General features: G+C 48.2%; 4 protein-coding genes and 1 long non-coding RNA gene across 15 annotated transcripts; 3 read left to right on the top strand and 2 right to left on the bottom strand.

Annotated features, from left to right (window-relative positions):
• The first annotated feature begins 2,991 nt into the window (after positions 1-2,991).
• Positions 2,992-9,187, top strand: PLA2G3 (phospholipase A2 group III). Its single transcript, XM_049619026.1, has 7 exons — positions 2,992-3,948; positions 4,963-5,095; positions 5,344-5,478; positions 5,742-6,049; positions 6,746-6,875; positions 6,985-7,101; positions 7,751-9,187. The coding sequence occupies exons 1-7, from the start codon at positions 3,408-3,410 to the stop codon at positions 7,953-7,955; spliced, it is 1,569 nt and encodes a 522-aa protein (XP_049474983.1). The 5' UTR covers positions 2,992-3,407; the 3' UTR covers positions 7,956-9,187.
• INPP5J (inositol polyphosphate-5-phosphatase J) lies at positions 9,098-17,952 on the bottom strand. The gene is made up of 13 exons (XM_049619025.1): positions 17,829-17,952; positions 15,037-16,190; positions 14,574-14,690; positions 14,334-14,442; positions 14,008-14,124; positions 13,497-13,672; positions 12,973-13,084; positions 12,723-12,832; positions 12,401-12,584; positions 10,363-10,500; positions 10,123-10,200; positions 9,902-10,006; positions 9,098-9,703 (listed from the first exon to the last, which is right to left on the bottom strand). The coding sequence occupies exons 1-13, from the start codon at positions 17,931-17,933 to the stop codon at positions 9,197-9,199; spliced, it is 3,012 nt and encodes a 1,003-aa protein (XP_049474982.1). The 5' UTR covers positions 17,934-17,952; the 3' UTR covers positions 9,098-9,196.
• A 7,879-nt stretch (positions 17,953-25,831) lies between these two features.
• Positions 25,832-28,352, top strand: SELENOM (selenoprotein M). Its single transcript, XM_049619024.1, has 5 exons — positions 25,832-26,047; positions 27,240-27,275; positions 27,459-27,493; positions 27,847-27,925; positions 28,003-28,352. Exons 1-5 carry the CDS (start codon positions 25,928-25,930, stop codon positions 28,159-28,161), a joined length of 429 nt encoding a protein of 142 aa, XP_049474981.1. The 5' UTR covers positions 25,832-25,927; the 3' UTR covers positions 28,162-28,352.
• A 157-nt stretch (positions 28,353-28,509) lies between these two features.
• SMTN (smoothelin) lies at positions 28,510-54,199 on the bottom strand. Of its 9 annotated transcripts, none has more exons than XM_049619019.1 (22): positions 54,080-54,192; positions 52,526-52,629; positions 49,001-49,130; positions 44,086-44,234; positions 43,603-43,696; positions 43,438-43,516; positions 43,245-43,342; positions 42,020-42,340; positions 41,859-41,931; positions 41,183-41,254; positions 40,982-41,102; positions 40,581-40,900; positions 40,219-40,391; positions 36,935-37,087; positions 36,772-36,847; positions 35,562-35,726; positions 35,402-35,464; positions 35,113-35,179; positions 33,970-34,143; positions 33,674-33,791; positions 32,931-33,082; positions 28,510-28,813 (listed from the first exon to the last, which is right to left on the bottom strand). In XM_049619019.1, the coding sequence occupies exons 3-22, from the start codon at positions 49,049-49,051 to the stop codon at positions 28,663-28,665; spliced, it is 2,670 nt and encodes an 889-aa protein (XP_049474976.1). In that variant the 5' UTR covers positions 49,052-49,130; positions 52,526-52,629; positions 54,080-54,192; the 3' UTR covers positions 28,510-28,662. The 9 variants fall into 9 exon arrangements, with proteins under 9 accessions (XP_049474976.1, XP_049474972.1, XP_049474975.1 ...); XM_049619017.1 differs by adding an exon at positions 31,813-31,978 and having other exon boundaries at positions 28,717-28,813; positions 40,581-41,102; positions 54,080-54,198; XM_049619015.1 differs by having other exon boundaries at positions 40,581-41,102.
• On the top strand, positions 51,100-81,461 carry LOC125913968 (uncharacterized). 3 transcript variants are annotated; one of them, XR_007455167.1, is made up of 5 exons: positions 64,651-64,804; positions 68,042-68,262; positions 68,904-69,043; positions 70,292-70,411; positions 80,946-81,461. It is a non-coding gene; the product is annotated as an uncharacterized LOC125913968 (long non-coding RNA). The 3 variants fall into 3 exon arrangements; XR_007455168.1 differs by lacking the exons at positions 64,651-64,804; positions 68,904-69,043 and adding an exon at positions 51,100-51,234; XR_007455166.1 differs by lacking the exon at positions 68,904-69,043.
• Positions 81,462-121,896: the final 40,435 nt, after the last annotated feature.

Here is a 121,896-nt window from a genome sequence, read left to right as displayed (position 1 = left end):
CTGTTCAGGGCCTCCCCCTGTGCCTGGCAGTAGTGGACACTCAGTAACTATTTGTTTTTGAATGAATGCAGAATGTTCTGGAGCTAGGCACTGCCCACACCATTCTCCTGGCACAGAGAGCTGCAGAGAGCCCTCCTGGTGGGGTAGAGAAGGCAAGCTCCAAGGGCTCCAGGCAGTGGGGAGGAAGTCCCTGAGATGGGGAGGTGGTAGGGGAGCTGAGAGTCTCCCAGGATCATGGGAAATCCTCCCCACAGCCCAAGGAAAGTCTGACCTGGCTTTTCCCAAATCTACTGTGTGACTCCTGGCAAGTTACTTCCCTTTTGGAGACTCTCCATCCATCTCAATAGTGGGATGAGAAGCCCTACCCTGCCTGTTTCCCTAGGGAGGGGCAGGGGTTGTGGGCATCAGATGAGACCATGGCTGGGAAAAGGTTGGGTACCCTGGGTCCTGGGCCTGGGGTGAGGGTGTGGAGGGGGAGAACAAACAGAGAAGGAAGGAAGAGAGAAGAATGAGGGGAGAGAAACAGACACAGACACACAGACACACACATAAGTGAGGAAACCATGAGACATAATGAGGGAATGAGTGAGAAAGAGAACAGGAAGGGAGGAGAAAAACCAGAAGACCCCAAGAAACAAAAAGGAAAATAGAGAGATAAAAATTAAGAGAGAAACAGGAAAAAGAGGGAAAGAGAGCCAGGGGAGAGGACAGGGATCCTCAGAGACACAAGGGCACAAGAAATGAGATAGAGAGAGAGGGAGGGAGAGAAGCAGAGACAATAACACAGGGGGAGGGGCAGTGAAAAGCCACACAGACAGAGGAAAGAAAAAGAAATGGAGGGAGAAAATGAGATGGAGTGTTAGAGTCAGAGAAAGATGGAGAGAGGGAGAGATACAGGAGAGAGAAAGAAATGAGGAGAATCAGGGCCAGAGAGGGAAAGAGACCAAGGGAGAGAAGGATGAGAGAGAAGCCAAAGGTGACAGAGCGATGGGGATCGATGGACAGAAAGAGCGATAAATGATCAGACCCCACAGACCCCTGCCCCTCACTCACTCACTCTGAACCCTGCTGCACTCCAGACAGGTGGGGATCCAGAAGAAAGCCTCAGCTCCCCTTTTGTCTGCAGGGCCTGGCCTATCCTGTCCTGCTGGTTTGGCTACTGCCATCCTCTGTGGTAAGGCTTTTGAGGGGCACCCAATGGGAGGCAGGGCTCCAAAGCTTGTCCTGTAGGTTGACTGACGTGGCCACTGGGTGGAATCTGAAGGGAAAACCCAGTGACACCTTCCCTTGAGGCCTGGGCAGGCCCCAGCCTGCCTTCTTTTGGGGCCCAGACTAAAAAAGACCTCAAAGGTCACCGTCATCATGCTCTTCACTGTACAGAGGAGGAAACTGAGGCCTAGAGAGGGAGAGGGACAAGCCTGAAGTCACAAAACCAGGTCATGGCCTAGTTGGAACTAACTTTGATGGATGCTGAGGCCTGAAAATCTGGAGACTTGCTTTCTCCTGGTCAATTTGCTTCCTGCCCAGGGATGTCCTGAGACTTTAGTGACAGTATCCTGGATGCCAGTCCCGGGGTGGAGAGTTTTACCCAACATCCTGTGAACTGACTACTGTGATAAGACCCATCATACAGATAAGGAGACTGAGGCTCAGAGAAGTTAAGACTTCAAAGCCTGAGGTCACACAGTGTCAATACCCCAGATAGGTCTGTTTGACCTTGAAAGTTGGGTTCCTGCCATGGGACCTCCCAGCCACCGTGGGTAATGAGCTCTGTAATATGGAAAAGGTGGGCAGAGGTGGGTGGCTATTCCTCCAGTTAGGGAAAATTACCAGAACAATGGTTTCAAAACATTAGAATTCTTCCCAGAGGGACCCACCTTTTTTCAGTGGTGTTCCTACCTTTAGGAACCCCAGGTCTCCCTACCCTTCCCACCACCACACTCGATTCCACATCCCTTTTCTCAACCTCTGAAGAGAAGGAGTTTGGCTCTGGGCTACTCCCACCCTCTCTCCCTCTTCATTGTCCCCAGCCATGACCTCCTGAACCACAGGCCCAGGCTGGTTCTGAGTATAGAGGTGGGCCTGCACACCCTAAAGCCCCCCTTCTACCTGCTATGCACAGTGAGCATCTCCCCCAGCTCTGCCCGTGGCTCTGCCTCACTGGGGCTCACCCTCCTGGAAGAGACTTGGATGGAGATTGGGAGGAATGTTGGAGGAGCAGTAGGCTGATGGGAAGAATGACAATCACTGTCCCTACCAGCTCTGATCTCCCAGTAAAGCTTTCCAAGAACTATACTGCCAGCCTCTAACCCCTCCCTAGCTAGATCCTGTCCCCTGAGGTTTTCTCACCCTCAACGACCCTCAGTTTCTTCATCTGCATTATGGGTGTAAGCACCCCAACTTCCCTGGATGATTGGAAGGCGAATGATACGTTAGCTTTGGGACACAGGAACACGTGCTGGCTGTAAACTCTCCCTAGCGGAGAGGCCACTCCTCTTGGGGAGCACATGATGCTACTGTGTCCCACTGGTGGCTACAGTCCAAGGATGGAGATGGTTGCAGACTGAGACCCCTGCCCAGCCCTCTACTCCTCTGGGGGCCGTAGTCCCTTTAAGTCTGGAGCATAGCTCCGCCCCATGTTGCTCTCAAGTTCTGCTCTGGCTATGTTTCCACCATCAGATCAAGAGGGTTGCTGCTTGGCCAGGCCTCTGCCTTTGAGTCCCAGGAAATAGAGAGCCCTGGGGTGCTGTTCCTTGATTATGCCAAGAGGCTTTCTTAGAACCAACACTGGGTGATGGTGGGAGGGCACACTCCAGGTGGCCAGGAGATGGATGCTCCCTTTACCAGAAACCTCAGGAGCTCCCAGGGTGGGGGTGGCTACAGGGCCCAAGCCCTGCCCTCACCTCTTTCACCCAACTCTGGTAGAGGCCATGGCCCTCTGCCAACTTCATGGAGGTGGGTGTGGCAGCCACTACTGGGGTGGCGGTCTAAGGATGAGTTCTGAGAGCTTCCTCTGAGCCCCTGAACCCTCTTCCCTCCCTAGGAATAAAGGGATCCCCTCCTGGCCCCCTGCCCCAGGGCCCAAGGCTTTGGCTCCCACAGTCCCCATCCAGGCGGGGCTGGCAGCAGGTGACTGGATGAGAAAGGCATGGTGAATGGGGGCGTGGGCCTTGGCAAGTACACTCCTTGGCCAATCAGCGGCCTGCCCAGCCGGTGGATTCAGTTACAAGCCAGAGATCACCCCACACTCCAGCCTCCTTCCTACTCCTCCCAAAGCTCCATTCATTGGCCCTGCCGCAGGGTCTGCAGGGCACCGCTTCCGCTCAGCTGCTTAAAGCTGCTGCCTCGTGGGCTGCCAGGGGTAGGTGTTGTGGGGGCTTTGTCTGACTGGGCTGGGCCAGGACAGAATGGGGATTCTGGTAGTGCTGTTAGGGATGCTGAGCTTCCTGGGAGTGGCTGTGGGGAGCTCCTCTGCCCTCCTCTGGGACAGCACCTCCTGCCACTTGGCCAGGCCCATCCCCGGCAGCCCCTTGGGGACCCTGAGCTTTCTGGGCAAGAATGCCCAGGGACTGGCCCTGGTCCACACCCACTGGGATGAGCACGGGAGGCTGCAATCTTGTAGCCAGCAAGACGAGCCAGAGCTCACTGCAGCCTTTAGTGCTCTCTGTGCTGGTGAGATCACCCGGGGCACCTTCATCCACACCCCTGGACCTGAGCTGCAGAGAGCCCTGGCCACACTTCAGAGTCAGTGGGGAGCCTGCCGAGGGACTGAAGAGGGTCCAGCAGGGGCTAGGGAGAAGCGAGCAGCAGGGGTCAGGGAAGAGCTAGCAGAAGGACACAGAGGAGCACCCAGCAGCATAGGACACCAGCGGTTGAAGAGAGGCTGGACTATGCCTGGCACGCTGTGGTGTGGAGTCGGGGATTCTGCCGGAAACTCCACAGAGTTGGGTGAGTGATGGGGATGTGGACCAGGGGGTAGGGGAGGGAAGTGTAGGCTTTTGCCCTGGCCCCCATTCTTCCAGACTGTGTGTCCTTGGGAGAATGACTTAACCACTGTAAACTTCAATGTCCTCATCTGTAAAATGGGGTGACCATAAGTCTCATCATGGGTTGCTTGAATTAGGTCATAGATGGGAAACGTCCTAGTCAAACCTTGGAGTCCTCATTAATCACCATCCCAGGGAGGGGGTGGACTGGGATGGGTCCCAGGTTGGCCAAGCCAAAACACCATCACCTAAGAGGAGGCTTTATGAGGACAAGGTGCCCAGTGGAATGGACACTGAGACCCAAAGGCCTGGGTTAGCAAATTCAAGCTGAACAGGTCACTTCCCCTCTCTGAACCTTGGTTTTCTCACCTGAACCATGAAAGTGACATTTCCCTCACAGGGCTGCTGTGAGCTTGGGTGTGGGAAGTGCCAGGCACTTGGGAAATGCTCAGTAAAAGGCACTATTGCTTTTTACTGACAAACAAACATGGATGACTTTTTTGCACTGTCAGTACAGCTGTCTTTGTGCATGCATGGCAGGCTGGGGGCAGGCTTTGGCACCTGAGTTGGAGCAGACTGGCATCCTGACAATGCTTCATCGTGCCAATGAGAAAGGTTGCACCCTGCCTGTTTGCCATTCCATTCCACACACATTCATAACTTCTGAGTTTTATTTGCGGTGTGAGCTTGGGAGCTCTGGAGGCAGACTTTAGTCCCTGAGTAAGTCCCTTTCCTGGACAAGGGCTCCTGGGTGGGCTGCCCGGCACTTGGAGCTGCCCAGTAGAGGCTGTGCGTGGGTGCTCTCTTCAAGCTTTGAAACTGAGTGTCCCACAGACAGTGGTCTGAGGCCGCCCAGGGCATCTGTGTCAGGGCTGGGGTGAGAATAAGGTCCCTGCTTCTTGCACTGGATGGGCATAGCCAGTGTGTGGTGCCCAGGACCCTGCTGAGCTGGTGCCCCTGCCCCTGCTTCCTGCAGGGATCTTCCAAGGCCCTGATCTCTGCTGCCGGGAACATGACCGATGCCCACAGAACATCTCGCCCTTCCAGTACAGCTATGGTATCAGAAACTACCGATTCCACACCATCTCCCACTGTGACTGTGATGCCAGGTTGGCAGTGGGCAGAGAGGGTTGGGGACTTACGGGTGGAGTAGTTCCTGGGTGCAGAGACTGGGATTCCAAAGAATCCTAAAGAATCAGCTAGTCAGACACCCTACCATGCAGGTGGGAAAGCTGACCCTAGGAGAAGAAGAGACTCTTGGATCCCAAACCACCTGGATGGTAGTGACTGGGTGGGCTGGAGGAGGAGCCAGGTGGCTCTCTGTGGTCCAGGGACCTGAGTACCAGCTCTGGGGCAGGTTCCAGCAATGCCTGAAGAACCAGCAGGACTCCATCTCGGACATCGTGGGTGTGGCCTTCTTCAATGTGCTGGAGGTCCCCTGCTTCGTGCTGGAGGAGCAGGAGGCGTGTGTGGCGTGGTACTGGTGGGGAGGGTATGTAGCTGCCCCCTTCAATCTCCTTCCCAGCCAGAGAGGGAGCCCAGGGAGGGATACCTGCCTGTATGTCTGTCCTCCAAGGAATGATGCCTCATCCTCCCTGTCTTCTCCTCAGGACAGGGCCAGGATGCAGACCTTCCCTGGGTGCCCAATACAACCCAGTGGGACAAGGGATGGGACTGGCAGAAACTTGGTCTCCATGGAGAGGAACCTAGGGCTTCTGGGAGGGGTATTATGAGTTACCAATTGTCACCTTCCAGGTGCAGAAGGTATGGCTCCATACCTCTTGCCCACCTCCAGCCCAGGACCCTCTATAATGCCTCCTGGAGCTCCCCAGCCACCCCCCAGCCTCCCAGCCTTCAGAACCCAGCCCCTAGCAAGCCACAACAGAAGCAGCGTCCTCAGAAGCGACCACCGCAATGGAAAGGGTCTAAGCACCCCAGCAAAACCAACACCACAGCCCTCCGGACCCCTGTGGCCTCCACCCAGCCTGATATGACCCCCACAGCCTGGCTGGAGGTCACCCATCCAGGCCTCCAGGGGCCATGGAGTGGCCTAAAACCTCAGGGTGAGTTCCAAACCTAACTTTGGGGGTTCCTGATGTGGGAAGGTGTCCCTGCCTCTGTACAAGGTCGAGGACCCTGTGTTGTTTCCCTTCCTGTTCCAAACTCCTCCTGGGGGTCTCCCAACCTCTCCCATAAAATCATGCTGCAGCCAGAGGGGTTTTCATAAGCCTTAAACTTGACCATATCACTCCTCACTGAGCCCCCACCTGGCTCCTCTTACTTCAGATGATGATGTTCGAACACCCAGGGGCCTTCAGGTGCTGGTCCTGCAGACTCTACTTCCCAGCTGAAACTCACAAACCTCATTTGGTTGCTCTCTCCCACCTCTGGGCCTTTGCTCATGCTGTTCCTTCTGCCTGGAGCACTCTCCTGAATTTTTCTCCTAGCCTCGGTTTAGCAGTCTCTGCCTCCAAAAAGCCTTTCCTGATCACCCTGGGCTTCCCCTATGGAAGCCCATAGGCTTCTTCTGGGCTTCCCCTATGGTGGCACTGCCATGTGTGTATGTGTGTGTGTGTGTGTGTGTGTGTGTGTGTGATATGTGTGTGTGATGTGTGTGGCACTCTGAGGGCACGAAGGGCATGAGACACGAGGACACTGTGTTTGAGCGCATGTGCCTATGTTCCTCCTAAATGGCAGTGGGCATTGGAGGGCTTTGCTGGGGACTGGGCTACCCTCATCACCATGCTCCCCCAACCCAGATGTCCGCCGAGCCTGCCGCAGCTTCCGCCACTTGGATCAATGTGAGCAGCAGATCGGGCCTCAGGAAACAAAGTTCCAGCTGCTCAATAGTGCTCATGAGCCCCTCTTCCACTGCAACTGCACACGCCGGTGAGGCTTGCTTGGACCCTTCGGGGGTGGGCAACCTGCTTCCAGTCACTAAGAGGGGGCTGCTGGGTGGCCAGGCACTACCCTAGCTTAATCCTGCCTCTGCCCTCAGCCTGGCACGCTTCCTGAGGCTCCACAGCCCACCTGCAGGCACCAGCGTACTTTGGGAGCTGCTAGGCACAACCTGTTTCAAGCTGACCCCTCCACTGGACTGTGCTGAGGGCACAGGGTAAGTCACGGCAAGGCCAGGAGGGAGGGGACATTTTCCCAAGGGGTGGGTTACCTGTGGGGATGGGGATGTGTGCCAGGACTAAGGGGATGGAGAAAGGGGTTAGGGCACCTCTGAGCTCCATTTTCATCATACCCTACTCCCTGGTGCTCCAGGTTCAGCTCTGCAGTTGGTTCATATGGGTTGATGTTGATTCTTTCACTTCCTGTGTGATGTTGCAAGTTGAGTCACCTCTCCTTGTCTCCATTTTCTTATTTGTAAAATGGATGTAGAAGCCAAGGAAATGGCGTGTGTGACACATATAGCCCAAGGCCTGCCTGGCACACAGTAAAAGGCTTACTTGCTTAACTCTTGCTTTTAACCTAAAATCTCATTTCAATTCTGATTCCCAGAGAAAGCTGCTTGTTACCCTTCCCTTTTCACAGGTGAGGAAACCGAGGTCCAGATTGGCCCGGGTTTCTGCAGCCAGCTAGCAGCAGAACTGGGGCCTCTGGGTGCTAGCCCAGGTTTATTCTGCCCCCTTCTAGATGTAACCCACCCTTCCCTGGCGCCAGCCCTGCTCCTCTCTAGGCCTCGGTCCCCCTGTCTGCAGAGCAGGGTGGGATCCTTGGCAGCCATGACCACCTGCCCCACTTTTCTCCGTTCACAGCTGTTTCAGAGACCCTAGGGCCATCAAGGTGTCAGCTCGGCACTTGCAGCGACTTCAGCAGAGGCGACTCCAGCTCTGGGGTGTGAACACAGATGAGGGGCAGGTATGGCCTTCAAATCACCCAAGAGCCCCCATGTCATTCTATGACCGGTGTCTGCAGCTGACCCAGGCAGCCTGGAGACCTGACAGACAGCAGAAATCCTAGAACCACTGACCTCAGTTCCAGCTCTCCTGGGCACCAAACTGGACCTTGCTCCTGGCTCTGCTAGTCCCTGGGGGTCTTGGCCTACTCTCCATGTGTTAGATTGAAGCATAGCACAGGCCCTTGTGGACAGCCAGGAGGCTGGATGGGGGGAAGAGGGAGCAAGGCTGAAATGCTGGACCACGTCTCCTGCTGTGCTGAGCAATCTTGAGCTGGTGATACAACCCCTCTGTGCTTGGATGTGGTGTTCAAGAGGCTCATTCTGGGGAATGGGGAAAGGGTAACCTACTACAGCAGCCTCAGGAGGTACTAGTAAGAGGTACATGTATCTTCAGGTCGCAAAATTAATACGTGTCTCAAGACCCTGCTCAGAGGAACCCCAGCACCTATCTGCTGAGGCCTGAGGCAGTAGGTCAGAGGATGGGATATCACAGAAGTGCCTGTGTCTGAATCCAGGAAAGAGGAGGGTGGCTAGAGAGGGCTTCCTAACTCTTCTCCCTGGGGGATCCCTTCTCTTAACAGCTGCCATGCCCTTCCTGGCCCAGCCCTGGCCCAAATCTCTGTGTCCTTGAGCAAGGGGCCTCCCTGACTCTGAGCCTTAGTTTCCTCCTCTGAAAAAGCAGGGTGTAATCAGGACCTACCTCATAGGATTGTTGAGGATTAAGTAAACCAATACATGGACAGTGCTTAGCACCTTGTAAATGTTCCCTCCCTGTAACATAGAGCCAAACTGTGGTTAGGTGTCTGATTTGGAGAGGTTCACCTCCTGGAGGCCTCAGTTTGCCCATCTGTGAAAGGGGTCTAAGAATTGCACTGAACTCAATACCACAACTCAGGGTTGTGGTGCAGAGTAAAAGAGATGGCATGTGTAATGTATATATACAGCTTGTGCCTGGTAATTGTCAGATCTGTCATCGTCTTCCTCTTTAGTCTGATCCTCTGACTACCCCGACCCCGACTGCTAACAAGTTAGGAAGGAGTCAGGAGTGATGCTGGAGAATTTAATTTCTAATTGATGACCTCCAGGATTGCCCCCCCCCCATCCCAGATGGGGGCCAATAGGGCTTTGCTGATTGTCACAGTTGAGGTGCCGGAACTCAGTTTGGGGGACCCCAGATGGCCACCCCTGGCCAAGACAGTGGCAGGTGCGGATAAAGCTGGAGCAGCAGCAAGAGGGACACAGGTGGGTTTGCAGAAGATTGGGACACAGTGGGGACTGCCTGGGCCCATCTGCCCATCCATCCTCAGGGCCCCAGGCCCCCTTCCTCCAGCCCCTGCCGGCCCTGGGGACTGGGAGACAGGCTATGAGGGGCCGGGGCTTCCCGATTAGGTCCCCAGGAACCACCACCACCAGGGTCAACAGTCTCCAGGCGCAAGGCAGGCAGCAAGCCCAGGCTTCGAGGCACAGGTGGTGGGAAGGCCCAGGGACCAAGCAGCCCAGAGGGCCCCTCCTCACTACTGCCCCGGCTGCTACCATCATTGCCCCTGTCAGGGGCCATCCGAGGCAGGCGGCGGCTCTGGGGTGAGGGGCTGCGGCTGGCACCGCGGCGTTCACGGGATGAAGGCCGCAGGGCAAGGCCGGGGAAGCGGGCCAGGCCCGGGCTGCGGCTACGGTGTCTCTTGGACTTGCCAGGGCTGGGGCTGCGGGACTTGGGTGCAAGCAGCTCCAGGGTACTGTCATCCTCGTCCTCTGAGCTGGCACTTGAGCTATCTGTGCTGCTGCTGGCCAACTCCGAGGTAGGCAGCGAGATCTGGGAGGAAGGTTGGTTACTGGTTTGTCTCACTCCCCAACCAGCCATTCAAGGCGTCTTGGAACCACTCCAACCCTGCCCATTGGCAGACCCAGGAAGGTTAGGCTGCTTGTAGGAGATCATGGAGCAGAATGTGGAGGCTGTGACATTTGAACAGGGGCTTTTAGCACCCCTGATCCTGCAGTCTGACCTACTCACCTGGAAGGGCTCAGTGACACCGATGAGGATGCTGTGGGTGTGGCTATAATAGCCCAGTATGAAATCTCCATGGCCCTTGGGAAGTGACTCCTCACTGAAGGTCACCTGATGGGCCCAGGGCATAGGCCCAGGTTGGGGTCAGCCTCAAAGACTGCCCAAGCCAAGTCCTGAGCCCAAGGGCCACAGGGACTTCCTCCCACTCTTCCCCTCCCCTTAAGTACCTGGTAGATGTTCCCATCCACATCCTCATGTTTGGCCCAGACATAAGCCACGTAGTCCTTACAGTGGCGGAAACCCACCTGGGGCGAGAGGAATCAGGGTTATGACTCCTATCACCTTACTCCAGTGGCCCCCCCAGTGTAGCAACAAACTCTGGAGAAACCAGTAATTCCCCCTGGGTACCCAGCTGCTCTTCCAGGCCCTCCCTTCCCTGAGTCACTGACCATCCCTGCCCTTCTCACCCGGTACAAGCCGATCCAGTCCCAAGAGCTGCGGGCGAACACTGTTTCTATGCGGTACCTCACCACAGCCTGCTCTGGCCGCACCCACTCATCTGCCACCTCCAGCCGCACTAGCGGCACGTCGTCCCTGTAGGCAAACTGCCCAGGGGCAGGGGGAACATCAGGGGAGACCCTCGAGTATCCCATGTACCTAGGGCCCTTGGGCCTGAGTCAGCAAAAATAGGCTGAGATAAAGGGCCTTTGAAACCACCTTACAGACTGGGAAACTGAGGCAAAACAGGTCTAGGATAGGGACGCCTGGGTGGCTCAGTTGGTTAAGCATCTGCCTCTTGATTTCGGCTTAGGTCATGATCTCATGGTTCATGGTTCAAGCCCTGCAGCGGGCTCTGTGCTGACAATGTGGAATCTGTTTGGGATTCTCGGTCTCTTATTCTCTCTCTCTGCCCCTTCTCCCTGCCTCTCAAAATAAATAAACTTAAAAAAAAAAATAGGTCTAGGATAAATGCTGGGCTTTCTACCCTCCAGCCCAGGGCTCTTTATGCCCATAGCCTCGTAAGGGAGTAAGAATACAGCTTTGAAGTGAATAGTGTAGCCCTGTTTCTGTCATTGCTCTTTTTCTGTCCCTCAGGACTCAGATGGTGTGTCAGCCTCCAGCTTTTGTCTGCTCCCCTGTTTATGTGGTTTCAGGTTTCCCTCACTCCTCAGTTTTTGAGCCAGGCTGTTCCAGAAGAAACCAGCACATCTTCTCCCTGTCCCTAGGTTCCTAACAGAAGGTTTGCCTGGGGTGGCCTCTTAGAAACGCTCTCCAGGGCCTTGCAGGTCAAAACTCCCACTAAGCCCCATTCTGATTGTGTTGCTTTGGATGAGAGACTTAAGTTCTCTGAGCCTCATTTTCCTCACCAGTAAAACTAGGAGGAGAATTTAGATATCTCAGGGCCTACTAAGGCATTCAAAGGGATGACAAAGCCACAGGGACCAGCATGTATTAGGTGCTCGACAGGTAACATTCTGCAAGGGTCAGAGTCCTTGATGAGGAGGGGAGGTCAGGGTACCCAAAAGGAGTGGCACTCAAAAGTCACCCAGAAGGAGTGGTTCTGAAGGTGAGGCTCCTGACTGAAGGTTAAACTTGACACCCAAGTCTTTTACCAAAGATTATGGGAGGCCAGATGTGGGCAGATTTGCTTCCCAGCTGAGGATACTGGCCAACGGCCCACTGACTGACCACATGACAAAGTTACCAGGGAAAACATTCTCTGGTCTGCAGGGCTCCCTCTTATCAGATCAAGGGAATCGGAGAGCCCAGAGTTGGGTTTCAGGACTGGACAGGCGGGATCTACCCTCCTCTGCTGCTGAGAGTATGTGCAGCTTGGGGTACATGCCTACCCCACTGGAAGGCCTCAGTTTCCCCCACAGAAAAACAGAGTGTTGGACTACATGGTCTCTCAGGTCCCATTCTGACATTCTAGCATTTCTCCTTTTTACTTTGCAAACCAGAGACCTCAACCCTAAACACAATGTTAAATTATAGCAACTAGAATTTAGCTTTGTATTTTTCATGTCTCTACTCCTCCTCCCCATTACTACCTCACTCCTAGCACCTGGCACATAGTAAAATGATAAACAAATAATGAATAAATATGAATGAAAACTATATGGAGTCTGAATAAACATTTTCATTTTGCTGGTCTTATTATATGAATATATAAAGTGAATTTTAGCATAAATTGCCCTAATCCTTTCTCAGAACAGAGTTAGGGATTAGTGGAAAAGGCATAGACTCTGAAATTAGGCTAGCTTGGGTTCAAATCCTAATTCTTCTGTTTATCAGCTGTGTGACCCTGGTATGATGCTGTGTCTCTGAGCCTCAGTTTCCTCATCTGAAAATGGAGATCATAACCCACTCCCACTCTGCTATGATGAATGGATGCTGCTGAAGGCAGGTGCAAGGGATTACTGGTGGGCCATGGGGATGTCCCCATGAAGGGATGCTGAGCTGGACCTGGGGATGTCATGAGGGGAACATGAAGCCAGGACTCACCTGCAGGATGAACTGAGCAGCCACGGGCTTGTGATCGCTGACTGTGTATTCCATGTGGCTACGGTAGCTGTACTGGGTCACCTTGAGCCGGTGGCTTTCCCGTCCTGAAGGGCTGGGACCCACACTTGGAGCCTTGACCTTCCACAGGATACGGTCTGTCCAGGCTGGCTTCCGCTTCTTGGCACTGCAGTGAGCAGGGGTGACCCAAATTTCAGGGGATAGGGTTTGAGGCACAGCCCCCAGCCTTACTTCTTGCCCCGCTTTCTTCCCTATCCAGACGACTTCAGCCCACGTGTCCACCTCGTCCCAGTGCTGAGCTCACCTGGTATCATATTTGTTAGTACCCACATCAAACTTGAAGGTGGGTGCAAAGTTGAGGGGCCCCTCCTGGAAGCCCTTCAGGATGGGCCAGGTGTTCTTGGCCATGTTGAGCTGTGAAGGTCCAAAAGGGCAGAATTGGACAACAGCTTGGACAGGGCAGGTGAAGGCAAGGGCGAGAGCTGAGGATACAAAAGTGTGTCCAGTCATGCTCTGTGTGCTTGGTGTTTAGGGTGTGGGCTGGGATTCTATACCTGGTCCTTCTCCCAGAGCTGGTGGAGCTGATCACTGTCAATGGCAAACTTGACAAAGTGCAGGTCATAGCTCTCAATGCGGAAGTTGAGGTCCCCAAACCAGAACACGAGGCTGTTCAGGGGTGGGGGTCAGGAGGGTCCATGGGGTGAAAGATCCTTCTCTACCCCCATCCAACGACAGCACTGGATGCCCCTAGTGATGATGCAGTGGGTGGAGTGGGTGGCAGCAGATCTACCCTGCCAAGGAGCAGCAGGGGGATGTGGATCTAGAACAAAGTTAGGTTCTGGGGCCTTCAGCAAGGCCCCACCCCTCAGCAAAGCTCCACCCAGCAGGCTCTGCCCCACCATCAAACTTACCAGCATTCGTGTTCCTAGATGTAGTTTAGGTGGTCACCCACCCCCATAGGCTCTGCCTCTCCCCCACAAGGTCCACCCAGGCTGGCCCTCAGGTTCCTGTGGCCAAGTATTTGTACTCTGTCTTCTGAGACCCACCCTTCCTTCACCAGCCCCGCCAGCGCCCATACTCGTGATCCAGGATGCCATGTGCCCCGGGCCCCTGGAACTGCTGGAGGCTAAGGATGGTTTGGAAGTTGTCCTTGCGCTGCTCTGCCTTGTCCATGTGCGCTGGCAAGTGGCAGTTCAGGAAGCAGAGCATGTGCCCGAAGGCCGCCAGTCGCACGCTCACTCCACCCTTGTTGCCCTTGGGAGACAGGGTGGAGTGAGTCAAGGGCGGGGCCTAGGCAAATAGAAGAGGCACTGAGCTGGGCAAGAGAGGGGCGAGGCCAGCCAGCCCTTAGAAAAGGCTTAGAGAGAGGTGGGTTCTAGGAAAGGATCGGAACACTGGGACGGGTCAGGGACAGAAAGAGGGCTGGGTCTAGAAAATGGTGTGGGGTGTTGGGCGGGGTTGGGGAGAAGTAAACCTCAGGGTAAGAAGAGGACAAAGGAGAGGGGACCTTGCCTATGCTTGGGGGACCAGGGAACTAATCTATAGACCCCTTGGGGCCTTGTCCCCTCCAGGGCTGTTCCCATGCTCACCCAATAGCCTCCCAGGCCAGTGCGTGTGCAATCAGTCTGCACGTCTCTCAGGAAGGGCAAGTGGTAGTACTTGGCGAACAGCAGCAGGATGACGCCCTGCATCCGCACAGTACTCACCTGCAGTGAGAGGCAACGTGGCTGAGGGACCCCACACAACTCTCCCGCCCCACTGTGCCCTTTCCCCAAGTCTTTCAGATCTGCTCCTCCATCCTCCTATTTCACAGACCTGGCAACAGAGGCCCAGCAGGCCCCACGGTGAGTCCAGGCAGAGCTAGGGCCAGAAGTCCAGGGGTCTCCACCCTTCCAGGGGCTGAGGGAAACATTACCAGCACGAAGTTGAAGGGTGCCAGCGCGTCCATGAAGAGCTCACTCCACTGGTCTGTGAAGAGTGCGTCCTTGAGCCGCTTGTTGATCATGGAGTTCACTTCCTGCAACCTGGTGGTGGGGTCAGGGTGGGAGATGAGGTCGCTATGGGTCTGGGAGTGCCCTAGAAGCCCCTCCCATGGGCAAAGCTCTGGGAGGCATAAGGGGTTCAGGAGCGGGGTCCACATGCCCTGCCCCCTCACCCAATGGCAATCATGTCCGACCCTTCACTGTCATCGCCACCGCTGCCCAGGTGGAGGAGGGATGTGACGTCGTCAGGGGGCATGGCGGTGCCCACGTTCCACGTGACCACAGTGATCCTGGGGGTGTAGGAGGGGTTATCACTGGGCACCACTCCCTCATCTTCAACCTCCCTCCCACAGGGCTCTTTCTGGGGAAATAAACGGAGGCAGGTGTCGGTGTAAGCTCTCAGAAGGACTGTGGGCCCAATATCCCTCCTATTAGATTCTCCCGGAGGGAGGCAGGGGTGGGCAAGTCCCTTAGCAGGAGATGCTGTCTTCTAAAGATCCCACAGTAGGCACAGCACCCGCAAGGAGTCTTCCTCAGGGAAATAAACTGGGGCAGTGTAGGGTAAGCCACCCTAGAAGAATGGCTACTTTTGGAGCTCAAGCCCCACCAACCCTCCTCGGGAGAGGGCCCCCTCACCAGAAGCCAGGGTCGCTCTTGCAGGTAGGCTGAGCTGACCAAGAGGATGATGAGGTGGATGTAGAAGGGGAGGTGGTGACCGGAGCTGGAGTTTCTTGGGGCTGAATACTGGGGCTCAGGTGTCCACTAGGTCCTGCTCCCTGCGTGCTAGGCCTGGGGAGGGCCATCTCAGGGGCTGGGGGGACGCAAGGGGAGCGGTTGGGAGAGCGGCTGGGGGAACGACTGGGAGACCTGGGTGGCTTGGGCAGAGGTGGGGGCACAGTCTGTGCCGAGGAGGCCCCTGGCCGGAAGGTGGGGGACAGAAGTCCTGGGGAACGGGTAGTAGGCTCTGGAGGGCTCTGGCTCACATCCAGAGGCAGGGTCTGGGGTGGCCGGGACAGGACAGGATCCTCAGGGCTGCTGCGGGGGGCCTCAGGACGGGCTCTGAATGAGGGGGAGATTCGGGGGTCTGGGGGTGTTTGGATCAAGGATGTGGAGCCCGTAGGACCAGATGTCTGAGCTGAAGGCTGGAGATGCCCTTCGGAAGAGGGGAGAGGTTTAGGGGCTGGGGCATCCCTCTGTTTAGCGGGTGTCCATCCCACAGAGGCTGGGGTTGGTATCACAGATGCTGGAGCCAGGGCCTGTTCCTGAGAAGATGACAAAACTGGGGAAGAGTTGGAGGGGGGCTGTGGTGTCTGCTCCTCAGATGCCAGGACCAGGCTCAGGCCCGAAGCAGCGAGTGCTGGCTTGGGTCCCACGGAGGCAGGTGGCACCTGCTTCTGGTCCCTGGATGTTGGAGCCAGCCTGGGCCCCAGAGTGGCTGTGGGAGGCCTTGGCCCTGCTGAAGCAGACATTACCAGCTGCCCCAGGGATGTTGGAGGCAGGACTGAGCCTGAGGTCACTGGAGGAGGCTTCGGCCCAGCTGGGGCAGACATGACTAACTGGCCCACAGACGTTGGAGCCAGGTTGGAACTGTGGCGGGCAGGAGCTGTTTTCTGCCTGCTAGGGGTAGACAGTTGAGCCAGGATGGGTCGGGGAGACACCAGAGCCAGCCTTGGCCCCTCTGTGGAAGGTGGATTAGCTGCTCGTGGCCCCACAGGTGCTAGAGCCAATCTTGGTTCGGAGGGTACTGGGGCTGCATTCTCCTTCGCTGGGAGCTGAAAACTTGAGTCCACCTTGCAGAAGACAAGTCAAAGACTTAGGGTAGCCCAACCAGGGGCTTGGGCCCCAACTTCCATAGAGACCCCGGTAGACTCCATCTAGCTAAGAAACACACATCTTTGCAAGGAAGTTCTTCCTAATTTCTCACCTCAATCCATTTTGTTGTGAATCACCTTCAGTTTGGGAGGAAACAGGATGCAGAAACTTATCCCCTCCCTCAAGTCTGACACCTCTCCTAGATGGGGAAACTAAGACCCCCAACTCAAAGGAGGCAAGGTATGAGCCTGAACCTAAGGGTTATCTCCTTGCCTTCCTGGCTGACACCAACTCCCTGGTCATGCTGGAGCGTTGGATGGCTGAAGCCATCTTCCCTTGGCAACGCTCCTTGCATTTCCTGCTGCTCCCCTGGCTAAGGGGTACTGACCTGACACCCCAGATCTGTACTCTCTGGACACTTCGGGTCTAGCTTATTAAATACCCCTCCTTCCCTTCACAGCACCCAGGAACCCTCAGGTTCATCGCTGCCAAGCATCCCAAACTCCTCGGTCGTGCTCCTGTTTGTCCTCCTCATCAGTACCCATAGTTCCACGTAGGAGCAAGACCCCAGGACTAAGACTGGCCATGTCGATTCCAAGCCCAGCTCTGTGTGACCTTAGGCAAGCACCTCTCTGCCCAAGACCTCAGTTTTTGTCTGTAAAATGAAGGAATTTGGTGAAGGGTCTCTGGCCACACCTTGTTCCTGAGAAGTCTTGGTCTCATAGTCTCTGCATTTATGACCCCAACATTTGCTAGGATTTCATTTGAGCCCATGGAATCATCCATTCTCATCAAGTGTGATTCTAATATTCAAAGTCCAGGATTCTGTTGATCCTGGCATTGCACTTCTCTGTGCCCAAATTGTACCTTCTCCCCATCTCCCCTACCTTTGAGGACAGGCAAGCATGTACCCTCTTTTTGTCTGGCAGGTGGAGTGGGGGGACATGAGGCCCTGCTGGGACCTTCTCCCCCTTCCCATCTGTCCTCTGTTTCTGATGCCCCTGTCTCCAGAAGACGGAATAAAATGTCCTTTGCCAGGGAGAGCAGAAGGTTTACACTCGCCCTGAGGTGGCCCCATTCCTGCCTCCAGACATGCAGCTTTGTCTGTGTCCAGTGTCCTTCTCGGTTCAGAGAACCTGAAACTCTGCCTCCACCTTCCTCCCCAAACTTAGCTCTTTGAGGCTGCATTTTGGGCATCCTCCTTGGCTCCAAGTGTCCCCCCAACTACCACACCGCCTCCAGCACTAACAACTTAGACATCCCAGATGTCACCGTTTTAGTCTTCAGGGACAAAGACAAACCTCCTCATTTTGCATTGCTTCAGAGAGAACAAGCAACTTGCCCAAGGTCACACAGCAAAGCTGGAGCACAGCTGGATTCCCTGACACCCAGTCTAGGGCTCTCCTGGGGGCTCCTAGCTATGGCTAACTCCATCTCTCTCTGGGTGTCCCATCACTGCCCTCTCAGCCCCCAAAGTGTCCTGTTTGCCTAGCCCCTGCTTGGTGGGCAAAGGAGAGTGCCAGCCCCTCAGCCAGGGGCACCAGGGTGCCTGCGGTGTGTGGGGGTGTGTGGGACCAAGGATCAGGCATGGGAGGGCTAGGTTTTAGGGGTCTTACCTTGGAAGGTGCCTCAGTTTGAGAAACCCCATGGGGCATGGGCAGGGGGCGCAGGCCAGCCCGGGTCCCTGGCCTCTTGCTGCCACTGCTGCTCTGGCCCTCCATGTCTGCAGCCCCTAGCAGCCCGGGCTCCCTCGGGCTCTAGCTCTAGCTCCTCCGCTCCCGGGAACCAGTGATGTCATCAGCCGTTTCAACCTGCTGAGAATTTAAAGACACAGGCACCCACTTCCCAGCCTAGAGGTGGCCTACCTTCTGGGAACCCTTCAGGCTGACTGCTGAGGCTGCAATGGCCATGGGGCAGGGTGGAGAGTGTGCCCATTGGCCTGGCCTGGTTCCCAACTGGCAGCATGGAGGGGGCTGTCTGTCTGCCCCATCCTCCTGCCAGTAGGCCTGGTTGGCCCTTATTCAAGAGTAGGATATTGACACAGCTGAGGATAAGGTAGAGACAGGTAGCTCAGAGCCAGCACCCTTTTCAGGATGGCAGAGGCACCTGAATCCCTGCCATGATCCTGTAACCTTCTTGACTCCCTGCCAGCCCAGGGCTTGCCTTGGCCCCCACCTTTGCCCCATTTTCGGGCCTTGGTGCCCGCCCCAGCCTGGCTTGATCCTTTCCATCCCAGAGCCAGACTCAGGCTCCAGCCACTGGAGTCCCCTCCCATTTCAGCCTCAGCACCACCCCCTGCTATCCTGCAAACACTTTGTCACCAGCCCAGGTTGCCTCCACAGGCCAGCCCCTCTCATCTTTTTTCTTAGGCACTCACTGGGTGTGGTTTGGGTGAGGGACTAGCTCAAGGTCACCTGGTGAGCTGGGGAGGTCTTGGGAGTTTCAGTGAGGAAAGGGAGTTTTCTCTGTGACCCAAGACCTGCAGGAACCAATTGGGGTATCTGGGGGTAGGGAACTAGGGTGGAGAAAGGCCCAGCAGTGGGGGAACAGACTGGCAGGTCAAATATAGGCTTGGGAAACTTAGAAGGCCAAGACCCAGCACGAGGTCTGGGGAAGTGTTTGCTGAATGAGCAGTTGACTCAATCACTGAGTGAGAAGAGTGAATGCATGACAGGGCTCAGAGATGGCCAGGGAGGACGGTGGGCCCTCTGCTTCTCTCTCTTTCCCTCTCTTACTTTTATCTGCTAAGCAGCCCCTGAAATCCTGATTCCTCTGGAATTGCTCGATTGTTCCAAGGGGAGTGATCTCACCCAGTTTAGGGAGAAAAGGTGCAGCGTTTTGTACCCAGAGCTCTCTGTTGGTCAACAGTCACCTCTGTATCCCCATGGGACTACGTGGCCCCTGTGTGAAAGCCATGTGGACAGATGCCTCATCCCCTTCTCCTGGATGGGCTTCCCACCTCTGCTTGACAGTCTCTGGGTCTAGTCTGTGTTTCCAGGCCAGCGTCTCTGTGAGGCTGGGATTTGCAGCAGCAAAGGCCCAGGTCACGTTAGGGCCCTGGAGTAGAAAGGATCTGGGGGTGATGAAGGGTGGTGGAAGTGATGGTTACCGGGGAGGTGACTGTAGTGGTGGAGATAGTGATGTACATAATTATGATGTTGGAAGTGGAGGACTGACACGGATGATGGAGACTGTGGCGTGGTTCATATAAATGGAGGTGGTGGAGGTGATAAGGGTTATAGATGTTGGCAATGGTTGAGGTAGTAGAATGAAGGGAGGGTGGTGATGGTGATGAGGGTGATAGTAATGGGTGAAGGAGAGGTAGGGGCAGGGAGACAGTGGGGGGTGTTATGTTGATGGAGGAGGAGATGGTGGTAGAACTGAAAGTGAAGGTGGAGGGGGTGGTGAAGGAAGAGGTGAGAGTGGACATGGTGGTGGTGCTCAAGCCACTAAAGAGGGAAGGACAATTTGAACTTAACCCTGCCCAGTCCTCTGACTCCTATTGTACAGAAAAGAAAGCTGAGGCCCCCATGAGTACTAGCCTCGGATGTAATCCCGGAAGCGGGGTGGGGGCAGGGACTGGGATCTGTCATAGGGCTCAGCCATCCAGGGGTAGGACAGGGGCATCAATGTCCTTCGGAAGCCAGGCAAATATCATGCAAATGAGCAAGCAGAGCGTTCCTGCACACTGCGGGACAGCCCAGGATTTTCTATCATCTTCTCTCCCTGAAGTCAGATCCCATAGGGGATTTTGTTTCTGGCCCTGCCACTGACTTACCTGGGGAGGTCACTCTGGTTTCTGATTTGTGTAAGGGAGATAAAAATGATAGATACCACCTAAGATTGCTGTGAAGATACAAGATAACACTTATGAAGTGTTTAGCATGGAGCCCGGCACAAGCAAGCTCTCAGTAAGGGCAGGTGCTCTGAAGTTATCATCACCAGTGCTATCATCGTCATCAATATCACCATCATTATCTGCTCCAACCTGCCCATTTGGTTGATCTGAAACTGATCACTGGTGGCCCAGTGTTAGTTACATTCCTGGGGGGAAGGGAAAGGGGCTCTGAGACCCAGATGTGGCTTTGCCAGGGGAAGGAGGTGGGGGGGGGGGGCGGACCCTGGGTGAGAAGGGAGCAGGGTGAGAGCTATATTTGAGCTCCTGGTGTGATGACTCAGGAGGTTGATAACAGGCTCTGGGGCTCGGGGCGGCAGGCTGGGGGCAGCTGCCAGGGAGAACCGCCCCCCTGGAGATGGCTGTCTCCGAAGGCCCCTCCTGGCTCCCTCCTTTCACTCTAGGGAGTCGGGGTGGGGGGTGTACTAAGGCAGAGGGTACATCTTGTCCAACCCCCTCTTGGAAACTCTTAGTGCTACACTTCAGGCTGTTTAGGTCAGGAATAGGAAAGGAGGGAGCTGATGATTGACAAATTATCTCACTTGCTCTCCATAGTAACCCTGTGAGGTTGGTAATAAGATCCCCATTCGACAGAGGAAGAAACTGAGCTCCAGGGATTACACAGCCAGTAGGGGTCAAAGAGTAAGGTTCCTGGGGAGGGAGTGAATAATTCTCCCCCCTAGAAGTGACTGTTGAACTCCTTCATTGAAGGAGAGTCAGTATTGCCAAATTGGAAAAAGGAGAAGTGTTCTGGGAAGCAGAGGGAGGAGCAGGGGCAAAAGAATGAAGTATGGAAGGTCTGGGCTATGAAAGCGTGCAAAATTTGGATATGTGCCCTCATAGTCCTTTGGCTCAGAGTAAATCCACCATAAGCAGGGAAGACAGACTTTCTCTTTCCTATTCCTTTTCCTTGAGCCACCTCTCAAGGGCACCTGAGGATGGTAATGGTACAAAAGGGTGTGCCCTCCTTCCTTTTGCTCCCTGACCACCCTGACTGAGACCCACAGTAAGGGAAGTCACACTGTGGCCACTAGCTGATAAATCTCTGGAGATGTACAGTGTGCCATAGGGTATTATGGGAAGGTGGAAGAGGTAAGCATTAAGAAGGTCTTACTGAGAAGGAAGTATACAGGGCACAGAGGAACATTTCTCCTCCCTTCACTCCAAGGTTCCTTACTGGTACTGAGTGCCACGTGTTATGTCATTGTCTCCTCATCCTCACCCTCTCGAGAGCACAGGTGTCATCCTCACCTCCCATTCTGCCCCACAGGCAATGGGTTCAAGGAGAAGGAGTGACTTTCCCAAGGTCACACAGCTGGAGCTGAGCTCAGGCATCCCTCCTCCCTCTCTTTAGCTCCCCCTCCTCCCAGACAGCCCAGCACCCGCTGTCAGCTGCTCTGAAGTGAGTGGCTATTTTTATTCTGGTGCGAGGGGATCTTGGGCAGCAGAGCCATGTAGGTTAGAAGGCTCTAGGACACCGGCTTCGGCAGGGAAGGGGAGGCTTACTGCAAGAATATAAGCTTGCTTGGGGGCTGTTGTTTCCTGCAGGCTGACCTGCCCCGGGCTCCCATGTATCCAGAAATTGCTTTTCTGGAGTTCAGAACTGTGCATAGAGCCAGACTAAACCCTGGCTCTGATCCCAGATCCAATTTGAACCCTAATTTTGGTGTTAACTGAGCCCTGATCCCATGCCAAGACTAAGCCTATACCTTACCTTGACCAAAGTCTTAGATTGAACCGTGACTCTACACATGTACTTGAACCCAATTGGAGCCCAAGGCTGATCCAACCCCTAAGGCTGATCCCAGTTTGAGACCTTGATTCTAGACCCAGATTAAGCCTTGATCCTCGCTTAAGACTGAGCCATCGTCACAGACTGAATTCTAACCCCAGTCCAGACTAACCCTTGATTTAAGACTGAGCCCCAACTCCAGGTCTAGACTGAGCTCTGAGTCTAGTCATTAACTAACCCCTGAACCTGGTGGCAGATTGAGCTATGGTCTCAGACACAGACTGAGCATGGAGCCAAATCATTGATTGAATCCTGACTTCAAAATGAGCTCTGACCCCAGGTCACACAACTCTGGTGGCACACTAAGCTCTGGATTCAGACTGTGCATGGAATGTGGTCAAAGGCTGAGCCCTGAGTGTAGTCATAGACTGAGCCTTGATCCTGGTCACTGATTGAGGCCCAAGCCCAGTTATTGACTGAGCCCTGCCCTGACTCCAGTCCCAGATTCAGTTCTAAACTTGGCCTTAGGCTAAGGGCTGCCCCAGACCCTGAGTCTGACCCCATCAGAGACAAAACTCCAAACCCAGACCCATCTGAGGAAAGCTGCTAGCCTAGATTACAAAATGCTACTTAAGGGCATGGTTTACAAGCAGAGATCTGTTCTGGGAGATCCTGGGCCTCCCATGGGTACTGATGCCAGAATGTTCCCGGTACTGTTATGGCCAGTGTCTCTACCACTGGTTCTACTGGCTGGCTAGTCAACCCTCAGCAGCCCAGGCTGTGGCCCTTCTAGGCCACAGCATCTAGGCTAATGCAATGAGAGTGGTTTGGTGGCATCTGTCCAGTGAACAACGTGGGCCCATGAGGCACTGAGGTTTGGCTCTGTCAGCAGAAAAGCCACAGGCTCCATGGGACCACTGGCTTCAGCCACTCTGAGGCTCTTGCTGAGGTATGGGGTAAGGTTGAGGGAACCCATGGCATTTGTCCCATTATTTAAAAAAAAAAAAATTTTTTTTTTAACGTTTATTTATTTTTGAGACAGAGAGAGACAAAGCATGAACGGGGGAGGGGCAGAGAGAGAGGGAGACACAGAATCGGAAGCAGGCTCCAGGCTCCGGGCCATCAGCCCAGAGCCCGACGCGGGGCTTGAACTCACGGACCGCGAGATCGTGACCTGAGCCAAAGTCGGATGCTCAACCGACTGAGCCACCCAGGCACCCCTGTCCCATTATTTTTGTAAACAATGTTTACTGTTTATATTTAGCTAATACATATTTATTATGGAAAATATGGGAAAAAGTATAAAGGAGAAAAAATTCACCCTGTAATTTCATCTACCAAGAGATGACCATTTTGACTTCTTGGGGTGTTTCCTTCTAAATTCTGTTATTTGGTCTAGGCATATGTATCTTTATATGTGTATTTTATAAAATTAGTTGGCTACTCTGTTGATGCTACAACATCCATTGGAGCCCATATCCTTGATAGGCTTCTGGAATGGGTCTCAACTGGTTAAGCCAATGAGCAATTTCCATTCCCCTAGCCATATGATTGGATCATGTATGGACTAGTGAGATATAAGGAGACTTTTGCTAAGGGCTATTGGGAAAGAAAGCTTGCTTTCTCTCCTGAGAAGTTTACCAAAAAATATCATCTTCCCTTAATTAGATATGAATAAAGAAGCCTGTGGTGCTGTTGGCAGCCATCTTGACACCATGCAGGTAACTGGCCTAATGACAAGCTGACACTATGGAAAGCAGAATGGAGAGAGATCAGGTCTTGGTGACTTTATCAACAGGATCAAAACTCACCTGAAGCCCTCCCTGCCATTAAATTTTTTTGTTATTTGAGCCAACAGATTTCATTTATTGTTTAAGTCAGTTTAACTTGGGGTTTCGATGACTTGCAGCCCAGAGCATCACAACTCCCAACTGATATTACTGTTTTATAGCTTGATTTTTTTAATACCATAACTATGAACATTCTCCATGTCATTCAACACTATGCTGCATCATTTAAAACAACTGCATGATTTTCTATCCTTTGGAGGTAGCATCACTTATTTAACTCATTCCTTGATGTGACATGCTTAGGTTGTGACTCCAGTTTTTCACTATTATAAACAGTGGTTTTGTGTTTTTTTAAATAATATATATTTTTAATATTTTAATTTTATTTTTAAGTAGGCTCCACAGCCAATGTGGGGCTCGAACTCATGACCCAAAGATCAAGAGTTGCATGTTCTACTGACTAAACCAGCTGGGTTCCCTTGCTTGTTTGTTTGTTTGTTTTTAATACATTAAGAGATTTATTGCAAAAAACTGGCTTATACAACTGTAGAGGTGGGTATGGCACACCTGAAATCTGTAGGACATGCCAGTAGTCTAGAAACTTCTGGGCAGGAGGGGCTGCTGCAGTCCATGGGTGGAATTTTCTCGTCCTCAGGGAAACTCCAGTTTTGCTTTTTGTTCCATAAATCCATGCCTCAAAACGCGAAAGCCAGAAGGTACAGGGAATCCAGTGCCCAGCGACACTCAGCAGCTCCTCCCACAGACACCACTGCCCATGCCTTGGGCACCAGAATTTGAGCCAGAGCATGGACCCTGAAGTCCACAGCTGGGTAAACAATGTTTTGATAACCTAACAATTGGTCCCTTCTCTGATGATTACTTTGGGCCAAATTCTGACAAGTGGAATGACTGGGTAGAAGAAATGCTTTTAGGGTTTTGATTTGTTGAGTCAAATTGCCCCTTGGAAAACTTGGATGAATTCACATTTCCACAGCAGTAAATAGAGTGTTAGACATAGCTTATCATGTCAATAGTCTGGACAAAACTAATTATATTTACAGCCCCTAATGTATTTACAAAGAATGGGTATTAAATAACAACTCTAATCCTATTATTATTATATCTTTACAATCAAGTCAATGAATGTGAAATAGCAGGGTATAAGCAAAGAAACCTGACTTCATCCATTAGGCTCAGTGTCTAGGGCCCATGACACTTTTAGAGGTTCTGAATATGTTTTAATTTTCATTTCTTTTAAAATTAAAAGAAAAAAACATATAATTAATCCAGTCAAGATTGTATTCATTTTTTTAAATCAAAGCAGTTGTAAAATGCAATATTTAATGTATATTTTATTTATTTATTTATTTATTTATTTATCTATCTATTTATTTATTTATTTTAATGGACGAAAAGGCCCAGGAAGGCAGAAATGCCTAAGGGTCTATGAAAGTCATCATGCAGCTTTGGCTTGATGTTGAGAAGGATTCTGATTCCGTCTAGATTTAACAAGAAAGAGCACGGTGATTAATTTGCTGTGTCTGCCTCAGGCTTAAAGAGGGGAGGTGGTGTCCTTATCCAGTCATCTTTGGTTTGATGAGATGAGCACAGGGATGTTTCAGGTTCAAATCCCAGATCCACAACCTCATCGCTCTACTTTTCTAAGCCTGTCTCTCAACTTGCAAAACAGAGTGCACAGGACCTTTATGAGGTAAGAAATGAAATAATGAAAGCTAACAATGTTCCCGGTACTGTTCTAAAGAGCTTTATGTGTATTAACACTTTTATCCTCCCAGCCCCTACAAAGTACGTAACATTGCACAGTTCGCCATCATGTGTACTCCAGGGGCTTGAAACCTAGATCAGAATTTCATCCAAAGCAATAAAAGACACCAACAAGAATTCCTCAAGCCTCAGTTTCCCCCATCTTCGAGTCGAGTGGTTGGCCCAGAAACTCCCTTGTCTGCATCCCTCCCGCGCCCCCTGCCGGCGTAAGGGAGCATTGTCTGGCCTCATCCTGCCGTAGCTTCTACGCTCTCGGCAGGCAGAGGGAGCGTGGACACTCTTGGGGCTGGAAAATTAGAGGCCTGAGGGCCAGAGGAGATTTCGGACCAGAGAAGACCCCGAACCTCGCTGGGAGAGAGCTAGAGGCCCCTGGGGAGGAGACAGACAGCTAGGGGCGTGGTCCCTAGCTGGGTGGGGCCTTTAGTGGGGGCGGGGCCAGCCGGTGGACCCAGACGTGGCGCAGGGGCCCAGCGGTTCGCCTCCTTCTTGCGGATCATCTTCGGCCCGGTTCCGATGCACCTCCCGCTTCCTCCACCACCCCTGCTGCTGCTTCTTGCGGCTCTTGCGGCTGCCGTCACCACCTTCCGGCCCGACTGGAACCGCTTGCACGGCCTGGCCCGAGCCCGGGTAGAGGTAAGTGCGCTGGTCCCTAGCTCAGGGACCACTACCCACAACCCTGTGGCCTTTTAGCCTTGGAATCACCGCTCATTTTGACCCGACGACCCTCCCGACTCCCAAATTCCCCTCAGGGCCAGAACCATCCCTCCCCTCTCCCCAGCCTCAGGACGTCCCAGCACCCACCGTGGCAGCCCCCAGACATGCGATCTTGCGGCCTGGAAATACGAACTCCTCCCCAGTTTCCCATCCGGCCGGACAGCGGGTCCCCAGACACACTGGCCCTGTCCCCTAACTCTACTCCGGGCCTGTGACTCTTCTAAACTTGCCCTCTGGAGCCCAACTTTACATCCTCCCATTATTCCAGTTTTTACTGGAATTCCTCCCCCACCCAGTTCCGGTTGTCTCTCCCTTGCCTGAGGGAAGGAAGACTCTGGGCGCTTGCCCCACCACGCAAAAGCCAACTGCATTACCAACACTTAACTCAGCAGTAGTCCCTCATCCTCCTCTGTGGGGAAATTACCCGCCAGAGCCCCTGTTTTGTGTGTGACTTGAATCATCACAGATCCTCTACGGGCCTTAGTTTACTGTCTGACAAAAGGAGGGGGAGGAGGAGGGAAGACTAGAATGGGTGTTCCTGGGGTCTGGACTCCTGCTGGGAGGTGGCACTCTCCCTCTGGGAGTGCTGGGGGAGAGCACCCACCCTCCCATGTTGGGGAAGCAACCAAATGGAGGGGCAGTTCTTCATGGGGTTAGACAGGGACCAGATGGCAGGTATCTCTAATGGGATCTCCCAGGGCAATTCTGAGCTGTTTACTTCTGGTCTGCCTTCACCCTGAGGCTTTAGGGGCCAAAGACCAGGCCTCGGTCTCTACTGCCTGAAAGAAGTAATCATTTCTTTTGGGCATTGATTGGGAGTGAGTCAACAGTCAGTAAGGTGTGCAGGCAACAGCCCCAAGGCTGGTAAGTGCCCTTTGGGTCTCTGGCCTTGCTCTTCTCTCTCCTAATGTTCAGAAGCCTCAGTTTTCCCATCTTTACAGAGTTCCCCCTTTTGCCCATAAGGAACCTCCATCTCCATACCTTGGGAGCTGCTGTTCCAGGGGTAATCCATAGCCCCACCCAACTCTGGGACGAGGGTAAAATGGTCTGGAGGGTGTGGTTGGGGCAGACATGAAGGACTTCTGACCTATCCCTTTTTGTCTCCCTCCAGACCTGTGGGGGATGACAGCTGAATCGCCTGAAGGAGGTAAGTTTGAAGGAAGGGGTCTCCAGCTCTGTCACCACTGAACTTGAGGGGAGGGTAACATCCCAAAGATTGGGTGGGGGAAGTTCCCTGGGATGGGAGTCAAGGGCGTGTGACCTTAGCAGGCTTCAGTTTTCTGTTGGTGTTTGAAGGTGGTTGGGGTCTGATGCTCTGGTTCTTCCCCAGGTGAAGGCCTTTGTCACCCAGGATATCCCTTTATAGTATCCTTTTTTTCCGTTCTGGGGGAGGGAGAATGGGGAGGTGGATCTGGGAGAATCTCCTTCCACTTAACTTTACAGATAGGGATGACAAATGGTTTTCATCTGACAAGTGGAATTGATTGATAGTGACTGGCCAGAGAATTTCTAGGTGGTAGGCAAGAGAAATTGACTAGTGATGGTTGCCACTGACACAGAAAAAGAGGGCCCTTTGCTTCTTTGAACTCTAATTTCCTCACATGTAAATGTGGATCCCTACCCTACCTGGGCTAAAGAGGCAGCGCTATTCACTTTCTCTTCGTCGGTGGGAGACCCCACCTGCCTCAGGTCACCACAACCCACCTTAACAACTCCAGTCACAACATGGTAATGAAACATCTCCCAGGGGCAGACCCAGAGCTCGTCCTGCTGGGCCACCGCTACGAAGAACTGGAGGTGAGGCCTTGGAAGCCAGACGGGGGGCGGGGCTAAGGGCGGGGCGAGGTGCACTGACCTCCCTCTTCTACTTCAAGCGAATCCCACTCAGCGAAATGACCCGCGAGGAGATTAATGAGCTTGTGCAGGAGCTCGGCTTCTACCGCAAGGCGGCGCCTGACGAACCTGTTCCCCCAGAGTACCTGCGGGCGCCTGCCAGGCCCGACCAAGGCGCTCCGGCCCGCGCTGACCTTTAAGTCCGGGTATGCGGGCCCGCTCCCTCCCTCGCCTGAGCCCTGGGGACAGAATGAAGCGCTCAGTGTCCCGGGAACACCTCCCTCGCTGAGGGCCGACGCCCCGTCCCAGAGCCGGCAGAGATGGAGTTGGGGGTTCTTGCTAACCCCCCTTTCTTCCCTCCCCAGCTCAATTAAATCCTCTTCAGCCTTAACTGAGACTCGACTCCTTTGTTGCGGAAGGGTGGGGAATAGGAGCCCCCCTAAGACTGCCAGCATCCCCAAATACTTGGCTGCTGGAGTGGGGATGTGTGCACACCCTGCCAAGCTACCCTCCATTCAACCCCCAAGACAGGCTGAGAGGAGTCAGGGTCGTTGAAAACCAATAATTTATCAAAACGCAGCGTGTGTATGCAGGGCAAGGTGTCGCGACAGACAGGGCAGCAGTGGGCAGGCGCAGAGGGAGGGGATGGTGCCTGGATGGTGGGGTCATCTTGCCGTAGGCTGGCCGTGCGGGCAGGGAGGCTAGACATTCTTGCCGCGCAGGCGCAGCTCGTGGCGCCTCAGGTGGTTGTAGAGCGACTGCACATAGGTGAAGACGCACTTGGGGTCGGGCTTCTTGCCCATGATCATCATGTCCTCCACCTCCACCAGGGGCACGCAGTCCACCAGCATCCTGCAGGAAGGGGGCACGGGGGTACTTGTCAGCGCTGGCCCCGTTTCCTGTGGCTACCCTCTATCCGGAGGTCTTTTCACTGCTTGCAGCCTGTTGGTCTTCCATAAACTCCAGATTCTTGATTGAGTGCAGGGATAAAAGCTTTCTGGGAAGACAGGAAACCCCAGGGCCCACTGACCCAAGCCTAGAAGCATCACTATGGGGAGCTAGGCCTAGCAGGTGTGGGTGGAGATGGGAGGAGAGCCATGCCCCATCCCACTCCGGGCAGGGTCCAGGTCTCTACCCCTAGCCCTGGAGGTTCCTGACTCCAGACCTCACCCATATTCTCTCTGGAGGGCCACCTCCTGCATATCCTCAATGGCACACTCCAGCTGGCAAAAGCCTCTGGGTTGGGCCATTGAATCCAGAGGGGCCTTACCAATGGCACATCTTTCTCTGCAGCCAGGACCCGCCCCAGTGACCCTCTGGGCATCTCAGATGCCTGGCCTGGTACCTCCTGTAGAGAGGCATGGGAACCCCTGTCCTTGCCCCAGGGGACAATCCTGCTACAGGAGATATAAGACAGTGTGTGTGTGTGTGTGTGTGTGTGTGTAGTTCTTTAACCCTTACCCCCCTCCTTGGGTAGAGCAGGGGAAGCAGATGAGGGTCCCAAGCAATACAGACAGGACACCTACAACATGCTCAAGAGTGGGACCATCCATCTGTCATCCTCCAGAGTTCCAGCCATACTTTACAGAGGGAGACTGAGTCACAGAGCAGAATTCATTTGTTTCAGTTCCCATAGCTTGGTAGGTACAAGGCTGGGCCTCCTGGGACTTAAGTGCCCTAGCCCTGGGTGTTGACACCTGTCTGGAGCCCCTCTTCCCTACTGAAGAGTCATCTCCCCACTCTGGGGTGAATGGACTGCAGCTACTAAGCAACTGACAGCCCCAGAGCTCTAAAGCTAGAGTTTGCTCCCTGGCTCCAATTTCCCCTCCTCTCCCAGAGCAAGTCCTCTTCTGCCTTGCCCCCTCCCATAAGTCCACGTTAACTGAGTTTCCTTTAGCAGGGAAAGCACACAGGGAAGAATGGCTCCTATCGGTAACACACCAATGGGCCCAGGACTACCTTCCATCTTGTGCCTTCAAGGTCAAACCTGGGACCATGGTAGGACTGGAGCCTACTCCTAGCTCACCTGGACTCCTTCATAAAGAAGCTTGGGAGGCAGAAGACCTCTGTTTCAGTCCACACTGTACCCTTGATCACCTGTGTGTGCTAGATAAAGCCCTGCCCTGTTCTGTGACTCAACTTTCCCATCTTTATAGCAACAAGTTCTCTGCCTCATTTGAGACCTTGGGAGCACTTAGATGAGTGAGGGGGTTTCTGACTCTGTTGCCGACGTGCTATGTGCCCTTGGCGTCTCTGCCCCAGACTGGACTTATTTTCCCAGCTATACTATGGTGAAGAAGGCAGCCTCTCTGTGCAGTTTCTTCAAACTGTGGCTATCTCTTCAGGGATCCTGGGCTCCCCAGCGTGGAGCTCCCTCCCGCCTCTGGTGTCTTCCCTGGAGACCTTATAAAGCCATTGTTTACACTGGGGCTCACAGCTCAGGGCTTCAGCTGCCCCAGTGACAGGCCAAACAGAGGGCAATTCGAGCAACAGCACGGCTGAGTCACACTTTCCAACTGGATCAGGGCTGGGCTGGGCCCCTTTCCCTCCAGGCCAGCCTGCTGGGCAGCAGCTTGTAAGTCCATATATGACCTGGAGACAAAACCAAACCCATCCTCCTCTCACCTGCATGGCTTATCTATGGGTGGATGTGTACACATGTGGGCTGCCCCCCACATGGCTCCAGGCCCTGAGGGGCATCTGAGTGCATCCCTAGCTCTGTCCCTGACTCATTTGGGGAATCCCCTCCCTCTGGGCCTTTGACTTTTCTTCTCTCTGCACAATGGGTGGGAAAAGTGATGGGGTAGAGAAAAGAGCCTCTAAGTGGGGAATATGGAGTTCTAGTTTCCAGCTGTCTCTTGACCTAAAACCTCCAAGACTCTGAGCCACCTCTCTCCCTTCTCTGAGCAACTTCTCTGGAATGGACAGTTAGCTCAGGACCTGAATTCCTACTGTAGCCATGAGGTAAGGTAACTAGAGAGAAAATGTCATAGCTGATTTGAAGACCCAGAACCCTAACCAGAAACATCTTCCTGTTATACTGGCCCTGCTCTTGAGCTCTCCAATGAGTGTGGCACCACCAATTCCCCAGTGCCCAAACCTGAGGCCTAGTAGGCTTTCTTGAGCCTCCTTCTCCCCCTACCCCCAATCTGAATCCATCAGTCAGCCTCTCCTACTTCTAAGTTGCTCCAGCTATCTAGCACATTCCTTCACCACCCCCATCCCTCATCCAGATATTGTTCTAGAATGCTAACCAGACCCCTTCTCTGTTTGGAAATCTTTTATGACTCCTGTCTTTAGGAGGAAGTTCAAACACCTGTGGCCCCTTCTCCTCTTCAAGCCCAGACTAAACTTCCTTCCCTTCTGCCCTTCATATGCAGACTAAACTTCCTTCTCTTCTCCCCTTCATACCCAGACTAAACATCCTTCCCTTCCTGAGTATGTATGCTATGCTCTCCATCTCTCTCGCCCCCAGCCCTGTACATAGACTCACCCCGCTGCCTGGGACTCCCTCTCCCTCCTCTAGCCTGAACTTGTTACTCAGATCCTAGCTTGGTTTGCACTTTTTTCAGATAGCTGTCCTGGACCTGTAGGCTGGGTCAGGTACCTCCTCTGGGGTTCCTTCCTGGGCTTCCTCCATCTCAGTCCTGCTCATGTGGGTCATCACTGCCCCATTAAAAGAATGGTCTTGCCTGCTAGGCCCTGAACTACCAGAAGATAGGGCCATGTCTGGCTCCTTCTGGCTCTTCTCGGGGTCCCCTTGCTTCTCCCACCCACCTCCCGGTCTCTCTCTGGGCCCCTCTGAGCAGATTCCAGCATACAGTGCAGGTAGGCGAGGAGGCGTTTCTCACCGTGGGGCCCCTGAGCAGGGGTTAGGACTTTTTGGTTTTTACCAGCCCCTTCTGGACCAGACAGCGGTAGAACTCCTGGATGTACGTGTACACGCACTTCCAGTCAGGCTCTCGAAGCCGCACCATGTCCTCTGTGTCCAGGAGCTGCGGGCAGTCCGCATGGGTCCTGGGGAGGATAGGGGGCCGGGAAGGGGCAGGGAGGCAGGGCCCAGGAGAGAAGAGGGGGAAGAGGCAGAGAAGAGAAAGGGGAGAACACAGAGACACACACATACACATACACACAGAGACAAGAGTTCAGTTACGTTCTCAGTGCTGCAGTCTGCCGGCACCCCCCGCATGCCTCTTTCCCATTGTGGACGTGCCGCTCACTACCCATCACTAATGGTGTGCAATGCAGACAGGGGTGGGGGGCCAGACCAGTCACAGGTGCAGAGAACTCTTGGGGAAAGCGGGAATGGGGTGGGGGGCAATGGCGTTGGCACTGAGGTTGGAGAGGAGGGCTGTGCCCCAGGGAGGGGAGGTGAGGGAGGCGTGAAAGGAGGTGGGGGAGGAGGAAGAGGAAGAAATCTGGGGGAACTGGAAAGAGAAAAGGAGAGAAGGAAAGACAGATGGAGGGTGCTGAGGGTGAGGTGAGCAGACGGGGCAACGATTCCAAAGTGGAGGGCTTGCTAATGTCCTATATAAGCCTCTGGCAACACCTATATAGGCTGGATGGGCACGGTGCCCAGGCCAGGAGCCTCCTTTTGGAATCTCCAGCCGGGATCCCGTGGGAGCAGGAAGCTCTGGTGATAGTGGGAGGAGAGCAGGACAGAGAAAGGGAGAGAGAGAGGGAGTAAGGGGCAGAGGGAGGATGGAGGGGATATGGACAGGGCCACCTGGTGGGCCTTGGCCGGGGCTGGTAGGCGGGCCGGCGGCTCCTTCGTTCCGGCGGGCACCTGGCACACTCAGCAGCAGGTGGGCAGGGTGGAGAGGACAGGGGCTTTCTGGGGAAGGGGTCTCAGCCGCTGTCTGACAGTGCAGCTGGCCAGCTCCAAGGGGCCTTGGGGCAGCTGGGCCTGGCCCAGATGCCCAGTCCCAGATGCCCAGCTGACACCAGCAGGACTGGGGCCCACACTTACTCAGCAGATGAGAAGGCCACCTCAAAGTTCTGACGCCGGTTCTGTGGGCTGAGCTGCCCATAGTCGAATGCCTCAGGGAAGAAGTTGTGCACCAGGGCACAGAAGGCCATCCCGTCACTCCAACTTGAGGAGAAGTTCTGGATGTCCACGTGCTATGTATGGGTGGTGGGAGGACTGGTCAGCTTCCCTATGAGTTCTCTGCCCCCAGCATTTGGCATTCCAGGCATAGGGCAACTGGGGTCAGAGAGGCCCTATAGCTTGCCCAAGGCTGCACAGGGGATGGGCAGTGGGAACACGAGCATCCTTTAATTAAGTTTGTCAACTCCCTTGTCTACTACTTACAGTCACAGAGCAACCAGGAGGCCCAGCACCACCCAGCTAAGACCATGGTTATGTCTCCTTCACTCCTTTCCTTACTTACAGAAATTTACCAAGCCCCCTCACCTCCACCCCTACCCCCAAGAGGAATGAGGGGGGACTCGGAGGGTGAGGTCTGGCTCTGAACTGGGCCCTCATTAGGCCCTCCCACTTAATCACTTATTCTTGGATCTAGGGTATGTTGTGTGTATTCCTTTGAGCCTGTTTCCTCATCCCAAAAGAGGGCTTCCATCGTCCCTGCCAGGTATGGGGACTATGAAAAGCACAGGGGGTGAGGAGTTCTGCCAAGAGGGAGGTGCGGAGCTTCAGGGTGGGGGTTGGGGGTAGGAGAAAGAAGCCGGGCTGCCTGGCCTTGTAGAGCTCACCTCATAACCACGTGTCTTTGCTCGGCACCAGTCCAGCAACATCTGCTTGATGCTGTTGGCATTGGGGACCCCAAAGCTGGTGGAACGCTGCACGGCTGCGCGGGGTCCACCAGGGCTGCTGCAGGGGCACGTCAGGCAGGTTACAAGGCGTGCTGGTGGCCAACCCAGTGGGTTCCAGGCCCCGCCTTCCCTGTCCTTCAGGCCCCTCCCAGCTCTGCTCCCACAGCGCTTTCCCGTTTCTGGCCCCACCCCATGCACTAATTAGGCCCCGCCCAGCCCCGCCCACTGTCGCTCACCCAGAGGCGCCTTCCTTCTCCAGCTTCTCAATCATGGCCTTGCGCGCCTGGGAGGCCGAGGTCTTGGGCAGGCTCTGCGCCTTCATCAGCTCTTTCTTTTTCTCTGCTTGGCGTTTCTCGAGTGCGGCCAGGCTGCCGGGCCGTGGGCTGGCCTCATCCTCGCGGTCGAAGATACTGGGGGGGATAGGGAGGCGACTGTTAGGCCCCTCCTGAGCCTCAACCCCCAATTGCCAAGGGAAGGGACTTGTCGTGCTCCAGACTCTACACTCTGTGGTATATCCACAACCCACAAGCCGGCCTGCAAGGGAGTCGTCCTTATCACGTCTATTTTACAGGGTAGACTGAGGCTCAAAGGTGAAGAAGGTGGGAGCCACTCTTTTCCTTCAACAGACTTGGCCCTGGAGGCAGTTCTCTGAGAAGGCTCACTGCATGATCAAGTTACAGACGAGTTCAGATTCTGGGCACTAGCAACTAATAATACCTACCAGCATAATAATAATAATAATAATAATAATGATAATAATAATAATCATCATCATCATCATCTTATGTCTATTGAGCCTTTCCTATGTGCCATTTTAAATTTCACAAGGAGGGAGGGACCCTTATCATTTCCACTAAAGATGAGGAAACAGGCCCCTGGCCTCAGGTTTCAGAGGGCATGGGGGGCAGTGCACGAACACTGGTCTTTCTGAGTCAGAGTTCTTGGAGGCCTGTGGTTTCCAGTATGAATTCTGCTCCTAACAGCCTTGATACACTCTGTATGATAGAGGTGTACTCCTCCCTCATGGGGCTAAAGTGCAAAGGTGCTCTGTGACATGGGATGTGGTCTGCAGACACTGAGAAGTGGCAGTGCCACCAGGCAGCTCATTGGCAGGCAGGCCTCTCTAAGGGCTCAATGCTATCACTGCCACTGAGAGCTGTGAGACCCTGAGCAAATCTCTGGCCTCCTCAGTGGTGTGGCTGAGGAATAGGTGAGATCATAAGGGGAGCAGGAGTGGTCTGACTCCTACTCTGACTCTCCCTGGCTGTATGCTTATCACCTTAAAGCACCTTGGTCTACCCCTCTGCAGAATGGGTATATAGTGAGGTCCCATGTGGCACTGACTCCTCTGTGGTCTAGGGATGGGTACCTATGCTCACCTGCCCATCTTCTTGGATGATGAAGAGGAGAAAGTCTTGGTTTGCACCATAGTACGGCCACCACCATCTGCAGTAAAGGGGAAGAGGAGCAAGGTGAGGGCTTGGGCCTGGACATCAGGAGATGGGGCAGGGGGCTATTGTGGGGGGGATGGTGGTAGCCTCAGGCAGAGAAGAGAAAGTGACTGCTGGACAGAGAGACACACAGATGAAGGTACGGAGAGAGAGCTTGAGGATGAGTCTGAGGAGGTGGGCAGGCAGTCAGGCACAGGGCGACACCAGGCGGCCTTACTCTCCGAGCGCCTCACAAAACTCGACTCCACCGTGGTGGTGCGGGCCGTCCGTGTGCCATCATCTGGAGGGGCAGGGGATGAGAGGAAGAATATGAGCCATGGGGCCAGTGGGGTGGATATATTCCCACCTGGAGCCCTGAGCCTTGCTTGGCCTCTTACTGGAGTGGACGAGCCGCTCAGTCTTGGTGACAGTGCTGACAGCTGAGCCATCGGCTGCCCGCTGGCTGTGCCTCGTGGTGGTCTCAGTAGCTGTGTTGCCACGGCCCTCCCCTGGCCGGGCCCGTGCCTCTTGTAGCCGCCGTTCCCGTTCCTTGTCCCGCTGGTCTGGGTGGGGGATGCCCCATGCATGCCCAGAAGGGCCACCCATCACCCACAGAGCACATATGTACGGGCACACAAGATGGGGTGGGGGGAGCAACTTGTTAGAAATACTGAAGACACAGGGGACAAGGGCCCTCTCTAGGAGTAGCTGAGGGTAAGGGGATAGCTATAACTTGGCAGGGGGTGGGGGAGAGGTGGTGTGTGGCAATGGACTCAGGCAGAAACAAAGGAATATGGAAGAGCTGAACTCAAAGGGGGAGTATTTGGATCCAAGAAGGGAATTTCTATGGGAATGAGTAGCTTTCAGAGTGAATACGCAGATCCAGCGAGGAAGTAGCGGAATTCAGGGAGGGAGAAGCTGAGTGAGGCTAGTAGCTGAGTGGGTCTTTAAATGAGTCTTAGGTGGGAGAAGAGCAGCTCGAAGAAGAAATATCTAGATCCAAGGAAGGAGTAATTGAGAGAGAAGCTGGCAAAAGGGGTGACTGGGCCTAAAGAAGTAGGTAGGTGGGCATAGGAGCCAGGTGGCCATCAATGGGGCCTGGAGGAAGCAGTTAGATTCAGAGAGTATCTAGAGAAGGAAACAAACCTAGAATCCAAGCAAATGAATAGCTGGGTCCAGGGAGGAAGTAGCTGGGCTCAGAGAAGGGGAAGCTGGGTAGGGGCAGAGCTACAGTGGTCATCAGTGGAACTCAAGGAGAGAAAAGCAGCTGCTGGGAGGAGTATCTGGATTCAGGGAAGGAGTAGTTGGCAGTATGTGGAGAAGCAATGGGATCCAAGAAGGAGTAGCTAGGAGAGGGAGTACCTGGGTCTGGGAAGGAGAAGAGAGGCTGGTTGGGGACAGTATAACTGGGGTGGTCAGGGGGAGAGATGTAGCTAGGGAAGGGAGAAGCTGGATCCAGGGAGAAGGAGGCAAGGGAACATTTGGGTCTCGAGAAGAAGCTGGGTAGGGCAGGTACTGAACTAGCATGTCCATGAATGGACCCCAGAGTAAAAGGAGCAGCTGGGGAATGGAGCAACTGGATCTAGGGTGGGGCAACAGGCTCTCTACCTCTCTTCTTTTGTCGGAGCTCACGTAGCGCAGCCCGGATGAGCTTCCGCTCCTCAAAGTCTGTAGTCTGATCCAGCTGCAGATAGAACCCCTGTCATTACCCACCTGGTGCCTGCTGGTCCCTGCCCCCTGCCAACCCCTAGTCCACCAGATCTGGCCATACCATCTTGTCCAGGATGCTTTCATCCTCGATGGCCATCAGCTCCTCAGTGTTCAGGGGACTCCGCGTCTCTGGTGCTTTGTCTACCCGGGTCTGCTCAGCACCGTTAGCCACTTCCACTTCTGCAGATGGGGGCTCTGCTGGCTCTGGCTCCATCTGCAGGGTGGGGAGTGGGCATGGACTTTAAGGAGGGGTGTGGACAAAACCAACCATGCCCATGCCAATGGTTAGGGGACCAGGCCCTGGGTCTGCTGGCACAGCCTTGGAAATAACTACTAACCAGTCAGACTGCCTGTGCAAAGATGGTCGTCTGGTGTCAGACTCAAGAGAAGAGGCACTGACAGCCTTGTTGTAGGGCTTCCCGTGTACGTGGAATTGCGTTAATATAATTAACAGTGTCAATAACGGTGATTTTCATTTGGTAGTAAGCATTGTATAAACACTAGGGATTTTACTGTCCCTATTTAACACAAGGGAAAACTGAGGCTCAGGGTAGCTGCATGACTTGCCCACAGTCCTAGAAGTGTGATGTAGCCTGGGGTCTGAGCTGAGCTTATCTCCTAAACCTGAGTTCTTTCTGCTGCTTCATTCCCAGCCTCCTCCCAAGCAGGCTGTGCTCTGTCCTGGAAGTTCCCAAGGCCTGAGCCCTCCTGGGCCAGTGCCCAGGCAGCACATGCCACACACACACACACACACACACACACACACACACACACCCCAAAGGGGCTGGACCAGGGCCCTTGGGCTCCTGACCAGGTGTCTGACTGGGACTGCACAGAGCCAAGTCCTCTCCGAAGCTTGCTCCTGCTCCCTGCTCCATACTGGGAACTACCCTCTAAAGGGCCTGTGGTCCCAACCTAGCACCCTACCCCTCCCAGGACATCTTCTAAGCACTTGCAGACAAGCCCCCAGCCCAACTATCACAGCCCCTCTCCTCCTGGCAGGGCCTCTCAGTCTGCTGTAAGGGTAAGGAGAGCTGAGGTGGCAGCTGCTCTAGGGAGACTCAGCCTGACTGGGACATAGTAGGGGTGGGGGTGGGGACTGGGCCCTGGCCAGGGGCTGCTAGGGCAGCCGCCATGCATGCCTCAGGGCCAGGAGCCTGGCACTCTCTTGCCTGAGTGTTAGAGCACTAGCACTCCAGTCCCCTCTGCAGATATGTAAACTGAGGCTCAGAGAAGGTAGTGGTACACCAAAGGTCAGTCAGCAGGGGCAGAACCTGCTCAAAACCACCCGTCCCCCCAGCCCATAGGGACTTACGAGACTGCTGCTGCGGGCAGGGCCAGCAGAGGAGCGGCGGCGGGTGCTGAAGGCAGGCGGGTGGGCCACAGGGGTCCCGGCATCCTCAGCCGCCTGGAAGAGGGCCTCGGGGTCGGCAGCAGCCAGGAGCAGCTCACTGGGCTCCAGCTCAGGCTCAAGGTCAGGCACAAGTGGGACCCCCAGGCGCAGGCTCAGCACCTCCACCTGCCTGCCCAGTGCATCCAGCCGCCGGCTCAGTGCTGCTGTCTCCACCCGCAGCTCTTCAGCTGCCCGGGCCACTGGCTCCATGGCCGAGGCAGCTGCCTCAGCTGCCTGGGTCACTGCTGCCCGCCCTGCCTCAGCCACTGCCCGCAGCTCTTCCAACGCCAAGTGTAATCGTTCCTCAAGGGCTGCAGCCAGCTCAGACCCGGGCCCTGGTACCCCCGGCATGGTGATGGCAGGGGCTCTGTGGTGGGATGACGATGGGGACAGTGGTAGGGACAGTTGCCTCTGGCTGGCAGTGTCAGAGTCTTTGCAGCTGGCCTGAGGGCAAAGGCAAGGGCAGTGGGCCTGCTCCGCCCCTGCTGGCCTCCCAGCCTCCCAGCCTGCCACCCGCCAGCTGGGGCTGTGGCCCAAATAGAAACCTATTCTGGGCTCCTTGTGGAGGGGGTTGTGGGGGAGGGGTGGCCTGTCCAAGCAGGCAGACGGCCAGGCCTGGTGCTGGCTGTGCAGAGATCACAGACTGGCAACACGGCAAAGCTGCACAGGTTCTGAAGAATTACCTAGGCCAGGGCCCCATGCCCCACAGATGGGGAAACTGAGGCAGGAAGCAATAAATGGGCCTGCCTGGGCCACCATTTGCATTAGCTGTGAGGATCCAGTCTGCCAGACTCCAAGAGCCTGCACTCCTTTGCCTTCATGCCATGCTGTTTTAGAAATCCTTGGACAAATGGAGGAAATGGAGGTACAGAGAGGCGGGACTTTGAGCAATCTGCTATAACAAGCATCTCGTCCCTGAGATAAATATCCTCTGGCCTGTCTGTGGTGCTTGAATACAACCACAGACTTTGAGCACATTTTAGGCACTTTTCTGCTTTCCCTTGATTCTAGATGGGGAAATTGAGATGCGTTAGTGGTATCACATGCAGGGCTCACTGTTTCACCTCCCACCCACTCCAAGGGCCTCAGCTACCATCCCCTCACTCTCTTGGCAGAGAGCAGTTAAATCCTGCTCTGTGGGGGTAAGGGTGCTTTCTTCCCCCCACCCTCTCCCTGTTACCCCTGAGAAGGCCCAAAGCTGGCTCTAGCCATCTCACCTCAACCAAAGTCCCATTCATTCCCTGGTGCAGCACAGAGGACATTACCTGGGCAGTCAGGTGGCCCACTGGGGATCCCTTCCCCAGCTGAGCTTCCAGCCAGCTGATCCCAGGCTCAGGAATGAATAATGGAGGGATGCGGCGTATTCAGTTCCCGTGGCACCTGTTAGGCTGCTGCCTCACCTGACTGGCACCCCCTGCCTGTCCCCCCATCAATGTTTCTGTTCAACCCCCCCTCCCCCAGAGATGTTGACGCAGATGGTAATCACTAATCTCCAATCTCCTAACCAGCTAGGCTGATCTTGGATGAGCAGATCAGCAGCTTTGCTTCTTGGGGCTGAGCTCCAGTATGGAGTAGGAGCAGGGGCACTGGGGCCATAGGAAGAGGGGGCAAGTCCTCACCATCCTCTCTGAGCTTGAATTTTCCCATCTGTTCATTAGGAATCAACCAACCCATTTTGGACTAAAGACCAGAGATCAGCATGTGAGAAGCTTGAGGCCAGTACAGAGTAAGCTTCTGACACACCTAGTGGCTTGATACACTAGGGTCTGCCTTTAGCTCTGCCACCAACTGGTTCTGGACTGTAGGTAGCCACCTTCTCTCTCTGGGCCTCAGTTTCCCCATGTGTTCAGTGGGGGAGGAATGGAGCAGAGGAATCCTGCTAGCCCTACATCCTGAAGCAGTTTATATAAGATTGATGGATGGTGACGCTGGTGGGGTAAGAAGGGGCTCACCTTAATGCCACAGCCTCCCCGGCTATCAGGGGAGGCATGGCTGAAGCTCGTGACGTGAGTGACGCTACCCAGGCGCGCCAGGGTCCCAGGGCTGCTGATATGGGTGATGGTGCTCTTGCCCCCACTGCTGGTGCTAAGGAGGGTGGGAGGCGCCCGTAGTCCCAGTGTCAGTTCTGGAGGAGGAGAAGGGCTACTGTTAGATCAGCTGGGGTGAGGGTAATGCCAGCCAAGGTTAATGGTGCCCCTTGCTCACAGCACATCCTTTGGAGACACCCTGAAGCCTGACCACAGCACTCGTTCTATATGCAGAGCTGGCTGCAAATGCTCATCCCCAGCAGTGGGGAGACAGGGGGGAGGCCTACCTGCCCTCTGGTTGCCTGTGGGCAGCAGCACTCGGCCTGTGGATGCCTGGCCACGGCCATCCTTGATCTCGATGGTGAATGTGGTCTTCATACTGGCCCCTGGCTCGGCAGTGCCGACAGGCACAGGAAGCAGGGCACTGGGCTCCTCTGAGCGGGCCACGGGCCCCCCTGCTCCGTTTTCAAGGGGCCTGGCAGCCAAGCCCCGCCTCCCGGGGCCCTCCTCCCGGGGGCAGCTCTGAAGCTGGGCCAGGGGCCTGGCTGCTCCACGTGGCTCCTTGCTGAGTCGGGAGGAGGTGTCGCTGGGGCCCCGTGAGGAGGAGCTGTTGGAAGAGGAGGCAGGAGTAGTGCTGATGTGGGAGGGGCCCAGGAGTCTTGTGGGGGTCGAGGGACCCAGGACCAACCGGGGTGGACCCTCCTGAAGCCCAGCAGCCATAGGAGAATCAGATGTGAACTTGCGCACACGATCCCGCACGGAGCCAGCCCGCTGGAATGAGGAAGGTCCACTGGCAAGAGTGGTGGGCTCTAGAAGGGACAGGAGGGTTATCAGTGACTGGGTGGGACAGGGACTGCCCCAAGTCTGCAATAGTGGGAACAGGTAGTACCTCGGTTCTGGGCTGGCTGGCAGGGACTGAGCATGGACAGGGAGCGTTGGCAGGGACGGGGTCCAGCCAGGTCTGGCAGTTTGGAGAAATGGCCAGGTGGGGAAAGACAGAGGAGAGTGGATATGGAAGTTCCGCCTCTCATAAGTCTCTCCTTCACACCTCCTCAGCTTCCCAACCCCTTCCTGTATTCCAGCCTCCCCGTCCCATGTTGCACCTCCCATAGCTCCTGGCCTCCCCACTCAGCTGTATCTCTCTTATAGGCTCCTCCTTCTCCTCCTGCACTGACCCTAGGATGACTTGGACACTCCTGGGGGCTGGGGCTAGGCTTGGGCTGGAGGAAGGGTGCCCAGATCCTTCCTGCTGATGGGGATACAGGACACCCCCCGCCCCCCCCTCCTGTCCAGCACTGCCCATGGCCTCAGCTGGGAGATGGGCGCACTCCCTTATTGGGGAAAAGAATGTGCCTGAGGCCCGTTGCCTTTCAAGGCTGCAGGGAGGCCTCTGGCCATGGGATGGGGGTTGGGGAGGGCCAGGCTGGGGGTGGGGACACTTCAGGGCAGTGGGAGGAGTGTTAGGGACTGCCTCCTCTTGAGGAAGCTGAAGCTGTCTAGGCATTAGAGCCCATTTTCCAGACAGGGAAGGGGAGGCCTGTAGCTACCCCTATGGGGACCCTCACCTGCTCTCTTTGTGTCGGAGGGACCTTTGGTGGGGCCTTGGACAGCTGGGGGCTCTGTGGGGCCAGGCAGGAGCTGCAGGGGAGACATAGCATGGGCAGGGCCTGACTCCCAAACTGAGGAGCTCACCTGCTTGGCATCCCTGTCCCTCATCCAGACTCACCTTGTTGACCACCTGCCTCTCAGTGCTGGGGGTGGCTGGCAGCTCCTGGGGCTCAGGGCTGGTGGCCCTGGGTGGGCTGGAGGGTGACTCGGGGCTGCCCACAGCCTCAGCAGCAGGACACCGGGCCTCAGAAGGCTCTAGTGGAGGCTCAGGAGAAGCAGTGGTAGGTGAACTGACGGGTGAGGCAGGTAAGCTGGGTGTGCCCCCAGGTGGGGCCTGCACCAGGAGTGTCACTGTGGTCACATCTCGGCTGGTGCCCTGGGGGGTTGGGGTTGGCTCTGGGACCTCTGCCTGCTGCTTCTGTTTCTCTCGCTCCGGCACCTGTGGGAGACCCACAGGATGCAGTCAAGGCTCCCCAGGCTGGCAGGTGCCCAGGGCAGGGCATGCAAAGCAGAGGGGTTAGGCATAGCTTCCTGTGGGCACACCTGCACATGCAGGGGCACTGGCACACCATGGGAGGTCTCTGATACTCACTTCCTAACCTCCTGGCACTGCCTGGTCAAGTGTGGTTCAAAGAGGACTAGATACTATGCCAGGGGTTGGGGATGACAGGAGACCTCCTGGGGACTCCCAACCTTAACAGATCCCTGGAGCAGAGGCCTCTGACCCCTGATCCTGGCCTGGTTAATCAGAGTGTGTGTGGGGGGGCAGCTTGGGGTGGGGTGGCAGGGAGGGGGAGTCCTTCAAGGACTGGGACCAGCGGCCTCTGCTGGCCACTGAAGGAACCTCCATGGCCCGACCTCTCACCCATACTCCCTGGAGAACAGTGCTCCACAGAGTCAGCTGGGGTGTGATATGTAGAGTCAAGCTAAGGATGTGGGCTGTCTGGAGGGAGAAGGACAGCCTCAGGCTAGGTTTAAGCTAGGGAGGTCAGGTTCAGATCTGCATTTCAGGGAGATTGCACTGGCTACTGAGTGGAAGCTGGATGGCCATGGTGGGGTGAAATGCAGTTATGGAAGCAGGCAGGCCAGCAAGTTGGTAAGGGAGACACACTCAGGAGCTGTGCAGACAGTCTGGCTTTGAGGGGAAGATACAAAGTCTGGATTGGGGGACATGTGGCCAGAGGTTATCCAAGAGACTAGGCAGAGGTGTGAGATAGTGTCCCCCAAACACCTCCCCACCCCATGAGGTACCAGTCTAGCAAAGACAAGTAGGTGCTCTGTGCTGCTGGCATCTGTGGGCACAGGACACTGGGCTACCCGCCCACCTTGCTCACATTCCTTACCTCACACCGTTCCAGCCTGTGTGCTGCCCGCCCCTTGCTCTCTTCTCTTGAGCCACTGTTGGGACGCCCGCTGCACAACCTCCCAGCCAACGTGGCAGCTGGAAGGGAAGGAAAACATGTCAGGTGAGTGGCCAGCAGGTGCTGTGGGTGGCATGCAGTAGTACACAGGGCAGGGCCAGGGCAGGGCACATACCCTCAATCTCCTGGGCCCTTATGCGGCGGATGGCAGCTCGGATCAGCTTGCGTTCCTCATACTCACCAGCACCTCGCAGCTATGGGTGAGAAACAGGCCGCAGGTGCTGGACTGTGGAGTCCAGGTCTTCCCCTGCCCTGCCACATCCCCTGCCCTGGGCCTCACCAGTGCAGTCAGCTCTTCCACGTCATTCATGGACTCCAGCTGTCCTGCCAGCCGCGCCAGAGCAGCTTGCTGCTCCGCCTCCTGCTGCTGAGAGCTGCAGGGACATCATGACTATAACTCCTACTGCCATAGCCAAGTCATGGAGGATGTGGGCTGAGGGTAGGGGCAGGACAGGGTACACAGAGGAACAGGTAGCTAAGCACACCCTCTGGCTACATGCTGGCACATGCATGCCCATGTACGTGAGCACTAATACCACAGGCTCAGACGTGTTATCTACGTGGGTGTGTCCAGGACTCCATGACTGGTGAGTGGTCCATGCCCATAAACATCCCTGTATATTCCATATGCCTGCCTATACTGCCATTTGCACACCCACATGGGCAGCGGACACACCTGTGCTCATGCCTGCCTGCACAACACAAGCCGAGCCCTGGCACATACTCCTCCCACCTGCATGACCATCCCTCCCTGGCCACTCACTGCAGCCAGTTCTCCTTGTTGTCCTGCCGCTCAGCACGGAAGCGCTTGGATGCCAGGGCCTCCTCCTCACGCTGCAGCTCCTGCCGCTGCAACTCCCGGATGGCTGAGCGGATGCGCCGCCGCTCTGCCAGATCCGCTGTGACCTCCAACTGTGGGGCAGGTGGGGGTGAGGGGCAAATCATTTTGGCTGCCAGGGGCAGAGGGCGGGCACCAGCTGCCCACAGCTTGGCCTGGGCCACAATGAGTGGTCTGTCTCCACTCTCTCTGCCACATGTCTGTCACGAGCCTGCCCTCCCACCCACGCAGGGTCTCAGGGAGACCTGGCTTATGGAACCAGAGCTCTTGGACAGCCTACTGTGCACTATGGTTCACAGAGTGGGCAGCCAGCAACTGCCCATCTGTGCCAGGTGCCAAGCCAGGCACTCCTTCTTGAGATTCAACTCCTGTCACTCAAAGTCCTTCATCAAATTCCCAAGGGCCAGGGAGTATTGCAGGAAGAAGGAGGCTACCCTACAGGGCCCCAACAGTGTCCCTGGGGAAGGATGGGTGATTAGGGCAGATGGAGTCCACCCTGTGAGCAAGGAAGACTCCCATGTTCTAGTCCCAAAGCACTACAGTCTTGCTGGGGGTGGCAGCCTCATCCACACTGGACTGATGGGAAAACTGAGGCAGGGGCAGGTGCTCAGGAGTCCTAGTTTATTGCTTGGCTGGGGGCTATTTTTTCCTGCCTGTACTGGCCCAGCGCTATCCACCGTCAAAGGGGCCAAGGCCCAGAGTAGGAAGGTCAGTCCCTCAGATAATAGAGCTGCATTAGAGTCTACCCAGGGCCCTAGAGAGGGCATCAATGAGGGACAGGTGCTCCCACCAGCTTCTTAGCCCCTTAATTCCTGAGAAATTGGAGATGGTTGGTTTAACCACTCTCAGGAAAGGGCACCTTTTCTGGGCAGAGTCAGTCAATTCTGTTGCCTCCCCTACACTGCTACCACCCACCTCCCCAGCCCAATCTCAAGAGAGAGAGGACTGGCACAGGGACCCCAGGAAGATAATGGCTGAGATAAATCCCCAGTATGGGCCTGAGCCAAATAGGAGCAAGTATAGGCAAAGTGATTTCCTCTGTCCCCACTCCCCAGATCATTCAGGGGGAGGGTCCAGGAACCCTCTACTTCCTTTCTTTATAGCTCCTCCCCCATCATTCCTTCCTGTTCCCGGGTGGGGGTCCAAGTTACAACAGGGTGCATGGGCTGGCCCAACTCTGCCATCACTTGTCCCAGTCTGAAAAGAGTAGGGAGAGCCCCGGGGGACAGATCCCTCCATGGTTCCTTCAGGCTCCACATTGCTGAAGAGCTATGGGAGGGTCCCTGAGGCTCAGGCCAGAACCCCCAGCTTGCTCCAGCTTCAGTCCAGTCCTGGCTGGGTGGTCAGGAGCATGTCCTTAACCTCTCTGTGTCTTGTTTTTCTCATTTGCCAAATGGAACAATGACTCCCACCTCAGGGCAGTGGATGGGGATGGGGGCAGTGACTTGGGGTCCCCCCTTCATAGCTGTACATGCAGTAAACATCACCCCCTCCTTGGTTCCAGCCACTCAGAAGGAGAGAGAGGCAAGGGCAAAAGAGTACAAGATACGAGATATCAGTAACATTGAGAACCTATCTAACAGGTCCTGCGCTGAGTCCCCAGTTTGTCCTAATCTCACAGAAACCCTAGGTACCTTATTACTCCCATTTGACAGATGAAGAAACTGTGGCTCAGTGGGGAGAAGTCATTTGCTAAAGGCCAAATGACCTGAGCCAGGATTTGAACCCAGGTTTCTCAGACTCCAGAGTCTGCCTTGGGCTGAAGATAGCTCTGTTGCTGGGGTGTGTCTGCCATGGTGGGTACCTCAAGGACCTTGGCATACTATGTTAGGAACCCTCTCGAGTCTAGACTAGAGATAGACCAGAGGGTAGAGACCGAGACAGACAGAGGATAAAGAGGCTAAGAGATAAAATGACTAGCCCTTTGTCTCCTGGGTACCCCTTCCCAATGCCCTGGGTTCCAGAGACTGGGTTCTTATTTCTGAAAACAGCCTGATGTGGAAACTTGGCTAACTCTGTAATCCCTAGGAGCCTCACTATCCCCATCTGGAAAGTAGAAGTCCCTGGTCCCTGTCTGATACTCTCCCCAAGTGAGTGGGATGGGGCTGGGGGAAGGACAACCTCATTCCACTGATCATTCCCCAGCATGACCTTTCCCCTTTGGGCCTGAAAGCAAAGGCCTGCCCACAGTAACCCTGCTGTGCGTCCTATATTCCCTACCCTCTCAGGCCCCACCGTTGTGTGTGGAGGGGGCTGTGGGAGGGAGGGAAGGAAGTACAAAGCGCCATTGTCCACCAGAGGGAAGGGGAAGGGGATAGGGCGGTTTCTGAAACTGCCCAGTGAAATTCTCCCGGGAGGAAAGAGGGCACTTCCTCCTCCTGGGGGGGGGGGGGGGGGGGGCGGGTCTCCGGGCCTTTCTGCCCTCGCAAAGGCCCTCGCCGTTTGGGAGTAGGAGGTGGGGTCTGACCCGCTCTGGCTCTCCCTGGGCCTCAGTCTCCCCATTAGCACAATACAGGAGACTTTCCAGGCATTCGCTCAGTCCCATGGGGGACGGGCCGGCAGTGGAGCGAGGCCTCGCCAGGGGGCGCTGAAGGTCCGAAGGCTCCGGAACCGCCCGCCCTCCCAGGCAGGGCACGGCCCACGCCTCTCCCGGGGAGCCCAGCACTAGGCGCCCAGTCGGGAGCCAGACAGGAAGCCCCCCGCCACCGCCTGCTTTAATGTCTCTCGTTGCGGAGAAGAAATCGAAGTTCACAGAACTTAAGCAGCTTCCCTAGGTCACCCAGCTAGGGAGCGTCGGAGCCTGAACTTGAACCCGGGACTGAGGAGGAGGGCGTCCGGTATGTGGCGGAGGGGCACGCGGCGTGCCTGTCCCCAAGTGCCCCCATCCCGCGCAGGCACCCCCGCCTCGTCCACAGGAATGTGCGGGAGCGTAGGCCGGAAGCGGCTGCCCGGGTCCCCAATCGGCCCGAAGCTGGGGCGCCGGCCAGCTTTCCCTTATAAGGCCCGACCCCGCGGGGAGGGGCCCGGCTTGGGACGCCGCCGTTCTTGCCACGAGGCCGGCGGGAGCCAGGCCGGAGCTCTGGGCGGGACCCTCGGCAATGCCCGGGCGAAGTAATGGCGGGAGCAACCGGTCCGGGGATGCGAAAGACTTTGGGCGGTTTTGCCGCCCCCAGACGAGGGGCAGCGAGTGGTTTAGTCCTTTCCCAGGGAGGGGGCGGGGCTGGGCCGATTACAGCTACCGCTCTGGCTTCTCTGAAAACCCAGCACCCAAACTCTGCATGGGGTTAGGGAGTGGCGACTGGAGAACCCTGAGCCTCAGAGTGGACCCCTAGAGATGGAGATGCGCGGGGACCTGGCTTTCTTTCTGGAACGCTCTGCGTCTACTACCCCCATCTGACTTCCTGACCTGAGGGGGGAGGTCGAGCTGACGTGGTGGGAACCCGATGGCAGACACCCAGAGAGTCTAAGGTGCTGGTCTGACTGCCTTGGGTAGGTTATGGCAGCACTGGACACTGCCGAGTGACCCCTGCGTCTGGAAGAATGGTATGGGGGTGGGTAGGCCACTTGCCTTCTCTTAGGAAAGGTAAATCTTTTTTTGTTTTTAATTTTTTTTTTTTTTAACATTTATTTATTTTTGAGACAGAGAGGGACAGAGCATGAACGGGGGAGGGTCAGAGAGAGAGGGAGACACAGAATCTGAAACAGGCTCCAGGCTCTGAGCAGTCAGCACAGAGCCTGATGCGGGGCTCGAACCCACGGACAGTGAGATCGTGACCTGAGCTGAAGTCGGACGCTTAACCGACTGAGCCACCCAGGCGCCCCAGGAAAGGTAAATCTTTAATCCCACTCCCCCTCCACTGTCCACCCTCACAAGGGTCAAGGGCGGAGCTGGGAGGGTGGGCGCAGAGCTCTGGCCCCTCCAGTGCTGCAGCTTCCTGCCTTTGATAGTGGGTACATGTCTGCCCTCTTTGGTTGCCCTAAAGCCTTTCTGTGCATGGCAATGGGGGAGGGGGGAGGCTATGGTTAGATAGGGCCTCAAGAAAGTGAGGAAAGAGTGGGCCCATCCTTCTTCCACCCTAAGATCTGGGCCCATGCCTCATTCCATCCCCATGCCAACTCTAGGACCTACATATATGTTTGCACACATCTCCAGCTCCCATTTTACAGGTAAAGAAACTGAGGCTCAGAAAAAAATGACAGACTAGAAGTGACAGAGCTTATAAGGGCCCCCAAAGCCTGTCTCTTTTTATGGGCTCTTCTGACCTTGACTTACCTAAGATATGGTCCCCCATGGCCCTCTTTGGGGTTTGTTTGGATCCTGGCACTCTATCTTCCTAGCAGGGTGCCCTAAGGGAGGTTATTTCACCTCTCTGAGCCACAGTGCCCTCTTGGCTTTTGGAGCTGCTGTGAGCATTCTGTGAGATGGTCTAGCACCCAGCCTGACCCCTACTGTGCCCTGGCATTTTTAATCATTGCTGCTACTATTATCATTGGGCCAGCCTCCAGGGGTGGACACTGCCCAGACTGTTGCTTGGGAGAGCAAATCTAGCCTCCCCACACCTGTGGTTACACATGGGCGAGTCCTCAGCAGTTACTGTTTAAACAGGTGGTAGCAGTGGGGGGACTGGGAGGGACCAGGCCTCAGCACCTGGCACAGACAGGCACATGCTACTGGGTCCTCTGCATCAGCCATGCATAACAGGTTTAGCCCTGTTCCCCTGAGCCCTCATCCTACCCCCTCCTCCCTCCCCTCCTCTTGTCAGCTGAGAGGTAGCCTGGACAGGCCCTGCCTCTGACCTGGCTTGCCTGTTATCACAGCAGGGATGATCGGGCCACTTACCAGCTTCCGCAGGGCTCCTTCGTCCAGCCCAGCTAAGGCCTCATCTGCCATCACGATGGCTCCTAGCTCTGTCCGTCCCCTCCTGGTGAGATCCTTGGTGCCTGTGGCACCTGACACCAGCTCAAGGAATCTGCAGGGGACAGACATGAATCAGGCCTGCTGGGACCTCTAGAAACCACAGACACTTGGGCCCTGTGCCTCAGTTTCTCTAACCCATGATAATCTGTTGGTATCCCATTCTTGCTACCTGTGGCTGCTGGCTGGGGGTTGCTCTCTGCCCTAGGGTGGTATGTTGAAAAACTTAAACCAAGTGTGGGAGTCCCTGGTTCCAACACAGCGAACTCAATGCCAGCCTGCTGTGTGGCCTAAACTGGGCCCTCACCCTGTCTTAAGCATCAGAGAGCTTATAGGATTGAGAAGGTCCACCACAGCCATGCTCACCACTAGGGGGTGCCTGCCAGACTCATTTCCTGCCCCACCCACCCATCCCCAGGGCCTGCCCAGCCCCCACTCGGACCAAAAGCTCAGTCTCTGTGGGCTGAGCCCATATCCAAATCCTTGCTGCCACTTGCCCTCCTTACCCCAGGTGATTTAATCCATCGGAGGTAACCTCCTGTCTTCCAATTCTTGAGGGCAGCCCTCTATACACACTCCTCTTTTCTCCTCCCCTTCCTGCCCTCCCCCTGATGCCAGTTGCCCAGACCTCATGAAGCCAGGTGTCCATGCAACCGGCTCCTCCTGCCAATTTACACACTTAGAATCGAATTCCCCAGCTAGAATGGCCTACAGAACCTGACACGTCCAGCCTCTGGATAGGCAAACTGAGGATTGGAGAGGGCGGGGATTTGTCACAAGGGGAAAATAGGATTCCAAAGACCCAAAGAGCAGGAACGGATTTAATCAAAATCTTGGCCACTTCTGGCTTCTGAAGCCCCCTTCCAAAGTGCCCCTAGGGGCTTTTTTTGCTCCATCATTGCATCAAAATGGCCCCCTAAATCCTGGCCCAACCTCCTAGTGCAGCTCCTTCCTTCTTCCTGCAGCCCTCATGTCTATGGAATTTGAGGGCCCACAGCCTGACACACCATAGGTGCTTAGTTAATGTATGGTGACTGAAATGGCCCCAGGATTGCCACCCCCCCTCAATGATTCATCTCTCAGTCATGCCTTCCCCCTCCCCAGAACAGTCACTTGTCGAGTCACCCCATCCGGTAAAGGGGTCTGAGGGGGGCTCCTAATTCATACAGTTGGGGTTCTTCAGACCCTGCCAGTTCAAGTCGCTGCTTGCTTGTCCCATCCCCTTAGGCGTGGGTGGGTGTCAACCACCCATCTTTCATCTGGGGGGGGGGGGTCCTTGCCTCTTATCTACCTACTTTGGGGTAATCCCAAGGGTGTCACTCAGCAATCACCAGATTTAGGTTCCATGGACACTGAATTCCCCCATGTCTACTGAAGGGCAGGGGTCGCTAATGCATAATCTAGGACGCCCAGGAAGTCCTTAGGGACTGCCGCTGCTGCGGGACAGGGCTCCCTGTCATACAAATAGTCTGGGGTCTCCGGGGATTAAGAGAAGCCTCAGAGTAATGTGGGATCTTCCCCAAGGCGTGTGCCCCCATAGTCTAGGGTCCCTGGGGGTTGTGGAGCCTCCTGGAGGTCCGTGATATCCTTTCCCGCAGTCTAGAACCTTATCTCATGGCCTAAAGCCCCCGTGGATGGGTGGGAGCTTCCACGTCTGGGAGTCCCAGAACCCTAGTTCAGATATCCGGGTTCCACCCCCAGGACCCGTCGAGGGTCCTGGTGCCGCCCAGAGGCCTGCACACCCACCTCTCAGTCCGGCCCACCCGTCCGGCGCGGGCTCAGGTTAGGTCACTCGGGATCCGACAGATAGACTAGGAACGGTCAGGCGGAAGGCGCCGCGACCGGGATCCCAGTCCCCCTCAGCAACCGTCCCCGAGATTCTGCAAGCGCCGCCCGTCCAGCCGCGCCAGCGGCCCTGCCAGCCCTGCCCTGAGCCGCCACGGCAGCCAATCCTGGGGAGGGTCCCGCCCATCCTCGTGCCCCATTGGGGAAATTCAATTTGACGACCACGCCCCTGTGGCAGGCCCCGCCCCTCGAGGGCAGGACTGTAGGGGCTTGTAGTCTTGGGGCCACTGCCGCCGGGGCCTTGGCTGGTTGGGCGGTAGTCGGCAGGAGGACGCAGCTTTGCACTAAAGTCGGGGAGGGCGCCGAAAGCCGGGGTAAGTGGCTCGGGATCGTCCGTCTGAAGATTCGCGGAATCTTCAGAACTGCCCCTCTCCGCCATCCTCTTTGTTCGTGAGACCCTGTCTCTTCCCCCGACTCCTCCCCCTTCTCGCGGTAGCATTTGGGCTTGGCTGCCGCCCAGGCTGCTTTTGGGACACCTGGTCCCGGCCACCTCAGAGCAGGGACTGTGACCGGCAGCACCTCGACCCTATGTTGGTGCATCACAAAGAACATCTCAGGTGGAGCAGGATCAATCACAGTAACTTTTCCCCAGTCGATACACCTTTGAACGGACGTTTCATTCATCTGTCATGCTTTTCCCTCCCCAGCCCCCTGAGGGTGCGCTTCTGGTTGCGCTAGTCCTAAATGGGGAATACAGAGTCCATGGTCTCATTCAACAAATGGGGGAAATTGAGGCCCAGACAGAGACAACATGCCCAAGACAACACCTGGAATCAGCCAGAGGACCCAAGAGCTTAGACCCACTGGGGAAAGCCACTTCATGTGTGCTGGAGGCCCAGGACCCTCCCACAGATCCACAGATCCAGGGTCATTGGACCCTGCCTGTTTAAGGAACCCGGGAGGTGGGGTCTGGAGTCCTGTCTGTCAAATAAAAACAATACCAACACATTTATTTTGCACTTGCCATGTACCAGGCATATAATCCCTATAACGACTGTTTTGAGCCCAACTGTTAATGCCCCATTTTACAGTTGAGGACGACAGCTGATAGGTAGTGGAACTGTGTGATTCATACCAACACCTTTTAAGTCCAGCATCTGCTTTTACCCATTGTGAGGTGGGGTTGTGGGGGAGTGGTTTCAGTGTACTGTCCCAGCAGAGCCCCACAGCCCTGCTGTCCAGATCCTCTGGGACCACCCATCCCACCTCACCCCCATCTAGAGAGACTCCCAGACTCTTAAAAAGTGTCAATTTCTTTGATCCCCACATCTTGAGAGGTGGTTCCACTTTCCACATGGGAAGACCAAAACATAGAGAGGGAAGAGACTTGTGAAGGTCACACGGGAGGAGGAGCAAACAGAGCCCAATCAAGGCTAACTTGATTCTACTTCAAACCTGGGGTGCCCCTTGGAACAGCCCGTTGGGGTGGGGCACACCTAGGCTAGCTGGGATTCTCAGGGCCTGCCTGAGAATGTGGCTGTCTGCTCCAATGAATGGCTTGCTTCGAGCTAGTCCCGCCCCTCACCCCTCGCCCCTTCCTGCAGGCTGGGAGGAACCACACAGGTGAGTGTGCTCCCACCTACTTAATCTGTCATGCGTGCTCACCAGGTGTTTGCAGTAAGGAAGAGATGCTTGGGTCCTTCCCTGCCGTCAAGCCCTCAGGGCTGGGGTCCTCTTCCAGACCTACCTGCCTGATTCTTCCTTCCTCCCTGTAAAGGGGGGGGGGGGGATAGTGGTGGTGGTGAAACAAAGATCAAAGGTTAGCCGCATGCAGTGCTGGAGAAGCTTTCAGCCACAGTTTAGGAAGGAGTAAACAACCCATGAGGAGGGCCTGGCATTATCTGAGTACCTGTTGCATGTCAAACACAGGCTTTGCCCTATTGCAAGTTGAGCACTGTGCAAGACAAGTATTACCTGGATTTTACAGAGAAGGAAGCTTAGGGAGGTGAAGGCACCTTGGGCTGGTAATAGCACTCAAATGAGTGGAATTCTGCCTCATGCCTAAGGCCCTTTCCTCCATCTTGCTGCCTCTAGGATGGGGGAAATCCTGGAAGACTTCTTGGAGGAAGTGATGTGCAAACCGATCCTTGAGGAAGGATGCATAGAAATTCATCACCCAGAGAAGAGGGGGAAAGGCATTGTGGTAGGGGAATAGTGTGAGTAAAGGACAGGAGGTTTGTAAGTAGGAAAAGGAGGAGAGATGGGTTGTGGATGGAGCAAGAAATGGAGATAAGGGTCATCCCATCTGTGAAGGGCCCTGAATGCCGGGTGAGCAGAGTGAACATATCTTGTAGGCACTGGGGAAGCCTGGGCCTCATTCTATCCATCTGAAAAAGGATGGGATTGGACTGGCCTGCTTCTGGTCCTCCCGAGCAAGGGGCTATAATAGAAAGTGTCCAGATCCCTCCAGATCTAATCCTGGACTGGCAGAGCAGAGAGTGGCTGGAGCAGCTCAAGGGCCAAGGGTAATATTTTGCTCTAGTGCTTGAGTCTGAGAATAAATATTTTACCAAGCCAGCAGTGCCAGATCCCTGAATTACCCTGGCTTCCTCTCCGCCCCCCCCCCCCCCCCCCCCCCCCCCCCCATCTAGGGTCCTGCAAAAACAGCCAAGGCCTGGGATCAGGAGGCAAGAAAGGTGATGGGTCTTAGCCCTGACTCTGCCCCAGGCAAAGATTTGGTCCTCTCAGAGCCTTGATTTTCTTATCTGCACAATGTAGGAATTATGGCCTGAGCTCCCTAAGTTCTCTCCCCCCAGACTGGACAACATAAAATACCAGGACTTTCAGGGAGACCCCACCTTGGGATACGTTCACAAGTACCTGTGAGGCCAGCCAAGGCCAGAACCTTGGGTCTATGAGGGCATCTGGGAGGCTGCTGGTTACAGGGAAGGATGTAGGGTTAGGCATGGGTCAGGGTTGGGCCTGCTGGTGGGGTCTCACAGCCTAGTCAGAGTGGGGGAGACACAGTATCTGGACCCTAAAAGCTGTACAAAATGAAGCCCTCACTTGCTGTTTGGCATGCTGCGGGGATGGGGAAGGGCAATCTGGTGAAGGGAACAGCATGAACAAAGGAAGGGAGGTAAGACTGAGGATTTTCTTGGGGAAAAGTCAAGCAGGTGAAGCTGGAGCATGAGGTCCTTGAGGACAACTGGTCCTTACTGAGGTTGGCAGGATCCAAGGGCTGTGACCTTCCTCCTCATGGGCAGAACTGGAGGCCCCCATGATCATGGCCAGCAGCCCCAGGAGTAGGACTGGGGACCTGTTTGGCAAACCAGTTTGACAAGGCTGTCTCCTCTATGATGTCATCCAGCTGCTGTGTTCTCTGAGCGACAGTGCCAGATAAACTTCCGGGCTTGGAGTAGAAGGGGGCCTGGCCTTAAGTGCTGAGGGATGGGAAAGGAATGACTCTTCCTTGGAAACTTGGAGGCAAGTGGGCTCTGGGAAGGGGAAGGAGGCCTGAGATGCCCACTGTGCAGTGATGAACCCCAGGAACTCAGCCTCATGGAAAAAGGAGAGGATTCTGGATGGGCTGGCCTGGACCTCTTGTGATTTCTGGGAGTTCCCTGATGCCTGACATCCATCTAGGTTCATGACAGGGGCTCCATGGATTGGAGCATGGCTCTAGATCACCCTTGTAATACATGAGAGGCTATTTTGTTATTGCCAAGACCCTCACAGCTTGAGCCCTGTGAGGTAGGACCATCATTATACAGAAGAGGAGACAGGCTCAGTGAGGCCGAGCCTTGCTAGCACCTCATGCAGGATTTGAACCCAGAATCTTTATTCTTAACCATAGTACCCTGCTTTTTGCCATTTGGGATCTGTACCTGCCCACATGGGCCCTTGTCCTATTTCTTAACTATTCAGCATAGCTGCTGAATCTTGGCATCACAGAATCCTAGATGCCTGCGTTATGATCCAAATAGATAATCTGAGTCCCAGAGAGGACAAGGAACAGGCTTCAGGTCACATAGCAATTTGGATGTGGAGCCACTCTGCACCCCAGATCCCCAGCATCCCAAATCTCTTATTTCCCCCTTGGCCTGGCACGCCCAAGCATGAAATAACAATAGCTGGCACATATTGAGTGCCTATTATGTGCCATTCACTCATTTAATCATCATCACCACCCTGTGCAGTAGGTGCTAAGATTATATCCATTTGATAAAGAAACTGAAGCTCAGAGAGGGAAGGTCACTTGTCCAAGTTGACACAGCATGTTGGTGGCAGGGCTGGGATTTGAACCCAGCTGTGTGTCCCTTTCTCCTTGATGGACCCAATAGATCTCATTGAAAGCATGAAGACCTCTATGCCAGAGCGTAGATGGCCCCTTTGCAGGCTCCAGAGGTGAGCAGTGTCCAGTTCATAGTTTCCACACAGACCTGGTCTCTCTGGAGTGGGTAAAGTGCTGAGGCTGTGGAAATGTTCTGAACCTTCCCAGAGGAGGCGGCCACAGTGGGAGGGAGTGTTTGGTGCAGACCTCAGAGCCAAGTGTAGACGTGGCAGCTGGACCGGCTGCAGGCGAGGGAGGGCAGGCAGGGTGGGGCCCAAACCCAAACCGGCCTCCAAGCAGCTTTCCCAGCCATCCGCCAGCCAGGCCCGGCCCTGCCCACCCTTCTAGCTCCCCATCTGGAAATGAGAGGAGGACTCTGGGCCTAATAATAGCTGAGTGGCAGCAAAGGCAATGCCTGGAGCTGCATGCAGCCAGTGGATTGCTAGGGTCCCCTACTGTCTTGTGCTGGCCTGAAACAGGTTTCAGGACTTTAAAAACAAAAGCGAGTGCTTATGAAGTATATGCATGTGCCAAGCTTTGTGCTAAAGCCTAGCTCACAGTAACTCACTTATTCCTCATGGCCACTCCAATAAGATAAGACTATTATTAACGCTATTTGATGGATAGAGAAACTGAGGCACAGAGACTTAAGCAACTCTCCTCTAATGATTATGGCAGCCTCTAATTGCTGAGCATATACATGTCTGTCCTGGATGCTGCACTAAGCATTTTCTGTGTATTTTTCCCATTTGAGGTATTATGGGAAAAACATTTATTTTTATGAGGAAAAAAGACCCAAAGAGAAAAGGGACTTGCCCAAAGTCATGTGGCTGAAGGGGCAGAGTTGAGACTCAAACCCAGGACTCTCAAACTCTAACCCAGGACTCTCAAACTCTAGGGAAGTTAGGACCTTGGCTTCTGGAATCAGATAAACCTGAGTATGCTGGGACATCACTGCTCCTTAGCTGTGTGGCTTTGGAAAATTGCATCACCTGCCTTAACTTCTGTTTTCTTCTCTGTAAAATGGGGGTTTGGTTGAGATGATACTAATACCACCTGCCAGATAGTAGGCGCCCATCTTGAGGATAGTGGGTTGTTTACATCGTGCATTTACATTATGTATTCACTCATTCAATTCTTTTTTCTTTTTAATTTTATTTTAATGTTTATTCACTTTTTGAGAGACAGAGTGTGAGCAGGGCAGGGGGCAGAGAGAGAGGGAGACACAGAATCAGAAGCAGGTTCCAGGCTCTGAGCTGTCAGCACAGAGCCCAACGCGGGGCTTGAACTCACGAACTGTGAGGTCATGACCTGAGTTAAAGTCGGACACTTAACTGACTGAGCCATCCAGGTGCCCCACACTCATTCAATTCTTACAGCAGCCTCCATGGTAGGGACTCTTCTTATACCTGTTTTATAGAAGAGAGAGAAATGTGAGGCTCAGAGAGGAGAAGGGACTTGCCCAGGACAAACAGCAAGAGTCAGGATTGGAGGCCAGTGCTGTGATTCCAGAGGCTGAACTCTTCTCTCTTTACACTTGCTTCCTGATACTGAGGCACAGAGTGGGGTGTGGGCTATGCCTGGGTCACACAGCAAAGTAGGTCTTTAGGGACATCTGATGTATGAAGGCCAGGAGGGGAAGAATCATCTGCTAGCCCCAGTTTACTGCAGTCACAGACGCTTCAGGCTTGGAGCTCAAGATGTTCTGTAGTCTCAAATTTCTGTAAGGATACCCTGTTCTTCCAAAGGCTAGAGCAAGTTCCAGATTTTGGGACCTCTTCCCCCAGGAGGCTAGGGTGCTAGATTCTAGGTTCAGCTTGCAGAGGTGGAAAGATTCCTTCTGGACGAAGAGGTCCATTTCTCAGAGTCACTAGCGAAACTTGGGGCTTGAAGAGTGCTTCAGGCTTTGCTTAAATCCCAATTCTTCCATTCACTATCTACTTCATCTTCCTGGGCCTCAGTTTCCTTGTCTTTCAAATGGGGGCACTAATACTTCCTGTAGTAGATTGTTTGCAAAAATTACTTCAATGCGGAGTGCCTGGGTGGCTCAGTCCGTTAAGTGTCTGACTTCTGCTCAGGTCATGATCTCATAGTTCTTGAGTTTGAGTCCTGCATTGGGTTCTGTGCTGTCAGTGCAGAGCCTGCTTCAGATCCTCTGTCTCCCTCTCTCTCTGCCCCTCCCCCCTCTCAAAAATAAACATTAAAAAAAAAAATAACTTCAATGCTTTGCCTCCCTGTAAGCAAGCCCATTTGCAATGTGACCTTGAAACCCATCCCATCAGGAGAATCTATTTCCTTACCCCCTGCATCAGGGCTCAGCCATATGACTAATTTTGGCCCATAGAATTCAGGGAAGTTGACACTGCCAGTTCTGAGCCTGGACCTTAAGGGATCCTGTAGCTTCTGCTTGTTCTGTTGGAACCTTCTCAGCTGTCACATGAACAAATCTGGGCTGTGCTGCATGAGGATGAGAGACCACTGGAACAGGAATGAGTTGTCCTAGCTGAGGCTGTGCTAGTCAGTCACCAGCTGATCCAACAGCTGACCACAGATGAATGAGTAAGCCCAGCTGAGACCAGAAGAACCTTTGGCTGAGCCCAGCCCAAATTGTCAATCCATGAAATCATGAGTTAAATAAATGGTTACTGTTTTATTGCACTCAGTTTGGGGTGATTTGTTATGCAGCATTGCTGTGGCAATTAATAACTGGCATACAGTTTTTATTAAGTTTATTTACTTATTTTGAGAGAGAGAGTACAAATGGGGGAGGGGCAGAGAGAGGGAATCCTAAGCAGACTCCACACTGCCAGAGCAGAGCCTGACACAGGGCTTGAACCCATGAACTGTGAGATCATGACCTGAGCTGAAGTTGGATGCTCAACCAACTGAGCCACCCAAGGGCCCCCAGTTTTGTTCTTTTTTTTTTAATGTTTATTTGTCTTTGAGAGGTGGGGGAGGAGTAGAGAGAGAGGAAGACAGAGGATCTGAAGTGGGCTCTGTGCTGAGAGCAGAGCCGGATATAAGGCTCGAACTCACTAACCGTGAGATCATGACCTGAAATGAAGTCAGATGTTCAACTGACTGAGCCACCCAGATGTCCCCCTCCTTTATTTTAGTTTATTTATTTATTTATTTTAAAATTTTTTTTAACGTTTTATTTATTTTTGAGACAGAGAGAGACAGAGCATGAACGGGGGAGGGGCAGAGAGAGAGGGAGACACAGAATTGGAAGCAGGCTCCAGGCTCTGAGCCATCAGCCCAGAGCCCGACGCGGGGCTCAAACTCACAGACCGTGAGATCGTGACCTGAGCTGAAGTCGGACGCTTAACCGACTGAGCCACCCAGGCGCCCCAGTTTATTTATTTATTTAAGTAATGTTTACACCCAACGTGGGGCTTGAACTCATGGCCCTGAGATCAAGAGTCACATGCTCTTCCAACTGAGCCAGCCAGGCCCCCCCTGGTATACAGTTTCATTCAGTGTAATTAATGTAACAAACTGAAAATCTCAGTGGCTTAACCCAAGCAGAGTTTATTTTTTACTCACATAAAGTCTGATAAAGAGCAGCCCTCTCCTAACCCATTTCTCTTGGTAGGCACCTCTCTTCCAAGCAATGACTCCTTCAGGCCCTCCCTGGAATCCATTTTTGAATCTTCTGCATGTGGAAAGGGAGCCTAAAAGTCAAATGAGGCTCACCTACTCTTAATTGCTTTGCCCAGGGGTGACATGTCATTTCATTGGCCAGAATGTAGCCACATGACTCTACTAACTGCAAGGGAAGATGAGGATGCGCCCTTCCTTTGTGCCCAGGAAGAGGGAACATGGTGGAGAACATAAAGCATTGTTTCTGCCACATTCTCTCTCTCACCAGGCTGTCATGAAGGGTCAAGCAGAGACCTAATATCTAAAAAGAATTAATTCCAGGGGTGCCTGGATGGCTCAGTCGGTTGAGTGTCCCACTTCAGCTCAGGTCATGATCTCACAGTTCATGAGTTTGAGCCCTGTGTCAGGCTCTGTGCTGACAGCTCAGAGACTGGAGCCTGCTTCGGATTCTGTGTCTCCCTCTCTCTCTACCCCAACCCACTCACGTTCTGTCTCTGTCTCTCTCAAAAATAAATAAACATCAAAAAAAAAAAAATTAAAAAAAAATTATTACCAGCACTAGCACAGGGTGGTTTAAATAAGGGACAAGTTATAGGTGAAGAATCTGAGGCTCAGAGAGGTTGAGGAATTTGCCTGAAATCATACAGCGAGCCAGTTAGTAGCTATTTTGTGGTAGTGAAGCATTCAGGACAGATCTAGAGTTGGACAGGTCTGGGTATAAGTCTCAACTCTCACTTCTTCACTGTGTGACATTAGGCAAGTTACTTAGTTTCTCTGGGCTTCAGCTTTCTCATCCACAAAATGAGGAGAGGAATAGTTCCAACCTCATAGGGTGGGGTGAACATTCAGGAGTTTATGTGCGTCAAGAGCTTAGCTTAGATCCTGGTATGTGAGCACTGCCTAATAAATGTGAGCCACCTGGACAGATGTGATGTTATTTCTGATCTTACCTTGCCAGGGTCAGCACATTTATTATGTTTTGTGCAAATTCTGTCCCTTCCTCCTACCTCTTGTGGTGTGTGTGAATGGTTTTATTTACTTGGTTAAGAGAAGAAAAAATTCCCTCGGTTGTATATTAGTCACTCAACAAACCTTTATAAGCACAAAGCCCCCAAGCACCCATGTCTATTCTGCTGACAGAAGTCTAAAATGCCCTCATTATTGCTTCCTTTAGACTACAGTTTGGCCCTGTAAAATTCATTCCCTTCCCAATCCACTTCTAGGATTGTTCCATCACTGAGAAAGGGGCAGGGCAAGAGGGTCTGGAGCTAATGGGCTCCAGCTGGGGAAAGGCCAGAGCCAGAGCAGACCCTGCTGGGTGTGTGGTCTGGGCATTCTGAAAATGTCTGCTCACACAGAAGGAAAGGTCCAAGATGGGAAAGAGGTGGCCTCCCCTCCTTCCCCATTTGACCCATCTCTGAGCCTCCTTTTGCAGCCAGCCAGTCAGAGGTTCGTGAGCATATGCTGAGACTTGACAGGTATTTTGGAGCTGATGGTCTGTGACTGGAGTTTGAAGGGTAAGAGAGTGGGGGGAGGGGGGGTGGGAATGAGAAGGGAGAGGGGAGCAGGAACCAGACCAAAGGGTCCCTATGGGTGGTACTAGCCATATAATTTGTGGGGTCTGGTCCAAAATGAAAACATGAAGCCCCTTGTTAAAAAACAAACAAACAAACTATTAAGAATTTCAAGATGGTAACAGTAGAGCATTAACCCAAGCACGGGACCCTGGGGAACTGCACAGATCATACACCCGTGAAGTTGGTCCTGCCTATGGACCACAGTAAGAAGGACTTCACTGTGAGGACTGTAGGGAGCCACTGAAGGCTTTTGAGCTAGGGATGATAAGATCTGATTTGCATAAGCTTTAGTTGCTGTCTCACGACACCACACCTGGATGATATGGGACCCTCTTCTCTGCACTGGTGGCCTGATTGATTTTCCTGAAATACTTTACTCAGAATGTCATTCCCCTGCTCAAGAACCTGCAGTGGCTTCTACTCCCTAATCAGATCCAGCCCAAACTCCCTACACAGACACTCAAGGTCCTTCATAATCTTTCCTCACACGATTTAGTTAACCTGTTGCTAACACAGGCTGTGTGTGAATCCCAGAGATGATGAACTAGCCTGAGGACACAAAGTAATTACAGGAGGGCAAGCCAGGACTAGAACCCAGGTCTCCTGCCATTTGCCCATCCTGCCTTGGAGAAGTGTGAAACCTCACAGTGTGCTTTGTAACCCCCAACCTCGCACAGAACCTTGCACATGGTAGCTGCTCAATATGCCTGTGGCAGTGAGTTCCTCCTGGAGCACATCTTTGCCAGTAAGGGTGTTCCAGAATCCGGGATGTAGGTAGCATCCTTCCTCACTCCTCTCCATCACCCTTACACCTCTAGATATTCACCAAACCTCACCGTACCCATGGTGCCCATTGGGTCAGGTCCTGCCCATAGACATGTATCTGGCCTACAGGGCTTTTAAAAAGCTTTTTGGGGGCACCTAGGTAGCTCAGTCGTTTGAGCGTCTGACTCTTGATTTCAGCTCAGGTCATGATTCCAGGGTTGTGGGATCGAGCCCCACCTTGGGCTCCTCACCGAGCATGGAGCCTGCTCAAGATTCTCTCTCTCTCTCTCTCTCTCTCTCTCTCTCTCTCCCTCTGCCCCTGTCCCCCGCTTGTGTGTGCTCTCTCAAAAAAAGAAAAAAAAAAAAATTAAGGGCACCTGGGTGGCTTAGTTCGTTAAGCATCTAACTCTTGATTTTGGCTCAGGTCATGGTCTTTGGTTTGTGAGATGGAGCTCTGCATCAGCCTCTGAGCTAAGAGTGCAGAGCCTGTCTGGGATTCTCTCTCCCTCTCCCCATCTCTCTTCCCCTCCCCCGCTGGCGCACGCACACACACACACACACACACACACACTCTCTCTCTCTCTCTCTCTCTCTCTCTCAAAATAGAGAAATAAACATTAGAAAAAAATTAAAAAACACTTTTTGAATTTGTTGTTGACATTTGAAAATCGGGAAATTTCACAGGATAATCTGCATTTTTATTTCTCCCTCGTCTCCAGCCTGGGTCTGCATTCCCCCAGGGTAGCTGCTTCCTTCTGAAGTGAATCCTCCAAGGGGTTCTGCCCTAAGTCCCCAGTGGACCTGTGGAGATTGGGATCTTGAAAAGAATGCCTTACACTCCACCAAAGACCAGTCAGGATTCTGAAATCTGACCAATCAGGTGGATAACTCCCCCTTCTGGGGGCGGGGTCAGGAGAAGTAAACCCAGCCAAGTCTCTGCCAACAGGAAGGGGGTTCGCCCTGACCCCCTGTCCTGTCACTGATGTGGGTGGGAACCTGTAATGGGTCAGCTGGTTGACAATTAGGGAGTAATTAGTTACCAGCTAATTAATGCACAAGACAGCTAAGGGGCTGGGAGGAGAACGAGGGACTGAAGCTCAGAAAGGAACCTCAGGTCTCTTTCTGGAAAAAAATATATTTTCAATGTTTTTATTTTATTTTTGAGAGAGAGAGAGAGAGACAGAGTAGGAATGGGGGAGGGGCAGAGAGCAAGAGGGAGACACAGAATCTCAAGCAGGCTCCAGGCTCTGAGCTGTCAGCACAGAGCCTGACGTGGTGCTCAAACTCAAGAACTGTGAGATCATGACCTGAGCTGAAGTCAGACACTTACCCGACTGAGGCACCCAGATGCCCCTCTTTCTGGAAAAATATTAAGAGAGGGCAATAAGGAATCCCCAGGGTAATGTTTGAAAACCGCTTTTATGTTGTTGGAGATTTAAATGTCCCCCTACAAAGGACTTGATTCTTTTGAGAAGCAGATGGCTCTAACCAGGCTGTGGTGGTTGGGGCTGGAAGATAAGGAGTGGACTGAGGGAGAGTAAACCTTTCTTACCTTGGGGGGCAAACTGCTTTGTGGTATTTGGAAAGGTTCTTTGTTTGCAAAAACTAGAAACCTCCCTGGATCACATTGAGCAAAATGAGACTCTGCTGGAAGGCCATCAGAAGTGGTATCAAGATTATAAAAATTTCAAGGTAGAAACAACAAAGTCGTTGTTTCAGTTCAAATTGTTTTCTGCTTTCCAGACCTCCTTGTGATCAGCCTGTTGGTTAGAAGTAAACACTTCTTGCATTCAGAGTGTGGTCTGTGGACCAGCAGCTTTGGCATCTTCTGGGCACTTGGTGGAAACAGTCTTAGGCCTCACCCCAAACCTACTGAACCAGAATCTGTATTTCAAAAAGATTTTCAGGGGGATTCATGTGCACTCTGTAGTTTGGGTTTGTGGCCACAAGAATCAACTGGGTGATAGGAGGGAGGAAGTCTCTTAAACCTGAAGGTTCCTAGGCCTTTGAGAAGAGCTGTTGCCTTAGTGGTCTACAGGGGATGGTGTTTCCCAGGGCCCACTGGGGAGAGGTCAATAAAATTGGCAAATAGTCTTGAGATGCTGCCACAAATTCCTGCCCAGGTGCTAGTGGGGCAAGAGTCCAACCTACAGCAGCTTGCGTCCCAGATATTAGATGGGTGGGAGAAACCCAGGCCTGTGACTTGTCCAGGAGGAAACTGCTCAGGACCCAGGAGGGAATGCCCTGTATGCTGCTGGGTCTCTACTTAGAGGGCTCTATTTTGAGGTGCTCATCTGCTTGGCTGAAGGAAGGCAGAGGGTGGCTTGTGCTGATGTCAGAGCTGGGGGGCTTCAACCTTCCTTCTTTACTCTGGGCAAGCAGTTCCTAAAAGCTGCCCTTGGGACAGAATGGGAGAAGCAATATTGACTTGGTCCTATAGAAGTTCCAAAGCACTTTCATCCTCTATCATATTGATCTTCATAATGATGTGGTACAAAGAACCAGCCAAGCATGGATGGCTCCTGTCTCTGAATTCGGGGCACCTGGGTGGTTCAGTCAGTTAAGCATCTGACTTTGGCACAGGTCATGATCTTGCCATTCGTGAGTTCAGGCCCCACGTTGGCCTTTGTGCTGACAGCTCAGAGCCAGGAGCCTGCTTCGCATTCTGTGTCTACCTCTCTCTCTGTCCCTCCCCTACTCCCACTCTCTCTCTTTCTCTCTCTCAAAGATAAATACACATTAGGAAAAAAAATTAAAAAGGTTGAATTCAACCCCAGGAGTGACTGTGACAGCTAAGGTTAGTGAGACTTGCTACTTAACTTGTGCCTCTTTCTTGGTTTGCTAAAGTCTTGTTCTCAAATTAGCAATTAGGAGGTTGAGTCAGGGGTGAGCTCATCCTTTGGCATTATGAAGTTGTTAATTTAAAGTATGCCCATGTTAGGGGTGTCTGAGTGGTTCAGTCTGTTAAACATCTGACTCTTGACTTTGGCACAGGTCATCTCACCATCATGAGATCAAGCCCCATGTCGGGCTCTGCACTGGGCACGGAGCCTGCTTAAGATTCTCTCTCTCCTTCTCTTTCTGCTCTCTCTCCTAAATAAATAAATAAATAAATAAATAAATACGTACATACATAAATGCATAAATAAATAAAGTATGCCCATGTTAGAGCTCTCTGTAAGAGACAAGTATCCATCCAAGCTTGTTCAATACTCTGTGGGGTGTGAGAGTTTCCTTTTCAGGGCCAACACATTATTGGAGGAAGGCAATTCCTACTTCTTCCACTTATTTCTATCATGGAAGAAAGGACCTCCCACCTGCCACCCATGGGTCCCAGGTGTCACTCAACACCTTGAGGCAGCTCCCAAAATTATAGACAGAGATTCTGGAGGAAATTGTCAGTCTCTACAGGGCTCACCTTTTGTCTCCAAAACTTATTAAATGACATCACAAATAAGGCTTGGCAAATAGGCTGAGGGAGTCTGGTCAGTGAGAACAGACAGAAGCCTGCAGGCATGGATGCAGGCAGGATGGAAATGAAGACCTATGATAGGTGGAAGTGACAACAAAGTGGAGATCCCCAGAAGGAGAATGAACAATCCCAGCTAGCATTACAGAACACTTTCAACAAGCATGGTTCTCCTTTATCCTTGGCAGCCCTGGGTGGTAAGACAGAATTATACCCATTTTACAGATAAGGATCCTACGGTCTAACAAGGTCATGGGGCCATACATAACCAAGCCATTATCTTGGACCAGCGCTTAGTGGGTGTACAGTTGATGTTTGCGGAATAAAAGTAGAAAGTGTACATTTGATAGCACTTTTTAAATGATGGGAAATTTATATTTTTGTGTAATCTTAACTATCTCCCCCACAAGATGCTTACTAATTACAAATGGGCCCTTTTCAACAGAGAAACTTGCCAGATGGCTCCTTAACCAAGTGATCGATGTTAACATCACTGGTAATAAATCACGTTGACAGAATGTAGCCCCTGAATGATGCACTAAGAAGGGTACAGCATTGCTTCTGTGGCATTCTTGCCAAAAATGCATAATCTTGATCCAATTATGAGAAAACATTAGACATTCAAATTGAGGGCTGTTTTGTAAAATGACTTACCATCACTCTTCAGTGTCAAGGTTACAAGAGAAAAGAGAGATTGGGGGAACTGTCACAGATTAGAGGAGACTAAGCAGACATAACAATTAAATGCAATGTGGGATTCTGGATTACAGCAAAAGTAAAACTGGCAAAATTCAAACAAGCTCTGTAGGTTAGTTGATAGTATTCTATTAGTGATAATTTCCTGGTTCTGATTGTTGTATCAAGGTCGTGTGAGATGTTAATATTAGGGGGAACTAGGTGAGGGGTACAGAAGGTGAAGACTTTAGCAGAACTCTGAACTACTTTTGCAACTTTCTATAAGTCTAAAATTATTTAATAATAAAATATTTTATAAATTTGATATATGAATTATATCTCATTTTTTAAAAATAATAAAAATCTTGACAAAGTAAAGCATTACTATATAGCTTCTTCAGATGACACCTTCTCCTCTACCAGTACTTATTATTTTTCTCTTTGAATTTGAAATGGCATTTAGAATCTCTGTATATTCCACATATTCTCAGCTCAGATCTTCTTCCAAGAAGGTCTACTTGATCTCCACAGCTAGAAATCATGTCGTCTTCCCTTGAACTCCTGTGATACTTTATCTGCACCTTTATTAGGGCATTTACCATCTCCACAATGGACATTTATGGTATTTTCCGCCCAGCCCTCTGGCCTAGATCTTCTTCCCTCTTCTGACTCCAACCCTGACTTTTCATGGAAGCTGCCATGTTTTTACGGACCAATCCCAAGCCACAGTTGATTGGTCCAGGGGTAGACACCTGACTCAGTTGGGCCAATCAGACACTTTCCGGGACCCCTCCCCTCCCCCCTACTGGAACTGAGAAGTTAATTGATCTGTCTATGGTGGCATGAGTTACGAAACATGGGAGCTGTTAACCATCACTTTCTCTGCTACGTGGGGGAACCCTATCTGCCACTAGAGAGGGAAGACCGGTAACAGAGAGAAGCAGAGAGCGAGAGTGTAACCGAGAGAGACCTAATTCTATTTGTTTTTGGAGTTTTCTGTCCTTGCCAGGTGTAGGTTGGTTGGTTGACCCTACTGTCTACTACATAATCCCTAGAATCCAATCTACCAATAAAATCCCTTCCCCAAAAATCTGTATTAAGGTAGCCAGGATAGTTTTATGTAGCTCTCAACCCAAAGACTCCCAAAGAATATAGCTACTCTGAATGATTTCTGTGGATGTTTTCTCTCTCCCACTCATCTTGGAATTGCCAAATGCCCACTTAGATACAGTTTGCATCAGCCTGCGGCTAGGGAGAAAACTAGAACAATGTGGTGAGTTATAAAGGTAATTTTTTTAAATTGCTAGATTCTGAGATTAGTCCTTATTAAATTTTTTGGTGGGAGTAGAAAGTAATGCTTTATTTTTCCTTTTCTTTAATGTTCTTTGACAAATAACAAAATGTGGCCGCATTTGGGGAGAACACTTTACTGGGATGTAAAATCCCCGAGTCTGGGAAGCACCCAGGTAATGATTCCTCTGGGGCAGAGTTCTCGCCTGGCTCTCAGCACAGCACGGCTACCGACACATGGTAGGGCAAGAGGTACCTCCGAAACAAGTGAGATGAGCTAATGAGTTTAGAAAGCTGTTCTGGTCTCCTGCATGTCACGAGGGGATGATCTGGTTCAGAACTGTTATAGCTTGTTCATTCACTTCATTCTTTTATGATTTTCAGATCAGGCCAGATTTCTTTATCTATCTGCAAAATGCCCTACTAGTCTTGCCTGACCTTTCCTTTCAAGTGGGCCTCAGATTCATTTTCTCTCTTTTTTTTTAATTTTTAAAATATATTTTATTTTATTTATTTTAGAGAGAGAGTGTGAATGGGGGAGGAGGCAGAGGGAGAGAGGGGCGGGGAGCGGGGTAGAGAAAATCTTAAGCAGGCTCCACGCTCAGCATGGAGCCTGACATGGACTAGATCCCATGACCCTGGGTTCATGACCTGAGCCAGAATCAAGAATCTGAGCCACCCAGGCACCCCCATTTTCTCTTTTATCCTTACATCTGTCTAGAGGTGGCTTGACTGGGAGGAGAGGTGAAACTCTCTTCTCAAAACGTGGAGGGTCAGCTTACTGTGATGGAGAGAGCACTGGAATGGGAGTCAGCATTGCAGCCTAATTCTGGTTGCCCCTCTGGCTGGTTGCTAATTCTCAGGCAAGTTGCTTTAGTTCTCTGAGCCTCGGTTTTCCCATCCATAAAATGGCGGTGCTGTCTAGCCTACCTTCTGCATGGGGCGGTTAGGAGGGCCTGAGCAGGCTTTTTTAGGCTTTGGCAGCAAATTGTAAACTGGGAAAGGGGAGAATTGTTTTATAGGGGCAGGTGGAGGTATTTGAGTAGGGAAGTGATGATATCATAGAAATGGGAAGGTGGGGAAGTTGCTCCGTACTTCCTAGCTATTCCTAGCTATGTCTCTTACTTGCATGTGACCTCGCTTCTGTGTGCCTCAGCTTCCTCGTCTGGGGATAGCCACGTCCCACAGTCAGAATCCCGTACTGGACACCAAAGAACACATAGAGCTGGTGAGGGAGAGAGAGGCACTCCAGGTGGAGGAGACTGTAGCAAAGGCTTGGGATCAGGAATTATTGAGGCACAAATGAGAAACACTGGTCTCACATGTTGTGTTTCATGGGTACAATAAAAATACTTCTCTATCGTGATGAGAATTAAGCAAGATAATGCAGGCAGAACCCTCAGCACAGACTGGCACATAGTAAACTCAGTCATGGCGCTCGTCCTTACTGCTGTCATTTTATTTTACAGGTAAAGGAAACAGAATCTCTGAAAGGTGATGTGGCTGGCCTAGTCACACAGTTATCAGAGTCAGGCAGGATTTGAATCCACATCTTCTTGACTCTAGAGGCCAGGCTCTGGACAACTGTGCTACAGTCGCCTGTTTGTGGGGCCTCTGCTCCCGACCCCAGCTGTCTGCCTGACTCAGCAACTGTGGGTGGCCTTACTCCCGTGCGTGGGCAGCAGAGCTGGTAAGAAGCCTCCCAGTTCCTTGAAAACCAAATATGGCCATACCAGGCCCTCTGAGGCCTGACCCCCAGGCTGGGCTTGCTCCTGCCTGCTCCTCTGGGCCGTGGGGCCTTACTCCCCGTACAAACTGGTGGGTTTGCCCCAAAGGACTCTGGGAGAGCCTGTAATCAGATCCCCTTCCTCATAGGATCTTGTTGAGCAAGTGAGACCAGTGTCTTATCCATGCTGTAATAATTCCTAACTCCAAAACTTTGCTCAGGGAGTGCCTCTCTCTAACCAGCTCTTGTGCTTTCGTTGGTGCCCAGTGTGAGGTCAGGAATAGTTACTTCCAGACTGTGTGACTTAGAGTAAGATGCTCATCACATCCATCCATACCTTCCTTCCTTCCTCCCTCCCCTCCCCTTCCCTCTTTTTCCCTCTCCTTCCTACCTTTTCTCCTTCCTTCCTTCCTTCCTTCCTTCCTTCCTTCCATCCATCCAGTGGGCACCTACCTGTGCCAGACACTTTATATATAGTCTCTCCTTCCAGACTAGAAGCCTTGCAGACCAGGTGCCAGGAGATAATTATTCAACCAATATCCTTGGGCAAGGCTTGTCTTCACTACAGTCCTGATGAGGCTCTTGTTATCACCTCCATTTCACAGTTGGGAAGACTGACATGAAGAGAGGGGAAGTCCAAAGGATGTCCAGTGGAGATGGGTGGCACTGAGACTTGAACTCTGATCCATTGGACTCTAGAGGCAGTTCTGCCCAACTCTTAATGGATGGACAGACTGTGGTGAAGGTCAGGTCCTAGGGGAGGGCTGGGACCACTTCTTCACTTCTTAGCTTCTGAGTAGTTCCCTTAACCCAGAGCCTTTCCAATGCAACTATCCCTCACTCACTTTCCCTACTCCAGCCTCTCCATGGCTGATCTGATACTTGCTAGGGAGACTAGAAAGGATTAATTCTTTCCCTTGGTCCCCATTTCTGAGCCTTTGAGAGTGCCCGTCCTATCTCATAGCTTGCAAATCCTTCTCAAGGTCACCAGCATCCTTACCTCAGCGCTGCAGAGTAAGGAGGATCTTCCCCATGGTTCCAATAGGGGAACTGAGGCCCCTGCACTGGTCATATGTTACATCAGGGTGTGGCCCAGCTGGGCTTGGAATCTCTTGCTTCAAGGAGCTGAGCACAGAATTAGCTGCTAGATCTTTCTTGAAGCCTGGTATGAAGTGTTTAGAGTCCAGAAGATCCAGCTCTGCTTCTCACTAACTGTGCAGCCTTGGGAGAGTCACTTCACTTTTCAGAACCTTATCTTCTCCTCTGACAAATGGGGATAGGCTGGTACCCATTTGAGAGATATTGGGAAGATGGAAAAAAATAATGCTTGTAAATCACTTAGCACAGTGCCTGGAACATAGTGGGTGCTCAGACAATGAGGTTATTACTGTGCTTAGTGCCTAACATAGAACATCAGATCAGGAGGGCTATCCAGGCCAAGGGTAATTTACTAACATTCCTTTATCACTACTATGTGCCAAACACATTCATCAGGACACAATCCCTATAACTCAGTGCCATTTTACAGATGAGGTGACTGAGGCTCAGAGAAGGAAAGTGACTGGCTCTAACTCCCTGTCCAATCAGAGGAAGAGCCTGGGCCTGGACTCAAGTCTGTGTCTATAATGTCAGCTTTGTTTTGCTGGATTCTCCAACCTTATCATGCGAAGACCCAGAGAGGAAAAGGGAGTTACTCGGGGCTCCACAGCAGCTGGGAATAGGTCAGACCACACCGGGGAGGCCTTTTCCATCCTGGCAGCTCTGCACAGGTCTGGGTAATTCTCCAGTTCTAGGATTAAGACAGGAGCTTACTGACACAGTCACAGTCCTCAGAAGGGTCCCAGAATCTGGTCCACAGTCTCAGGCCAGCTGGCAGATCTCAGCTTCCCCAGAAGCCCCCACTCTACCCTGTGACCACCCCTTCCCCACCTCCAGCTTTCAACTTGTTCCCCCCCCCCCCCCCCCCCCTTTTTTTTTTTTTTTTCCCAATCAGTTGAACCTTCTGCCAAAGAAAACTCGTTGATGCCCGCAAACCAGCCAGCCGGGGAGGAGGCTGCTCTGGAATGTCGGAGGGGGGTCACCAAGCTGTTTGTGAGCAGGCCAACACAGAAATGTGAGCAGCTACCTTTTTTGGGGAAAGTCAGAACTCCCTCTGTGGGAAAGGATCCAGGGAAGGCTATCTCAGAGGCTCGGGCCTCAGTTTCCCCTTGATCAACACCCCGGCATTTATGGGTTATGAGTAACTTCAGCTATTGATTCAATAGCTGTTGGTTGGGTGACTGCTGTGTTCCAGGCACTGAGCTGGCAGCTTGGGACACAGCTGACACAGAGCTAAGCCCTGTGCTCAGGGAGGACTTTTCAGCAGAAGGCAGTGTCTTAGTACGTCTCCCAGTGAACAAAAGGCAGGTGCCCCAGGCCTACAACCCCTGATCAACACTCTTGGGGCTGGTCAGGTTTCAGAACTCAGAATTTTGGGGGTTTTAGAAGGTGAGCTGGGGACGCCTGGGTGGCTCAGTCAGTTAAGCGTCTGACTTGACTCAGGTCATGATCTCACAGTTCATGAGTTCAAGCCCTGCATCGGGCTCTGTGCTGACAGCTTAGAGCCTGGAGCCTGCCTTGGATTCTGTGTCTCCCTCTCTCTCTGCCCCTCCCCTCCTCGCACTCTGTTTCTCTCTCTCTCTCGAAAATAAATAAACATTAAAAATTTTTTTTAATCTGGTGGGGACTGGGCCCACCCATCTCCAATCAAATATATGAATATTGCTGTAGTGAGAAGTTTAAGTATTGAGTCTAAGTGGGGCCCCAGGTTTGGCCTCCACACGAGTTTTCTTCAAATATATGGAAAAGCCCTTGGATATTTGGGCTTTGTGGACTGTAGAGTTGAAGACAAGGGACTGAATCCCTGATTCATCTCCCCATTTTCTCAGATGAGAAAACTGAGGCTCAGGGCAGAGGAGTCACATACCCCAGGCCCTCGAGCAAGCAAATGGTGCAGGTGGGTAGAATTCAGGTCTCAGTGACTCCACATTCAGAGCTTGTCACCAGCAGGGACCCTGGCTGGGAGAGAAGCAAGGGCTGAGTAGAGAAGGCTCCCTAGCCAAACCTCAGCAGCCTACCAGCCAGTCCTGCCAGGAAGGAGTTAAGAGCAACCTGGGCCTCCGCCAGGCCTCTGCACTGCGGCTCCTTGCAGGGCCTGCCTGTCTGGGGCCTGTTTACCAGGCCACACTTGCATCACTGGCTTCAACGTGCAGTGCAAACACACTCACATTCTTGGGTCATGAGAAATGCACAATTATGATGACATCATGCCCAGAGAGAAGATTTTCGCCAGCCTCCCTTCTGCCCACAGTCAAAGCTGTTTAATTAGCACTCTTAACTGGAACTCTTGTCTTGTAAAAACCAACTGGAAGAATTTATGGGTGGGGGTGATGGGGGTTGGAGTGAGTATGTGTGTGTGTGTATGTGTGTGTGTGTGTTTTAAGGATAAAAATAGCTCATCTGGGACTCCTTTTGGGGTATTTGTGAGTATCAGTGCACCACTGTTTATATTAAATCTATGTCACCCTGGACATTTTCGTCTGAATTTGGCTTGGAGACGGGACGAGAGAAACCACCCATGTCTTTTTGTTCCTTTTTGGGAAGGAGACACGTAGGCCAAGTAAAAGGGCCCTTGGAGACGATTTAGACCAACCATCATTATACAGCCAAGGAAAGGGAAGCCCAGAGAGGGGAGGGCCTTGCTTGAGGTCACACAGGCTCCAAGTTCTCACACCACTCATGCACTTTGCCACGCTGCCCGCAGCCCCTACTTTGGCTTTATGAGTTGGTTTTTCAGGGTGTTGCAGAGAGATACCTCTAGATAGAGCTTCCTGGATATCTTTTGAGATCAAAATGGAGGAAATGGTGGTGTTGGGGGTGTTGGTGTTGGTGTTGGGTGGATGCGGAGGTGGCCTGGGAGCAGAGGAGAGAAAGACTGGGACCACAGAAAGCCTCAACCTCACCCTCCTGCTCTCCCCCACCAAAAGGAACCTACCCTAGGCTTTGAAACATCTGTTCCTCTTCCAGGAACCCCCAGGCTTCCTTTAGCTCCTCCTTCCTAAGAAGTGCCACCTCCTCACTGGCTTCCTTCCATGACCATTGAAGACTTATTTCCCACCATGGGAGCTAGATTTTTAGCAAATGAAAATAGAAGACACCAGTTAAATTTGACTTTCAGAAGGGCACCTGGGTGGTTTGGTTGGTTGAGTGTCTGACTCTTGATTTTGGCTCAGGTCATGATCCCAGGGTTGTGGGATTGAGCCCTGCATCTGGTTCCACGCCACTGAGTGCAGAGCATGCTTGAGACTCTCTCTCTCTCTTTAAAAAAAAAAAAACTGACTTTCATGTAAGCAACAAATAATGTTTTAGTAGGAATATGTCTCATGCAATATCAGGATACCTGGAAACCTTAGTCCCCTTCATCTTTATCATCACCATTGTGGCAGATAAAATGCTTCCCCACCAGCCTTCCCTCTCTTTCCTCATTAACTGAACCCTGATTTTTGTCTGGGGTGGGATTGTATCCCAGGCTATGAGTCAATCATGATTAGTCTAAGCTAGTCACAACAATCCTGTTCTCTTTTGCCTTTCCAGACTCCCTTGCAGTCAGGAATGGTCTGGTGGCCTTAAAATATGTCTGTAAATTTTTTTGACACCCTCCTTTTGAAAAGGTGGAAATTCATCCCCACAACCTTGAATGTAGGCTAGACTTAGTGACTCATTTCAAAGAGTGACTTTTGAGGGTAGGTCATGAAAACCATTGTTGCTGTTACCTTGCTCTCTTAGATTATTACTTGCTCTCGGGGAAATTAACCACCATAGTGTGAGGACACTCAACAGCCCTGTGGAGAGGCCCACATGGGAGGAACTAAGTCCTGCCACTAGTAGCCAGCACCAACATGCCAGGCATGTGAGTGAGAGACCTGGAAAGTGGCTCCAGCCCCAGTCAAACCTTTGAATGTGGGCCAACATTTTGACTTGCAGCATCAACCAGAGATATCTTTGTATTAATCATATATTTTTTAAGATTTGATTTATTTATTTTTTAAACATTTATTTATTTTTGAGGGAGAATGCGCATAAGCAGGGGAAGGGTGGAGAGAGAGAGAGAGAGGGAGAGAGAGAATCCAAAGCAGGCTCTGTGCTGACAGCAGAGAGCCTGATGTGGGGCTTGAACCCACAAACGACAAAATCATGACCTGAACTGAAGTCAGATGCTTAACTGACTGAGCCACCAGGTGCCCTAAGATTTTTTAAGTAATATCTACACTCAATTTGGGGGTTGAACTTACAACCCTGAGTTCAAGAGTCACATGCTCTACCAATGGAGCCAGCCAGGCACCCCTATATTAATCATATTTTAACTTTTCTATATTTTATGATGTTTAAACATCTTTGGGGGGCCTTGCTGGCTGGTAAAAGACTGCCCCACCCAGAGCTAGCTAATTCCTAGAGACAGTAAACAACCTGTTGGTGAGCCCACCTTTTATGTACAAACCAACCAATCCTGAGTCCATACCCCCCTGACACTTCTTTATCTAACTCATATACCAAGCTAATATTTCCCTTGACTTAGATCATCCCAAAGCCAGGTACTAGACAACTAGGGACAGCCCCTGTGCCCTGGAGCCCACTGGAATTACCCAAACTACCCAAACATTACCCTGCCTTTCCTTGCCTATCCCACAGAAACCCTAATGAAGGTTATGGCCTTGGCTTTCTCTTGCTCCTTTCTGCCTCCTGACCAACACTGGTGCTTCCCCCTATGGCCCCACACACATGCTGTGCCTCTTGTTTCTAGGAGAACTGTGAGTAATGTTAAACTTTTCTTTCAGTGGCATCGAATTCTCCATGTCATCATGTAGTCATCTTTATAAATGAAGACACAGGCACAAATCACCCCTAAGAGATCCTGATTCAGAACCACCAAACTACACCATCCCCAACTGACCCACAGAAACTGAGAGATAGGAAAATATTTACGGCAGTGTTAAGAATCTAGGTTTGGGGTTATTTGTTCCCCAGCAATGGGTAACTAATATGAACGTTCATGTAACCTAGTTCTGACTAGTAAGACATAGGGAAAGTATGCTAGGGTGCTTCTAGGAAGCTTTCCTCATAAAAGGATCAAAAGGGAGAGGAGAGCTCAGGGGTATTACCCTCCTTAAACAAGGATGATACTTATAGAAATGACAGCCATCTTGGGACCATGAGGCCCTGAAAATAAGGTTAGAGGAGTGAAAAAGTAGAAAGGACCTGTGTTGGGGCGCCTGGATGGCTCAGTTGGTTAAGCGTCCAACTTTGGCTCAGGTCATGATCTTGTGGTTTGTGAGTTCGAGTCCCACATCAGGCTCTGTGCTGACAGCTCAGAGCTCAGAGCCTGATGCCTGCTTTGGATTCTGTGTCTCCCTCTCTCTCTGCCCCTCCCCTGCTCATGCATGAGCTCTCAATCTCTCTCTCTCTCTCTCTCTCTCTCTCTCTCAAAAATAAGTATTAATTTTTTTTTTTTAAAAAGGACCTGTGTCTTTATAACATCATTAAGCAGGTGGACTAACTCTATGCCCACCTGCATCCAGATTTGCAGACAAGCAAGCAATCAATGTGGTTATGGTTTAAGCTACTGTATCCTACAACTTGCAGCTTAATGCATCCCTAACCAATATGGTCCGCATGCACAATAGCAACTCACTTAACTGGAGTAACTTGTGCAATGACTTCATCTATCTACAAGCTGAAATGAAGCTAAAAGGCCAACTGAGTACCAAAACCAATACCACAATGTCCATACCAAGCACCTTACTCTCAGATAAGCTTTCCCTCACGTTTACTCATAGCCTTTTAGCTTTTACTTTAGACACAATTCTAACAAGCATTTCTAAGGTGTCTTCTTGGGCCACAGTAGCTTGGAAATCAAATTCAATTCAATAATCAATCATTTGCTATTGTGCAAAGCACTGTGGGAGGCCCTGCTTGACACTGTGTATCCATGAATGAGTTTTAAGAGAGTGAACATGATCTCGTTGGTCAAAGTAACTTGGCCTGTAAAGTAGAGACCAGAGCGAGCCTGGAAAAAAGAAAAGAGAAAAGTTGCTAGTGAATGCCAATCTATTAAGAAAATATATGTTTAAAAAGTATTTTTCCATGGAAAATTCCATTAACAGGACAAATCACTATAACTCTTCTTAATTGTTGCTAATACTGGTTTTCCAAAATACTCCACATACTTGTATGCTTTAACTTCCTGAATCCCTTAAAAGTTTTCACAAGTGAAATAGTGTGCCAGGCCTGGATCTGAGTTCAGAAGAAATGCAGAATGTAGCAATGCTAAGATATCCTGGTGCACAATTATTCTACCTGTATAGATGGGAATCTGAGGCCCAGGGGGAGGGAACAGCCCGGAGTGACACAGTAAACTAGTGGCAGACTGAGGACTAGAACTCAGAATTCTGAACTTTCCCTTTCTCCAGTCAGTGAGGAAGGTAACAGTCATTCCCTCAAACCACCCAGACATTTTCTCTTGTAAGGAGGAGAGTCTTCACCCTGCGCTGTCAGCTTCTCCCCACCACCCCCCACCCCGAGTCAGGAAGCTCTGCCTGCCCAGGATTTTCCTGTGTGTGGGAAAGAAACAGAATGGGCAGATAAATCCTCCGAGGCTTGTTTTCAAGTACATGAGGCCCTCTCCCTGGCCTCAAGGCCCTGGCCAAGATGACCAATCCATTGACATGTGTTTTTGTGTGTTTCTAAAAGTAATTCAAAAGGATGTCTGTGCATCCCTGAAGCACAAGGCTGGACATGGTAGGGGAGGAGAGTATGGGTCATTGTTCCTGAGCACAGGGAGCTGCCTTAGTTTGGGTCCTCCCAGAAGTAGACCCTAAAACAAATATTTAAGTGTCAGGAATCTATCTGGGAAGTGAACCCAGGGAATCCCTGTCAGGGAGTGGGGAAGCAAGACAGGGAGTGGAAGTGAGCCAGTAGGGGAAGCATTATCAAGGCAGTTACTGTGGTGAACAACCAGAGCTCAGCCCTACTAGGGACCTCCCAGAGACCGTGTAGGCCATACCTCAGCCATCCCAACCAAAGGGTTAGGGAGCTGGGTTGTCTATCCACCAATTTTCTATCCTTCGATGGCCAAGGGCTACTTCTGGGGGTGCCAATTCTTGGCACTTCCAGTGTGCTCCTGAGGCCAGAACAACACCATCAGGCATTCAGTGAGCAGCCTTTGGTGGGTAGAGGTGATCGTCCATGGGATAGGGGCTATGTCTGCTCCAGGAGTTGACCACTAATTAGTTTTACATTCACAGGAAAAGGTGGACACAGGCCCAGGAGACATGTCTCTCCCTCTGGGGAAGGATGTGAAGGGTGTGTACTGCAACAGCAGGGGCTTTTTCCTGTCCAAGCCTCCATCACCCCTTTCTTCTCGTGTCAGGGAGCCACATTTCTGTGATAGTCAGCTAGTATGCATGAATATCCATCTCTTCCTCTTTGAGGCCCAGCTAGACCATACTTCCCAGTCTCTCTTGTAGTTAGGAGGGGCCATGTTCTCAGACAATGAAATGTGAGCAGAAGGGATGTGCACCTCTTCCAGACTTGGGCCAAAAAGCCCCTCCACATACTGTCGTTTTTCTTTCTTTCCCTTTCTGTGGCCAATTTAGAGGCCAATGGTAGAACGTCTTTAATGATGCTTTGGAGGAAGATGATATCATGCAAATTACTGCACAAATCAGTACTGCTATTTGGCGTTAGTTCTAGGAGGAAAAAGGAACTAGGAAGCACTTTGCCTCTTGATCCAGGCAGAGGGAACAGCATGGGCAAAGGCCACGGGGCAGGAAAGAGAAACCCAAAGCAAGCCAGTGTAATGAACACTGGGAGAGCAATGAGGGACAGTGACATGAGAGGAAGGTGCCTGATCCTGATACAAGATTAATGGGTTTGTGGGAGGTTATTTGATGGGTTTGGGACAGACACAGCCTTGGCAGCCTCCCCATCACAGGGGCAGAGCATCAGTTTAAGAAACCAGATTATAACTAGGAGGGGCTGAACCTAGTAACTTAAAATTTGTGTGTGGCTTAGATAGTCATGGAGTTGAGTGGGCTCCATGCCTGGAGTCCCCTGTCCCAGAGTCAGGGCCCCCTGCCCCTCCCAGTGAGGGAAGGGCTTTTCTGTGTTCCAGTCACAGCCCAGCCTCACCTTAAAGGATCATTCCCAGGTCACCTAGCCTGAATTTGGTGAGTCCTGAAATCAGGTGGCCCAGAACCTCTCTTGGGCTGAGTTCCTCTCATCCTACACAAATGACTCTCCAATATCAGACCTACAGGCTCTTCTTGTGGGCTAGCCTGGGAACCTCACCACATCGTTTTGTTAAACCTCAAGTGACTGACTTACTAATGAAGTGTTGGGCCGGAGCTGCTTGCCTGACCTCCGGGGCTGCTTTTTGCCTGCCCCACCCCCTCCCCCAAAGCAATGTCCTCTCGGGAAATGCAGCTGACCCAGCTGCATCCGTGGGAAGGCCTGGCCCCCACACCTCACCCTCCTAGCCCTGCTGAGGCCTCAGGAAATGACCCTTTTAGCAGCCACGAGCGATCCAGAGGACAATGACAGAGGGACGGAAGCCTGTTTGTCTCAGCTAACTTGTCCCCTTGGGTGGATGCCAGCTGCTGGAAATACAAAACTGAAGATTCAGTGGGAAAATATATTTTTTTAAAAAAACAGACAATCCTATGGGCTTTAGCCAACTTCTGAGGCTCTGAGGGATTTTGTTTTCTTTAAGTGTGTGTGTGTGTGTGTGTGTGTGTGTGTGTGTGTGTGAGTTTAAAACATAAGGCTCAGAGCATCAAAGACTCTAAAGTTTGGAAGATCAGCTGTCCCACCCAAGCTGCAGGCCCCCCTGTGACATCTGTCTTCGTGTGGCTGGGCCCCACCTCTCCACACCATTGTTAATCACATCACTCGGCTCTGGCACTGTCCCCACCCCACCTCCACTCACCACCTAGAAGCCCAAGAGCCCTTCTCAAACCCAAATCAAGTCACCCCTTCTAGGGCTCTGCAGGCCAGCTCTGCCTCAGCTCCAAGGGGCTTCCTCACCACCCTCTTTGAAACAGCACCTCTGAATTGTTCTCTCTCAGAGCACTCATTTTTGCTCTTAACCCCATCTGGAGTGATCTGGTTTGTTTACACATGCCCGGTGCATAATACATATTCAGTAAATGTTGACTGACTGAATGTTTTTCAGTGGTAGTTGCATTCAGATCAGAGTTGGCTCAGAGAATCCAGTGTTCATTGTATTGCAACAAACATTTTTATTGGCTACAAACTGCGCCAGGGCCGGGAGGCAAATCAATCAGGAATTCCACTCATTTATTTACTCATTCATTTAGAGGGTAGAGCCCTGTATAGGTAGTGATTCCATCTGGGGTTGGGTGGGGGGGGGGCAGAGAACAGCTGGAAAACTTCATGGAAGAGGGGATATGGATTTTCCATCAAAAGAGAAGCCAAATGGGATGGTGGCCTGTCCAACTTGAAGGAACTGTCTCGTTTGGAAAGTGTGAATGTGAATGTGTTTAAAAAAGGAAGAGAACCATGGAGTGTGGAATTTGATTTATTCCCACTTTGGACTGCCAGGGAAGTCAGAGACCTGGTTTTATGTGGGGCTGTAGAGGGGACACTCAACCTTGTTTGCTGAAACAACGGAGGGATGAATGTAAAGGGCTGAAGTGGGGAGGGGGTGAAGTTGTTCTGTTGCCGTGGAGGCCTTGAATGGCATGCTAGGCAGCCCGGATTTTCCTCTATGGGCAAGAGTCTAATAAAAATAATGATTTTGAGAAGCCTGTTTTAAGGCTGATGTCAGTGACTCCTGAATTCCAGTTCTCTAGTGATGCAGACTACCACAAGATGCTTCTGGAAAATACAGTTGCCTGGGACCCATCTTGGGAGAATCTGATTCTCTGTAAGCTGGAGTTGGGGCCTGGTCATCTGCATTTTTATAACCTTTCCACACGTTCTCATCATTTACCAGGTTTGGTGACCACTGAGGCTCAGAGAGGTGAAGGCGTGTGTCCAAGGTTACCCAGCCAAACAGTGGTAGGTGGGGGGCCTTTGACCCAGGTCCATGTGGCCCTCCATGTTTACCTGCTTCATCTGCAGCCTCCCTCTGGACTAGCTCCTTTCTCCAGTTTTCTTTTCTCCTGGATGCAAGAATCTGGGCCAGGGCTGAGGCTGCTGGCCCTGTTCTCCCTTCCCCTCCCCACCCCCAGCCTCAAAGGTCAGGTACCTCCCAGCCTCCTGCGGGCATGTCCATTTATGGCTCTGTTGTTCCAAAACGTGGCCAAATTTATAAACTCCCCCTTCCCGGAGACACGAAACAATTTGTGCAGAGTATAGTGCGGGGGCAGAGCTAGGAGCTTCATCCGGGGCTTGGACTGCAGCCCTGGCCCAAGCCCAATAAGCTTTGGCATTGGCCAGGCTGCAGTCCCTCCCTGGGCCTCAGTTTCTCCACCTATAGAGCAAAGGAACTGGACTAGATCATTCCTGAAGTCCTTTCTAAGTTTAGACACATCCAATTTACTGCTTACAAATGACAATTTCCTAAATCCACGGGCCCAGTAATTGTAAAAGATGGGCTGGAGGATGGACTGTAGCCTCTAGGCTCTTTTGCATTGCTTCTTTTCTTTCTTTCTTGCTTGCTTGCTTGTTTTAAGTTAAAAAATTATCCAAGGAGGGGCGCCTGGGTGGCTCAGTCAGTTGAGCATCCGACTTCGGCTCAGGTCATGATCTCACAGCTGGTGGGTTCGAGCCCCACAATGGGCTCTGTGCTAACAGCTTGGAGGCTGGAGCCTACTTCGGATTCTGTGTCTCCTTCTCTCTCTGTCCCTCCCCTGCTCGCACTCTGTCTCTCTCTCAAAAATAAACATTAAAAGAAATTTAAAAAGTTTTTTTTCAATGTTTATTTTTGAGAGATAGAGACAGAGCATGAGTCGGGGAGGGGCAGAGAGAGAGAAAGGCACAGAATCTGAAGCAGGTTCTAGACTGAGCTGTCAGCACAGAGCCAGATGCGGGGCTCGAACCCACGAACCATGAGATCATGACCTAAGCTGTTAATTGTCTGGCACTTAACCAACTGACCCACCCAGGCACCCCTCATGTTTTCTTTTCTTTAATTTTTTTTTTTTTTTTTTTTTGCTAATATTCCATTGTACAGATATGCTACATTTTGCTTGTTCATTTGCCAGTTGGTGGACTCTAGGAGTGTATCCAGTTTGAGGCTATTAGGAATAATATTGCTGTGAATGTTTGCATGCAAGTCTTTATGTGGGTATGTGTTCTCATTTCTCTTGGGTGGATACCTCATTCCCAACCTTTTAAACTGCTCTGGCATCCTTCAGTGGAAGGACACACTCTGGTGTTGTAACCAGTCCTCCATCAATGGACATTTAGATTGTTTGCGAGGTTTTTATTCTCACAAACCCTGCTGCTCTGTGCTTCTTTGCCCCTCCATCTCTGGATGCATGTGCAAGAAGAGAGATGGTTGGGTTATAGAATATGGACATTTTACATTTGTTGAATTGTTCCCAAATCATCCTCCATGACACTTTTGCCTTCTCTTCTCTTCAAAGGAACAAGAATGGCGTGTGTGAGAGAATCCACTATAAAGTTATCACCATGACCCCTACCCTTCCCATTGAGCCGGAGGGACTGGACAAGGAGACAGGCCACTTCTGGATAAAAGTCCCTAGGTGTGGCAGTCACAAGATAACTGAGGTCAAGCAGGAGAAAGCAGAGGCTGTTATAAGGACTAGAACTCTTTCTCCCAAGTTCTCCTTTGCAAGCATATAGGTAATGAGCTCTCTGTCACTGGAAATATGCAAGTGGAACCTGGCCAATCATTTGGCAGAGGCTGTAAAGGAGCTCTCAAAATCTGATGGGAAACCGGGCTGTATGGCTTCTGAGCAGCAGTTTGGCTAAGGGGTTAAGAACATGGGCTTAGCTGGCAGTGGCCTCTGGTTTAAACCCCAGCTCTGCCATTTCCTAGCTCTCTTCCTTCCATCTTCAGGTAACCACGATTCTGACTCCTATCATCACAGATTTATCTTGCCCATTCTAGAAATTCATACAAATGTCATCACGCTGAACATTCTCTTGTATCTGGCTTATTTCATTCAATATTGAATGTTCATGAATTCCTGAGGGTTTTTTTTTTTTTTCAAATCTCCCTCCATTCAGTAGGGGACACTCACCAACATTTCATCTTTCATTAATTTCTTCCATCATTGAGTCACTCATTCAACAAATATTTCTTGAGCCCTTGCTGTGTGGGGAGGGCTGGCCAAACAGAGTAACCCATGGCAAAGACTGATGAACTCTGGGTCTCCCAGAATGTTCTTTGACTCAAAACTATTTTGGATACAAATTACAATGGTGAGAGCCCTACTCTGAACTACCGCAGTACCAGGTAGAATCCCCAATAGACAGAGGCTGCACAGCTCAGGCTCTGGCATCCATACACGGGCACTTAGTTGGTGCTTCATAGAAAATGGCTACAACTGTTCCCTTGGCACAGAAGCACTGTAAGGAGCAGAGACCTCCTCTTTTCTTTTTTTTTTTAAAGTTTGTTTATTTTGAGAGAAAGAGAGAGCACACACGTGAGTGTGAGCCAGGGAAGGGCAGAAAGAGAGAGAGCAAGAGAGAGAATCCCAAGCAGGCTCGTGCTGTCAGCACAGAGCCCAACAGGGGGCTCAATCCCACAGTGATCATGAGCTGTGCCAAAATCAAGAGTCAAGAGTCAGAAGCTTAACGGATTGAACCACCCAGGCGCCGCCCTCCTCTTTCCTAATCCTTCACCGGACCTATATGTCCGGTACCATTTCAATCTACATTTGTCAATGAGGAAAGGATGCTCAGAGAGGTGAGGTAACTTTCCTGAGGTTGCACAGCTAATGAGTGGGTGAGCCTGAGATTCAAACCCAGTCATGCTGAGTGTCAAGTTTGAGCTTTCACCTCTGCTATGGGGAATCAGCTGATGCCTCCTCACCCTTCCTTTAAGCCAGAATCCCTCTGGACAAAGGTTGTGAACTTTGCTTTGCCATTTCTTGTTGTCTTTCTTCCACTTTTAGGGGGGGTCAACCCAGGATGTTTTCCTGGTCTTGGATTTTGTCTGTTTCAGCTTAAAATCATATTGGAGAGGGTAGGGAGAAGCAGAACTCACCAACAGCAACTCCTGCCCTGCCTAGCACCCTGGGCCTGGGTTCTAGGTGATCTTACTGCAATTTGTCCCCCACCATCCTGCTTCTTGCAGACTGTCTACCTTGGGATCCCCCTGGACCCTCACTCTAAGGTTCTATTAAGTGATCCCTAACGGCAGCATTTTCCTAAGTGATAGGCACAAGATTATACATCTGGGCTAGTTGTTACCAACGCCCTGACTCACCCAGCTCATTCCCATGAGTGAATGAGCCTTTCATTTCAACTGCTGGCTTTTAAAGGGCCACGCATCCATTTTTCCAACCACGTAAAAAAGAAAAACGTGGTTCAAAGAAGTAGTTAAGTTTTCTCCATGGGAGCAAATTTTCCAGGGAAGAAAATGTCAATCTTATAATACAATTGAGTGGCCTTCAAAAAATATTTTTTTAGCACATGAAAGTGGAGCTTCTGTGATAGAAGGAGGAGGGTTTTGGTTGCTGAGTGACACAGGTTCCCTCTCACTCCTTAGCTACCCACTTCTCTGTGACACTTAATGTTTCCACTGGATGTGGAACCCAGTTTGAGAACCTCTGAGAACACCCTGGCCCAGGACTCGAACCCTGGGTCTGAGCCCCAATGTCATGCTTCATTAGTATGTGACCTCAGAAAAGGGAGTGGCTTCTCTGGACTCAGTTTTCCCATCTGGGAAATAGCACAGTTGTACTAAATATAAACTTCTTTCTAGTTCCAAGATTCTGTGTTACTGGGGAAAATTTAGTATGAAGCAGTAAACTGTTGGAAATACAGACTTGTGGAAAAAAGAAACAAAGTTCTCTTGTTTGAGGACATCCAGTAAGAAACCAACGGCTATAAAAGTGCTGTCTAGGGTCGCCTGGGTGGCTCAGTGGGTTAAGCATCTGACTCTCTCCCTTTTTTTTTTAATGTTTATTTATTTTTGAGAAGGGGGAGGGGCAGAGAGATAAGGAGATAGAGAATCTGAAGCAGTCTCCACACTATCAGTGGAAAGTCCAATGTGGGGCTTGAATCCATGAACTGTGAGATAATGACCTGAGCCAAAGTCGGACACTCAATTGACTGAACCACCCAGGCACCCCAAATGCTTGACTCTTGGTCATGATCTTGTGGTTTGTGGGCTCGAGCCTCGCCTTGGGCTCTGTGCTGACAGCACGAAGAAGCTTGCTTGGGATTCTCTCTCTCTGCCCCTCCCCAGCTCAGGTGAGTGGTCTCTCTCAAAATAAATAAATAAGCATTTTTAAAAAGTGTTTTCTTTTTTTTTTTTTTTTAATTTTTAAATGTTTTATTTATTTTTGAGAGAGAAAGACAAGAGTGTGAGCAGAGGAGGGGCAGAGAGAGAGAGGGAGACACAGAATCCAAAGCAGGCCCCAGGCTCTGAGCTGTCAGCACAGCACAGAGTCTGATGCCGGGCTCAAACTCACAAACTGCAAGATCAGGACCTGAGCTGAAGTCAGACACATAACCGACTGAGCCACCCAGGCACCCCCCGCCCCCCCCAAAAAAAGTGCTTTCTAAGTAGAGGTGCTGTGGGTCTCCTTGCATGAATTGATAAATAAAGGTCAACAGTTTCATTTGCTTCATTGTTAGAAAGTAGGTTAATGGGTGCCTGGGTGGCTCAGTCGGTTAGGTGTCTTGACTCTTGATTTTGGCTCAGGTCATGATCTCAAGGTTCATAGGTTCGAGCCCCATGTCAGGCTCCATGCTAACATCGCAGAGCCTGCTTGGGATTCTCTCTCTGCCTCTCCCCGATTCATGCTCTCTCTCTCTCTTTCTCAAAATAAATAAATAAACTTAAAAAAATTTTAAGAAGTGGGTTAAGTCAAATCATTATGCCGTACAGCTTAAACTTATTCAGTGCTGTACGTCAATTACATCCCAATAAAACTGAAAAAAATGGGGATAATATTAAAGTGTTGAGAAAAATAGTACTCAGGAAAAATGTTCTCATAAATCAATGCAAAAAGTCACTAATGTCATTACCATATGTGGCAAGGGGAAACACTCTAGGGGGAAAAAAAAAGAAGAAAGTAGGCTAAAGTTGTCCCCTGCTATCCCATCTGTGTAAATGATTTGTCAGTAATCCTTCTCTCATGCTGATTATATGAAACATACTAAGTAATGAAAAGTCAAACAACATTAATATAGGAAGATACTGAACATCAGACAATTTAAAAAAAATGAAACATGCACTGCAGCCTTGATAACCAATTATTCCTCTTTGCTTAGATTGATTGGTTTCTTGGGACACAGGGCTTCTAGTGCTAAAACCAGGAAAATCCCAGGCAGACTGGGATGAGCTGGTCACCCACCTGACATATCACAGTTACTTTGTGCTAGACACTGTTCTGAACATTTTTCACATATTAACTTCTTAGATCTGCATCACACCCTTATAAGGGAGGTGCTATTATTATCTCTAGTTTGTAGATCCTCAGGGGGAAACTGAAGCTCAAAGAGGTAAGTGGCTTTTCCAAGGTCACACAATTGGTTGGAGGCATAGCCTAGATAAAAACCCACCCCATAAGTCTCTGATGCCTGTAACTGCTAATATCACATAAACTTGCTCCTAAATTGTGTCTTTGGCAAATCACAGAGCTGTGGCCAGTCTGTGACCAAGGCCAGCCAGGTACTCGGGAGACCCAGGCCTATCAGCTTCTTTGTATCCTGGCTTCCAGCTTGGTGAAATAAGGGGGCTGGTTGGGAACAATTTTTGTAAGCAGGAGAACTTGTCAGACAATCGGGACCCCAATATATAAAACAGACCATAGTCACAAAATTTACGTCGTCATCATTTAGCTGGAAATTCTTTATGGTGTACAGAATTCCTGAAACTCTGCTCCATAGCCTGAGGCTTTCAGAAACAGAGTGTGAAAACTTGTGGCTTAATTGCTCTCTAAGGACTTTTGGGGCTTCAAAATTAAATCCAACTTTTAATTGAAACATTTCATTCGTTCATGCCACAAAAATGTTTGAACTGCGGAAGATTTGCCAGGTGCTGGTCCAGGCACTGGGGCATCAGAGATGAGCTGGACCAGGATCTCTCCACTCTGGCACTATTATTATTTGGGGCTGGGTAATTCTTTGTCTTGTCTTGTACCTTGCAAAATGTTTAGCAGCATTCCTGGTATCTACTCACTAGATGCCAGTAGCTCCTGCCCAGTGTGACAGCCTAGAATGTCTCCAGACATTGCCAAATGACCCGGGGCAGGGGGTAAAAATCAACCCTGGTTAAGAATTACAGAGCTAAACTTATAAAGATCTCTCATCTCGTGAGCTTATGTTCCCTGGGGAGAGACAGACAGCAAACATTTAAAAAGAAATGTGTGGTAAAGTGAAAATGGTGTGATGAGACAGATGTTACTGGGGACCTTCTTCAGCTGGGTGAGCAGAGAAGGTATCTCTGAGAAGATGATATTTGATCTAGAACTGGAATGTGCAGTGGGAAGGAGCCAGTTATGCAAAGATCTGAAGAAAGAGTGCTTCAGTCAGAGGAAGGACTGAGAGCAAAGGCTGAGAGGCTGGACAAAACTTGGCTTGATTAAGGTACAGAATGAAGGCCAGTCTGCTAGGAACATTGAGGATCAGGGCAGAGGCAGGAGAGATGAGCTGATGGGGTATGGAGGACAGGTAGAAATGGGAAGGATCAGTTCATTGAGGGCCTTACAGGTCAAGGGAAGGAGGTTATTTTTAATTATGACCATCTGCTATGTGCTCCTGGAATAGGTCTGGGACACAAATGTGAATAAGATATCCCATAGAGGATGATACAATTAATTCTATCTGGGGTGAGTCTAGGCAGGCTTCATGGTGGAGGCGACACTGACGTACACTTGAAGGATGAACAAGAATCCATTATGTGGAGAAAAGGGAGCAGTGTAAATTATTTCCCACACACTATGCATGCGATTCTCTCTATGCGAGTTGTTAAATTGCTGGCTTCTGGGTCCTATCCCCAGAGGTGCTAGGGCCCAGGAATCTATATTTAGCACAGCATTGTAATGATTCTGATACAGGTAGAGGTGACCCCACTTTGAGAATACTGCTCTGTCACTTTCCTATCACTTGTCTGGCGCTCAGCGGAATATGAATGTCTGGACAAGATTGTTCCAGTTGGAAGGCATTTACTAGTCTATTGTGTACCCAGACTCAGGGATAGAAAAGAAAGGCAGAAGGACCCAGTCTCTGCCTCTCTATGTCCCCAGTTATCCCTTCTCTTGTATGAGGAAACAGAGACTCAGAGGGGATCAATGACTTCCTCAAGATCACACAGCTTAGAAGAGGCCCATCTGGACACCAAATTCAGGCCAATGGACTCCCCAGTCCAGTTCTCTTTCCCCTCCACTAGCCATATTCAGGATGTTCTTCCCTGGAGATTTATCCATACACCATCCATGAAGCCAGTGTCTACTGATTTGAAAATCAACTCTGACTCGCACCAGAGGGAACGGATCAGTTCATTGAGCAGGCCAGTTGCCAAAAGACTGGGGAGGAGAATGTACACAGGGTGCCTCACACAAAGCTGTGAATGTGCAAGTGTCCCAAATGCTGGTTGTTTTTCTTCCAACTTGACACACATGGAGACGAAGGAAAAATATCCCACCAAAAATGTTCAGACCACAGGAAATATGTTGGCAACTGTCAGAGGTGTGGACAGGGGCTCTTGCAAGAACAGGCTGGTATGAGGCGGGAGCCAGAGATGAGAGTGGGCCTGACTGCTGGGAGTGTGACTAAGGGCCTTCCTTCCCTGAAATCCAACCTCCTTTCCTTGTTAAACCGGGTGTGTTTGCAACTGAGACCACACCAGATCTGGAACTGGAGCTGTGTGAGTGGGTGATAAGCATGTAATTGTGTAAGCTTGCGATCAAATGAGTCTGTAATTGTGTAAGCGACTGGAGGAGTAATTGTGTTAGCACACGAGTGTGTAAGCATGTAAGAGGTACATGTGCAAGGAGATACGTGTGTGGCACGTAAGGAGGTAAACACGTAAGCTGGTAAGTGTGTCAGGATGTAATTGTGGAACGAGGTCAGGGAGGAAGCACCTAATATGTGGGCAGAAAGTTTGTAAATAAGTAAACATGTAAGCAGGCAATCATATAAGTGGATTAGCATGTAAGTGGGTAAATATGGAAGCATATGAGCATTTGGCTGCTGCTTGAAGTGAGCCATGCAGCTTGCACACACCAAGCTGTTTTCTGAATTTCAACCAGATCATGGTTTTGGCCTGTAATGTGGTGAGGTGACAACATCAAAGACCCATTCTAGAGTTTCTCCTGGCACAAAATAGCCTTAGGTCATTTGGGACATTATTTCTACTCACCACACCGTCAGGCAGGGCAAACAAAGCTTCAGTCTCAGTGTGCTGTAGGGCTGGTTCCCCAAATTGGCCTTAGGTGTCCATGAAGTGATTTCAGGTGGTACAAGGATAAATACCTTTTATTTCCCTATCAATCATTACATGCATTGTAGAGGAAAACTTAAAACTGGTCCTCCAAACATATTAGTGTGGCCATTGTGTTCTTAGAAGGAGTTAAAATTGGTAATACATGTCATTGAGTTTTGTAACATGATTGACCTACTCCACAACTGTGCCCCATATGGATAGCTTCATTTGCTGCCAGTAGGGGCAGGAGCAAAGTCTCAGCCATAATAACTTCTATTCCATAACCAGGGCACTGGTGGGCAGTCCCATCTATCCACAGTGGCAGCAGCAAGCAGCAGCAGCAGCAAAATCCTGTGTTTCCTTGCTTTTCTGGTATCCAGTGTCATAGGGAGTCCTAGGCCCAGCGGCGTCTGCTCAACCCCACCGCTGCCAGAAGGTCTTCGGTGACAGCAAGTGACCCAGAATAACACTTCTCCCCCACATATGGCACCATAAGGGACTGAGCAGGAACCTTAACATCACCAGAGGAGTGAAGCAGATTATTATAGCTGTGCAAGGGCTCAGAAAATTAGGCTGCCAGTGGAACTCAAGCCCACAGAAATAGGCCAGAACCTACACGTGAACAGGGTGATTACCAAAATAGAAGATTTTAGTCGGATCAACAGCCCCCTAATACAATTACCAAAATGTCCAGGATGCAATAAAAAACCATCTGTCAGGGGTGCCTGGCTGGCTCAGTTGGAGGAGTGTGTGACTCTTCATCGTGGGATCATGAACTCAAGCCCCACATTAGGTGCAGTGATTACTTAAATAAATAAAACTTAAAAAATCATCTATTATACTAAGAACTAGGAAAATCATAATTTGGATGAGAAAAGAATCTTAACACATAAGATGAAATAGACGTTTGAATTGTCTGACAAACAGAATTTTAAAGCAGCCATCATAAGAATGCTCCAACAATAATTATAAATTCTCTTGAAACAATGTAAAAACAGAAAATCTCAACAAAGAAATAGAAGTTATAAAAAGAACCAAGTGGTAGCTACAGAACTAAAAACTACAATAACCAAAATAAAAGCTCATTAGGGGAGTGGACATGATAGAGAATAGAATTGTGAACTTGAAGACAGGACTATAGAACCTTCTCAATCTGCACAGCAGAGAGAAAAAGGACTGAAAAAAATACATAAAAGACATCTGATAAAGGACTCATCCAAAATATGCAAAGAACACTTAAAACTCAACAATAAGAAGGTAAAAAAATTACAATTTTTTTGATTAAAATTTTGTTAAAAAAATTGGCCAAACATTTAACAGACACCTCACCAAAGAAGATATAAAGATGGCAGATAAGCATATGAAAAGATCATGCAAAATGGCAACCACTTTGGAAGACATCTTGGCAGTTTTTTACAAAACTAAACATACTCTTACATACAATCCAGCAATTGTGCTCCTTGTTATTTACCTAAAGGAGAGGAAAAGTATGTTCACACAAAAACCTATACATAAACTTTTATAGCAGCTTTATGTATAATTGCCAAAAATTGGAAAGAACCAAGGTATCTTTTTGTGAGGAATGGATAAATAAATTGTGGTACATACAGATAATGAAATACTATTCACCACTAAAAATAAATGAGCAATTAAGAAATGAAAGGAAAGACATGGTAAAACCTTAAATGCGTAGTATTAGGTGAAAGAGGTCAATCTGAAAAATTTACATACTGTATGATTCCAACTATATGATATTCTGGAAAAGGCAAAACTTATGTGGACAGTACAAATATAAGTGGTTACCAGGGGTTAGGGGTAGGGAGGGATGAATATGTAGAGCACAAAGGATACATATTGTTATACATTTGTCCAAACTGATAGACTATATAAAACCAAGAATGAACCCTAAGATAACTATGGATTTTTGGTGATAATGATGTGTTACTATAGGTTCATCAGTTATTAATAAATGTACCTCTCTGGTGAGGAATATTGATAAGAAAGGCCATGCATGTATGGGGCATGGCAAATAAGGAAAATCTATCTACCTTCATCTCAGTTTCACTTTGAAACTAAAACTGCTTCAAAAAAATTTTTTTTAAATATTGAAAAAAATTGAACAGAGACTCATGGACCTGTGGGACATGGATCTGTGGGACGATAACAAAGGATCTAACTTTCATATCATGTTCCAGAAGTGGAGAAAGAGTGTGGGACTAAAAAGGTGTTCAAAGAAACAATATTTGAAAACTTCTCAAATTTGGTGAAAGACATAAAAATATAGATACATGAAGCTTAATGAACCCCAAATAGGATAAACTCAAAGAGATCCACATCAAGGTACATCATAATTAAACTTCTAAAAACCAAAGAAAAAAATAAAAGCCACCAGAGAGAAATGATACATTACCAATAAAGGAATATTACCTTCAATGATAGCAACTTTCTCATCTGAAACCATAGAATCAGGATGTAAATAGCACAACATTTTTCAACTGCTGAATAAAATAAAAAACTGTCAACCCCAAATCATATATCTGGTGAAACTATCCTTGAGGAATGAAGGAGGAAATAAAACCATTCTAAGATGAATGAAAACTAAAAGAATTTGCTGCTAGCAGACTTGCCACTAAAGAATGGCTAAAGTTTATTCTCTCATCAGAAAGAAAATGACAGAAGGTTTAGAAATTAAAGAGCAATGGAGTGGGTAGAAATAAAAGTAAACTATCCTTCACCTCATGATTTTTAATCATATTTTATGATTGAAGCAAAATTTATAATATCACCTGATGTCGCACACAATGTATATAGAGGAACTATATAAGACAATTATCTCAAAAAAGTGGAAAGGTAAAGGGAACTAAATGGGAAATATCATTTCTAGACTTCACTCAGTGTGGTAAATATCAACACCAGTGGGCTGTGATGAATTACATAATTATATGGTAATACCTAGGAGAGTCACTAGAAACACTACAAATATATAAATTTGTATGTTATACATTCTGTACAATATATTGCACACTTCATATGTATATTGTGTCTGTATTCAAAGCAAAATACTCAAAAACATCATAAATCAAACTGGAACTCTAAAAATGTTACCTTTACCTAAATGTTTAACCTATATGAAGGTAGTAAAAAGCAACAGGATGAGAAACAAAGGGAAAAAACAGAAAACACATAATAAAATGGCAGACTTAAGCCTAACATATCAATAGTTACTTCAAAATTATGATCCAACTATATGCTGTCTACAAGCAATTCATCTCGAACATAGTGTATAGGTAGGTTGAAAGTAAAATGATAAAAAAGTTATATCATGCAAACATTAATTTTAAAAAGAAGGAATGACTATATTAATAGTCAAAAAATTAGAATTCAGAGCAAGAAAATCACTAGAAACAAAGAAGGACAATATTTAATGATAAAATGATCAATCCATGAAAAAGATATAGCAATCCTAAATGTATATGCAACAAACATCAGAGCTCCAAAATATACAAGCAAAAGTGATATAACCAGAAGGAGAAATAGATAAATCTACAATTATAATTGGGAATTTTAGCATATCATTCTCAGCAATTGATAGAACTACTAAGCAAATCAGAAGAGATTTGGAGAATTGAACAACACCATCAACCAAAAGGGTCTAAAGGACATTTATAGAGTTCTCCACCTAACCCAAACAAAATATATATACCTTCCAAGTGACCAAGGAACATTCACCAAGGTGAACCATATCCTGGGTCATAAAACAAACTTAAACAAATTTTTAAAAATTGAAATCATACAGTGTATGTGCTCGGACCATAATGGAATCAAACTAGAAACCAGTAACAGAAAGACAACAGGAAAATCTCCAAACTCCTGGAAATTAAATTAAACACTTTAATATAATTCATAGGTTAAAGAAGAAATATCAAAGGAAATTTAAAAAAATTTAATGTTTATTTTTAAGAGAGAGAGACAGAGTGCAAGCAGGGGAGGGGCAGAGAGAGGAAAACACAAAATTTGAAGCAGGATCCACAAACTGTGAGATCATGACCTTGAGCCAAAGTCAGATGCTTAACGGACTGAGCCACCCAGGTGCCCCTACCAAAGGAAATTTTTAAAAAACATATTACTCAATGAAAATGAAAATATAACATATTAACATTTGTGGGATATAGCTAAAGCAGTCCTGAGAGGGAAATTGATAACACTAAAAAAATCCTTACATTAGAAAATAGTAAAGATATTAAATTAATAATCTAAGTTCCCACCTCAAGAAACTAGAAAAAGAAGAGAAAAATAAACCCAAAGCAGAGAGAAGAAAATAATAAATATAAGAGCAGAGAGAAATGAAATTGAAAACAGAAAAACAAACAAACAAAAAAGAAAACAGAAAAACAATGGAGAAAATTAATAAAATAAAAAGCTATTTCTTTGGGGAAATATTTAAAAATTGACAAACCTATGGCAAGACTGACAAAAAAGAGAAATCAATATCAGGATGGAATGGGAGATATCACAACAAATCATGCAGTTATTAAAAGGATAATAAAAGAATACTACAAATAACTTCACTGAAGAAACAACTTCTAAGTTCAGAAACAGCTGAATTTAGAAGAGATGAACTAATTCTTCAAAACCTATAATCTACCAAAGCTCAGTCAAGGTGAAATAGATAGCCTTAATAATGCTTTAATTATTAAAAAATTAAAACTTTAAATGCTCTCAAAAACAAAACAAAACAAAACCCTTCAGGCCCTGATGGTTTACTGGAGAATGTTACCTAACAGTCAAGGAATTAACACCAATTATGCACACTCTCTCCCAGAATATAAAAGAGAATTTTTCACTTCCTAACTCATTTTATGAGGCTAGTACTATCCCCATACCAAACACAGACAAAAGCAGCTCAAAAAGAAAAAAACTACAGATCAGTATTTCTCATATATTTAGACACAAAAATTCTCAAAGAATTTTTAGGAAATCAAATCCAACAATGAATAAAAAGAATAATATACCGCAACCAAGTGGAATTTATTCAAGGTATGCAAATCTGGTTCATTATTTGAAAATCAATTAATGTAACCCATCATTACATTTAAAATTGTACACTCAGGCCTAAGTCCAACAAAATATGAACAGAATCTGTCTGATTAAAATTATAAAATTCTGAAGAAACAAATCAAAGTAGCCCTAAATACTTAGAGAAACATATCATGTTCATGAATTGAAAGATTCATTATTACAAAGATGTCAATTCTGCTTACATTCATCTATGGATCTAACAAAATTTCTATCAAAATCTCAGCAAAACATATTTTTTTTAGACAGTGACAATCTTATTCTAAAATTTATATGAAAAGGAAAGGGCTCAATTTTATTTTGTTTTATTTTAAAGTTTATTTATTTTGAGAGAGAGAGAGTGCCCATATGTGAGTGGGGGAGGGGCAGAGAGAGAGAAAATCCCAAGCAGGCTTCATGCTTAACTTGGAGTCCAACACAGGGCTCAATCCCACAACAGCAAGATACAACCTGAGCCAACATCAAGAGTCAGATAATTGACTGAGCAACCCAGGCACCCCAACCAAAGCAATTTTTAAAAAGAATAAAATAGGAGGAATCATTTTCCCAATGTTAAGGCATACTATATAGCCACAGGACCTAATGCAGGGAATGTCAATGGAATAGGATAGAGAATCCAGAAATAGATCCACATAAATATGCCCAATTAATTTTTAACAAAGAGCAAAAGCAATTCAATAGAGGAAGGATAACCTTTTCAGTAAATGGTGCCAAAATGGCAAGAAGAAAAAAAGAAAAAAGAAAACCTCACACCTTATAAAAAGCAACTCAAAATGAATTATGAACTAAAGTGTGAAACATAAAGCTATAAAACATCTGGGAAAAATAAAACATAGGAGAAAATCTTTGAAACCCAGGACTAGGCAAAAAGTTTTTAGATTTGATACCAAAAGCATTGATCCATACAGTATGTTAAGTGAAATAAGCTATTCACAGAAAGAAAAAAAAAAAAACAAAAACCCTACATGATCTCACTTACATGTCGAATCTAAAAAAGTCAAACTCATAGAACCCAGAGGGTTAAACAGTGGTTATCAGGGGTTGGGATGGTGGGGTGGGGGGCATGGGGAGATATCGGTCAAAGGGTACAAAGTTGCTGTTATGTAGGGTGAGTAAACCTTGAGATTTATTGTACAGCATGATGACTATAGTTAATAATATTGGAAATTTGCTAACAGATTTTGCATGCTCTCATCACCAGGAAAATAGTAACTATGTGAGGAGGTAAGTTAATTAACTTCACTGTAGTAATTGTTTCACTATATATGTACATCAAAGCATCGTGTTGTACACCTTTAATATATACAATTTTTATTTTTATTTTTTAAATGTTTAGTTATTTTTGAGAGAAAGTACAAGTGGGGGAGGAGCAGAAAGAGGGGGACAGAGGATCTGAAGCAGGCTCTGCAAGGATAGCAGCTTTAGTGCAGCGAGCCCGATGTGGGGCTTGAACCCACAAACTGCTAGATCATGACCTGAGCCGAAGCTGGATGCTCAACTGACCACCCAGGTGCCCCACAATTCTTATTTTAAAAAGCATGGTCCATAATGGAAAATTGATAAATTGGAGCTTGCCAAAGTTAAAAATTTTGCTCTACAGAAGACCAATAAGAGGATCAAAAGACAAATGATAGATTGGGAGAAAATATTTACAAACCACATATCAGACAAAAGAATAGTATCTTGAATATATAAAGAACTCTCGAAAACTGAACATTAAGAAAACCAAACACTCTGATTAGAAAATGGGGAAAAAACATGTACAGACATTGCATCGAAGAGGATATATACAGATGGCAAAAAGAAGCATGTACGAAAAGATGTTCAACATCATTAGACATTAGTGAAATGCAAGTAAAATCACCACACACCTATTAGAACAAAATAATACGGAATTATAACACTAAATGCTGGTGAGGATGTGGAGAAATGGGATCATTCATATTGCTGGTGGGAGTATAAAATGGTACAGCATCTCTGGAAAACAGTTTCTTTCAAAACTAAAAATGGACCTACCATACAACCCATCAATGAAAACTTACCTTCTTACAGAAACACGTATACAAATATTCATAGAAGCTTTATTCATAATATCCCCAAACTGAAAATTACCCAAATGTCCTTTAGTGGATGAATGGTGAAAAAAACCATGCTACATTCAGACCATGGAATACTACTCAGCAATAAATAAGTAAATAAATAAATAAATAAAAACAAAAAGAACCTTAAGAAACTATTCATACAGGCAATCATTTGGTTGAACGTCAAAGTATGCTGAGTGAAAAAAGTCAACCTCAAAAGGATGTGTACTGCACAATTCTATTTATGTGACATTCATTAAATACCAGCTATAGAGATAGAGACTAGATTAGTGGTTGCCAGGGATGAAGGATGGGTAGGGAGTGGAGTGGGTGTGGCTACAAAGGAAGCAGGAGGGAATCTTATGATGGTTCAGCCACACATGCAATAAAACTGCATAACACTACACACACACACACACACACACACACACATACTCACATATACATACACAGACACAAGTGCATATCTGAATGTGTTCTGTGGATTATATCGAGATCAGCTTCCCGGTTTTGATATCAAAAGCAGGGTCCATAAATTGTTAAATTATGCAAGATGTTGCCACTGGGGAGTCTGGGTGGAGTGCATGGGACCTCTCTGTACATTTCTTGTTCCTTCCAGTGAATCTATAATTATTTCAAAATAAAAATACTTATTTATTTATTTATTTATTTATTTTTGAGAGAGAGAACCATGTGTGCAAGTGTGGGGAAGGGGGAGGCAGAGGGAGAAGGAAAGAGAGAATCCCAAGCAGGCTCCAAGCTCAGTGGGGAGCCCAACACAGGGCTTGATCCCACCACCATGAGATTATGACCTGAGCCAAAATCAAGAGTCAGATGCTTAACTGACTGAGCCATCCAGGCGCTCCTGAAACAACTTTTTCAAGTGAGTTGATTTAAAGAAAATTATTTTTTTAAGTTTGTTTGTTTGTTTGTTGAAGTGATCTCTATACCCAACCTTGGGCTCAAACCCATGACTCCAAGATCAAGAGTCACATGTTCTTTTGGCTGAGCCAGTCAAGCACCCTAATTTAAAGAAAATTATTAAGTGATGCCTGAGTGGCTTAGTCGATTAAGCGTCCGACTCTTGATTTTAGCTCAGGTCATGATCTCACAGTTTGTGAGATTGAGCCCCACACCGAACTGTGTACTGAGCATGGAGCCTGGCTAGGATTCTCTCTCTCTGCACCTCCCCTGCTCACCCACTCTTTCTCAAAATAAATAAATAAACATTTTTTTATTAAGTAAACAATAAGGGGCACAACCTACAGTTGCCAAGATGCCAACGTAAATGAAAGAAGCCCATTGGGCATAAAAAATAAAAAATAAAAACCAGTGAAAATAAAGGACAAAACCTACACAATCATCTCAATAGGTACAGGAAAATTTTCTGACAAAATCCAACACCTAGTAATAATAAAAATTCTCAATAAACTTAGAATAGAATGTTACTACTTTCTTACACCGTACACAGAAATAAATTCAAAATGGATGAAAGACCTAAATGGAAGACAGGAAACCATCAAAATCCTAGAGGAAAACACAGGCAGAAACCTCTTTGGCCTTGCTATAGCAACTTCTTACTAGACACATCTCTGGAGGCAAGGACAACAAAAGTGAAAATGAACTATTGGGACTTCATCAAGATAAAAACTTCTTCACAGCAAAGGAAGCAACAAAACTAAAAAACAACGTATGGAATAGAAGAAGATATTTGCAAAGGACATATCTGATAAAAGGCCAGAACCCAAAATCTATAAAAAAACTTGTCAAACTCAACACTCAAAAAATAAATAATCCAGTTAAGAAATGGGCAGAAGACATGAACAGACATTTCTCTAAAGAAGACATCCAGATGGCTAACAGACACATGAAAAAATGCTCAAGATCACTCATCATCAGGGAAATACAAATCAAAACCACAATGAGATACCACCTCACACCTGTCAGAATGGCTAAAATTAAACTCAAGAAACAAGAAGATGTTGGTGAGGATGAGGAGAAAGGCAAACCCTCTTACACTGTTGGTAGGAATGCAAACTAGTGCAGACACTCTGGAAAACAGTATGGAAGTTCCTCAAAAGGTTAAAAATAGAACTACCCTATGACTCAGCAATTGTACTACTCAGTATTTATCCAAAGGATACAAAAGTACTGACTCAAAGGAGGACATGCACCCCAATGTTTATAGCAGCACTATCAACAATAGCCAATTATGGAAAGACCCAAAATGTCCATCAACAGATAAGTGGATAAAGAAGATGTGGTGTACATATATACAATGGAATATTACTCAGGCATCAAAAAGAATGAAACCTTGCCATTTGCAATGACATGGATAGAACTAGAGTGTATTGCGCTAAGCAAAATAAGTCAGTCAGAGAAAGACAAATACCATATGATTTCACTCGTGGAATTTAGGAAACACAACAGATGAACATAGGGGAAGGGGAGTAAAAATTAGGATAAAAACAGAGAGGAAGGCAAACCATAAGAGACTCTTAACTATGGAGATCAAGTTGAGGATTGCTGGAGGGGAGGTGGGTAGGGGAATGGGCTAAATGGGTGATGGACATTAAGGAGGGCACTTATGATGAGCACTGGGTGTTGTATGTAAGTGATGAATCACTAAATTCTACTCCTGAAGCCAATACTACACTATATGTTAACTAACTTGAATTTGAATAAAATCTTGGAAGAAAAAAGAAGAATTTAAGGAAAAACCTATGGCTACCATTATTATGGTGAAAGATTGAAATGCCTTTTCTGCTAAGATCAGAAACAAGGCAAGGGTGTCCACTTTTGCCACTTGTATGCAACATTGTACTGGAGGTTCTAGATAGGCATCAAGGCAAAAAGAATGAAATGAAATTAAAGGCACCTTTGGGAACAAAAAAGTAGACCTGTGTTTATTCAGAGATAACATGGTCATCATTTAGAAAATCCTAAAGAGGGGCACCTGACTAGCTCAGTCGGAAGAGCATGAGGCTCTTGTGAGTTCAAGCCCCACATTGGGTGTAGAGATTATTTAAAATACATTAAATTTTTTTTTTAATCCTAAGGAATTTCCCTCCCATCACACACACAAACTGTAAGAACTAATGAATGAGTTTAGTAAAGTTATAGGATACAAAGTTAATATAAAGGAAAAAATAGTAGGGGTGCCTGGTTGGCTCAGTCAGTAGAACATGGGACTCTGGATCTCAGAGTTGTAAGTTTGAGCCCCATGTTGGGTGTAAAGATTACTTAAAAAATAAAATCTTAAAAACTGTTTTAAATGTTTATTTGTTTTTGAGAGAGACAGAGAGAGCACGAGGTGGAGAAGGGCAGAAAGAGAGGGGAACAGAGGATCCAAAGTGGGCTCTGCTGACAGAAGAGAGCCTGATGTGGGGATCAAACTCATGAACCATGAGATCATGACCTGACCTGAAGTCAGATGCTTAATCGACTGAGCCACCCAGGCACCCCTAAAAAATAAAATCTTAAAACAAAATTGTATTTGTCTACACTAGCAACAAATAATTTAAAAATGGAGTGAGAAAAATTATTCCATTCACATTAGCATAAAAAAAGAGAATAAAATGCTTAGGAATAAATTTATTAAAAGGAGTGCAAGATTATACACCAAAACTTACAAAACATTGCTGAGAGAAATTTAAGAATATCGGAATATATGGAGAGGCATTCATGATCATGGACTTGTTAGGATGGCAATTTCCCCCAAATTGATCTACACTTTCAATACAATCCCAGTAAAATCCTAGGAGGATTTTTGTAGAAATTGTCATACCTATCCTAAAATTTATATGGAAATGCAAGTTTCTAAAATAGGCAAAAGAATTTGGAAAATAAAGAAGAGTTGGAGGACTTACACTGACCAAATACAAACTCAACTGGCAAATTGCTAGATATATATCAATAAAATAGAATCAAGAGCCCAGAAATAAACCCTTATGCTTATGGTCAATTGATTTGCAACAAACTGTCAAGACAATTTGATAAAGAAAAGGTAGTTTTTTTTTCAGCAAATGGTTTTGGTACAATTGGATATCAATATGCAAATGATGAATTTACACCCTTACCTCACACCATACTGAAAAATGAATTGAAAAAAGGTTACAGACATAAACTTAAGAACTACAGCTATAAACCTTTTAGAAGAAAACACAGGAGAAAACCTTTGTGTTCTCAGATATGAACTAAAATAATGATCCACAAAAGAAAAAACTAAATTGGGTTTTAATAAAATGAAAAACTTTTGTTCTGTGAAGCACACATTTATAAAAAGATAAAAAGACAAATTACAGATTGGGAAACATATTTTTGAACCATATTATTTGATAAATAAGTTGTATCTGTAACATATAAATAACTTTTACAACTCAATAATAATAACACAGTACACTTTTAAAAAATGGACTAGAACCCAACAACAGAAAATAAGAACTATACACCATGACTAAGTGGAATTTATCCCAGGAATACAAGGTTGGTTAACATCCAAAAGTTAATTAATGTAATACATAATATCAATAGAATAAATAACAAAAACTACATGAATATCTCAATAGATGCAGAAAAAGCATTTGACAAAATCCAACACCTTTTCATGGTAAAAACATTCAATAAAATAGGAATAGAAGGGAACTTCAACATGATAAAAGGTAACTATGAAAAGCTTACAGCTATCATCATGCTTAACACCAAAATTTCCCCTTAGGATCAGAAATAAGACAAAATGTCCACTCTTGGCACTTCTCTTCACCATTGTGTTAAAGGTTGTAACCAGAAAAATTAAGCAAGAAAAATAATTGAACTGGAAAAGAAAAAGTAAATCTGCATTTGCCAATGACATGATTTGTATATAGAAAATCCAAAGGAACAGGGGTGCCTGGGTGACTCAATTGGTTTAAGCGTCAGACTCTTTGATTTCAGCTCAGGTCATGATCTCATGATTCATGAGATCAAGCCCTGCATCTGGGAGCTCTCTGCTGACAGCACAGAGCCTGCTTGGTATTCTCTCTCTCCCCTCTCTCTCTCTCTGCTCCTCCCCTGCTCATGTTCTCTCTCTCTAAATAAATAAACATTAAAAAAAGAAGAAAATCCAAAGGAATACATTAAAAAAGCTTATAGTAGGAAACAAGTTCAGCAAAGTTGCAGGATACAAGATCAATATGCAAAATTACCAATTGTATTTCTATACAGTTGCAATGAACAATCTTAAAATGAAATTAAGAGAATAATTATATTTACAATAGCATCAAAAAGGAAAAAATACTTAGGAACCATTTAACAAAAGATGCACAAAACATACTCCAAAAAAAAAAAAAACCATTGTTGAGAGAAATGGGAGAAAAATCTAAATATATGGAAAAAGATGTCATGTTCATGAATTGGAAAGTCTATACTGTTAAATGGTAATACTCTCCAAAATGATCTACAGATTCAACCCAATATCAGAATCCTAGCTGGCTTCTTTGTAGAAACTGACAAGCTGATTCTAGATTTCACATGGAATTGCAAAGAGTAACCAAAACAATCTTGAAAAAAAAAAGTTAGAGAACTCACACTTCCTAATTTCAAAACTTACTACAAAGCAACAATAATCAAGACAGTGTGTTACTAGCATAAGGAAGAACATATAGATGAATGAAATAGAATTGAGAGTCCAAAAGTAAACCCATGTGTCTATGGCCAATTGATTTTTGACAAGGATGCCACCAATGTCATTTAATGGGAAAATAATAGTCTTCAATAAATAGTGCTGGGACAACTGGATCACTACATGCAAAAGAATGAAGCTTGATTCTTATCTCACACCATATGTAAAAATTAGTGAAAAATAGATCAAAGACATAAGTGTAAGAGCTAAAAGTATAAAACTCTTAGAAGAAAATAGAGGGTTATAGCTCATGACCTCGGATTTGGGAATGGATTCTTAGATATGCCACCAAAAGCACGAGGAACAAAAGAAAAAGAGAGAAACTGGACTTCACCAAAATTAAAAACTTTTGTGCTTCAAAGTGGAACAGTTTAAAAGCATAAAGTTGAACAAAAATCAAAAGGGCTACCCTAATGCTTCAATAAGACTCGATTTTATTTTAAATGTTAATTTATTTATTTTGAGAGAGAGAGAGAATGAGAGAACACGAGAGAGTGGGGGAGGGGCAGAGAGAGAGAGGAAGGGAGACTCCCAAGCAGGCGCCAGCTGTCAGCATAGAGCCTGACACAGGGCTTGAACCATGAGATCATGACCTGCGCCATGCTTAACCAACTGAACCGCCCATGTGTCCCTCAAGGCTCTATTTTAAAGTAACATTTTTCCTCTCTTCTGCAAACCTCCCCTCCTCCCTTCTTAGCCTTTTGTTTGAAGAACTCAGTACCACCCTAAAGACCTGACAGAGGCTGGCAGCAAGTACACGATTCCTGTCAAAACCAGCTAGACCCTGTATTTCCCCATAACCCCCTGCCCCAGCCCCTTCCTCTCGGCAGGTGTGCAGTGTTTTGAAGGCCATATCCTGCTGCAGCCTCCTGTGCCTGGCAAAGCAATAAAGCTATTGTTCTTTATCCTAAACTCTGTCTTCATGTTATATTTTGGCTCCAGAGCATGGAGGTCGGTTTTGGACAACAAATTGACAATGCAAGAAAATGAAATGAAAACCCAAAGAATGGGAGAAAATATTTACAAATCATATATCTGATAAGGGACTGATATCTAGAATATATAAACAATTTTTATAACTCAATAATAAAAAAGCCCAATAACCCAATTTAAAAATGGGCAAAAGTGGCACCTGGGTGGCTCAGTTGGTTAAGCTTCCAACTCTGGATTTTGGCTCAGGTCATGATCTCACAGTTTGTGAGTTTGAGCCCAGAGTCTAGCTCTGTGCTGACAGTGCAGAGCCTGCTTGGGATTCTCTCTCTCTGCCCCTCCCCTGCTCATGCTTGTTCTCTCTCTCATTCAAAATAAATAAACTTAAACAAAAATGAGCAAAAAACTTGAATAAGCATTTCTCCAAAGAAGATACACAAATAGTCAATACATACATGCAAAGATCCTCAAATTCGTTAGTCATCAGATAAACGCAAATCAAAACCATCATCCAGCACTTCACACTCACTAGAATGGCCATACTCAAAAAGTCGATAACAAGTATTGGTGAGAATATGAAGAAATCAGAATCCTTACACACTGTTGATAGGGATGTAAAAAGTATGCTGCTTTGGAAAACACTAGGCACTAAACAGAATTAGTGCATTACTCAGCAGATACACTTCTAGGTATCAACCCAACAGAAATGAAAATATGTCCACACAAAAATTTGTACATGAATGTTCATGGCAGCATCACACATAATAGCCCCAAACTGGAAACAATCCAAAATGCCCACCAATTGGTGAATGGATAAACAAAATATGGTAACAATGGAAAATTATTCAGCATAGAATATTACTCAGCAATAAAAAGTAATGAAATACTGATACAAGCTACAACATGGATGAACCTTGAAAACTTATGCTAAATGAAAACAGCCAGACACACATGGTCTCATATTATATGATTCCACTTAAATGAAATGCCCAGAGGAGACACATTTGTAGACACAGAAAGCAGGTCATTGTTTGCCCAGGGCTGAGCTTGAAATGGAGGTGAGTGTTTGCACTCACAGGGGAATGTGTTAGGGTGCTGGCAATATTCTAAAATAATTGTGGTGATGGTTGTATAACTTTATAAAGTTACCAAAATTGGTTTAATTGTATGCTTATCTTTGGTGAATTTTATTGTATAAATACCTCCATAAGGCTGGGAAAAAATCAGTAATGGGCCAAAAGTAGGGGGCGGGAGGCATATATGAAGCAGTTTTGGCAATATATAGATAGTTATTGAAGCTGGGTGATGGATAATGGGGAGTTGTAGTGGGTTGAATTGTGTCTCCTAAAAAGATATATTAAAGTCCTAACCTCCAGTATTGTTGAGTATGACCTTATTTGGAAATAGGGCCTTTGCAGGTGTAATCAAGTTAAAATGCAGTCATACTGGATTAGAAGGGACCCTCAATCCTATGAGGATACAATGAGAGAGGTTTAGAGACACAGAGACACACAGGGAGAACCCATTAGGTGAAGACAGAGGTAGAGATTGTTTCCAACAAGCCAAGGAACACCAAGGATTACTGGAAATCACCAGAAGCTAGGAAGAAGCTAAGAAAGCTTTTTCCCTAGAGGCTTCAGAGGGAGCATGTCCCTGCTCATGTTTTTACTTCCTCCAGAACTGTGAAAAAATTAATTTCTGAAAAAAAAAAACCTTAAAAAAATAAAATAAATTTCTGTTGTTTTAAGCCATCCAATCTACGGTAATTTCTAATAGCAGCCATAAGAAATGAATACAGAGTTCATTGTACTATTATTTCTGCTTTTCTGTATGTTTGATATAATAAAATGTTAGAAAAGAACATTGCGAGCCATCTCAGAGGCCTCCACGTTAGGAACATTATGGGTCGTAGTGACTATGACACATGCCTACAGAGGGCATACCCTCTGTCTAAACAAGACCTCTCAGCTCCGGTGATTGCAGCACTGGGGAATAAGCATCTAGTGCTGCCAGGGCTTCCAATTTGTCCAAAGAAACTGGGAATCCGTATTTTTCTGTGTGATTTCCTAAGTTTGAAATGTTTGTGGCTAATTTAAAATCTTAAAAACTTGTGTGGCTTTTCATTGCAAGACATGGCAACAGTGTGTGTGTGTGTGTGTGTGTGTGTGTGCGCGTGTGTGTGTTTTAATCTTTCAAATCCCCTCCTAAAAACAAGAGTAGGATAGAGATGCCTAGGTAGCTCAGCCACTTGAGCGTCTGACTCTTCATCTCTTGATTTAGGGTCATGTCATGATCTCATGGTTTGTGAGATCGAGCCCCTCGTCCCGCTCTATGCTGACAGCATGGAACCTACTTCGGATTCTCTCTCTTTCTCAAAGTAAGTAAACGTTAAAAAAAAAAAAAAAAGAGTAGGATAACCAAAGAGCACCCCCTCACCCCTTCCCCCACATATACATTGTCCTTGTTTGGGCCAAACAGTCCTTGTTTCGGCCAACTAAGATTTCTGCTGGTTGGATTTTATACTCAGTTAACACTGGAAATACTGGTTTCTTAAGTGCCTATTATGTGTCAAACACTATGAAGGCATTTTATAGGTTGTATTTCTTTTAATCATCATGAGGTAGGTATTACTCGTGAGGAACTGTTTTTTTTTTTAAAGTAAGCTCTACTCCCATTGTGGGTTTTGAACTCAGAACCCTGAAATCAAGATTGCATGCTCTACCAACTGAGCCAGCCACGCACCCCTGATGAGTAAACTGAGGCAAAGACTTTGCCTGTGCTCTATTCCACTATAACCCATGAATTGTTTTGAAAGGTCTGTATCAACTGGTCTCAAAAGGATGGGCCCTGGAATCAGATAGATCTGGATTTAAGACACAGCTCTCAGGGTGCCTGGGTGTCTCAGTCAGTTAAGTGTCCAACTCTTGATTTTGGCCCAGGTCATGATCTCTGGTTCATGGGATCAAACCCTGTGTGGAGCCCCACATCAGGCTCCAAGCTATCATCATACAAGCCACTTGGGATTCTCTCTCTCCTTCTCTCTCTGCCCCTCCCCTGCTAGTGCTCTCTCTTTCTCAAAATAAATGAACTTAAAAAAAAAAAAAGACTCAGGGGTGCTTGGGTGGCTCAGCTGGTTAAGTGTCCAACTTCAGCTCAAGTCATGATCTCACCATTGTGAGTTCGAGCCCCTCGTCGGGCTCTGTGCTGTGTGCTGACAGCTCAGAGCCTGGAGCCTGCTTCAGATTCTGTGTCTCCCTCTCTCTCTGCCCTTCCCCCACTCGCACTGTCTCTCTCTGCCTCTCAACAATGAATAAACATTAAAAAAAAAAGACTCAGCTCTCAAGTTTTTTTTTTCCTTGTTGATAACTTGACTTATTGCCATCATCACCACTGGTATACCCTCTATTTTTCAGATTTGGTCTTTCTGTAGTTGGCAATTCACTGCATCCTCATGAGACACAGGAGATAGGTCCAAATCTCTGGCCCCTGCCACTCACAGGGCATTACTTGCATCATCGGAGCTCTCTGGAGTCTCTTTATATTCCAGCCGATTTTGATTTATTTTCTTGTTCATCCTGTAGTAACAGACTATTATTGTTGGCTTTTCTGCTTTCTTTGTTTTTTTTGAATTCTGTTGAAGGCCTAACGTTGCCCTTGTGATTCCCTTTTGCACCTTGTCATTTTTTTTGTTGTTGGATTGACAGGAAATGTTCTGCTCCTTCCTTCCTTTGGTGCGTGGGGTTGGCCGTTTCATTCTTATGCTTGGTTGTTCTACATTTATGCTAGGTTCTTCTGGTGTGCACATCCCATCACCATATTTAAGCCTCCCAGTGATCTATCCCAGGGTTCCTGACCTCTATGTGTGTATATACACATACCCTCCCACCCTCCCTTAGGCAACAAGGAGCCACACCCTTTGGCTTTGGTCATCAAGGCACTGTTCCAGCCAATGGTAGCCCTGGGGTGGCTTCAACATCACAAAGCACTACTTCTGACATCTCTGTGGGTGGGGAGATGTAGAGTTGATGCTGTTGTTCTTCCTCACTCTTCACCATTACCTAGTATTTTGAATTTCTTACCAAAAAACTCTCTCTAAAGTAATAGGGCCATATTTAAGGCTATGGGATGGATTTATTTATTTATTTATTTATTTATTTATTTATTTAAATTACCCATTGCTCATCATGACAAATGCACTTCCCAATCCACATCAATCATTTCACCCATCCCTCTACTTACCTCCCCTCTGGCAACCATCAGTTTGTTCTCTATAGTTAAGAGTCTCATCATCAGGGAAATACAAATCAAAACAACAATGAGATACCACCTCACACCCATCAGAGTGTTTAAAATTAACAACTCAGGCAACAACAGATGTTGGAGAGGATACAGAGAAAGAGGATCTCTTTTGCACTGTTGGTGGGAATGCAAACTGGTGCAGACATTCTGGAAAACAATATGGAGGTTCCTCAAAAAATACAAAATAGAACTACCCTATGACTAAGCAATTGAACTAGTAGGTATTTATCCAAAGGATACAAACATGCTGATTTGAAGGAGTACATGCACCCCGATATTTATAGCAGTGCTACCAACAGTAGCCAAGTTATGGAAAGACCCCAAATGTCCATTGACTGATGAATGGATAAAGAAGATGTAGTATACATATACAATGGAATACTGTTCAGTGATGAAAAAGAATGAAATCTTGCCATTTGCAACAACATGGATGGAACTAGAGTGTAGTATGCTAAGCGAAATAAGTCAATCAGAGAAAGATAAATACCATATGATGTCACTCATACGTGGAATTTAAGAAACACAACAGATGAACATAGGGGAAGGGAGGGTAAAATAAGATAAAAGCAGAGAGGGATGCAAACCATAAGAGATTCTTAAATACAGAGAACAAGCTGAGGGTTGTTGGAGGGGAGGTCAATGGGGGGATGGGCCAAATGGGCAAGGGGCATTAAGGAGGGCACTTGTTGGGATGAGCACACTGGGTGTTACGTGCTCATCATGAGTCACTAAATTATACTCCTGAAACCAATACTACACTATATATTAACTAACTTGAATACAAATAAATTTTTAAAAAAAGATTCTATTTTTTGGTTTTTCTCCCTCCCTCCCTCTGCAGCCTATGAGGAGATCTAAATCATCCCATTTCCCTACTATAAATCCCTCTTATGCACCTTGAAGACCAGTTACTTCTTAACTATCACCAGGCAACTTTTCCATCCACCTCCTTTTCCCCAGTGTCCATGTAGATTTCTTCAGTTTTTGTTTTCCAGTCTGAAATCATTGCCTTCAAGCAGTCAAGACTTCAGTGACTAACCTTCTCCACTGTGTATCCTCATCTTATTTTAAATCTTTCACTTCCAGTCCAGCATTCACCAGCTCTGTCATGGTCATCACTGCCATCATTCTCTTACTGCACTCTCCTTCCTATGCAGCAGCTGTTGAACTTGGGAACTATACATCGGGTTTGGTGCCATGCTCATGAAGCCTGGGTTCTTCAGTAGGCTGGTGGTATCAAAGATGATGACACCTCCCATGTGACTCGCTCTAAGCTTCAGCTCTGCCTTACAGATCTTGTTGTGGGGATCCAGCTCCAAATCTTGCCCATGGTAGGCCACATCTCAGCTGTGCTTCTTTTTTTTTTTTTCAATGTTTTTTTTTTTTTTTTTTTTTTTTTTTAATTTTTGGGACAGAGAGAGACAGAGCATGAACGGGGGAGGGGCAGAGAGAGAGGGAGACACAGAATCGGAAACAGGCTCCAGGCTCTGAGCCATCAGCCCAGAGCCCGACGCGGGGCTCGAACTCACGGACCGCGAGATCGTGACCTGGCTGAAGTCGGACGCTTAACCGACTGCGCCACCCAGGCGCCCCTCAGCTGTGCTTCTTTGAACTGGAGAGCACTAGGCCCACTCTTCCATGGGCTTTGCTGTAGGACAGGCCTATGCAGTTGGCCGGTTCACAGTCCTGCCTTGCCCCCGCAGATCTCCTGAGTTTTCTGGAGGCTCCAGCTCTGTTACAGAAACAAATGGCATTGAACAGGTTCAGCTCAATGGATTCCCCTTAGAAGTGCACAGCAGGGGCGCCTGGGTGGCGCAGTCGGTTAAGCGTCCGACTTCAGCCAGGTCACGATCTCGCAGTCTGTGAGTTTGAGCCCCGCGTCAGGCTCTGGGCTGATGGCTCCGAGCCTGGAGCCTGCTTCCGATTCTGTGTCTCCCTCTCTCTCTGCCCCTCCCCCGTTCATGCTCTGTCTCTCTCTGTCCCAAAAATAAATAAAAAACGTTGAAAAAAAAATTAAAAAAAAAAAAAAAAAAAAAGAAGTGCACAGCAGCCTCAACATTTTCTACATTTCCTTCTGTTTAGGGACACTGTGACTTCTCAGCTGACAAGTTAGACACTATTTGATTGTGGGTAAGATACTAACATTCCAAGCGTCTGTTTCCTTGTGTGTAAAATGGAGATGATATTAGTGCTTAATTCCTGGGGCTAATGAAGAATGAAAGAGACAGTATATGTCAAATGCTTAGTCTGGTTCCTATAAAGGCAACTGGGAACTAGTAAGCATAAGCTATCATTATTGTTATTGTTATTTAAAAATATTATTGATAGGTGCAAGGATTTGTTTATAAATCTTATAAATCTCCCAGCACATTCAAAATTAATGATTACAAAAAAAGGAAAAGAGGGGTGCCTGGGTGGCTCAGTCGGTTAAGCGTCCGACTTCAGCTCAGGTCACGATCTCACGGGTCCGTGAGTTCGAGCCCTGCGTCGGGCTCTGGGCTGATGGCTCAGAGCCTGGAGCCTGCTTCCGATTCTGTGTCTCCCTCTCTCTCTGCCCCTCCCCCGTTCATGCTCTGTCTCTCTCTGTCTCAAAAATAAATAAACGTTAAAAAAAAATTGTTAAATAAAAATTAAAAAAAAAAAGAAAAAGAAAAAGAAAAACCTAACTAGCACTAAACTTTCTACAAAACCCCCTGTGAAGAAATCTTTCGGTTTTCTTTTCTTTCTTTCTTTAAAATGTTTTTTTAACATATTATTTATTCTAGAGAAAGAGAGAGAGACAGAGTGTGAGCTGAGAGAAGGACAGACAAAGGGGGAGACACAGAATCGGAAGCAGGCTCCAGGCTCCGAACTGTCAGCACAGAGCCTGATGCCGGACTGGAACCCAAGAACCATGAGATCATGACCTGAGCCGAAGTTGGATGTTAACCGACTGAGCCACCCAGGTTTTCTTCATTTTCTTTTAAGGCAAATGGATTATAATAGTTGTTTGCCATGTGTACAAATAGCACACGTTCTGTAAAATGCCATGTTGCTTTCCTTGATGGATAACACCTGTTGCCAGGGACAGGCTTCTTCCTTTTCACCATGTGCTGGAGCGGGAACTGTCTGTCCAAGAGATTCCTGGCCTCTTGACTGTTTCTCCCTGTCTGTCCAGCAGATGGCCACTGGAGTTTTTGTTTTCCTTCCAGTTCAATGCTGCAGGACTGACTTTTGAGGGAATAAGCACGTTCCAGGGCAGAGTCTGATTTGCTCAACTGGAACTTGATGTCCACCCCTGGGCCAATCAGCTGTGGTCTGGGAGGGTCATCTCTGTAGGGTGCTCTTGAGCACTGACTCTCTGAGAACAAGGGGCTTGGGTCATCAGGGCTGACAGGGTCATCCTGCTCATGCAGTCAGACAAGAGTTGCTGGGATGTACAGGTTGATGCCAGAGATGACAACCATGGCTCCCTGGAGCACATCCCTGGGAGATGTTGTTAATAATTTTCTTTTTTGGATATGCACCAAGTTTATTAATGTATTAATTAATCTAATCCTCTGAGGATTAAGACTTCAAAACAGAAGAGAAAGATCTTCACTTTCTACATCTTTGTGTTTAGTTTTTTTCTTTTTAATACACTTTATTTTTAGAACATTTTAGATTCATAGAAAAATTGACAAGATAGTATGGAGTACCCTGCATCTGATTTCCCTATTATTAACATCTTCCATTAGTATGATACATTTGCTTACAATTAGTGAATCATACTGATACATTACAATTAACTAAAATCCATACTTTATCCAGATTTTCTTAGTTTTCACCGAATGTCCTTCTTCTGTTCCAGGATTCCTCCAGGATACCACATCACACTAAGTTGTCATCTCTCCTTAGGCCCCTCTTGGCTGTGACTGTTTATCATATTTTCTGGTTGTTGGTGACCTTGACAGTTTTGAGAACTACTGGTCAAGTATTTTCTAGGCTGCTCCACTGTTAGGCTTGTCTCATGCTTTTGGGCTATTGGGAGGGAGACCACAGAGGTCTCCATTTTCATTACCTCATAGTAAGCATACACGATTTATGACTGTTGATATTGGCCTTGATCGCATGGCTGATGTAGTGTTTGTCAGGTTTCTCCACTGTCAAGTTACTCTTTGTTCCCCTTTCTATATCGTACACCTTGCAAGGAAGTCACTATGCACAGACTGTGCCTAATGGGTGAAGACTGATGCTCCCCCTCCTTGAGAGCAGAATATCTACATAAATTATTTAGAATTCCTTTGTGTATTAGTCCTAGAGCTGCCAATAACAAATTACCACCGACTGGGTGGTTTAAAACAACAGAAATGTATTCTCTCAGAGTTCTGGAGTCTAGAAGTCTGAAGTCAAAGTGTTGGCAGGGCCATGTTTCCTCTGAAGGATCTGGGAAAGAATCCTTCTGTGGCTCTTCCAGCTTCTGGTAACCCCAGGCATTACTTAGTTTGTGACAGCATGACTCCAATCTCTGCCTCAACCTTCACATGGCCTTCTTTGTGTATCTCTGTGTCCTCTTCTCTTCTTATAAGGACACCAATCACTGGATTAAGGGCTCACTGTAAATCCAGTGGAACAGCTGAAGATCTTTAGCTACTTCTGTTTGCAAATAACCTATTTCCAAAGAAAGTCACATTCTGAGGTTCCAGTGAACATGAGTTTTTGAGGGACACTATTCAGCTCATTCCATTCTGTGTAGACTTGTCGTCTTTTCTCCCTTTTCTTAATTTATTCAATCATTTATATCATTATGGACTAATGGATATTTATTTTTTGCTCTGTGTCATAATCCAATACTACTTTTTTTCTTGCTCAAATTGTTTTAGCTTTGGCCATCAGGAACTGTTTCAGTTGGTTCCTGTGACATATTCTCATTAATTTTTTTTTGAGTATTTCTTTACTCTTTGGCATTATATGATGATCCTGGATCATCCTGTGTATTTCCTGCACCTGTCCTAGAACCAACTATGTCTGCAAGGAGTTCTGGTTCCTTTTATTGAAGATCAGCATTAGAAACCAAGATCTGGACATTAGGCATTCTTGTGGCTACAGGAGTGTCATTTCTTTTAGGCCCTCTCAGCTGATAAAGCAAAAAATATTTGTGTTTTACTAACTATAACTATATACACACATGCACACACACATCTATGCATTTTTCTATATATAGCTATATATATATATAGAGAGAGAGAGAGAGGGCTGAACATGAGCTCATGTTGATGTATCCAATACCACATGGATCATTCCAGGTTTCTACCTTTGGTTATCTGTAAACTCCTATTCCAACACAGAAAATTGCCACCTGATACCCATTTATTTAACCATTCTATTCCAGTATTCTTATATCAGAATTGTTAACCTGTACCCACATAGGAAACAATGATATCAATAGAGCAATGCTTCTGTGTAGTTCCTTTTGCCTTTAAGACTGGACTTATTCCAAAGATTTGTTTAGATCAGTACCCGATCCCCTTCAGTGAAGTTGTTTCACCTACTCATACATTCATAGAGTCAAATTCTTTTACCATGGCCTGCCTTTCTTCCTAGGATCCCCCAACTTCCTATGTGATTTTTTAAAAATTTGCAGACATTAAGGTTCACTCTTTGTGTGGTACAGTTCTGAGTTTTGAGAATTGCAATAATGAGTTGTATCCACCATTACAGGATCATAGAATTTCATTGCCTTAAAATCTCCTGTGCCTCATTATTCATCCCTCTCCACGAACCTCTGTGTGTACTTTTCCAACACCACAAGCAATTAACTCAATTAACTCAATTCTGACACTATCTGCCTGGAGAGAGCTTAAGATCCCACAGGCTGAGGGTTCAGTCCTACAAGACACAACCTCCCACCCCCCAACTCTTCAGAAGCTAATCACAAGTCTGGGTTGTCATTTGTGCTTCTGACCAATCGGCTATAGACAGATATTCCCATGACCCATCCTTGGGTTTTACTAACTTGCTAGAGTGGCTCAAAGAATCAGACAAACATTTTACTTACCAAATTACCAGTTTGTTATAAAAAGATATAACTCAGGAACAGCCAGATGGGAGAGATGCATAGGGCAAGGTATGTGGGAAGAGACCCAGAGTTTCCAGAAGGCATTCTGGAATTCTCTTGTATTTCTATGTGTTCACCAACTTGGCAGCTCTCCAAACCCTGTCCTTTTGGGTTTTTTTGAAGGCTTCATAATATAGGTATGATTGAGTTGAATATCAAGCCTTTCTCCCCACCCTAGAGGTGGGGGTGGTGGTGGGACTGAAAATTCTAACCCTTGAATCACGTGGTTGTTTCTCTTGGCAACAAGCCCCCACCCTTAGGTTACCTAGGGGTTTTCCAAAAGCCACTTCATTCACATAACAAAGACACATTTTGTCACTCTTGTCACTTAGCAAATTCCAAGGTTTTTAGGAGCTTTGTGTCAGAACAGGGATGAAGACCAAATACTTAATTCTTTTTTTTTTTTTGTATTTTTATTTAATTATTTTTTTTAATTTACATCCAAGTTAGTTAGCATATAGTGCAACAATGATTTCAGGAGTAGATTCCTTAATGCCCCTTACCAATTTAGTCCATCCCCCTCCCACAACCCCTCCAGTAACCCTCTGTTTGTTCTCCATATTTAAGAGTCTCTTATGTTTTGTCCCTCTCCCTGTTTCTATATTATTTTTGTTTCCATTCCCTTATGTTCATCTGTTTTGTACCTTAAGGTCCTCATTTGAGTGAAGTTATATGATATTTGTCTTTCTCTGACTGACTAATTTCACTTAGCATAATACTCTCTAGTTCCATCCACATAGTTGCAAATGGCAAGATTTCATTCTTTTTGATTGCAGAGTAATACTTCATTGTGTGTGTGTGTGTGTGTGTGTGTGTGTGCATGTGTGTGCGCGCATACCACATCTTCTTTATCCACTCATCCATCGATGGACATCGGGGCTCTTTCCATACTTTGGCTATTGTTGATAGTGTTGCTATAAATATGAGGTTGCATGTGCCCCTTCGAAACAGCATACCTGTATCCCTTGGATAAATACCTAGTAGTGCAGTTGCTGGGTCGTAGGTTAGTTCTATTTTTAGTTTTTTGAGGAACCTCCGTACTGTTTTCCAGACTGGCTGCACCAATTTGCATTCTCACGAGCAGTGCAAAAGAGATCCTCTTTCTCCGCATCCTTACCAGCATCTGTTGTTGCCTGCGTTGTTAATGTCAGCCATTCTGACAGGTGTGAGGTGGTATCTCATTGTGGTTTTGATTTGCCAGATGCTTAATTCTTATTATAAATCACAATACCACAACTAGCATCCACTGATTATTTTACTGTCTCTACAGTGTTGTGTTGTCCAGCTGGAATCATACAATCATAGCCTTTTCATATCAGCTTCTTTCACTCTGTAATATGCATTTAAGGTTTTTCCATGTCTTTTCATGGCTTAATAGCTTATTTCTTTACATTGCTGAATAACAATCCACTATATCAATGTACCGTAGTTTAGTTATCCATTCATCTATTGAAAGACATTTTGATTGCTTCCCGTTTGGGGCAATTATGAATAAAGCTGCTATGAACATTTCCATGCAATTTCTTTGTGTGAGGTGTTGATGATAATTTTGGGGTGTCTAGGGCATCTAGCTTTATCCCCACATTCTCAGCTATAGGATGAGAAACATCATTTACAGGTTTGCAGCTTTACAGTGGTGGTTCTGAGGGTCTCAGTCTATTCCTTTGGCTTAGAGAATCCTTCTTTCAGTCCATGGCTTTGACTACCCAACACATTGACAACTTGCCTGTTACCTGCTCCAGCTTGTCCCCAGAGGGCTCACTAATGTCTCACTGCTTCCTACTCCTCCACCTCCTTTCCACAAATCTCAAAATGAACTCATTACTTTCTATGTCAAATCTGCACTAGGTTCTTTATTCAATCACTTGGTGGGGGCACCCATCCCCCTAACCCCAATGCCCTCCTCTACTTCTCATATCCAGTCAGTTATCCAATTGGGGAGTTCACCCTGAAGTCTCCTCCTCCTCTGTTTCATCACCATTGATGCCATCTTAGGGAAGGTCAGAAAGCTCTTTTGATCTTTCCTTTTGATCTTGGTGCTTTTGAATCTTACCTTTTGAACTTGGAGCTTTATTTATTTATTTTAATGTTTATTTTTGAGACAGAGAGAGACAGAGCATGAACAGAGGAGGGTCAGAGAGAGAGGGAGACACAGAATCTGAAGCAGGCTCCAGGCTCTGAGCTGTCAGCACAGAGCCCAACACAGGGCTAGAACTCAAGGACCATGTGATCATGACCTGAGCTGAAGTCAGACGCTTAACTGACTGGGTGACTGAGCCACCCAGGCGTCCCTGAACTTGGTGCTTTAGACAAACCATGCCATTTGTGCCTCTGTGTCTTTTCATAAGCCCTTCCTTTTGCCAGCGTGTTGAGATTTGGGGGTGATTGTGGGGTTCGTGAGGTTCAGAGCCGATGGCCAAGAAAGATTCTTGAAGACGTCTTTGGTGCAAAAAGGTGATTTTATTAAAGCATGGGGACAGGACCCGTGGGCAGGAAGAGCTGCACTGTAGGGGGGCGGGGCGGGATGGGGATCATTTTATGGAGTCAGGGGAGAGGGAGCTCCAAAAGGATTTTCATATGCTAAAGACTCACAGATTATTGAAGGCCTAGCTATTGTCAAGCTAATGTTGTTTTGCCATCTATCAAAGCATTAACATTAAGACAGTAGGGAGTTCCTGGACTTTAGGCTGTTGATGGGATTGCCTTTTTCTTGTAAACTGCTTGAGACTCTATTCAGTTTAACCATTTTTCCCCATTTTCCTTTGTTTTTGGGCAGCCAAAATTCTTTTCCTTTGTTTTTGCCTGAGGAGTAACACATATCCCACTTTGGGGGGTGGTGTGTGTGCTAGCTTGTATTTTGCCCTCCATTTGCCTTGTGGTCCCTCTGTAATGCCCCCGATTTCGAATCCGAGAGACCACCAAGGAGCCGATACCAATGCAAATGCACGAGGGTTTATTTGCAAGCTTGAGCTTGGGCCCAAGTATACCCGACACAGCGGAGCAGGGACTTGGACCCCTAGGTTAAGAGGCGTAGCAGTTTTATAGGGGCCAGTGGCCAATGAGATTGTAACACACACAGAAAGTTTCATAGTCATGTCAGTCCACACACAGGTGGCCAATTGAATTACAATTTACCCTATAGTAACTGTTTGAATTTGCCTATCACTCTGGTCAGAATTGGCATGCAAGTTTGGCGGGCAAAAGGCGGGGTTTAAGAATTGGCGCGCAAGTTTGGCGGTTAGGGGTTCTGCATTCCTATATGAGCCGATTTCCAGTAAGGGTGTGCTTAGCGGCTTGACTAGGGTGGGGGAGTGTCTTAAGCAATAAGTAGGTCATATGGGGGTTATACATGAGATGGTGGGTGTAGCACAAAATGGAGTTAGTCTTGCTCTGCTTGTCCAGGCGTAGGGGATTTTTGTTAAATTCCTTGGGTCCCACACCTCATCAAGGTAACTTTTCCCTCCTTAACTCACTGGGCAATTCATATTCATCTTTCAAAATTCTGTTCAGGCATCTGGAAAGCTCTGTTTATCTTCTATTTGTACGCTTGCTACCAAAAGTGTGGTGTGCAAATGACCACACTTTTGACATCACGTGGAAATTGGTAGAAATGCAAAATCTCAGGCTCTATTCCAGGAGACCTACTGAATCAGGGGTCTGCCTTTTAAATGATCTCTAGGTGATGCATGTGCCTGTTAAAGTTTGAGAAGTGTAGCCCACTTCTGACACTGCACTTTCATTTTGACACGAGTTGCATTATTTTGTAACTATTTCTGTCAGTTTTCCCCTCAAGACGTGAGTTCCCTGGGGGCACCTGGGTGGTTCAGTCAGTTATGCGTCAGACTTTTGATTTAGGCTCAGGTCATGATCTAGTGGTTCCTGGGATGGAGTCTCATGCTTGGGATTCTCTCCCTCTCTCTCTCTCTGCCTCTCCTCTGCTCAAGCTCTCTCTCTCTCTCTCTCTCTCTCAAAATAAATAAATAAACTTCAAAAGAAAAAAAAGGCTGAATTTCCTGAGCTCAGAGTCAGTGTCAGGGTCAGGATCCATGTACCATTCAGGGACAAGCCTAGTCTGTGGCAACTGAAATGGGGCCCAGATGTTTGTTTAACCTTCAGGGATTTTCAGACCTAGGTCCAAGCCCAGTGGCAAAAATTATAGAAGTGAGGTTCTTTTCAGCATTATTTTACTTTATCCCCACAAAGATGTTACTAAACAATGCATATCCTTTCCCCACTCCCCCCCCCCCCCCCCAGGATGAATTCATAAAAGAATAAATGGAAAAATGAACAAAGGTTTATGTATGAGAGTGTTTATCATTATAAAAAACTAGAAGACTTAAATGTCCAACTAAATGCAACCATTAAAAATAGTATTATAAGAATATATATTAATGGAGAAAGATAATGTGTATTATATAAAGACTTATAAATCTTTATAATTTTTGAAAGTGATAAATTATGAATAAACTTAACAAATCCAAAATATAGAACTCTATGTGGGTAAGTATTAAAAGTAACAGTCTGGGGGCTCCTGGGTGGCTCAGTCGGTTGAACGTCTGACTTCAGCTCAGGTCATGATCTCAGGGTCAATGGGTTCAAGCCCCACGTCTGGCTCTGTGCTGACAGCTCAGAGCCTGGAGTCTGCTTTGGATTCTGTCTCCCCCCTCTCTCTATGCCCTTCCCCCACTCACCCTCTGTCTCTGAAAAATGAATACATGTTTAAAAAAATTCTTAAAAAAAAAACAAAGTAACAGTCTGTCTCCCAGGGACTGTTAACTAAAGGTTAACATCAGTTATCAGATGTTAATTTCTCGCCCACACATAAGGAGTGAAGTTATGTCCTAACATGGTGTTTAGTGATGGCTTCTAAAGTCAGTTCATAATGTAAAATTTTATTATTGTCAAAATTACCCCTAAAAGATTTCACATTTCATACAGTTCAGTATATGTGCTCTTAAGATATACTGTACCTTCTTTAGTAAGTCCACCTAGTTTTCCTAAATCAGATCATTTTTTTCCACTTGAGTACCAATTTGCATTTAGGGGTCAAGTTGCATTTCCATACACATAAATATACACATGTACACATATATCTCTATGTTTCTCTTTTTAATCTCCAAATCCTTTGAGTTATACCTAGGTAATTTAAATTGAACTCTTGTAGCCCATGTCTTGAGCATACTACAAAGACACAAGTTATGTCTTTCCATAATGTCACCCTTATTCTATCATAAAGCAAGGTTAACGTAATTGTTAACCAGGATTCCAAACTCAATGACATTTCAGTAGGCATTTACCTTGGCTTCACACATGTCACACAAAGCAAGGCACAATACAAGCCAGCACAACAAGATACAATAAGGGGTAAGAAGTTAATGAACTGAATACCAAATCGGTCAGTGAGCCTGCAGTTGAAATGAGGACTCAGTCTGGTCCAGGTCTGTTCTAGGGTGTTATTGCTTATGTTGAAGCAGTGGAGGATCTCTATTATGTTCAGAGATCAATTGAGAGGAAGCTTTTTATTTTATTTTTACTTTATTTTGAGAGAGAGAGCATGAGCACGGGAGGAGCAGAGAGAGAGAGAGAGAGAGAGAGAGAGAATCCCAAGCAAGCTCTGTGCAGAGCCCGATGCATGGCTCAAACTCACAAACTGCGAGATCATGACCTGAGCCAAAACCAAGAGTTGGCTGCTTAATGGACTGAGCCACCCAGGCACCCCAAGAAGAAGGTTTGACGGAAGTTGCCTTTCAAATTCAGTCAGACATGGAAGGTTCAGCATCTAGAGAATCTGACAGTTGGCTACAAAAGTACTCCCTCCTTTTTTTTTTTTAATGTTTGTTTATTTTTGAGAGACAGACAGAGTGTGAGCAGGGGAGAGGCAGAGAGAGAGGGAGACACAGAATTTGAAGCAGCCTCCAGGCTCTGAGGTGTCAGCACAGAGCCTGACATGGGGCTTGCATCCACAAACCATGAGATCATGACCTGAAATCATGACTTGGCCTGTGCCCCAAAAGTCCTCCCTTCTTAAAGGAGTTTAATCAGCCCTGGGTCTTTGGAGACCATTTCTGGTTCTAGTGATTATCAGCTCTTGCTTTTTCCAGGCTTTCTTGGCTTTGCTGGTTGTCTGAGTGCCACCAGACTATGCTGGTTTCAGTGATATCTGGTCTTAGTTGCAACACCCTTGGCTGCTTATGTCACTGCTTAACATGAGTTACTGCTTGACATGAGTGACTCCATCTTGCTCTCTATACCCCACAAACATGAAACTATATTTTTTCTGTGATTTGCTTTCTTTAATATTTTTCCAAGTCCCTTCATGTAAAACTACCTTAATATTTTTAATAGCTATATCATCACTTATGAGGATACAATACTTTAACCACTCTCTTCCCTTGTTGACAGAGCTTTCCATTGCTTGCCATTTTTTGTTATTATGAACGATGTTGTGTGGAAATTAATAAAAGGAAACCTCATCTAGAATGAAGTCAGGGAGGTGCCTGGGTGGCTCAGTCGATTAAGCATCTGACTTTGGCTCAGATCATGACCCCACAGTTCGTGAGTTCAGCCCCACATCGGACTCTGTGCTGACAGCTCAGAGCCTGGAGCCTGCTTTGGATTCCGTGTCTCTGACTCTCTCTGCCCCTACCTGGCTCATGCTCTTTTCTCTCTGTCTCTCAAAAATAAAATAAATGTTAAAAAAAAAAAAAATGAATGAAGTCAGGAAGCTGACAGGGGGCACTCTCAAGCCCTATCACTTCTCAACTGCAGACCCTACAGGAAGGGACACACCTTACATGTGGATACTTCTTTACTATCCCAGCAGGAGGAAGGCTTTCCTCCTCCCCCAGCAACAGCTTAGTCAAGGAGAGACTGTCACAGCTCAGTCAATGAAAAGCCACTATACTTCAAACTCCCAATTTACTCCAATGGACTTTTTGTTTGTTTCTTTCTTTATTTATTAAAAATGTTTATTTATTTTTGAGACAGACAAGCAGGGGAGGGGCAGAGAGAGACAGAGACACAGAATCCAAAGCAGGCTCCAGGCTCTGAGCTATCAGCCTAGAGCCTGATGCGGGGCTTGAACTCACGAACTGTGAGATCATGACCTGAGCCCAAGTCACTAGTTTAACCAGATGAGCCACCCAGGCACCCCAATGGACTTTTTGTTTATAAGAGTCCCTCCAATCTCCCCCTTTTCTCAATAACAAAGCATTCCTCTTCTTTGTTCTGTGGACTTGCCTCTATGGTTTTGCCATAGGTTGTTTGTCCCCGATTGCAATTCCCTGCCTTCCTGAACAAGCCAATTTTTGCTGGTAAAATAACTGGCAGTTTTATTTTTAAGGTTAAAGTTGTCATGAGCATCCATTAAAATATATATTTGAATTTTTTAAATAAAATAACATTTTATGATTTAAAAATAATGCATATTTGTGATTAAATTTTTATTTATTTTTCTTTTATAATTATTAACTTTTTTAACATTTATTTATTTTTGAGAGACAGAGAGAGGGCAGGGGAGGGGCAGAGAGGGGAGAGAGAATTCCAAGCAGGCTCTGTGCTGTAAGAGCAGAACCCGATGTTGGGCTCAAACTCACAAACCGTGAGATCATGACCTGAGCTGAAATCAAGAGTCAGCTGCTTAACTGACTGAGCCACCCAGGTGCCCCTATAATTATTCTTTTAAAACATAACTTATTTTTAGGGTGGAGTGAATTTTGTTGTCGTCGTTGTTGTTTTGTTTTAGTAGGCTCTATGCCCAAAGTGGTGTTCAAACTTAGAACCCCTAGATCAAGAGTCACATGTTCTACTGACTTAGCCAGTCAGGATCATCTGTGGTTAAATGTTTAAAGAAAATTACAGAAATACAGACACATACAGATGAAAATAAAAAATCATCATTTATTTCATCACCATGACATATGGAGTCTCAGCTTTTTAAAATAAAACATTTAATTTATCTTACTAGAATTTAATAGAAGAAAAAGAACTGAAGTGAAACCAAAGTCTCCCTTTGCCTCCCTCAAATTCTTTCTTTCTTTCTTTCTTTCTTTCTTTCTTTCTTTCTTTCTCTCTTTCAGTAGACTTCATGCCCAGTGCAGAGCCCAGTGTGGGGCTTGAACTCACAACCCTGAGATCAAGACCTGAACTGACTGAGATCGAGAGTTAGACACTTAATTGACTGAGCCACCCTGGTGCCTCCCTTCTATAGCTAAAAAGAGATTCTGAAATAGTAAGGATGGGAACCCTGTGGGTTTTTTTTTTTCACTTTTATTTTTTTATTATTATTTTAATTTTTTTAATTTTTTAAATTTTTAATTTAATTTTTTATTTTTTTAAATTTACCTCCAACTTAGTTAGCATATAGTGTAACAATGATTTCAGGAGTAGATTCCTTAATGTCCTTTACCAATTTAGCCCATCCCCCCTCCCCCACAACCCCTCCGGTAACCCTCAGTTTGTTCTCCATATTTATGAGTCTCTTCTGTTTTGCCCCCCTCCCTGCTTTTATATTATTTTTGTTTCCCTTCCCTTATGTTCATCTGTTTTTTCTCTTAAAGTCCTCATATGAGTGAAGTCATATGATTTTTGTCTTTCTCTGACTAATTTCGCTTAGCATAATACCCTCTAGTTCCATCCACGTAGTTGCAAATGGCAGGATTTCATTCTTTTTGATTGCCGAGTAATACTCCATTGTATATATATACCACATCTTCTTTATCCATTCATCCATCAATGGACATTTGGGCTCTTTCCATACTTTGGCTATTGTTGCTAATGCTGCTATAAACATGGGGGTGCATGTGTCCCTTCGAAACAGCACATCTGTATCCCTTGGATAAATGCCTAGTAGTGCAATTGCTGGGTTGTAGGGTAGTTCTATTTTTAGTTTTTTGAGGAATCTCCATACTGTTTTCTAGAGTGGCTGCACCAGCTTGCATTCCCAGGGAACCTTGTGTTTTTGATTAAACTTTGTTTACTTAATAGCTATAACTTTAAATTTCCATGTAATAAAACCTTGTCACCTGCCAAATGAAAATCAGAAGACAACTGTCATGGCTAAGTAGACAGTAAACACACACATACACTTTAAAAAAGATTTATTGAACAGAATAAGGATTTAAACCTGAACCTATTAGAAGAAAGCAATTGAGAAAGGCTGATCCAAGAAAAGATCCAATAAAAGTGACAGATTGCTTGTAGGGATTAAAAAAAAAAAAAAAAAAAAGACATCCTGTGAAAATACTTATTCCTGCTAGTTTAAACCCAACAAAGTCAATCGTGAATTCAGAATATTAATCTTACTTCTCTATCCATTTTTTTTTTTGTCCAATAAGGGATGGGCAGTTTCATACTTGTTAAAAAACAAACAAACAGCACTTTGCTATGCTTCAAACATGTACATTCAAGCACCTTGCTGAATGACCTGAGACCCAGGGGAATCTTGTAACGTTTTGGACTTACTTGAAATCAGATTCCTACTATCCGTGATACCGAATTTAAGGGTGACCATGTGCAAACACGGTTTGACAATCTGCTTTGTGAGCCAGCTAGACCATAAATCAGAATCTCACCTTATTTGATGCATTCTTTTTTCCTGCCCTTTTATTTACTTCAATTTTCACTCAGAGAGACCTGTGGAACTTGCATTTGAGTGGCATGGCTCTCCTGTGCCAGGAAGGCAATAAAGTCAGCTTTGTTTTAGACTATTTGGTGATTTTTGTTTCTCACTGTTTAAATCACAATCATTTGTCCAAAATCATGTGCATTTTAGCCTGACCATGATTTTCCAGTGTAGCTTGTATCTCACTCTTCACCCCACCTCCCTCCGCCAATTTTTTTTAATGTGTAT

The sequence above is a fragment of the Panthera uncia genome, assembly GCF_023721935.1.
Source record: "Panthera uncia isolate 11264 chromosome D3 unlocalized genomic scaffold, Puncia_PCG_1.0 HiC_scaffold_8, whole genome shotgun sequence".
NCBI classification, from domain to species: Eukaryota; Metazoa; Chordata; class Mammalia; order Carnivora; family Felidae; genus Panthera; species Panthera uncia.
Note: the sequence above shows the minus strand (reverse complement) of the source record. Positions and strands in the feature narration are given on the sequence as shown.

Excerpts from the sequence above, each read along its gene's own strand:
- PLA2G3 (XM_049619026.1), top strand. The coding sequence starts at position 3,408 with ATGGGGATTCTGGTAGTGCTGTTAGGGATGCTGAGCTTCCTGGGAGTG. Across the intron at positions 5,479-5,741 it reads GCGTGGTACTGGTGGGGAGG|GTGCAGAAGGTATGGCTCCA; the intron begins GTATGTAGCTGC and ends GTCACCTTCCAG. Across the intron at positions 7,102-7,750 it reads GACTGTGCTGAGGGCACAGG|CTGTTTCAGAGACCCTAGGG; the intron begins GTAAGTCACGGC and ends CTCCGTTCACAG.
- SMTN (XM_049619022.1), bottom strand. The coding sequence starts at position 49,051 with ATGGCAGATGAGGCCTTAGCTGGGCTGGACGAAGGAGCCCTGCGGAAG. Across the intron at positions 42,341-43,244 it reads ACAGGCTGGAACGGTGTGAG|GTGCCGGAGCGAGAGAAACA; the intron begins GTAAGGAATGTG and ends GGTCTCCCACAG. Across the intron at positions 33,792-33,969 it reads GAGAAGGAAGGCGCCTCTGG|CAGCCCTGGTGGACCCCGCG; the intron begins GTGAGCGACAGT and ends GTGCCCCTGCAG.
- INPP5J (XM_049619025.1), bottom strand. The coding sequence starts at position 17,933 with ATGGAGGGCCAGAGCAGCAGTGGCAGCAAGAGGCCAGGGACCCGGGCT. Across the intron at positions 13,085-13,496 it reads CATGGCATCCTGGATCACGA|CCTCGTGTTCTGGTTTGGGG; the intron begins GTATGGGCGCTG and ends ACCCCTGAACAG. Across the intron at positions 12,585-12,722 it reads ACTAACAAATATGATACCAG|TGCCAAGAAGCGGAAGCCAG; the intron begins GTGAGCTCAGCA and ends TGCTCACTGCAG.